General features: G+C 45.4%; 2 protein-coding genes across 2 annotated transcripts in view; both read left to right on the top strand.

Annotated features, from left to right (window-relative positions):
- The window catches only part of LOC134575249 (zinc finger protein OZF-like), a 46,887-nt gene extending 2,778 nt beyond the window's left edge, over window positions 1–44,109 (top strand). Inside the window, exons 2-6 of the mRNA XM_063434507.1 lie at window positions 21,388–21,602; window positions 23,613–23,773; window positions 32,976–33,102; window positions 33,257–33,349; window positions 42,729–44,109. Of these exons, the coding sequence (XP_063290577.1) occupies window positions 23,750–23,773; window positions 32,976–33,102; window positions 33,257–33,349; window positions 42,729–44,068 (1,584 nt within the window). The 5' untranslated portion in view covers window positions 21,388–21,602; window positions 23,613–23,749 and the 3' untranslated portion in view covers window positions 44,069–44,109. The remainder of the gene's footprint in view (window positions 1–21,387; window positions 21,603–23,612; window positions 23,774–32,975; window positions 33,103–33,256; window positions 33,350–42,728) is intronic.
- Window positions 44,110–63,735: 19,626 nt separating this feature from the next.
- On the top strand, window positions 63,736–131,370 carry LOC134574879 (zinc finger protein 605-like). The gene is made up of 9 exons (XM_063433927.1): window positions 63,736–63,758; window positions 77,947–78,102; window positions 78,350–78,476; window positions 78,900–79,013; window positions 92,148–92,991; window positions 113,122–113,245; window positions 123,181–123,369; window positions 123,425–123,536; window positions 128,829–131,370. The coding sequence occupies exons 2-9, from the start codon at window positions 78,016–78,018 to the stop codon at window positions 130,004–130,006; spliced, it is 2,775 nt and encodes a 924-aa protein (XP_063289997.1). The 5' UTR covers window positions 63,736–63,758; window positions 77,947–78,015; the 3' UTR covers window positions 130,007–131,370.
- The last annotated feature ends 12,809 nt before the right edge of the window (window positions 131,371–144,179 follow it).

The following is a 144,179-nucleotide window of genomic DNA, read 5'->3' as shown; positions in this document are numbered from 1 at the left end:
CCCTGCTCCCCCATTATAATCTAATTACCCATAACCTCCTGCTCCCCCATTATAATCTAATTACCCATAACCTGCTGCTCCCCCATTATAATCTAATTACCCATAACCCCCTGCTCCTCCATCATTATAATCTAATTACCCATAACCCCCTGCTCCCCCATCATTATAATCTAATTACCCATAACCTCCTGCTCCCCCATCATTATAATCTAATTACCCATAACCTCCTGCTCCTCCATCATTATAATCTAATTACCCATAACCCCCTGCTCCCCCATTATCATCTAATTACCCATAACCCCCTGCTCCTCCATCATTATAATCTAATTACCCATAACCTCCTGCTCCCCCATTATAATCTAATTACCCATAACCCCCTGCTCCTCCATCATTATAATCTAATTACCCATAACCTCCTGCTCCCCCATTATAATCTAATTACCCATAACCCCTGCTCCCCCATCATTATAATCTAATTACCCATAACCCCCTGCTCCGCCATCATTATAATCTAATTACCCATAACCCCCTGCTCCCATCATTATAATCTAATTACCCATAACCCCCTGCTCCCCATCATTATAATCTAATTACCCATAACCCCCTGCTCCCCCATTATAATCTAATTACCCATAACCCCCTGCTCCCCCATCATTATAATCTAATTACCCATAACCCCCTGCTCCCATCATTATAATCTAATTACCCATAACCCCCTGCTCCTCCATCATTATAATCTAATTACCCATAACCCCCTGCTCCCCCATTATAATCTAATTACCCATAACCCCCTGCTCCCCCATCATTATAATCTAATTACCCATAACCCCCTGCTCCCCCATTATAATCTAATTACCCATAACCCCCTGCTCCTCCATCATTATAATCTAATTACCCATAACCTCCTGCTCCCCCATTATAATCTAATTACCCATAACCCCCTGCTCCCCATCATTATAATCTAATTACCCATAACCCCCTGCTCCTCCATCATTATAATCTAATTACCCATAACCCCCTGCTCCCCCATCATTATAATCTAATTACCCATAACCCCTGCTCCTCCATCATTATAATCTAATTACCCATAACCCCCTGCTCCCCCATTATTATAATCTAATTACCCATAACCCCCTGCTCCTCCATCATTATAATCTAATTACCCATAACCCCTGCTCCTCCATCATTATAATCTAATTACCCATAACCCCCTGCTCCCCCATCATTATAATCTAATTACCCATAACCCCCTGCTCCTCCATCATTATAATCTAATTACCCATAACCCCCTGCTCCTCCATCATTATAATCTAATTACCCATAACCCCCTGCTCCTCCATCATTATAATCTAATTACCCATAACCACCTGCTCCCCCATTATAATCTAATTACCCATAACCTCCTGCTCCCATCATTATAATCTAATTACCCATAACCTCCTGCTCCTCCATCATTATAATCTAATTACCCATTACCCCCTGCTCCCCCATTATAATCTAATTACCCATAACCCCCTGCTCCTCCATCATTATAATCTAATTACCCATAACCCCCTGCTCCTCCATCATTATAATCTAATTACCCATAACCCCCTGCTCCTCCATCATTATAATCTAATTACCCATAACCCCCTGCTCCTCCATCATTATAATCTAATTACCCATAACCCCCTGCTCCCCCATTATAATCTAATTACCCATAACCCCCTGCTCCTCCATCATTATAATCTAATTACCCATAACCCCTTGCTCCTCCATCATTATAATCTAATTACCCATAACCACCTGCTCCTCCATCATTATAATCTAATTACCCATAACCCCCTGCTCCCCCATTATAATCTAATTACCCATAACCCCCTGCTCCTCCATCATTATAATCTAATTACCCATAACCTCCTGCTCCCATCATTATAATCTAATTACCCATAACCTCCTGCTCCTCCATCATTATAATCTAATTACCCATAACCCCCTGCTCCCCCATTATAATCTAATTACCCATAACCCCCTGCTCCTCCATCATTATAATCTAATTACCCATAACCACCTGCTCCTCCATCATTATAATCTAATTACCCATAACCCCCTGCTCCCCCATTATAATCTAATTACCCATAACCCCCTGCTCCCCCATTATAATCTAATTACCCATAACCTCCTGCTCCTCCATCATTATAATCTAATTACCCATAACCCCCTGCTCCTCCATCATTATAATCCAATTACCCATGACCCCCTGCTCCCCCATTATAATCTAATTACCCATAACCCCCTGCTCCTCCATCATTATAATCTAATTACCCATAACCCCTGCTCCCCCATTATAATCTAATTACCCATAACCCCCTGCTCCCCCATTATAATCTAATTACCCATAACCCCCTGCTCCTCCATCATTATAATCTAATTACTCATAACCCCCTGCTCCCATCATTATAATCTAATTACCCATAACCCCCTGCTCCTCCATCATTATAATCCAATTACCCATAACCTCCTGCTCCCCCATTATAATCTAATTACCCATACCCCCCTGCTCCTCCATCATTATAATCTAATTACCCATAACCCCCTGCTCCTCCATCATTATAATCTAATTACCCATAACCTCCTGCTCCTCCATCATTATAATCTAATTACCCATAACCCCCTGCTCCTCCATCATTATAATCTAATTACCCATAACCCCCTGCTCCTCCATCATTATAATCTAATTACCCATAACCTCCTGCTCCCATCATTATAATCTAATTACCCATAACCTCCTGCTCCCATCATTATAATCTAATTACCCATAACCTCCTGCTCCTCCATCATTATAATCTAATTACCCATAACCCCCTGCTCCCATCATTATAATCTAATTACCCATAACCCCCTGCTCCTCCATCATTATAATCTAATTACCCATAACCTCCTGCTCCCCCATCATTATAATCTAATTACCCATAACCCACTGCTCCCCCATCATTATAATATAATAACCCATAACCCCCTGCTCCTCCATCATTACAATCTAATTACCCATAACCTCCTGCTCCTCCATCATTATAATCCAATTACCCATAACCTCCTGCTCCTCCATCATTATAATCTAATTACCCATAACCTCCTGCTCCTCCATCATTATAATCTAATTACCCATAACCTCCTGCTCCTCCATCATTATAATCTAATTACCCATAACCCCCTGCTCCTCCATCATTATAATCTAATTACCCATAACCCCTGCTCCCCATCATTATAATCTAATTACCCATAACCCCCTGCTCCTCCATCATTATAATCTAATTACCCATAACCCCCTGCTCCTCCATCATTATAATCTAATTACCCATAACCCCCTGCTCCCCCATCATTATAATCTAATTACCCATAACCCCCTGCTCCCATCATTATAATCTAATTACCCATAACCTCCTGCTCCCCATCATTATAATCTAATTACCCATAACCCCTGCTCCCCATCATTATAATCTAATTACCCATAACCTCCTGCTCCCCCATCATTATAATCTAATTACCCATAACCCCCTGCTCCCCCATCATTATAATCTAATTACCCATAACCCCCTGCTCCTCCATCATTATAATCTAATTACTCATAACCCCCTGCTCCTCCATCATTATAATCTAATTACCCATAACCCCCTGCTCCCATCATTATAATCTAATTACCCATAACCACCTGCTCCTCCATCATTATAATCTAATTACCCATAACCCCCTGCTCCCCCATCATTATAATCTAATTACCCATAACCACCTGCTCCCCCATTATAATCTAATTACCCATAACCCCCTGCTCCTCCATCATTATAATCTAATTACCCATAAGCCCCTGCTCCTCCATCATTATAATCTAATTACCCATAACCTCCTGCTCCCCCATTATAATCTAATTACCCATAACCCCCTGCTCCTCCATCATTATAATCTAATTACCCATAACCCCCTGCTCCCATCATTATAATCTAATTACCCATAACCACCTGCTCCTCCATCATTATAATCTAATTACCCATAACCTCCTGCTCCCATCATTATAATCTAATTACCCATAACCCCCTGCTCCCCCATCATAATCTAATTACCCATAACCCCCTGCTCCCATCATTATAATCTAATTACCCATAACCTCCGGCTCCTCCTCCATTATAATCTAATTACCCATAAGCTCCTGCTCCTCCATCATTATAATCTAATTACCCATAACCCCCTGCTCCTCCATCATTATCTAATTACCCATAACCTCCTGCTCCTCCTCCATTATAATCTAATTCCCCATAACCCCTGGCTCCCACCATCATTATAATCTAATTGCCCACAATCCACTGATTCTAATCTCGGAAGCATTGTGACATATCTTCTGTCTCTGGGATATATATATATCTCTATATATCCATCCATCCATCCTCTGGTTCGTTTGTTTGTTCACCTAAAACCACTTCCATTCCCTTTCTGCAAAATGCCACTTCGTATACAGTCGAAGTAGTCGAACACGTGGCGGCGGCCATCTTATTTAGCCAACTGTGTTCAGCAGTGTTTTGTTGTCGAGATCATGGAACTCAAATCGGATACGCGATGGCTCGAACTCCGCTGAACAGTTTCCTTCCAGAGAAATTTGACCATTCGTATAGTCGAACGCCGTTCGGTGAATCGAAGCCCACAAACAAGAGACAACTATGGCCATTCACCATTCCGTTCGGTAATTCGACTGTTTTAAATATGCCGCTGCACAGCCTAATTCTCTGGAACTATTTTGAGCATGTAACCATGCGTGTGGTCGGTCAAAAGAGACTTCCATGAATTTTCTGAACCCCTGCTCTGATCTGGGTGATTGTTGGATATGTTGTTCACCCAGATCAGGGCTATCAGGGGATATAAGGGATATGTTATGTTTTGGGGTGTTTTCTATACTTTGTGTAAAAAAATTTTTTTTCTGCCTGGGGATAATTAAGTTAGTACATTAGCTACCTTAATTATGCTCCTCCATCATTATAATCTAATTACCCATAACCTCCTGCTCCTCCATCATTATAATCTAATTACCCATAACCTCCTGCTCCTCCATCATTATAATCTAATTACCCATAACCCCCTGCTCCTCCATCATTATAATCTAATTACCCATAACCCCTGCTCCCCATCATTATAATCTAATTACCCATAACCCCCTGCTCCTCCATCATTATAATCTAATTACCCATAACCCCCTGCTCCTCCATCATTATAATCTAATTACCCATAACCCCCTGCTCCCCCATCATTATAATCTAATTACCCATAACCCCCTGCTCCCATCATTATAATCTAATTACCCATAACCTCCTGCTCCCCATCATTATAATCTAATTACCCATAACCCCTGCTCCCCATCATTATAATCTAATTACCCATAACCTCCTGCTCCCATCATTATAATCTAATTACCCATAACCACCTGCTCCTCCATCATTATAATCTAATTACCCATAACCCCCTGCTCCCCCATCATTATAATCTAATTACCCATAACCACCTGCTCCCCCATTATAATCTAATTACCCATAACCCCCTGCTCCTCCATCATTATAATCTAATTACCCATAAGCCCCTGCTCCTCCATCATTATAATCTAATTACCCATAACCTCCTGCTCCCCCATTATAATCTAATTACCCATAACCCCCTGCTCCTCCATCATTATAATCTAATTACCCATAACCCCCTGCTCCCATCATTATAATCTAATTACCCATAACCACCTGCTCCTCCATCATTATAATCTAATTACCCATAACCTCCTGCTCCCATCATTATAATCTAATTACCCATAACCCCCTGCTCCCCCATCATAATCTAATTACCCATAACCCCCTGCTCCCATCATTATAATCTAATTACCCATAACCTCCGGCTCCTCCTCCATTATAATCTAATTACCCATAAGCTCCTGCTCCTCCATCATTATAATCTAATTACCCATAACCCCCTGCTCCTCCATCATTATCTAATTACCCATAACCTCCTGCTCCTCCTCCATTATAATCTAATTCCCCATAACCCCTGGCTCCCACCATCATTATAATCTAATTGCCCACAATCCACTGATTCTAATCTCGGAAGCATTGTGACATATCTTCTGTCTCTGGGATATATATATATCTCTATATATCCATCCATCCATCCTCTGGTTCGTTTGTTTGTTCACCTAAAACCACTTCCATTCCCTTTCTGCAAAATGCCACTTCGTATACAGTCGAAGTAGTCGAACACGTGGCGGCGGCCATCTTATTTAGCCAACTGTGTTCAGCAGTGTTTTGTTGTCGAGATCATGGAACTCAAATCGGATACGCGATGGCTCGAACTCCGCTGAACAGTTTCCTTCCAGAGAAATTTGACCATTCGTATAGTCGAACGCCGTTCGGTGAATCGAAGCCCACAAACAAGAGACAACTATGGCCATTCACCATTCCGTTCGGTAATTCGACTGTTTTAAATATGCCGCCGCACAGCCTAATTCTCTGGAACTATTTTGAGCATGTAACCATGCGTGTGGTCGGTCAAAAGAGACTTCCATGAATTTTCTGAACCCCTGCTCTGATCTGGGTGATTGTTGGATATGTTGTTCACCCAGATCAGGGCTATCAGGGGATATAAGGGATATGTTATGTTTTGGGGTGTTTTCTATACTTTGTGTAAAATTTTTTTTTTTCTGCCTGGGGATAATTAAGTTAGTACATTAGCTACCTTAATTATATCACTGGCAGTGGGGAGGGCTTGTGTGCTGTATGAGGGAGTTTTGGACATTGTTATATTGCTCTTATTGGTCTGTACAATTTGTAATGCGGTGCTCCATCAGGTCCAGGCGGTGTGCCTCTGGCCTGAGGAATTGTGTGTATATAAAGCCAACCTGTACCATTAAACCTTCAGACTTCTTGTGTTCGTCTGGGTGGCCGCATTTCCTATGGATGACTACAAGGTGGTGGCCATCTTGTTCGCATGGACGAAAAACACGAATAGACTTCAAGGGGACTTAGCCACGAAAGCCCTGGAAATATTTTCAGCATGAAAACTTCCGGGTTCTCGGTTGGTCCTTAGCCGCTATTCTATGGAACTATTTTCGGCTATGGGACCATGCCTACGGTCGGTAAAAACTATGACTTCCATAAAATTTCTGAACCACTAAACTGATCTGGGTGATTTTTTAAACATGTTGGTCACCCAGATCAGGGGTTGTACATTTGTGAAGTTTTATGTATTTTTAGGGTACTTTTGGAGTTTTTTACAAAAGTGTGTTCTTTCTGTGCTTGGAGACAATTGGATTAGAATTAGTACAGTTACTGATCCAATTATCTCCCAAGCAGGGAGGAGGGATTGTATGTTGGTTATGGGAGTGTCGGGCATTTCAACACTGTTCTTATTGTTCTGTGTCGTTGTGGGCGTACCCCTTGTATGGGGATTGTCCTATAAAAAGACAAATGTGGCTCCTATTAAATTGAGATTCGTTAACCCTTTCATGAAGTCTTGGCTCATGTTTGGGGGATTGGAGAACTACATTCACTCTGGGGATTGCTATAATCACTAGCTCTTATAAGAGCTGTTCCTGCTACGCTCTCTGGACTAGGAGAAGTCTACACACTGGAAGCTGGATCCTGGTCTTCGGTCCAGGGTTGGTGGAGGACAGCGAGACCCCAACCAAGCTGCGGAGGTTCGTGGGGTGGTGGTTATGGTTTTCCAGTACAGGTGCTTATGGTGCTCGCAAGTACTAGGAAGAAGCGATTGACGGAGATACTCGGTCGGGGTGCCAGGCGGTCCCTCAACCCCCCTCACCATTATAATCTGTACCTAATTACCCATATCCCCTGCTCCCCCATAATTTTAATCTAATTACCCACAACCCTCTCCTTCCCATCATTATAATCTGTATCTAATTACCCATTGTGGCGAAAGTAACCTCGCCACTGGTTCTTGGATGGGCCTGCTTGCCAGCCTCTTGCCAAAAGACTATGGGCCAGGTCAGCGACTTTAAAGACCCATATTTTATTCCCCCTGGTTCAGCACTTTCCATAGAACCGAACGATAGCTCCCTGGCGGCCGTTCACATGGACCAAAACCACGAATAGACTTTAGAGGGACTTGGCCGCGAATGCCCTGGAACTATTTTCGTCATGAAAACTTTGCGGTTCCCGGTCGGTCCCCCAGCAGCACTTAGCTGTGAATCTATGGAACTGTTTTGGACATGGAAGCATGCCTGCGGCAGGGCAAAACTATAACTTCGAGGACATTTCTGAACCCCTGAACAGATCTGGGTGATTCTTGGATATGTTTGTAACAGATGCCCTGTTCGCTGGAGTTATGTTTTGTTGCCATTCTGAACCTTATTTGTAATGCCATTCACCTAAACAGTATACAAACTAAAACGAACCTGTGGCGGTGTCACGGTAATATACCCCAACACGCAGGAATAGTCCAGATAGTCAAGAGACAAGAAACCAGGATTCGTCTTACCGGACCTTAGAATGGCCGGACTTAGACGAGTACAAGAAAAGACAGAGTCCAGAACAAGCCGAGGTCAAGGGGACGGAGAGACAGCGTAAAGTAGAACAAGCCGGGGACTGGTACACAGGAAGACAAACCGGCGGATAAACAAGCAAGGATAAAGAGAGAACGGAGTCAGGAACAAAGCCAAGGTCAAGCACCAAAAAACCAACTGAACGATACAAGCACTAAAGGGAACTGAACAGAAACCACGATAGGGCAAGGTGCAAAGGAAACAGGTGAGTATAAATACCCTAAAGTTCACTTTGATTGGCCCCTGTCATATCCACGCCCCAAAAACGTGAGTGTATGGGGAACGTGGCATGACAGGGGCCAATGGGAGACTGATTCTAATTTTGTCTCCCACTGTCCCTTTAAGAGCGCGCCCGAGACGCGCGGCGCGCTCTTAGTGTCAGGCGGGACACGTGACCGCTTCTCGCGGTCACTGCCCGCCTGACTGATCTCGTCGTTGGATGAGCCGCGCGCGGCTCGTGCAGGAGCAGGACCGCGCGCGGCGAGAAGAGAGGACCCCGGCCGGCCCCTGGAGAGGGTAAGTACTGCTACAGTACCCCCCCCGAAGACACGCCCACCGGGCGGGGAGGAAATCCAACTGCGTTCCTCAGGCCCATAGCCCTTCCAATGTACCAGATATTGGAGGCGACCCCGAAGAAAACGAGAGTCGAGTATAGCAGCCACTTCAAATTCCTCATTGCCCTCCACAGAAACCGGAGGGGGTGGAGGAACATGCCGAGTATAACGGTTGCACAGGAGGGGTTTTAACAAGGAGGTATGAAACACGTTAGGAATGCGTAGATTCCTAGGAAGATCCAAGGCATACGAAACAGGATTAACCACATGCAAGATACAAAAAGGACCAATAAAACGAGGAGCTAACTTCATAGAAGGCACACGAAGACGAATATTGCGAGTAGAAAGCCAAACCCGGTCCCCCACAGCATAGGATGGAGCCGCCCTGCAATGCTTGTCTGCCTGAACCTTCTGGCGAGCAGCGGAATCCACCAAAGAACACTGAACCTGCTCCCAAGTATTACGTAAACCAGCCAAATGTTCGTCCAGAGCTGGCATTCCCTGTAAGGAGAATGCAGCTGGAAGAACCACGGGATGCCGGCCATAAACAACGTAAAAAGGGCTGTTACCGGAGGATTCATGAGCAGCATTATTACGAGCAAACTCAGCCCAAGGAAGAAGGTCAGCCCAATTGTTCTGATGGTGGGACACGAAACAACGAAGATACTGCTCTAGAGATTGGTTGGCACGTTCAGCAGCTCCATTAGACTGGGGGTGGTAAGCGGAAGAAAATGAGAGAGTAATACCCATTTCCGAACAAAAGGCTTTCCAGAACCTGGAGATGAACTGGCTACCCCTATCGGACACGATCGAAGTGGGAATACCATGCAACCGAAACACCTCCCTGGCAAAGATAGAGGCAAGTTCCTTGGATGATGGCAATTTGACAAGAGACACAAAATGAGCCATCTTAGAAAAACTATCCACAATCATCAGGATGACAGTTTTACCATTCGAAGGGCACAAGTAGTACAGGCATTAGTAGAAGGGCACAAGTAGAAGGGCACAAGTAGTACAGGCATTAACGTAATCGGTGACGTCCTTGTGTAAGGAAGCCCACCAGAAATATCTAGAAACTGCTGATAACGTTTTAGAAATACCAGGGTGTCCAGCAGTTCTAGTGTCATGATACAATGACATAATGTCTAGTCTCTCGGGTGTATCAACGAACAGTTTATCAGCAGGCCTTTCTCCAGGAGCCATGTTTTGTTTAGCCTGTATAGCTTGTAGGAGGGAAGAAGAAATAGAAAGATCAGTAGTAGCTATTATTCTGTCGGGAGTAATGACAGGGGTAACATCAATTTCTAGTTTGTCAGTAGTCTCGAATTGCCTGGACAGAGCGTCAGCTTTAGTATTACGATCACCTGGTCTGTATGTGATTATGTAATTAAAACGAGACAAAAACAGAGACCACCTGGCCTGCCTAGAAGACAATCTTTTTGCTTCACTAAGGTAGGAGAGGTTTTTGTGATCCGTTAAAATGAGGATGGGATCCCTAGTACCTTCTAGTAGATGTCTCCATTCCTTGAGCGCCAAAATGATAGCAAGGAGTTCGCGATTGCCTACATCATAATTATTTTCTGCTTTGGACATCTGTCTGGAAAAGAAGCCACAAGGGTGTAACGGCTTTTCAGGTGAATCTCTTTGAGACAAGATAGCACCTACCCCAATCTCAGAAGCATCAACTTCAAGAATAAAGGGTAGTGAAGGGACAGGATGCTGTAATATAGGGGCAGAGGCAAATGAAGCCTTCAGGAATTCAAAGGCCTCAAGTGCTTCTGGTTTCCAGACATGAGTATTACCATCCTTCTTGGTCATTCTGGTTATAGGTGCTACAATGGCAGAAAACACTTTAATAAAACGCCTATAATAATTTGAGAAACCCAGAAAATGCTGAATGGCTTTCAAACCCTGAGGTAGAGGCCATTCCATGATGGCAGAAAGTTTCTTGGGATCCATACGAAAACCCTTGGCAGAGATTATATAACCCAAGAATTGGACTTCTGATTGATCAAATGAACATTTTTCGAGTTTGCAATAGAGACCGTTAACAAGAAGAGTTCTCAACACTAATTTAACATGCATGTGATGAGTCTGTAAATCAGTAGAATAAATTAATATGTCGTCCAAGTATACTACTACGAATGTATGTATATACTGACGTAGGACATCATTAATAAATTCTTGAAAAACTGCTGGGGCGTTACAGAGGCCAAAGGGCATCACAGTATATTCGTAGTGACCACTCCTGGTATTGAATGCGGTCTTCCATTCGTGATCCTTTTTGATACGTATGAGATTGTAAGCACCCCTAAGGTCCAATTTAGTAAAAACCGTGGCATGTTTAAGCCTATCAAATAGTTCCGTGATCAAAGGTATGGGGTACGCATTTTTGACGGTGATTTTATTTAGGCCCCTATAGTCAATACAAGGCCTTAATTCGCCATCTTTCTTGGATACAAAGAAGAAACCAGCCCCTCCTGGGGAAGAGGATCTTCTTATAAATCCCTTTTCTAAAGATTCCTTAATATATTCCTCCATAACAAGATTCTCCTGAGGAGACAAAGGATATATTCTCCCTTTGGGAGGCATAGTACCAGGTAGTAAATTAATAGCACAGTCGTAAGGCCTGTGAGGTGGCAACTTTTCAGCCTCCCTTTTATCAAAAACAGATCTAAGAGACAAGTACTGAGGGGGTATGACCGTAGGCACGGGAGGAATATTCGTAGAATTCAAAGGGGTGATTTTAACAATACAAGACTCTTGGCAAGCATCACTCCAAGATACTATTTGTCCTGACTCCCAATCAATAGTGGGATTATGAGTACGCAACCAAGGATACCCTAACACGAGGTGAGAGGAAGGAGAAGTAATGATCTGAAACCGAATGGTTTCAGAGTGTAACACCCCTGTAGACATATGTAGTGGTACAGTTTCATGTGTGATAACTGGAGAGCATAATGGTCTACCATCTATGGCCTCAACGGCCAAGGGTGTCTCCTTCTCTCTAATGGGTATGTTATTCTCCTTGACAAAACTGGAATCTATAAAGTTTTCGGCCGCTCCGGAATCAACCAGGGCTAGTATATTCCCTGCTATGCAGTTACTACCAAGGTGCAGGGAAACAGAGAGAAGCAATTTGTTAAGAGGCAAATGTGTGGACTCTGATGTCACACCCAAGGCCTGTCCTCTATACGGTCTTAGGTGCGATAGTTTTCCGGACGCACGGGACAGAAATGGGACTTTAATGTAACTCTTGAACCCCTGAACCAATCTGGGTGACTTTTGAATATGTTGCTCACCCAGATCAGGGGATATACTTTTTTATGAGGTTCTTATGTGATTTTTGGGGTGTTTCCAGAAACTGTATAGAAAAAAAGTTCTTTATCGTTTTGGAGATAATTGATTTGATACAGTAATTAACTCAATTATCTCCCAAGCAGAGGGGAGGGATGGTATGCCATCTGTGGGAGTGTCTCAGATCACAATGCTATTTTGGTGTATTGATTGGTGTATACATTTGTGTCCCTGTCCCCAACCAGGTCCATGTGGGTGTCCTTCTTGCTTGGGGACTTGCATAATAGGCCAGTGTGGCTGCCATTAAAATTCAGTTCTGCTTGACCTCAACATATAGCCTTGTCTCATGCTTGTAGGGAACCTGCTTCACAGGTAATCACTAGATCTTGTAAGAGCTCTACTGCCTATTTTGATACTTAGTCGGCTGAGATGACATCCGGAGAATACTGCAGAACTGATTTTTCCAAGGGAAAAGGGATGTCCCTAAAGGTTTAAACCACTTCATACTCGGGTGGACGTTACAATGTTGGTCACCCAGATCTGGGCTATCAGGGGATCTAACATATGTAGGGATATTGGGTGTTTTGGGGTACTACAGGCAAAGGGGAGGGATTATATGCTATTTGTGGGAGTGTCATGCATTGTAACAATGTTATTGGTCTGTGACTTTGTACCGTAGTTCCCCACAAGGTCCATGTGGGAGTGCCCCTTGCATAGGGATTGTCATAAAAGGCCAAGAGTGGCCCCATTAAAATCGGTTCCAGCTTTACCCTCAACGTAGAGCCTCGCCTCATGTTTATAGGGACCTGCTATACAAGCTATAACCACTAGCTCTTGTAAGACCTACACAGCTATACTCTCTTGGAGAGGCCTTCCCACTGGGAGCTGCTGCAGCAAGGGGGCTACGGTGCTTATGGTCCTCAGCATCAGCTAGGAAGCCTCGATTGACGGAGACAACCAGTTGGGGTGCCTATCGGTCCATCACACCTATTACCCCCTGTGACAAGACCAATCTCGCCACTGTGCATTGGAGGAGCCTGGTTGCCTGCCTGCTGCCTTTTGACTATGGACCGGCATTTAAATACTTTATTTTTTGTAACGGAATGCAGTATATTAGTCCACGATATCCGTTGGTATCTTCAGGAAATCCACAGGCAGAGTAGAAAGCAAGGCAATATCCCCAATCCTCCCAATAACCGGACGAAACACAGTTTGGGAGTCAACTAACTCGGTTTATTCACAAGCAGCGTATTTATGCAGTTCCCCATGCAAGGGGTTTCCATACAGATATTCCAGGGGATTTCTCCCAACATGCATTGTGACTTTCCCAACAGGCATCGCTGCACGAGAAGGATACTCCCACTAAAATGGACGATTAAGTGGATTATCCCCTCGTGCAGCAAAACCGACAATTGACATTAAAATACATAATTCCCGTAATATTCGGTACTTTAGAATAACCGAACGTTCGGTAGATAGCTGGGGTCGGGGCGCACACTTTGTGAGAATACCGCTCCGATCCCAGCTGAATTGACCGAACGCCGCACATAATACATTTAAACATCAAGGTGAGTTTAAAAGTACCGAATAAGTACGGGACACATAATGTACCGAACGCGGTACTCCCGAACGCTCTGGAAGTCCAGCGGTGTTCGGATCACTGAGTAGCCGTTTTCAGTTCCAGGCTCTCGACGACCGAACACCGCTGCAGAGACAAAGGATCCAAGATGGCCGACCGCCGCATGGTCGGTAGTGGATCGACGGCCACCTAGGAGAGCCCTTAATTACCGATTGCAACAATGTTGCAATCGGTTAATTGGTGCCACACGACCTGTGAATGTGTGGTCTACCTGGGGAGTCCACATTCGTACGGCGAATGGCCAGGATAGCCTTGTTTCGTCGTACGAATGCTTTGTATGCTGGCGGCATACGGCTGCCAGCATGCGAACGGTCACAGTACAATACACATACAGTCAACGGGACACGTTATACATTCAGCCTACGGACAACCTGCAATGAATATAGTTCAGAAGTGGCTAGGTTTGCCACAATGCTCCCCCAGAACCAAGCCGGCATACACAGTCTGATCCCAACGGATCGGCTTGGGGATGTCCGGGAGAGTACTCACAGATCACTTCTCGAGTTCAGTCTGTCTGGATAACCCGTCAGCGTTACCGTTTTGTTTTCCTGGCCGGTAATGGATAGTAAAGTCAAAGGGCTGCAGCGCCAAGCTCCAGCGCAGCAGCCTGGCATTGTCTCCAGACACACGGTTTAGCCACACTAACGGGTTGTGATCTGTGAGTAAGGAAAAAGGTTGTCCGTACAGATATGGCTGCAACTTTTTAAGGGCCCACACCACGGCCAGGCATTCTTTCTCGATGGCGGCGTAGCTCACTTCCCAGGGTAGTAGCTTGCGGCTTAGATAGGCTACGGGGTGTTCTCCGCCATCGGCTCCCACTTGGCTCAGTACTGCCCCCAATCCAAACATGGAAGCGTCTGTGTGAACAAGAAATCTTTTAGTTGGATCAGGAGCAGTTAACACAGGAGCATTAGTGAGAGCTGTCTTGAGTTGTTGGAATGCCTGCTCACACTCTGGGGCCCAGACAACCAGTCGGGGAAGGTTCTTTTTGGTCAGGTCCGTTAGGGGTTTGGCCAGGGTGCTATAGTCGGGGACAAACTTCCTGTAATAGCCTGCCGTCCCTAAGAACGCCAGCACCTGGGTCTTAGTCCTGGGGGTAGGCCACTTTGCTACGGCCTCAATCTTAGCTGGCTCAGGCCTCTGCTGCCCACATCCTACACGGTGGCCCAGATACTGTACCTCGGCCATACCTATGTGGCACTTGCTAGGTTTTAGGGTTAACCCAGCCTCCCCAATGCGATCTAGGATCGCCCCGATGTGGTGTAGGTGGTCTTCCCAGGTCTGGCTAAAGATGGCTATGTCATCTAGATAGGCACAGGCATACTCCTGAAAACCGTCCAGTAGCCTATCTACCATCCGCTGAAAGGTAGCCGGAGCGTTTTTCATCCCGAAAGGCATGACCTTGAATTGGTACAGGCCAAACGGGGTGACAAACGCCGACTTGGGGATGGCGTCATCGGCTAGCGGAATCTGCCAGTACCCCTTACACAAATCAATGGTAGTGAGGTACTGGCCCCGTGCCATCTTATCTAACAGCTCGTCTATCCGGGGCATCGGGTAGGCATCAGACACCGTTTTGTCATTTAGCCTCCGGTAGTCGACACAGAATCGGGTGGTGCCATCCTTTTTAGGTACCAGGACTACCGGCGATGCCCAGGGGCTATCGGAGGGTTCGATAACCCCTAGCTGCAGCATTTCGTCTAGTTCGGCTTTCATATGGGTACGGACTGATTCCGGAACCCTATATGGAGCCTGGCGCATAGGTAGCTGTCCCGGGGTCTCTACTCGGTGGGTGGCTAACGGAGTGTACCCAGGTAAATTGGAGAAGGTAGTCCCTTTGGCTACAATCAGCGCCTGTACCTGGGCACGCTCCTGGGGGCTTAGCCGCTCCCCCAGCTGGACTCCCCGGGAAGGCTCTATCTGTTCCTCGGGTTCTAGTAGGTCAGGTAAGGGTAGGTTCTCCTGATCCTCTAAGGAGGAGGCACAGATTGCCGTCACATCCTCGATCCTCTCATGGTAGGGTTTGAGCATGTTCACGTGGAGCATGCGTCTCTTCCCTACCCCTGAGCAGGGGCCGATCACATAGGTAGTGTCGCATCGCTGCTCCACTACCTGGTATGGGCCTTGCCAGATGGCCTGCAGCTTATCGGTGCGGACGGGCTTTAAGATCAAGACCTTCTGTCCCACCTGAAAGCTGCGGTCCCTGGCTCCTCTATCGTACCAGCGTCGCTGGCGTTGCTGGGCCGCTTGGAGGTTGGTGTGTACAGCCTGAGTTAGCGCCTCCAGACGGTCCCTGAACTCCAGGACGTATGATATGATAGGGGTTTCGTTAGTGGGACTCTCCCCCTCCCAGTGTTCCCTAATCAAATTCAAGGGTCCCCGCACCCTCCTCCCAAATAGTAGCTCAAACGGGGAGAATCCTGTTGACTCCTGGGGAACCTCTCTATAAGCAAAGAGTAAGTGAGGCAGAAACCTCTCCCAGTCTTTGTGGGTCTCCCCGAACGTCCGAAGCATCTGCTTCAGCGTCCCGTTGAACCGCTCACATAGCCCATTGGACTGGGGGTGGTAGGCGGAATTAACTATTGGCTTAATGCCACACACCTTCCACAGATGTTGGGTAACTTCGGCCGTAAATTGGGTACCTCGGTCTGAGATGATCTCTTGGGGAAACCCTACTCGGGAAAATACCTTCATTAAGGCTTCCGCTACGGTCTCAGCGTGGATATTAGAGAGAGCTACAGCTTCGGGGTACCTGGTGGCGTAGTCCACTATAGTTAAGATATATCTTTTGCCAGAGGGACTGGGTTTTGGCAAGGGCCCTACGATATCCACCGCTACTCGGCTGAAGGGTTCTGCAATGATGGGTAGGGGACATAGCCTGGCCTTGTGGCGATCCCCTCGTTTACCTACACGCTGGCAGACGTCGCAGGAGGTGCAATACTGGCGCACATCCTGAGAGATCCCGGGCCAGAAGAAGGCATGGGTCAAACGGTATCGGGTACGGGTCATCCCTAGGTGTCCTGACAAGGGAATGTCATGCGCAATTCTCAGCAGCTCCTGTCTATATTTCTGGGGTACCACTAGCTGTTTATTAGTTAAGGTGACAGACCCCCCCACATCTTTTGCCGTGACACGGTATAGCAACTCTTTCTCCCAGATGAACCGCTCCCCCTCTAGCCCTGCTTGGTCTGTTTGGGCCCGGTCCCTATATACTTGGAGGGTGGGATCGGTCTGGACTTCGGTCGCAAAAGTCGTCGGGGTATCCCAGGACATGGGGGTCAGTTGGGGAACAGGGTCTCTTACCTGAGCCTCAGAGTGTATCGGTGTAGCCGTGGTGCGAGCCTGTTGTCGGGTGGTTACGGGGTGTGCCTCCTGGTACGGAGCCTGGGGAATAAAAGCGGAAGTCATTTGGCCCAAGTCATTCCCCAGCACAACATCTGCAGGTAAATTCTGCATCAGCCCCACTTCCACAGTTCCCTCTCCCACACCCCAATCCAAATGAACCTTGGCAGTGGGTAGCCGGTATACTGCTCCCCCTGCCACCCGTACTGCCACTGAGCCGCCAGTGTGGGTTGCGCCTGGTACCAAATGTGGTGCAACCAAAGTTAGAGTGGCTCCTGAATCCCGGAGCCCTTGTACCTCCTTCCCCTCCAGGGTTACTAGCTGACGGTGATGTTGTCGGTGGCCCGGACCGACATTACCTCATGCAGCACCCCTAGAGGCTCCTCAATTTGAGCACTCAGCAATTCTTGGGTGGCGGGGGCTACCTGGTAATGGTGCGCAGCAGCCCTGGGTGCCAAATTTTGTCGCACTTGATTCCAAGCTTGCCGGCTCCTGTTTTGGGTGCACTCTCGAGAAATGTGCCCCCACTGTTTGCAGGTGTGACACTGAATGTTAGCCCGGCCGTTGTATCGGGAGGGGGGTGGTGGAGTATTCAGTGCTGGCCGGTGCAGGGGTACGGTGGGGCTGGTAGGGGTAAAATTATTGGGTGTCCCTGTAATCCGAGGGAGAGTCTTATTTTGGGCACCGTGATGCCTCCTGGCATCAAAATGCTGATCCGCCAATTTAGCGGCTTCGGGTAGGGTGAGTGGTTTACGGTCCCTCACCCATTCTTGTGCTTCCGGGGACAAACCATTAAAAAATTGTTCCAGCAGCATTAACTGCCTTAACTCCTCCATGTTTGTAGCGTTGCTGGCCTGTATCCAGCCTAGTGAGGCTTGGTCCAGCTTGTGCGCCCATTCTGCATGTGAATCTTTCTCAGGCTTGCGCAAGCCCCGGAATTTCCGCCGGTACGCCTCTGGGGTAATAGCATACCTCTCTAAGATCGCCCTCTTTACCTTAGGGTAATCTTTGCTGTCCTCTCGGGGTACAGCACGGTAGGCTTCAGCTGCCCTACCCGATAATTTGCCTGCCAGCAGCGGCACCCATGTGGCGGGTTCCAGATCGTGCAAATCGCACAGCCGCTCAAAGTCCTGCAAATACCCATCGATTTCGTCCTTTTCTTCACAAAACGCTTTAAATGCGTGATGTGGGACTTTGGGCTTTACCTGTCCGTAGGTGGAGGCAGTAACAGACTCTGCCCTAGGCGGTGTTGCTGGTGTGCTGGTTGCCATCAGATAATCCTGTACATCCGATATCATCACGGTCATTATTTCCAGCGGTAGTGGTTGTGGTAGGAACGCCAACCTGGTCCGTAGCTCTTTTTGGAATGGGGTCTCTTCCATGGCTGGTGGGGGTGTAGCGCTGCGGGCTTGGTCTCCCTCCATCAGTTCTGCGATCAGCACAGCCTTAGATTTGTTGCTGGCTATCTTACCCCTGGCTTCCAATAGTTCTTTTAAAGTCTGTCGTTTCAGTATGGTATAATCAATCTCCATACGAATTGCCCTTGCTTTCCTTGTTCGGTAGTTCCAGTTTACACGAACGCTGCTTTTCGGCTGTAAGGTTCGGATCCCGTCGCTTGCCACCAATTGTAACGGAATGCAGTATATTAGTCCACGATATCCGTTGGTATCTTCAGGAAATCCACAGGCAGAGTAGAAAGCAAGGCAATATCCCCAATCCTCCCAATAACCGGACGAAACACAGTTTGGGAGTCAACTAACTCGGTTTATTCACAAGCAGCGTATTTATGCAGTTCCCCATGCAAGGGGTTTCCATACAGATATTCCAGGGGATTTCTCCCAACATGCATTGTGACTTTCCCAACAGGCATCGCTGCACGAGAAGGATACTCCCACTAAAATGGACGATTAAGTGGATTATCCCCTCGTGCAGCAAAACCGACAATTGACATTAAAATACATAATTCCCGTAATATTCGGTACTTTAGAATAACCGAACGTTCGGTAGATAGCTGGGGTCGGGGCGCACACTTTGTGAGAATACCGCTCCGATCCCAGCTGAATTGACCGAACGCCGCACATAATACATTTAAACATCAAGGTGAGTTTAAAAGTACCGAATAAGTACGGGACACATAATGTACCGAACGCGGTACTCCCGAACGCTCTGGAAGTCCAGCGGTGTTCGGATCACTGAGTAGCCGTTTTCAGTTCCAGGCTCTCGACGACCGAACACCGCTGCAGAGACAAAGGATCCAAGATGGCCGACCGCCGCATGGTCGGTAGTGGATCGACGGCCACCTAGGAGAGCCCTTAATTACCGATTGCAACAATGTTGCAATCGGTTAATTGGTGCCACACGACCTGTGAATGTGTGGTCTACCTGGGGAGTCCACATTCGTACGGCGAATGGCCAGGATAGCCGTGTTTCGTCGTACGAATGCTTTGTATGCTGGCGGCATACGGCTGCCAGCATGCGAACGGTCACAGTACAATACACATACAGTCAACGGGACACGTTATACATTCAGCCTACGGACAACCTGCAATGAATATAGTTCAGAAGTGGCTAGGTTTGCCACATTTTTCTATGCAGAAAGGTCTATTCATGTATTTCTGCTCTGACGTTCGGTAGATTCTGGGATTTACTGAATGAACTCATTTAACCCAGATAGCTATGCCATGGAGCCTATTCGTGTAATAAAAGACTTTGGCTCCATGGCAATTGAACTGTATGTGTGTGGTCTGAGCGCCATTCAGTAATAATGTGCACTCAGACCTAAGCTATCTGAGGATATGTTGCATGTCTGTATTTTATGTAATAAATGTAACCTTGTGTGTTTTATTGTATTTTGCTACCATGTGGCTAATGGAGTTTTGCCTCTGTCCTTGGAGATAATTGTATTACTTCTCAATTATCTCCAGGATAGAACTCTGTGGAACTGGTTTTGGGCAGAAAAGCAATGCTTTGTTTGATCACAAAGGACTTCGATCTATCTTTTGAACCACTGGACCAATTTGGATGATTTTAAAATATGTTTGTATTTGGAGTATGCTGATTCTGAAAATGTAAGTTTTTTATGTGAATGTGATGCATACTTTTAAAGTTATGAATAATGTGGAAAAACTGTATTTCTCTGCCTGTGATAATTACATTAACCTATTGTGTAAGGTAATTGTATCACAGGCAGAGGGGAGGATTTTGTGTGTATTGTACGTGTTTATTGGTTGTTTTCCAAAACCCTGTGGGTGGTACTAGTGTGTGTGTGTGTGTATATAAGAACAATAAACCCACAGCTCTGGCTGTTTTTTATTTATTTATTTATTATTGCTATTTATAAAGCGCACACAGATTCCGCAGCGCTGTACAATTAGTTGAGAAACGTACAATATACACATACAAATACAAGGGGTAAGAGAGCCCTGCCCGTAAGCTGATATCTAGCCATTGGAGCTCTTTTATACAAAGTGCTTGGCTAGATGGCCCGTGAGCTTACAATCTAAAGGAAACCATGGGGATTTGAGACAAGAGGTAGCAGGGGAAGTTCGGAGGTGATGGCTGAAAGAGTTAACAGAGAGAAGCTATTGGTAAGATGTTAGGGGAATGAATAGGTAATTGGGTGAGAATCTCAAGCAGCTGGGGGAGCATGCTATATCTTTAAGGGGAGCCTGGGTGGGCGGGAGGAGGGGAGGGTGGGTGGGAAGTGGGGAGAAAAAATGCAGTCTTCACTGAGTTGATTGTGAAGTAAGGCCTGAGGAATAGGGATGGAACAGTCATATGAAGGTATTTACGACTGGGGAGGGGAAAAGGAGAGTGGGGGGGTGGGAAGAGGGGGGGGGGAAACATCCTTTGGCAGCGGTGGGATGCGGCTGTTCCTGCTTGACCCTCAAAGCGGAGCCTTGTCTCGTTCTTGAAGATTTATTGTATGCTGTTCCAGTTCGACTGCTAGGAGTGTAAACCTATTCATATGTTTTTTCCTATTCGTCTGTTTACAGCATTCGAATGGTTCCGGTTCAGCTGTTTACGGCATTCATATGCTTCTCCGGTTCGCTGTATTGGTGTCTACAGTAGCTGTGCCTGTGTCTCTGGAAGGGAAGATCTACTAAACAGCGGTTTAACCCTTTTATGTCTGGAGGTTCCGTTACACCCCCCCCCCCATCATTATAATCTTAATCTAATTATCCATAAACACCTGCTCCCGATTATTATAGTATGTATCTAAATACCCATAACCTCTTCATCCCCATCATTATAATCTGCATCTAATTACTAATAACTCATCCTTCCCTCATCATTATAATCTGTATCTAATTACCAATAACCCATCCCTCCCCCATCATTATAATCTGTATCTAATTACCAATAACCCGTCCCTCCCTCATCATTATAATCTGTATCTAATTACCAATAACCCGTTCCTCCCCCATCATTATAATCTGTATCTAATTACCAATAACCCGTTCCTCCCCATCATTATAATCTGTATCTAATTACCAATAACCCGTTCCTCCCCCATTATTATAATCTGTATCTAATTACCAATAACCCGTTCCTCCCCCATCATTATAATCTGTATCTAATTACCAATAACTCATCCCTCCCCCATCATTCTAATCTGTATCTAATTACCAATAACCCGTCCCTCCCCCATCATTCTAATCTGTATTACACTGGGCAGCACTCTGTATAGTGAGTGTACCTTTAATTACCAATAACCTCCTTCTCCCCATCATTCTAATCTGTATCTAATTACCAATAACTCGTCCCTCCCCCTCATTATAATCTGTATCTAATTACCAATAACCCGTTCCTCCCCCATCATTATAATCTGTATCTAATTACCAATAACCCGTTCCTCCCCATCATTATAATCTGTATCTAATTACCAATAACCCGTTCCTCCCCCATTATTATAATCTGTATCTAATTACCAATAACTCATCCCTCCCCCATCATTATAATCTGTATCTAATTACCAATAACCCGTCCCTCCCCATCATTATAATCTGTATCTAATTACCAATAACCCGTTCCTCCCCCATCATTATAATCTGTATCTAATTACCAATAACCCGTTCCTCCCATCATTATAATCTGTATCTAATTACCAATAACCCGTTCCTCCCCCATTATTATAATCTGTATCTAATTACCAATAACCCGTTCCTCCCCCATCATTCTAATCTGTATCTAATTACCAATAACTCATCCCTCCCCCATCATTCTAATCTGTATCTAATTACCAATAACCCGTCCCTCCCCCATCATTCTAATCTGTATTACACTGGGCAGCACTCTGTATAGTGAGTGTACCTTTAATTACCAATAACCTCCTTCTCCCATCATTCTAATCTGTATCTAATTACCAATAACTCGTCCCTCCCCATCATTATCTGTATCTAATTACCAATAACCCGTCCCTCCCCATCATTATAATCTGTATCTAATTACCAATAACCCGTCCCTCCCCCATCATTATAATCTGTATCTAATTACCAATAACCCGTTCCTCCCCCATCATTATAATCTGTATCTAATTACCAATAACCCGTCCCTCCCCCATCATTATAATCTGTATCTAATTACCAATAACCCGTTCCTCCCCATCATTATAATCTGTATCTAATTACCAATAACTCGTTCCTCCCCCATCATTATAATCTGTATCTAATTACCAATAACTCGTCCCTCCCCCTCATTATAATCTGTATCTAATTACCAATAACCCGTCCCTCCCCCATCATTATAATCTGTATCTAATTACCAATAACCCGTTCCTCCCCATCATTATAATCTGTATCTAATTACCAATAACCCGTTCCTCCCCATCATTATAATCTGTATCTAATTACCAATAACCCGTTCCTCCCCCATCATTATAATCTGTATCTAATTACCAATAACCCGTTCCTCCCCCATCATTATCTGTATCTAATTACCAATAACCCGTTCCTCCCCCATCATTATAATCTGTATCTAATTACCAATAACCCGTTCCTCCCCATCATTATAATCTGTATTACACTGGGCAGCACTCTGTATAGTGAGCGTTCTCTAATTACCCATAACCCCTTGCTCCCCAATTATTATAATCTGTATTACACAGCATTCTGCATTGCCCTTTAATTACTCCTAATAAGCGGAGCATAATAGTGATCCACTTGTTCGTCTTTTTTTTTTTTTTCTCTGGGTGAATTTTTCTGATTATCCCTCATCTCAGAACTGGGTCAGCATCTCCAAGAGGTCCAGAGTCCAGTGTTTGGAGAATAAGGTATCAAGTGACTCTCAGACAATAAACTAGAAGAAAGTGGAGGTGATCGAGAACTGGTTGAGAGCTTCTTGGATCCCATCTCAGACATGAACTACCAGCTGAATGGACAGGTATGGGATGGAGTGAAGCTTAGAATAACACCCCCTTATTAACGGCTTGTATAATGTATATAGCATAGGGTAAGAAAAACATACCACAAGATCTGCAGCTTTCTGTAGTGAGTCCAGATCAACTCAGGAAGTGACTGATCGCTATGAGCTCAGGTAGGTAAATCAAGCCACAACTGATATATGGCCATTTTATTTGACATATTAGAACTTCTACCTTCACCACAGACTAGGGCAGAGGCTCCCACTCCACCGGTAAATCCTAAAACACAAAGTGTATTTTATTTCAGTAATAATATGCGGCACAGCAGAAATAGAGCAGACAATGACCACTCATTTTGTGACTAATGTGTAGGGATCGACCGATTATCGGTTTTACTGATATAATCGGCCGATATTCGGTATTTTCAGCAATATCGGTATCGGCCAATAGGGATACCGATATTGCCGATAATACCTCTGACGGCCGCGGGTCTCGCGAGATTTACACTGGGGAGCTGGAGGAGCTGCTGGGAGGTGAGAACGCTTGCTGCCCACCCCACTTCCCTCCCCTCCCCTCCCCCAGCTAAGCCAATGCCACTGGACCACCAGGGATTAACATATCCCCCCTCCCTGGCAAGGCAACAAGCAGGGAGGGGGGACAACTAAAAATAAATTATAATAATTAAATATATATAAAAAAAAATAATTTAATATAATAAAAAAAAAAAATGTTTTAATAAAAAATGCCCCCTCACACACACACTATTATTATACACATACACTACACAAACACACTGTGTATATAATTCAGTGTGTTTGTATAGTGTGTGTATATATAATGCACACTACACAAACACACTGTATTATATACACACTGTAGCGGAGAGCTGATTTCTCACAGCTATTCTCCACTTTAGATCCAAGGAAGGCTCAGGAACAAGTCATTAGTAAATCCACAGCAGAGTTTCCAGCAGGTAAAAAGGTACAGCAATATCCCCACAGCACTCCCAATAACTGGACGACACACAGTTTCAGGAGTAGAACTGACAATCGTTTATTCCAAGGTTTCTTATAAAGCCTGCTCCCATGCAAGGGAGGGAACTACAGTAATTATGACAGTAGCCAATACAGTGCTTGTTACCTCCCACACATCTCCTCCCCTCAGAGTGAGTCATAATCCCCTTAACTTGTACAGTACTTTACCCCAAACTTGGATGTACCCCTAAACCATCACATATCTTTAATATTAGGGTACCGCTAGGTAGCCCTGATCTGGGTGAATATAATATCCAAAATTCACCCAGATCGGACCAGTGGTTCGGTAGTTACAGGAAGGTGAAGTTTGACCGACCGCACACGAGTTGGTATCCGAAAAGGGTTCCATGAGAATGGGCCCTGCGGTCGGTCTCCGTTCGGCAGTTAAAACAGACATTTATAATTGCCATCCATACTTTAATTCACCTAGATAGTGATTCCCTCATTCGGTACTTTGTTACTACCGAACGGGGATTCGTTAGGTCTCTCCGTTCGGTAGTTACGGAGCTCTGGAGGTCTCAGCGGTGTTTGGTTGTTTGAGTGTCCGATTTGAGTTCCAGACACTCGACGACCAAACACCGCTGAGATTTTCATGCGGAAGATGGCCGCCGCCACGTGTACGCATGCCGAATGGCGGCCACCCAGATACAATGTTAATGAGCCGGTTAACTTGCGGTTTGGAAAGAATGTGAACCTTAATTGCTGGCACACTTCTCTCCGGGGTGGTCCCTCCATTCGGTAGTTTCCATAAGCATATAGTACGGATGGAAACTACCGAATAACATACAATTCACATTTTAAATAGACGAATAGCAATTCAACACAGGCAAAATTATAACGAATATAGTCACACAGGCATTTTGCAGGACAGGCTTACTGCGTTCCGCTACACTGCTCCCCCTTGCCCACAAGCCGGCATACACAGTCTGATCCCACACGGATCGGCTTGGGGATGACCGGGGTGCTCACGGATCATTTCTCCAGATCAGTTTGTCGTGACAACCCGTCGGCGTTTCCATTTTGCTTACCCGGGCGGTATTGAATGTTAAAGTCAAAGGGCTGCAGCGCCAAACTCCAGCGCAGCAGCCTGGCATTGTCCCCAGCCACCCGGTTCAACCAGACTAATGGGTTGTGATCCGTGAGCAGAGAAAAAGCCTGTCCATACAAATAGGGTTGCAATTTCTTCAAGGCCCACACCACAGCCAGGCACTCCTTCTCGATGGCGGCGTAGCTTACTTCCCAGGGTAAAAGTTTGCGACTGATGTAAGCCACTGGATGTTCTCCGCCATCGGCCCCGACTTGGCTCAGTACTGCCCCCAATGCAAACATAGAAGCGTCTGTGTGAACAAGAAAACGTTTAGTTGGATTGGGAGCGGCCAAGACAGGGGCATTAACAAGTGCATCTTTCAAGTGTTGGAATGCCTGCTCACACTCCGGGGTCCAGGATACTTGGCGGGGAAGGTTTTTACGTGTCAAGTCAGTGAGGGGTTTTGCCAGGGCACTATAATTGGGAACAAATTTCCGGTAATACCCTGCTGTCCCTAGGAAGGCTAACACCTGGGTTTTAGTTTTCGGGGTAGGCCACTGTGATACCGCCTCTACTTTGGCTGGTTCCGGCTTTTGCTTACCACAGCCCACTCTGTGGCCCAGGTACTGTACCTCGGCCATTCCGATGCTACATTTCGCTGGTTTTAGGGTCAAACCAGCCTCCCTGATCCTGTCTAGAACCGCTCCTACATGGGCCAAGTGTTCCTGCCAGGTATCGCTAAATATGGCAATATCATCGAGATATGCGCAGGTATAGTCTTGGAACCCATCCAGGAGGCGGTCCACCATCCGCTGGAAGGTAGCCGGCGCGTTTTTCATCCCAAACGGCATGACCTTAAATTGGTACAGGCCGAATGGGGTGACAAAGGCGGACTTAGGGATGGCGTCCGGGGCCAAGGGAATCTGCCAATACCCTTTACACAAATCAATAGTGGTAAGGTATTGACCCCTGGCCATCCGGTCCAGTAACTCTATCTATCTATAGAGGCATCGGGTATGCGTCGGATACGGTCTTCTCATTCAATCTCCTGTAGTCTACGCAAAAGCGGGTCGTGCCGTCCCGCTTTGGTACGAGGACCACTGGAGAGGCCCAGGGGCTCTCTGAGGGCTCAATTACTCCTAACTGTATCATCTCCTCAATCTCTTTGCGCATATTCTCCCGTACCGCTTCAGGGATGCGGTACGGGGTCTGGCGCATGGGAAGTTGCCCTGGGGTTTCTACTCGGTGGGTAGCCAGAGGGGTGTATCCAGGTACATTAGAAAAGGTCTCCTGCTTTTCTTGCAGTAGTTGTTGTACCTCGATACGCTCCTGTGGGCTCAACCGATCCCCCAATACAACTGCTCCTAAATCCCCAGCCAGCTGTCCGTCCTCTAACAGATCGGGGAGGGGTAGGCTGTCGCCTTCTTCAGAGGTGGGGGCGCAGATAGCTGTCACCTCCTCTGAACGTTCCTGGTAAGGCTTCAGCATGTTCACATGGATCATGCGTCGCCCCCCATTCCCTGCGCAGTGGCCAATTATATAGGTGGTGTCACAGCGTTGTTCTACCACTTTATAAGGGCCTTGCCAGGCGGCCTGTAGCTTATCGTGTCGGACAGGTTTTAAAATTAAAACTTTCTGTCCGACCTGAAAGCTGCGGTCCCTGGCGCCCCTATCGTACCAGGTGCGCTGACGCGTCTGAGCTGCCTGTAGGTTTTCCTTTACCGTCTTTGTGAGTGCTTCCAGGCGATCTCGGAGGGCCAACACATATGGTACAATAGGGGTGCCGTCCGCGCTACGGTCTCCCTCCCAGTGTTCTCTAATCAAGTCTAGGGGTCCCCTTACTCTCCTCCCGAATAACAGTTCAAAGGGGGAAAATCCCGTAGATTCCTGCGGCACCTCCCTGTAAGCAAACAGTAAGTGCGGCAGGAATTTTTCCCAGTCTCAGTGAGTCTCTGCGAAGGTTCGGAGCATCTGTTTTAAGGTGCCATTGAACCGTTCGCAGAGCCCATTAGTCTGGGGGTGGTACGGAGCACTAATTATGGGCTTAATTTTACAGAACTTCCAGAGCTGTTGGGTGACCTCGGCCATGAACTGAGTGCCCTGATCCGAGATGATCTCCCTGGGTAACCCCATCCGGGAGAAAACCTGCATCAGTGCCTCAGCCACCGTCTCTGCATGTATATTAGTTAAGGCTACCGCCTCGGGGTAGCGAGTGGCGTAGTCCACTACGGTCAAAATGTACCGTTTGCCCGATGGGCTAGGCTTCCGGAAGGGGCCTACAATATCTACGGCAACCCTATGAAAGGGTTCCTCAATTATGGGTAGGGGGTGCAGCTTCGCCTTACGCTTATCCCCCCTCTTTCCCACTCTCTGGCACGTATCGCAGGTATTACAATACCTGCGCACCTCCTGGCTAATCCCTGGCCAGAAGAAACTTTGGGTCAGCCGATATCTGGTACGGCTGACCCCCAAATGTCCGGATAGCGGAATATCGTGCGCTATCCGGAGTAATTCGGTTCGGTACCTCTGAGGTACCACCAGCTGTCTTGTAGCAATGGGGTCTGACCCAGCTATCTGTTTACTCGTTTCCCGGTATAATAACTGTCTGTCCCATACAAATCTTTCCCCCTCCGCCCCCGGTTGGATAGAGGTGACCTTGTCTCGGTATACTTGTAAGGTAGGGTCAGTGATCACTTCGGCTACAAACTCGTCAGGAGGGGCCCAAGGGATACAGTCTAGGGAAGGGGAGGAATCTCTTACCTGGACCTCCGGCAGTGCGTTGTTGTGTTGGGTGCGGGCCTGTTGCCTGGTGACTACTGGATGTGCTTCCTCAGTAGTTTGTGGTTCAAATGCGGAGGTGAGTTTGCCCAGATCATTCCCCAGGACCACCTCAGCAGGTAATTGCGGCATTAGTCCCACTTCCACATGCCCGAACCCCGCACCCCAATGCAAGTGTACCCTGGCTGTGTCTAGCCGATACACGGCTCCCCCTGCAACCCTGACAGCCACAGTCTTATTCAGTTTGGCCTTGTCAGAAACCAAATGACTTTGTACCAGGGTGATGGTGGCTCCCGAGTCTCTGAGCCCCTGCATAGGCTTCCCTTCCAGATACACGGTCTGCCTATGGTGCTGTCGATTATCCGCCTGTGCTTGTAAGGGGTTGGCCTCATGTAGCACTTCCCACTGTTCCACAGTCGTGACTGGAACGGCAGAGCTGTAGGGAAGTGGTACCTCGTCCTGGTAGTGATGCGCTGCTGCTCTCGGTGGTGGTGGTGGAGGCCCTGGTCGGATCCAGGTGTTGCGGTCTCTAGACTGCGGACAATCTCGCTGGAAATGTCCCCACTTCTGGCACCGGTGGCATTGCACAGAAGCAGGTGTGCGGTATCTCGGCTGCGCTGTTGCTGGTGCTGGTGGGGGAAGTTGTCTTGGTGGGGGTTGAGGGTTAGGAGAGAAGGAATTTCCCCCTAGTGGCCGCATGGCAGGTTTGGTACTCACTGCCTTGGTTTGTCTGCGAGCGTCCATAAAATCATCTGCCTTTTTGGCAGCCTCGGTGAGGGTGGTGGGGTTACGACCCCTCACCCATTCCTGTAGTTCTGAGGATATCCCCTCATAAAACTGCTCCAACAGCAGCATTTGTAACAAGTCCTCCATGGACCGCGCTTTACTCGACTGCATCCACCCAAGAGCTGCCCTTTCTAGTCGGCAAGCCCACTCTGCGTGCAAATCTTTGTCCGCCTTTTTCAATTCCCTGAAGCGCCTCCGGTATGCCTCTGGTGTTATTGCATACCGGGCCAGGATAATCTCTTTTACCCGGCTATAGTTCCTAATTTCAACATCTGGTACAGTGCGGTAGGCTTCAGCTGCCCTTCCTGACAGCCGTCCTGCTAATATGGGTACCCACTCTTCCCTTGGTATGTTATGCAGCGTACACAGTCTCTCAAAGTCTTGGAGGAAGGCATCTATATCCTCCTCTGCTTCCACATACGTTTTAAAAGCTTGATAGGGAATTTTGGGCTTACCCTCTTGTGTCACAGCTCCTGTTGCACTTCTTTCCGGTGTTTGTGGCCTCCTGTTTCTCATCACAAACTCCTGCACCTCTGTCATTGTTTTAGAGATGATCTCTGTTGGTGGGTTTTCCCCATAAAAGGCCAGTCTGAATTGTAAATGCCTTTGGAACTCCTCCTGTTCTGTTTCAGGTCTTTGTTCCGTGGCCTGGACCTCTTCTGCTCTGTACTCTGCCATTACTTCGGTGATAAGCGTTGCTTTGGATTTGCTGCTGGCAGAAACACCTTTCGCTTCCAGAAGGTCTTTCAGTGTGGTTCTCTTTAGCGTAGAAAGGTCAATCTCCATTAATCCTTGTTCCTCTGTGAGTCTGGATCCCACCGCTGCCAACCAATGTAGCGGAGAGCTGATTTCTCACAGCTATTCTCCACTTTAGATCCAAGGAAGGCTCAGGAACAAGTCATTAGTAAATCCACAGCAGAGTTTCCAGCAGGTAAAAAGGTACAGCAATATCCCCACAGCACTCCCAATAACTGGACGACACACAGTTTCAGGAGTAGAACTGACAATCGTTTATTCCAAGGTTTCTTATAAAGCCTGCTCCCATGCAAGGGAGGGAACTACAGTAATTATGACAGTAGCCAATACAGTGCTTGTTACCTCCCACACATCTCCTCCCCTCAGAGTGAGTCATAATCCCCTTAACTTGTACAGTACTTTACCCCAAACTTGGATGTACCCCTAAACCATCACATATCTTTAATATTAGGGTACCGCTAGGTAGCCCTGATCTGGGTGAATATAATATCCAAAATTCACCCAGATCGGACCAGTGGTTCGGTAGTTACAGGAAGGTGAAGTTTGACCGACCGCACACGAGTTGGTATCCGAAAAGGGTTCCATGAGAATGGGCCCTGCGGTCGGTCTCCGTTCGGCAGTTAAAACAGACATTTATAATTGCCATCCATACTTTAATTCACCTAGATAGTGATTCCCTCACTTTGTTACTACCGAACGGGGATTCGTTAGGTCTCTCCGTTCGGTAGTTACGGAGCTCTGGAGGTCTCAGCGGTGTTTGTTTGTTTGAGTGTCCGATTTGAGTTCCAGACACTCGACGACCAAACACCGCTGAGATTTTCATGCGTAAGATGGCCGCCGCCACGTGTACGCATGCCGAATGGCGGCCACCCAGATACAATGTTAATGAGCCGGTTAACTTGCGGTTTGGAAAGAATGTGAACCTTAATTGCTGGCACACTTCTCTCCGGGGTGGTCCCTCCATTCGGTAGTTTCCATAAGCATATAGTACGGATGGAAACTACCGAATAACATACAATTCACATTTTAAATAGACGAATAGCAATTCAACACAGGCAAAATTATAACGAATATAGTCACACAGGCATTTTGCAGGACAGGCTTACTGCGTTCCGCTACACACACACACACTATACACACACACACTGCATTATATACACACACACACACTGCATTATATACACACACACTATACAAACACACACTGCATTATATACACACACACACTATACAAACACACACTGCATCCACTACACACACATACACAGCTCCCCTGTCTAAACACACTGCATCCACTACACGTGGCATGTATATTTTGTGCATTTACCTTTAGAAATAGTTTTTTATTTTCCAAAATGGTAAATGTACAGAATATCGGCAAATTATATCGGCTATCGGCCTGAAAGTTCACAGAATATCGGTATCGGTATCGGCTCTAAAAAAATCAATATCGGTCGATCCCTACTAATGTGGAATTTACTCATAGCCCGTAGTCGATGAAAAACATTTAGTGGGTTCCATTACAGAGCTCTGTTTCCATTATAGAATCTGAATACTTGTGTAGCATGGCCTCACTAGAACACATTCTCCGTACATGGGGGACACCTTCCTATCATTTCCATCAAGCATGGCTTGTTATGAGCAGTTTTAATTAAAGATACTCTGTACACCAAAACAACTTTATCTTAATCAATCCGTTTTGGTGGATAGACCATGCCCCTGCAGTCTCACTACTCTACCATTTAGTAGTTAAATAATATGGTTTCTGTTTATACAGCCCTAGCCACACCTCTCCTGGCTGTGACTGATTGTGATATACTACACCATAAGTATTTTCCTGCTTTATCTCTCCTACATATATTGGACGTCAACTATAACAAAGCTCCAGATATCCTCAGACGGAGATTGCACTGTCTAGGCGACATACAGGGTATCTGGAGCTTTGTTATAGTTGACGTCCAATATATGTAGGGGAGATAAAGCAGGAAAAGACTTATGGTGTAGTATATCAATACAAAAGGTAGGTGCTAAAGTGGTATCCTACTTACAGTTTCCAATGACTTGCTCTGTTTGGAAAAGCGTTGGTGCTATTATCCCCACCTAGGATATGCAGGATGCTTGTAAACCAGGAAATATGATGACGGGTATAAAATTATTAAAACAATGAAAAGGGACTTGTATGTATATTTAAGCAGACTTTATTTAATGTTAAAATCGTATATTTTAACTATATAGCAAACAATGGATACAAATTCTTCCCGTACCTCACTTGGCGCGTTTCACCCGGCAATGTTTCTTAATCTTTCCTACATATATTGGACATCAACTATAATAATGCTCCATATATCCTAAGACGTGGATTGTACCGACCAGGTGACATACAGCAGAGCTCTTAGTAGCTCAGTAAAATGTTAATCCTCTATACACTTTTCACAAAGCATGGCAAATATAAGTTGCATATTGCACTATTTTTTCTTTCCTTTTTTATTTTAAGGTTATATAATAGATCAAGACCTGTATTAATTGACTTCAAAGAAGTATATGTAATTATATACATTTTATTCTAACACAAGCATATTGTATATTCACACTACACCTTTTGGGTGCAGTTTGTTACAGTCTGTTTTACTTTTGTATCTTTTCTCCTGCTCTGTAAATTCAACTTTAATCACACATAAGCTGCTGCAGGCTCTAGAAGGCTATTAACAAATCAGGAGATAGGGTTTGCTGGATGCCACTGGGAGAACATAGGATATATTAGATACTGTTTATATCAGTACAAAACATCATCAATCCTTGTAGATTGATGACTTGTAACCATGGAAACCATTTCTTATTCAGGAACAATGTGAGTTTGAAGGAGTGGTTGTTTATTTCTCTGACGAAGAGGTGAATTGTTTAAAAGAAGAAAAGGAGGAAGAGAAGGAGCTTTACAGGGATGTCATGATGGAGACCCTCTGCTCTCTTGGTAAGAATATCTCAGCCTCCTTGTAGGAAACATTTCACATTGGAGACCAGACATATCTTTAGGTAATTTCTTCAGACCTGTGTGTATGCGTTGTATTATATCTGTTCAGGAATCTGAAATCTAATGACTAATTTCTCACTTTAAACACATAAAGGACAGATCAATGGGACAACTCCATCCGTACCTGTGTTTAAAGGAGGTGAAGGCAAGCAGAAGATTAAGGAGACAGAGAGTCCTGTAAACACAGGTAGGGGGCGCAAGGCTATAGCTCAGGGAGCACAGTGTCTGTTGGTTTTGGTGTCTTTGTTTATGTCACCTTTGCCCGTATCATACCTGCAGACTTACTAAAGAGATGTCCATCACATGCAAACCTATACATACAATGACTTATTCACATACATTAATTGCCACAATTTTGAAAATCTAAATTTTAAAGGCAACACTTATTTAAAAAAAACAAAGATTTGGTTCAATTCCGTATGTGACAAGACCATCCTGTCCCTGAATTATTAAAGCTCTTTCCTCCATTCTCCTGTTTATTTGGTCCACCGTGCTCGTCTGTGATTTTTATTATTATTCTGTTCGAATACTGAACTGCCCACGAACTACCAGACCACACTCGTTAACATCAGTCACCCCTGTCAAAACCTCATTAACCCTGGTAACCGCAATGTTCTTAGCTGTCCACTTGGTAGGTCGCCGTTCGTATGTATGAATACGTGGTGGCGGCCATCTTGAGCCGCAAACACAGGTAGCTGTGTTTTGGTCGTAGAGTGCGTGGAACTAAAGTCGGACACTCGACCACCCGAACCACTGAACTTCCATCTCTGCCTGTGTTTGGCTATATACATATGAAAGAACACTGTTCGGTGGGAGCTTACTCCCGAACGAGGGACATAAAACCATCAAAGGGACAGATATCTATGTTCGGTATTTTGTACCCCTGAAAGAGACCGACCGCTCATCCCAATTCCATTGAACTATTCTGGGCAGGAGCCTCGCATGCGGTTCGTCAGAACTTAACCCCAGTGGCATTTCGGCTGTGTTCATGCAATCGGAGTGCCCAACATATCCAAAAAGCGCTCAGATCTATCAGGGGATATAGGACTTGAGGGGGTACCTGATCGTATTGTATGTATTTTGGGGTGTCACAATTGTACATGCTCTGTACCTGAGAGATAATCTAATTTAAATGTGTTTTCAAGCAGTTCTCTCTCAGGTACAGAGAAAACCATGAAGGGGATTACCCTGTAATGTTGATTTGGAAACTCCTTGCAGGGGCTTTTGCATAAAAGGCCTTGTGTGGCCTCCAATAAACAAGTTCGCCCGCAGCATTCAGTCTCGACTAACGTCTGTGGGGGGAAAGCTATACCTGCTAGTGAGGTCCAGCACGCAGAACTATGTAACATCTACATGGACAGAAAATGATAGAACGTAAACCGGTCCTTAGAATGGCCAGACTAATACGTTGAAGACCGAGAACGGTCAAGGGATAGCCGAGGTCAAGGAAGCCAGAAATATACAATACCGTTTAACAAGCAAAGTCAGGGTGTTACGATTGCCTACGGTCTAGCAGGAGGTTGGATCGCTTGGATGTCCTGGTTCCCGAAGTCAGAGAGTCGAACGGTGCTTCAATCGGTATAAATCTGTAAATGTAGAATATCCCACTAGCTATAGTAAAGCTAGGATTCCCGGATCCCTACAACACCAGTCGAGGCTGCGAGTTGAGGGTAAAACGAACTGGCTTTAATGGCACACAAGCATGGCAATTTATGGAAGTCCCCAGGTCCAGGGACAGCCCCCTATGGACCTGATGGGATACAGGTATAGTACAAAGATTAAACCAATCATAATACAATGTATCATTCAAACTAGTACCCCCCAGCTTGGAGATAATGAGTCCAACGGTTATACAATCTAATTATCTCCAAGCGCCCAAAAGACCATGCTTTATTGTGTCCTAGCAAACAGCATACAAATATATAACTTTGACATTTTAGGGAGAATATAGTTCATTCCACTATTCATTTGGTAGCTCAGATCTGGACGCATCAGGTATATGAATTGCGCCCAAATCCCACAAACAGAACGGGGGGGTTTCTGCCATAGAAAGTCTTATTCAGTACTTTGGTCGTGAACTCCTGATGGCGGCCATGTTTTGAGGCTGGTCAATGGACAGCGGGACCTCGACCTAATACTTATGGAGCTTGGGTCGGATACATATTTGCACGAATCCCCGCTCTCAGTCTGGTTGTCCCGGCCGTTCGGGAGACGAACGGAGACCGCCCGGAATGGGGTACTTAACCTGCGGTTAACCGCAAGAGCAACATTCTAATTGATGCCACACATCAGAATGTAGGTGGTCCCGGTTCGTGAGTCTTTCGGCAGTTTCCCTTCGGGGAATTGTATACGAACGTGGGTTCCCTGGGACCGTCAATTAGTTGGTGGTTAACCGCAGACCGCAGCGCCTTGTGCGATTAATGAGAGGCACACTCCGCTCGTAGGGTGGTCGGTTATTCGGTACTTTTAGAGGTGACTGGGTTAAGTGGCGGCACACGCCAAGTGCTGGGTGGTCCATCGTTCGTACAGACGAATGTGTCTTTATAATGGTTTGTGCAATGAGTTCGTACAGTCTGAATACCGACATAATGGGGGTTTTAACAAAAAGAGGCTATTTTGTAACAGTACATAGAGTCCTTGTAACACAGGGAAACCTGAAATCAGAATAGTCAAGGTCAAAATACTGGGAATATCAAAACAGGACAAGAAAACACACTCTCACGAACCAGGAACGGAAACCACGACAGGGCAATGAACTTGGAAACATCAGGGATTTAAATATCCCTCCTTTGACTGTGATTGGTCAGAGGATAACCTCTGACCCCAACACATGCGTGTGCGTCGACGTCACACGCACGTTCGTGTAACCCTGGGGGGCGGAGCCACCTGTGGCCTCGACCCCATGGTCAGGCCATCTTTATTTTGGGCAGACAGCCAGGAGAACCAATCAACGCGGGTCTCAAGTCGCCGCTGAGCAGGTAAGCTCAGTTCGTCGGCGCGACCGCCCCTCACGGCGAGCCAGTGACCGTGACCACTATAATCACTTGCCCCCCCGCCCGTCATCCATGTATGATGTAATGTTTGTGTTATCTGTGTATGTGATAGGTGTGATGACTGTGTGTGATATTTGTAATGGGTGTATTAACAGTGTGTGATATTGGTTGTGTGTGATATTTGTGCTGGGTTTATTGGTTGTGTGTGATGGTTATTTAATTCAGATAAAAACATGCATTTAGGCCTATGTGTGAATGCAGGTGTATATTTTTGCAGATTTATGTGCACACAGTCCCACAGTCAGATGCACACCGTTCTACATATACACCGTCAAATCCACCACATGCACATAGTCGCAGCCAGATAGTCACATACACAGGATCAGGCAGTAACACACATACACAGTTACAGGTAGATAAACACTCACATACAATTACACACACAGGCAGACAGCCACACATACAGTTTTACACACACACACAGCCACACACACATACTTACCTGCAAACAGTCACACACACACACACACAGGCAGACGGCCATACACACGAAGACATCCACACACAGAGGCAGGCAGTCACAAACACACACAGACCGTCACACTCACACTGACAATCACATATAGTTACCTCTAGGGATCGACCAATATTGATTTTTTTTTTAGAGCCGATACCGATAATCTGAACTTTCAGGCCGATAGCCGATAACTTGCCGATATTCTGTACCTTTACCATTTTGAAAAAATAAACTCATTCTAAAGGTAAAGGCACAAAATATACATGCCACATGTAGTGGATGAAGTGTGTTTAGACAGGGGAGCTGTGTGTGTTTGTGTAGTGTGTGTGTGTGTGTAGTGGATGCAGTGTGTGTGTGTGTGTATATATATATATATATATAATGAATGCAGAGTGTTTGTGTAGCGTGTATAGTGAATGCAGTGTGTTTGTAAAGTGTGAATGCAGTGTGTGTAGTGTGGGTAAAGTGAATGCATTGTGTGTGTATATAATGCAGTGTGTTTGTGTAGTGTGTGTATATAATGCAGTGTGTGTGTGTGTGTGTGTTTGTGTAGTGATGTAACTTGTGTAAAATGGGGAGGGGGGCATTTTTTAATTTTAATTATTTTTTAATATTTAAATGTTTTTTGTTTGTTTAGTCCCCCCTCCCTGCTTCTTACCATGGAGGGGGGATATAGTATTCCCTGGTGGTCCGGTGGCTTGTTAAGTACTAGGGGAGCCAGCAGGAAGCTGTTTCTTACCTTTCTTGCAGCTCCTCCAGCTCTCCTGTGTAAATCTCGCGGCCCTTAGTGCCGCGTGGAGCGTTGCCATGGTAACACGTGGCAACGCTCTGCAGCCGCGGGACTCGCGACATTTGCACAGGGGAGCTGGAGGAGCTGCAAGAAAGGTAAGAAACAGCTTCCTGCCAGCCCCCCCAGGACAGCCGGGCTTGTAATGAGCCTGGCGGCGGTCCTAGGAGGTATTATCAGCAATATCGGTATCTATATTGGCCGATACCGATATTGCCGAAAATACCGAATATCGTCTGATATCGGTAAAACCGATAATCGGTCGATCCCTAGTTACCTCTGTTAATTGTGGATGCAGTGCAGCTCCTGGACTGTTTGTTGGAGAAGCAGGGACTCCTTCCTGCTTCCCCTGCAGCAGTTATCCATCACTTTTAGACCTGCCCCGCCATCAGTTTGGCTCCGCCCCTGTCGCACGGGAAGCATCGCCCTGCCTCAATTTTTGTTTTCAATCCCGGCCATGTGTGAGCTGTGTCGGCCACATGGCGCCCCCTGCTCCATGGCACCCTGTGCTGCCGCACAGCTCGCACACCCCTAAGGCTGGCCCTGCAGAAGGTAAACAAAGTTTGAGGAACCGTGCTGTACTGCCACAGCGCAGAATGTGAGCAACGTTTGAGAAACCTTGCTGTACTGTCACAGCGCAGAATGTGAGCGACGTTTGAGAAACCGTGCTGTACTGTCACAGCGCAGAATGTGAGCGACGTTTGAGAAACCTTGTTGTACTGTCACAGCGCAGAATGTGAGCGACGTTTGAGGAACCGTGCTGTACTGTCACAGCGCAGAATGTGAGCGAAGTTTGAGAAGCCTTGTTGTACTCTCACAGCGCAGAATGTGAGCGAAGTTTGAGAAGCCTTGTTGTACTGTCACAGCGCAGAATGTGAGCGACGTTTGAGAAACCTTGCTATACTTTCACAGCGCAGAATGTGAGCGAAGTTTGAGAAGCCTTGTTGTACTGTCACAGCGCAGAATGTGAGCGACGTTTGAGAAACCTTGTTGTACTGTCACAGCGCAGAATGTGCGCGACGTTTGAGAAACCTTGCTGTACTGTCACAGCGCAGAATGTGAGCGAATTATGAGAAACCTTGCTGTACTGTCACAGCGCAGAATGTGAGCGAAGTTTGAGAAGCCTTGTTGTACTGTCTGTAACAGATCTCCTGGCATCCTGACTGGGTACCTCTGTTGAAGGATGCTCCTAGCGCTTCCTGAGGGCTCCAAACACTCCAGCAGACACCTCCAGGCACTGGACGACACTCAGTCCTGGGAACTCTGGAACCGAATGGGGAATTAGCTCTAGTCCTTACAAGGACTTTCTCCATTGAATCTCCTGCAAGCTGGAACAGCAGACATAGGAACAAATAATCTTCCCTCCAATAACTGGACGACACACAGTTTGGAGTATAAACAGGAACAGCCAGAGCTGTGCTTTTATTGTTTCTTTTATACAGGTTTTTACACAATGTTGCCACCCATGTGGTTTTGTAGAACAGCCAATCAAACCCGTACAATACAGTTAAACACTCCCATTCATTCCAGCAAAAATCCTCCCCTCTGCCTGTGATATAATTACTGAACACAATGGGTTAATGTAATTATCAGAGGCAGGAAAAATACAGTTTTTATACAATTCTCATAACTTACAAAATATACATACAATCTCCATAAAAGTTACATATTATTAATCAGCACACTTCAAATACAAACATACCCGAAAATCAGAAAGCACGCTTTCCTGCCCAAAACAGTTCTATAGATTTGGGCTGTGCGGTTGGTCAATTTCACTCAGAAAAATAACGAAGTGCCCTTCGAATTCACGAACGGGGCACCGTTCATGCAAATAGCTTAGTCTAACTGTGCGTTCGAATCGTCGAACGGGACTTTGTTTTCAGCCGAAGCGTCGAAGTGGAGGAGAAGGTAAAGGTCAGCGGTGTTTGTGCAAATGGATAGCCGATTTTAGTCCTTGTAGCACATCCACACATAGAAAAAGGGCAATTCATAGTTGGGCAGCGGTCCCGCCACAATGAAATCCTCAATGTCACGATTCTCTGTGTCCCCACATCCCCCCCTGGAATGTTTCATTGGTAAATTTATCAGAGCTTTACCGTGTGTGGCGGAACCAGCCCCACCACTTGTGCCTGGAGAGGACTGCTTGCCAGCCTCTTGCCCTGCGACTTTGGCCCTGGGATGTATTGCCCTTCTAGGAACTGATTTGGGCATGTTGTATTTTATTATGCTGCTACTGGCCCTTTAAGAACCATCTGGGGACATACTGTGGAGTTACTGGGTGGCCACCATTTCATGTATCAGAGGCACATGGTGAGAACAATGGATGAAGCACATGGTGAGAACAATGGATGGCGGCCATTTTAACTCACAGGCACTATTTGGCCTTTTCTACACGGTGCCATCTCGCCGGTATTTGGTGCACAAAGACATTGTGCAGTAGTTGTGTCTGCTGCAGTGCTTGGAGTCCTCAGGAAGCGCTAGGAGCATCCTTCAACGGAGGTACCCAGTCGGGGTGCCCGTCGATCCGTTACACCTACCTTAGCCTCTTGTCTCTATGCACCAACCTCAGCCCCCCTGAACCCACCTTAGTTCCCCTGCACTCACCTCAGCCACCATTTCTCCCAACTCCCACCCCAGGATCTACCTATCCCTGTTCCCACCCAAGCCCCTATGCTCCCACCACAGCCCTTATTCCTTTCAATACCCACCACAGCCCTTATGTCCCCTCCTTCCCTTACCACAGCCCCTATGTCCCCTCCTGCGCTCACCACAACCTCTATGTCCCACCTCATACTCTATCCAGCCCTGTACCCACCTCAGCCCTCGTGCCAACCTCAGTCCCCGTGCCTCCCCGTGCTCACCACAGCCCCGTGCCTCTTAGCACCTACTTCAGCATCTATCCTCAGGGCCGTCATCAGGGGGTGACAACCATGAAGGTTGTCACGGGTCCGGCTGCCCAGGCCCCACGTGTAGCAGCAAAACTGCCGCCGGTGCAGTTGCACCGGGGCCCACACACTTAGGGCCACCCAATGGGCCCTATTTCTTCAGGGGCCCGGTCAGCGCTGTGGCCGTGTTATAGCGCGACTGGGCCTCTAAAAAAAAAAAAGGCAGCCACAGCGCAAGTGCTACTAGGAGGAAGTGGTCACTTCCTCCCAGCTCACTCCGTGCGGGAGGAGAGCCAGCGTGGACTTGAAGAGGGAGAGCCACGCCGACTCCCATCAGTGTCAGTATGTATGCCTATATGCGTGCATGTCTTTTTTAGTATGTATCTGTGTCCTTTTTGTATCAGTGTGTGTATTCCTGTGGGCGGGATTTGGAGGCGGGCCCCCGGGGGCCCAGTCTCTGAGCTGAGATAAGGGCCCTAAAATTTCTGGTGGCGGCCCTGTCTACCCCCCCACCCCCCACCCCCCACGCACACACAACAGCCACTATTCTACTTAAACATAGTAAAGCCTCTATTATTCAAACACGCACACATTACAGCCCCAGTAACCACCAGATGCCTAGTACAGATTCTATCCCACACACATTGCAACACAACCAGCCCTGTCCACTCACATACTGCACTGCAAATAGCCCCATTAACACACAAAAAACCCCACAAGGAGCCTCACTGTATAGACACAATCCCACAAGGAGCATCCCCACACATACAAAACCGCATGCAGCCACCTTACACATACACATCACAAACAGCATACCCACCATTGCAATACTGCACACCGCTTCCACACACACAATTATTACAATCACTTATAAAGCGCCAACATATTCTGCAGTGCTGTACAATAGATAAAACAAGAGAAATGATTAATCCATCACCACACTTTGACTATCTCTACCAGCATCCCCACACATGCAACCCCACAAGTAGACTCCAAACACATGTGGCTACTTGTATGGTTGCACATGTGAGGGACACTGCTTGTGATGTCATCAGCAAAATCAGTGGAAGTGTGTCATTAAATTATTTTAATTGCTGGGGAGGCACGCCAGCAAGAGTTACTCCATCTAAAAACCGTGTTTATTAAAATACTGTTTCTGGTTGGATTAACCACTTAAAAGTAAATCTGGCCATTTTTGGGGGCTCCACGGGTGTGGGAGTCAGGGCTGTGTGCTGGGCAGCCTACACATAATATGTGTGTGAAAGCAGCAGAAACAAGGAGAAGAAGAGTAGTAAGGGGCCAATAAACCTTGTATGAGGACCAGGAAGGAGGAGGGGGCCTTGATCACCTACTGCCCTCGGCTGTGAGTGGTCAGTCCGCCCCTGAATGCAGTAAGAGGAACACAATCACAAAAGAGAGAATCTGATTGTGTAGTGTCCAAGGCTGACATGAAAAGATGAAAAATAAGTAAAATAACCACTAACTTATATAGACAAACATCTTGTAAGCGCAAGTAATTCAGCATGCAGAGGTATAATCTCCACTTCAGGATGTGTAATATATGGGTATATTCTGTGACAGCAGTACCATTCAAGACATAATTGTTTCATGAGCAGGTTTTTTTTTTTTAAGTGAGGTAATTTGATTTTATTATTTTTCATTGTTTACACTATTTGTATTTGTTTACTATACTGGCAAAAAAATCTGGATTCTGCCTTTCCTGGCTGCTTCCTGGATGCTACGGATCATCATCTCTGGATCCATGTGGGCTCAACTTTGGTGGGGCGATATTAACCACGTACACATCTTATTGCTCCAAATACTGTAAATAATACTGTTGTTTAATTTATTTTGGAATATATAGTATGCATTTTCTATTGTGTCTTGTATGGCCTGCACACCTCCCATAATGTAATTAATCCAAATAATATACTGGTGTTTCAGGCTCGGGGTATGGCAAACCCCCTTAATACTTCCAAATGCAGACATAGTCCAGGTATGCAGACTCTGTATTGAAATAAGCACAACATGACAATATTTCGACCCATATTGACAGACTTTCTCTAGTGACTTGAGACAGGCCATCCATATTGTCCGAAATGTTGTCCTGTTCTGCTAGTTTCAATAAACAGTCTGCAATATGATGGAATCTGCGTGTCTGGACTCTCTCTGCATTTGGTTGTATGGTACTGCTGTCACAGAGGATAACCATGAATTAACTATCACAGTTTGTATACTGATGACATGGCTTTGCTTGTTTTTTTTTATTATGCTTTCTGATTGTCAACTACTGTGATAGCATAATACATCAATAATGGAAAGATGATGTCCCAGTTCAAGTTTGGATTTTATGTTTCCTTTAACGCCCAGTAACTTTATTTCAGATGGCTCCATTGGCAGCGGTAATCCTGAAAACCATATAAAGTACAGACGTACACTAACCAAGAGATTGAAGAAACCTGTTACAATAAAATACAAAGACTCCATCTCACAAGATCTAGGAACTTCTACAGAGAAGATAAACACCGGAGAAAAATCATTCTCCTGTTCAGAATGTGGGGAATGTTTTCGGAAGTATTCAGATCTTGTCAGACATCAAAAAACTCATACTGGAGAAAAGGTTTTCTCATGTTCTGAATGTGGGAAATGTTTTGCTCACCTTTCACTGCTTGTTGCACATGAGAGAACTCACACAGAAGATAAACCATTTTCGTGTTCTGAGTGTGGGAAATGTTTTTCCCTCAAATCATATCTTATTGTACATCAGAGAACTCACACAGGAGAGAAACTTTTTTCATGTTATGAATGCGGGAAATTGTTTTCATACCACTCCCACCTTGTTAAACATCAGAGAACTCATACAGGAGAGAAGCCTTTCTCATGTACTGAATGTGGGAAATGTTTTAGCCAGCACTCAGATCTTGTTCGGCATCAGATAACTCACACTAGATCAAAGCCTTACTCATGTACTGAATGTGGGAAATGTTTTATACACCACTCACTGCTTGTAACACATCTGCGATCTCACACAGGAGAGAAACCTTTTTCATGCTCTGAATGTGGGAAATGTTTCACCAAGAACTTATATCTTATTGCTCATCAGAGAACTCATACAGGAGAGAAACCTTTTTCATGTTCTGAATGTGGGAAATGTTTTACCCACAACTCGTATCTTATTGCACATCAGAGAAATCACATGGAAGAAAAGCCTTTTTCATGCTCTGAATGTGAGAAATGTTTTACACATCATTCTCACCTTGTTAAACACCAGAGAACTCACACAGGTGAGAAACATTTTTCATGTTCTGAATGTGGAAAATGTTTTGGCCAGCACTCAGACCTTGTTCGTCATCAGATAACTCACACAGGCGAGAAACCCTTCTCATGTTCTGAATGTGGGAAATTTTTTAGCTGCAAATCAAATCTTATTAGACATCAGAGAACTCACACAGGAGAGAAACCTTATTCATGTTCTGAATGTGGGAAATGTTTTAGCCAGCCCTCAAGTCTTGTTAAACATCAGAAAATTCACACAGGAGAGAAACCTTTCTTATGTTCTGAATGTGGGAAATGTTTTAGATTTAAATCTGATCTGGTTGCTCATCTTAGAACTCACACAGGAGAGAAGCCTTATTCATGTTCTGAATGTGGGAAAGGTTTTAGCCGGCATATAGATCTTATCTCACATCAGAGAACTCACATAAAGTCTAACACCCTATTATGATGACTTGAACTGTGCTGAATTGTAACAACCATATTATTATTATTATTATTATTATTATAATTCTAAAGATAGTTTGTGTGTGTATGTATGTGTGTGTGTGTATGTGTGTATATATATATATATATATATATATATATATATATATATATATTGCTATGGAATCTGTTGACACTATATAAATGGCAATAATATATATGTACTAAATACATTATGTGCTGTGTGTTTTATTTTTATTATTATTTATATAGCGCCATCAGATTCCGTATGTGTGTGTGTGTGTGTGTGTGTGTGTGTGTGTATATGCATATATATATATATATATATATATATATATATATATATATATATATATATATATATATATATATATATATATACAGATAGTAGATAGAGCACTCCAGAGGTCTTGTTATAAGATTATTTATTCGGTGTAGAAAAATCAACGTTTCGACCCTTAGGTCTTTATCAAGACCTAAGGGTCGAAACGTTGATTTTTCTACACCGAATAAATAATCTTATAACAAGACCTCTGGAGTGCTCTATCTACTATCTGCATATACATCCACGCTCTGCAGCACCGAGGCGTTTTTTCATTGAAATTCATTTTAAGGTAGAGTGCCAGATTTTGAATATTTTATTGATATATATATATCTATATTTATATACAGAAATGAAGACGAGTGCCCTCTGAGGTCTATTGAAAGTATAAAGTTGATGCTTTTATTCAGCACATTTTGAACATCGACGTTTTCAGTACGAACTGACTTTTATCAGGACCGTTGGGACTGAAAACGTCTGTTCAAATTGTGCTGAATAAAAGCATCAACTTTATACTTTCAATAGAGCTCAGAGTGCACTCGTCTTCCTTTCTGTATAATAGCTGGAGTTGGCACCTGGGCACTCTAAAGACCAGGGTACTGGAGATATTTATAAACACACACACAGCAAATCATGCATGTAGTATTACATGCTAACAATGTGTTTTCCTAGTTCTCTCATTTATTTTATATACTTCCTGCAAAGTGTAAAAATAAAATGATATTAATATTAACTGTGTTTATAGCACAGGGTAATGGTTATTGCAATGATGCAAGTTTTACAAGTGGTGTTTAAGCTAAATGTAGACTATAAGATGTACATCTCTATTCGGGCGTGCGTCTCACAACAGTAACAGTCTCTAGGTTACTACAATCACTTGATATAAAAGGTATGGGCAATCTATATACTATTAATAATTAAGTTATAATAATTTTATGCGTATCTATGCTGCAGTCAAACTTGTGGATAATAAATACAGAAATATCTATAAGATGGAAGAAATAATTCAATACTTCAGAAACAAAAAAACTTTACGGCATTATCGTAAATACATTTTAAAGGGACACTATAGTCGCCAAAACCACTTTGTCCTAATGAAGCAGTTTTGGTGTATAGATCATGCCCCTGCAATCTCACTGCTTAATTATCTGCCATTTAGTAGTTTGTTCACTTCCTTTATACAGCCCTAGTCATACCTCCCTGTATGTGAGCTACAGAAATACTTCCTGTAAAGAGACATCTAATATCCTGTATAGCACAGTCTGTTTAATTTAAAATTTCTTATCTTCTGCTCTGTTAATTGCTTGCTAAACCTTGCAGGAGTCTCCTGTGTGTGATTTAAAGTTCAATTTACAGAGCAGGAGATAGAACATCTAAACGATATATTACTTGGTTCCTCTACTTATAGAAAATAGTCTAGATAATGTATCACTGTTGCCAGTTACTTACATATGTGGCAAAAGTAACCTCGTCACTGGTTTTTGGAGGGGCCTGTTTGCCAGCCTCCCGCCCTGCGACTATGGCCCTGGGATGTATTGCCCTTCTAAGAACTGATTTGGGCATAATGGATGTTTTTTTTGCTGTTCCTGGCCCTTAAACTACTTTGGAGCAGTGTTACCCCTGATAGCTATGCCATGGAGCCCATTCGTATAACGAAAGACTATGTGAAAGACTTTGGCTCCATGGCAATTGAACTGTATGTATGTGATCTGAGCGCCATTCAGTAATATTGTGCGCTCAGATCTAAGCTATCTGGGGATCTGTTGAATGTACCTATTTTATGCAATAGCTGCACAGTTATATATTTTTATGTATTTTATTGTATTTTGCTACCATGTGGCTAATGGAGTTTTGCCTCTGTCCCTGGAGATAATTGGATTACTTCCCAATTATCTCCAGGATAGACTCTGTGGAACTGGTTTTGGGCAGAAAAGCCATGCTTCATTTGGTCACAAAGGACGTTGATCTAACTTTTGACCCACTGGACCAATTTGTATGATTTTGACGTATGTTGGTATTTGGAGTAAGCTGATTCTGAAAATGTAAGTGAATGTGATGTATACTTTTAAAGTTATGAATATTGTGTAAAACTGTGTATTTTCCTGCCTGTGATAATTAAGTTAGACCATTGTGTTCAGTAATTATATCACAGGCAGAGGGGAGGATTTTGTGTGGGAGTGTCTGAGTGTATTGTACGTATTGATTGGTTGTTCTGCAAAATCCTGTGGGCAGTACTATGTGTGTAAAATGTGAATAAAAGAGGCTGTATGTGCCAGTACAGACAGTTCTACTTCACCCTCAATCTAGAGTCCTGTCTCTTATTGGGGGAATTGCTAAATCACTACAAGGGATTGCTCTGCTCTGCATACTCCCGTAACTAATCACTACTAAGCTCTTTTAAGAGCTTGTTCCTGTCTTGCTCTCGGAAGGAGTCTACAGTGGTTATGGTGTCTGCGGAGCGCTTGGAGCCCTCTGTAAGCGCTAGGACCATCCTTCAACGGAGGTACCCAGTCGGGGTGCCAGGTGATCCGTTACAACATACAAGACAATTACCAGTATTAACAATGGTACGGACTGCACCTTATCTAAGAACACAATAGGTATGTCCAATTTGTCTTTAAGCCCTTGTATTTGACTCTGTTGGAACCCCGAGGTAACAAGACTCTTAGTATGTTAACTGCGTTTGATAGAACATAAATCGGTGGGGTGGGAGTTGGAGGTGCCAAAAGCACAAGACAGTGGTTTAATGCTTGTGAAATGGCCAAATAATAGTTCTGTCTAATAGGCTCTGATCGATTTGGCCTAAAATGATACATGTGCCTCATTTATGTAAAATAGTGATCTAGATCCTCTCTATAGGGTGGGGACATGGAACAGATGACGTATCTATATAGCTCAAAAGCCAGAATTAATTCAGGTATAGTACATTTTTTGTCTAGGGTCCCCAGCTTTCAAAAGTACTGACAAGTCTGTAGCAGTACGCCTAGTTTTCTACAAGGTCTTGGGAGGCGATCAATAAGGAGACCAAACTGATGTCTTAGCCTTCCAGTATGTACTTCCTTATTAAAATGGGAACTAAATGTGCTGGTGTAATAACATGAGAAGAGGGAACGTGCTGGGTTGTAACTGGTGATGTTACCCATAGTTAATGGAAGTAAGGGGTATGACGAAGGGTAATCTGTGGTAGGGTTAGGAACTTCTGAGTTAGGAGATTCTAACTTCTTAAGTTTGTCGTCATCGTAATTCCCGAGCTGTGAGACTACGATGAAGAGTAAATGTGAAGGCCATGCTGGTGATAGTGTAACCCTGCATAAACTGGCAGCTTGCATAGTGCGAAGATATTAGCTAAATGAGGGGAAGTGAGACCCGCCACTGGATAAAGTGGTGGGAATGTTTGCCTTTTGGTGGCATGTAATAGATTCATATGAGGGGCCGTGACAGAGGTTGGAGAGGTTGAAGCGAGGCTCTAGCTATGAGTTAGGCCGATGGGGGAATACCTCTGCTTGAGGATGGGAATTGACCTCAAATGACTGAATTACATTTATGCTAGAATATGGTCCATACCAATACCCTTTACAGCCAGTAAGGAATGTAGGAGAATATAAATGTAATGAATTGATAGAAAGTATGTATCTTGCCAAACTAGTGTGTGGTTAAGCTTGAGAAAGGAATAGCACAGAGCAGAACCTAAAGACACAATGGGGATGCTAATGGGATATGTCCATAATGGTGTAAGTGCTAATTGAGATAAGTGTATAATGTACCTGTGTTGTGGTTAAGGATTAAAATGTCATCAACAACAGAGTGATTAGTAGGGATAATATAAACCTAGATAATAATGGAACTTATGATATGGGCATAAACCACTGTTGCCCCTGTGTGTCCTTACACAAAAAGGACCTGAAGTGTGTATGAGAAAGATGAGAACATCTCTAGTTTACTAGCATGAAGCAAAATATGTGAGATCTAGTAAGTGCCTGTGACAGGAGTAGTGGATTATATGAGGCTTAGGTAAAACAAATAGTGACTGTGACAGGCTGACTGTGACAGGCCGAGGAGGCCTGAATATGATTAAATGTACAATGAGAGGTTCAAGTTTCTCGAGAGTGCTGAGAGAGGGTCATATAGGAAGGAATTGTGTGGGCCTAACATGGCCTAGAGCAATAGTCAAACCACAGTATTATAAGGTTGTAGTAGACCCTTGTAAAGCTGAAAATGTATGTATTGACCCAAATGAGGGCCGGAATTGTGTTATAATGGATTGCCCATGGAGGGCCGTATATAACATATAAAGTGAAGGCTGCATGTAGAGGTATTGCAGCAGAAGGCCAATAATGGCAAATGTAAGTCTTGAGCTGCCGGGTGGATGATCGGCTAAATGAGATGTACTGATTATGGCATGAACAAATGTAGGTTAATCATACCAAGGTTGCAGTAGTTGTGAAATGGATTGTGAATTGCGTATGGACAGTAGTGATACTCCGGTTTTCGATCTGGTGTTTGATCTGGTTTTATTTATTTATTATTTATTTTTTTACACAGAATGGTGTACTTAAATTCTCGAAAACAGGTTTACTTGCAAAACGTGTCACTTAAGACTGGAGAGAGGGACGCTCGCCAGCAGGGAGTCCCTGGGGCTGTGAGTCTGTCTCACAGCCGCAGAGTTCCCGCTGGCCGCATGGAAGTCCATGCCAACCAATTGGAGAAGGAGTGCTCATTCAAACGGGGATTGCGCCATTCTCCTGGTTGGTCAGCACGAGTAAAGCGCTGATTGGTCGCCGCGGGGAGCGAGCGACCAATCCGAGAACAAGCGCATGTTCAAACTGGGTTTCACGCCTTCTCTTTTGATTGGGCTGCAAAACCCCTCTCCCCTCTGAGCACCGATTGGTGCAGCTAAGTTTCGCACCCTTTCTTCGGATTGGGCGGTAAAACTCCTTCCTCCCCCTAATGCTGATTGGCGCAACTTGGTTCGCACCATTTCAGCTGATTGGTTGTTGCTTGGTTTTGGGCGCGAAGTTTGAATTCGCTGGACCAAACCAAGCAACACCATGGAACTAATTTCAGGAATGTACAGAGTCTTGAGCCCCAGACTTTCTACGCTGATATCTTTGGCTCTGTACACCGATCACCCCGCTTTTTGCAGGGGACCTAGGGGGAGACCCGAGGCTATTCATACATATAAAGTGTAACCCTGTACCCCCTTCCCGTCCTGGAAGCTGAGCCCTAAAGTTGGAGCCCCACATATGATGTTTACTCATGCGTGTCCCTGTGTCCTGTTAGCCATCTCCCGCTCTGGGAGATACTATCTGTTCCCCAGCCACCTCCTGCATGAGATTGTGTTGTGTTGGATGGAGATCCCCTGTGGGGGTCTGTGCATAAAAATCTGTGTGCCCAAATAAACATTGTCAAAGATTGTATCCTGGAACTGTGTCCCGTCCAGTTACTGGGGAAATAAGTCTGACATATTCTAACCAAAGGGGATAACTAGCCAGGTTACCCAGGTCCCGCTACAACTTGTGGCAAGCGGCGGTATCCCATGTCCCTGCCAGCAGACCCATGGACTACAGTACTCTAAAACGACCTACACTGCAAGACTTGTGTGAAGCCAGAGGGATAACGTCTGGCGGTCGTAACAAGGCCGAATTGACTGCTGTGCTCATGGAGGACGACCAGGCACGCAGCGAGGCAACTACCCCCCAGCCAGGGGCCAGAGATAAGGAGGAATTGCGCAAGGAGGTGGATCGTTGCCTGGCATATTACAGAGAGCCACCCTCAGGGGAGATCGTCAGCAGGACCTTACCAGAGGTGCAAGCCCATGTCCATAGCCAAAAGACATAGGGTGACCCCTATTGAACCCCGATGGAGGATGGATGGAAGAGAGGGCGCCAGGAAGCACAACCACCCCGGCCTGCAAACTACTGAAATAGATATTAATTTATCCGGAGATATGTTCAGGTGGAAACCAAATTGACACTTTTATTACGAGCTTCTCGGAGAAAGTAATCAGACCAGACAGTTTTTGATTCAAAGATTACTTCCCTATTTTATTGTGTAAGCTTACCGATTATATACTATTTTGTAAAGACAGCTTTCTGACTTGCGTGCCAAAAACTGGATGGGTGAAGTCACACTGTACCATAAAAGGAAATTACAGAACCAAGCATATTTCAATGGTGTTATATATATATATATATATATATATATATATATATATATATATATATATATATATATATAAAACATTAGGACATCAGAGGGGGGGTTGAGGGTAAAGCTGCAATCGTCTCCTCAGAAATCACAGAATGTCACAAGTCATGATTTTATGCTACTTGTGCTTATTTGTCAGACAGTCGAAACTAGACTTAAAGTTCAAAAGCATAACATGAAAATATAAACAGACTGGACATCCGGTCATCTTAGTAGCTTGAGCCTGGGGTCAAGGTACCTATCATTATAATTCCATTACACTACTGTACAATGCCTTCAAAGAGTTCAAGGAAGCAGAAGAAGGCATCGATGACTTCTTACAAGATTTTGAGCGCCAGTGCCTAGTCCAAGACATGGACTCCACCGACTGGGTCACCATCCTGGCCAGTAAATTAGTGGGGAAGGTAGAGGATGCCTACCGGGCTGTACCAGAAGACCAGATCAGGGACTATCCCTTTATCAAACAGATTTTCCTGGCCAGGTATGCTGTCACCCCCGAGCAATACCGCCAAAAGTTTAGGGAGACCCAGAAAGGGGAGAAGGACTCCCATGCAGAGTGGGCATGCCACATCACAAGGACCACCCAGAAATGGCTCAACTTCCATCAAGCCAAGTCCCCGGAGGAGATTACCCAGCTCATCATGCTGGAGCAATTCTTCAAAGGGCTTCCCAATGACATACGAGAATGGGTGAGAGACCGACAGCCCCAGACCCTCACCGAGGCGGCTCGGCGGGCCGATGAATATATCGACACCCGGCGGCCCCAGTGCCCAGTGGCCCCTGTGTCCTACAGACCAACCATCTGACCGCTGGTCCAGCCCCACCCCGTGGCCACAGTTACCTTTCGTGGACCCCCGGTCCGAGCACCCCCACAGCGCATCTATCCTCTGGGCACCATTCCAAACCCTACACCCGGGCCGCACATACCCACTACCTAAACCCCGAGCCCCAGGAACATACCCCTGACTCTGGGATGCCCCCCTGAATTTGAAAGGAAGGTAGCCTCCGACATAAAAGGTTACAAGGATAAAGCCAGCACAAGAGAGGTAGGGAAAGAGGGGGAATGGTACACCTGGGAAGGAGGGCGGTTATACCACATAGCAGTGAGGAAGGAACCAGCTACAGCCCCTACTACCACCAAGCAGCTGGTGGCACCAGAGAAGTATCGGTATGAGCTGCTGAAGCTAGCTCACGATATCTCCTTGGCAGGACATTTGGACATGAGCCGGACAGCGTCTTGGCTCCCCCGAAGCTTCTTCTGGCCAGGCATTTACCAGGATCTGAGGCAGTACTGCCAGACCTGTGATGTCTGCCAGAGTGGGGAAGCGGGGGGGACCGGCACAGGGCCCACCTCCATCCCCTACCTATTATTGAAGATAAGGTAAAGCTTTTTTCCCAAGCTGTGTAATTTGACTCATAACTCTCTGGTTACTTTCAATCCACCAATCAGAGTGTTATGAGTCAAATTACACATCCTGGGAAAATTTCAAAGATCCGTTCGGCAGAGTAGCTGTCGACATCATAGGTCCTCTAGCCAAGCCTAGTCCATGTGACGAGACCAATCTCGCCACATTGTCTTGGAGGAGCCTGGTTGTCTGCCTGCTGCCTTTGGATTATGGACCGGCAGTTAAACAGTTAATTTTACAGTGCAGAAAGAGTTATTCATTCCTTTCTGCACAGCCGTTCGGTAGATTCTATCTACCGAACAAACAGCCTTTTATCCGCCTCCCCAGAGCCATGGGAAGCCGTCCGGCACCATTAATTGGCCACCCAGAAGCTGGCGTGTGCCCTCCATTTACCTCCCTGAAGTTGCGGTTAACCGCAGCTTAATTGATTGTTACTGTGTGGCCGCGGTTACACTTAGCGGCCGCTTGGTGGCAGTGTTATGGAGTTCCCCGGACGGCCAGCGGTGCTCAGCCCAGAATCAGTGCACTAAAAGCGGACACTTTTACGTGCAGGCACCACTGAGCCTCCAGCCCCCTGGTTCCTATTCGTGCATATTTAACCGAATACATGTTAATTCGGTAGTTTGTATATGTGAATGTTAACACAGATAGCACAGCCATGGAGCCAATTCGTGTAATTAAAGACTTTGGCTTCATGGCAATTGATTTGTGTGAATAGGATCTGAGCGCTATTCGGTGGTTTTGTGCGCTCAGATCCCAGCTATCTGGGGATATGTGACATGTCTGTGTTTTATGTATAAAATGTGTCTTTATGTATTTTAAAGTAATATTGTATCTTGTGTTCACCATGTGCATAATGGCGATTTGCCTTTGTCCTGGGAGATAATTGAATTACTTATCAATTATCTCCAGGGCAGAGGGGAGGAAGCCAGGATGCATTGTGGGGATGTTTTCCTGCTGTATGTCTGTAATTGGTACTTGTCTGTCTTTTGTCACAGTCTTTCATCTGGTCCCCTAGGGGAGTGTCCACCAGGTGGGAGACCTGCATAAATACAGGGGCAGGTAGCCCTCAAACAGACCACTGCTTGACTCTCAACACGGAGCCTTGTCTCGTTCTTGGGGGGATTCACTGTATGCTGATAGAGACTGATTGCCAGGAGTGTAAGCCGCTTGGGAGCTTTTCCTGTTCGTCTGCTAGCAGCTATTCGTGAGGTTCCAGTTCGGGAGTTTGGAGTGCTACCTTATTCCCTTGTATGCAGTTCGGGAGTTTGGTGCATTCACTTATATCCAATTCGTGAGTTTCTACAGTAGCTGTGCCTGTCTTTGAAAAGGGGATTATCGCCTAAACGATTTTAACCCCTTGTCTGCTGAAACGGTCCGTTACAGTCCCTCTGGGAAGAAGTACATTCTGACCATCGTGGCAGTCGCCCTGAGCAATATTCAGGCAGAGACTGTGGCCGAAGGCCTGATGTGAGTGTTCTCCCGGATGGGTTTTCACCAGGAGATTCTCTTGTACCAGGGCACCCAGTTTACCTTCGAAATGACCCACCAACTGTGGAGGTTGTGCGGCATTACACCAATTTTGAGCTCCACTTACCACCCCCAGACCAATGGTCTGTGTGAGCACTTCAATGGTACATTGGAGCAAATGCTCTGTACCTTTGCAGCGACTCACAAAGATTGGGAGAGATTTCTCCTGTTTGCTTATCTGGAGGTGCTGCAGGAATCGACTGGGTTCTCCCCGTTCAAACTAATGTTCTGGCGGAGAGTGAGGTGACCCTTAGATCTAGTGCGGGAGTACTGGGAGGGATCCGGGGAACAGGAAGGGACCCCCATCGTTCCCTATGTGCTGGAGTTTAGAGACCGGCTGGAGGAACTCACCAATCTGGTGCGAGGGAACCTCCAGGTGGCCCACAGGCGCCAGTGCACATGGTACAATTGGGGGGGCGCCAGGTGCCATAGCTTTCAAGTCGGACAGAAGGTATTGGTGCTGAAACCCATCCAACGTGACAGGCTATAAACTGCCTGTCAGGGCCCATACCGGGTAGTGGAACAGAAAGAGGACACTATCTATGTGATCGGCCCATGCTCAGGTACCGGAGTCCGACGCCTGTTGCATGTGCACATGCTCAAGCCCTACCACGAGTGGACAGAGGATGTCGCCGCCGTTTGCACGCCAGCCTCTGAAGATTATGGCAATCTTCCGATGTCTGACCTCCTAGAGGATGGGACGCAGGCAGGGTCCATAGAATAGGCCTAGTTAGGGGACCGACTAACCCCACCCTGCAATTGGGCTCAGAGCACTCTGGTTTAAGCCATCCAATCAGAGTTCTCTGACAGGTAAATGAAGAGACTGACAGGTAAGTCTCTACATTTACCTATCACAGCACTCTGATTGATTGGTGGATTTCAAGCTAACCAGAGTGCTCTGTGTAATTAAACACGCTGTGTAATTTGGCTCGTAACTCTCTGGTTACTTTCAATCCACCAATCAGAGTGTTATGAGTCAAATTACACAGCCTGGGAAAATTTAAAATAACTTTCCCATGCTGTGTAAAATGACACAGAGCACCCTGATTGGTTGGATTTCAAGCTAACCAATCAGAGTGCTGCGACAGGTAAATGTAGAGACTTACCTGTCAGAGCACTCTGATTGGATGGCTTAAACCAACCAACCAGAGTGCTCTGAGCCTAATTGCAGGGCGGGGCAAGGCTTTACAAGCCTTCCCCGCTCCGCAGAGCTCAGTCTGTGCGGAGTCCTCCATGGGTGCAGATGGGATTATTTTTCTGGCGCTTGGATTTTTTTTTTCTTCAAAGTGCGACGGTTATTATGGATTTTTATTTGGCCTTTTTTGGGGCTGAAAAAAAAAGATTTTAGAAGAAAGAAGACATCAAAGGGTAAGTTTTATTTTTATTTTTTTTATCAGGTGCCTAGTAAAGCCTTGCCCCGCAATTAGGCTCAGAGCACTCTGGTTGGTTGGTTTAAGCCATCCAATCAGAGTGCTCTGACAGGTAAGTCTCTACATTTACCTGTCGCAGCACTCTGATTGGTTAGCTTGAAATCCAACCAATCAGGGTGCTCTGTGTCATTTTACACAGCATGGGAAAGTTATTTTAAATTTTCCCAGGCTGTGTAATTTGACTCATAACACTCTGATTGGTGGATTGAAAGTAACCAGAGAGTTACGAGCCAAATTACACAGAGCACTCTGGTTAGCTTGAAATCCACCAATCAATCAGAGTGCTGTGATAGGTAAATGTAGAGACTTACCTGTCAGTCTCTTCATTTACCTGTCAGAGAACTCTGATTGGATGGCTTAAACCAGAGTGCTCTGAGCCCAATTGCAGGGTGGGGTTAGTCGGTCCCCTAACTAGGCCTATTCTATGGACCCTGCCTGCGTCCCATCCTCTAGGATGTCAGACATCGGAAGATTGCCATAATCTTCAGAGGCTGGCGTGCAAACGGCGGCGACATCCTCTGTCCACTCGTGGTAGGGCTTGAGCATGTGCACATGCAACAGGCGTCGGACTCCGGTACCTGAGCATGGGCCGATCACATAGATAGTGTCCTCTTTCTGTTCCACTACCCGGTATGGGCCCTGACAGGCAGTTTATAGCCTGTCACGTTGGATGGGTTTCAGCACCAATACCTTCTGTCCGACTTGAAAGCTATGGCACCTGGCGCCCCCCCAATTGTACCATGTGCACTGGCGCCTGTGGGCCACCTGGAGGTTCCCTCGCACCAGATTGGTGAGTTCCTCCAGCCGGTCTCTAAACTCCAGCACATAGGGAACGATGGGGGTCCCTTCCTGTTCCCCGGATCCCTCCCAGTACTCCCGCACTAGATCTAAGGGTCACCTCACTCTCCGCCAGAACATTAGTTTGAACGGGGAGAACCCAGTCGATTCCTGCAGCACCTCCAGATAAGCAAACAGGAGAAATCTCTCCCAATCTTTGTGAGTCGCTGCAAAGGTACAGAGCATTTGCTCCAATGTACCATTGAAGTGCTCACACAGACCATTGGTCTGGGGGTGGTAAGTGGAGCTCAAAATTGGTGTAATGCCGCACAACCTCCACAGTTGGTGGGTCATTTCGAAGGTAAACTGGGTGCCTTGGTACAAGAGAATCTCCTGGTGAAAACCCATCCGGGAGAACACTCACATGTTTTTCCACATTATTCATAACTTTAAAAGTATGCATCACATTCACATAAAACTTACATTTTCAGAATCAGCATACTCCAAATACAAACAAATTATCCAAATTGGTCCAGTGGTTCATAAGATAGACTATTTTGGCCACATCTGCGGAGTACCACAGTGGTTTCTTGAATTTTTTGCTTTTACTGACAAGCCTAATGCAATTTTCTGTTGCCTTCAGTAGTGCAACTTTTAAATAATCCCATTTCTCTTGGACTCCATTTAAATTGCTCCAGTCTGATAATGACTCCATTACACATATTCTAATTTTAGAAGAGTCTGTTTTTCTAAAGTCTAAAACTTTTGTTTTTGTGTGGTGTGACTCAGTCACTGTTCTTATATTAAACCACACTGACTGATGATCACTGGATCCTAAACTTTCACGTACAGTAATATTGGATACCAAATCTCCATTTGTTAACACTAAATCTAGTATGGCCTCTTTACGAGTTGGCTCCTCAACGACTTGTTTTAGAGACAATCCCAGTAGGGAGTTTAGAATATGTGTGCTCCTGGCACAAGCAGCTATTTTTGTTTTCCAATTCACATCAGGAAGATTAAAGTCACCCATGATGATAACTTCCCCCTTCATTGTCATTTTAGCTATTTCCTCAACTAGTAGATTATCTAACTCTTCAATTTGTCCTGGAGGCCTATAAATCACACCTACACGAATTACTGTGTGATTACCAAATTCTAACGTAACCCAAACGGACTCTATGTTCACCTCACTAACTTTTATTAGGCTAGATTTTATGCTATCCTTCACATACAGGGCCACCCCTCCCCCTTTCCTGCCTTCCCTGTCTTTTCTATATAAAGAGTACCCTGGTATTGCTATGTCCCAGTCATTTTTCTCATTATACCATGTCTCAGTAACAGCGACTAAATCTACACTTCTCTCTCTCTCTCCATGTTCCCCCCTCTCCTTCTCTCTGTCTCCATGTCCCCCGCTCCTTCTCTCCATGTTCCCACTCTCCTTCTCTCTCTCTCTCCATGTTCCCCCTCTCCTTCTATCTCTCTCTCTGTTCCGCCTCTCCTTCTATCTCTCTCTCTGTTCCGCCTCTCCTTCTCTCTATGTTCCCCCCTCTCCTTCTCTCTATGTTCCCCCCTCTCCTTCTCTCTCTCTCTCTCTCTGTTCCGCCTCTCCTTCTCTCTCTCTCTCTGTTCCGCCTCTCCTTCTCTCTCTCTCCATGTCCCCCCTCTCCTTCTCTCTCTCTCCATGTCCCCCCTCTCCTTCTCTCTCTCTTTCCATGTTCCCCCTTCTCTCTCTCCATGTTACTCTCTCTCTCCATGTCCCCCCTCTCCTTCTCTCTCTCTCCATGTTCCCCCTCTCCTCTCTCTCTCCATGTTCCCTGTCTCCTTCTCTCTCTCTCTCTCCATGATCCCTGTCTCCTTCTCTCTCTCTCTCCATGTTCCCTGTCTCCTTTTCTCTCTCTCTCCATGTTCCCTGTCTCCTTCTTTCTCTCTCTCCATGTCCCCCCTCTCCTTCTCTCTCTCTCTCCATGTTCTGCCTCTCCTTCTCTCTCTCTCCATGTTCCCCCTCTCCTTCTCTCTCTCTATGTTCCGCCTCTCCTTCTCTCTCTCTCTCCATGTCCCCCCTCTCCTTCTCTCTCCATGTTCCCCTCTCTCTCTGTCCCCCCTCTCCTTCTCTCTCTCCATGTTCCCCCTCTCCTTCTCTCTCTCTCCATGTTCCCTCTCTCTCTCTCTCCATGTTCCCCCTCTCCTTCTCTCTCTCTCCATGTTCCTCCCTCTCCATCTCTCTCTCTCCATGTTCCCCCTCTCCTTCTCTCTCTCTCTCTCTCTAAGTGTTCCCCCTCTCTCTATGTTCCCCTCTCTCTCTCTCCATGTTCCCCCCTCTCCTTCTCTCTCTCCATGTTCCCCCTCTCCTTCTCTCTCTCTCCATGTCCCCTCTCTCTCTCTCCATGTTCCCCCCTCTCTCTCTCCTTGTTCCCCCCTCTCTCTCTCCATGTTCCCCCCTCTCTCTCTCTCTCCATGTTCCCCCCTCTCTCTCTCCTTGTTCCCCCCTCTCTCTCTCCTTGTTCCCCCCTCTCTCTCTCCATGTTCCCCCCTCTCTCTCTCTCCATGTCCCCCCCTCTCTCTCTCTCCATGATCCCACTCTCTCTCTCCATGTCCCCCCCTCTCTCTGTCCTTCTCTCTCTCTCTCCCCATGTTCCCCCCCTCTCTCTCTCTCCCCATGTTCCCCCCTCTCTCTCTCCATGTTCCCCCCTCTCTCTCCGTGTCCCCCCCCTCTCTCTCCGTGTTCCCCCTCTCCTTCTCTCTCTCTCTCTACATGTTCCCCCCTCTCTCTATGTTCCCCCTCTCTCTCTCTCCATGTTCCCCCCTCTCTCTCTCCATGTCCCCCTCTCTCTCTCCATGTTCCCCTCTCTCTCTGTCCCCCCTCTCCTTCTCTCTCTCCATGTTCCCCCTCTCCTTCTCTCTCTCTCCATGTTCCCTCTCTCTCTCTCTCTCTCTCCATGTTCCCCCTCTCCTTCTCTCTCTCTCTCTCTCCATGTTCCTCCCTCTCCTTCTCTCTCTCCATGTTCCTCCCTCTCCATCTCTCTCTCCATGTTCCCCCTCTCCTTCTCTCTCTCTCTCTCTCTCCATGTTCCCTCTCTCTCTCTCTCTCCATGTCCCCTCTCTCTCTCTCCATGTTCCCCCCTCTCTCTCTCCTTGTTCCCCCCTCTCTCTCTCTCTCCATGTCCCCCCCTCTCTCTCCATGTTCCCCCTCTCTCTCTCCATGTCCCCCCTCTCTCTCTCCTTCTCTCTCTCTCTCCCCATGTTCCCCCCTCTCTCTCTCTCCCCATGTTCCCCCCCTCTCTCTCCATGTTCCCCCCTCTCTCTCCGTGTCCCCCCTCTCTCCGTGTCCCCCCTCTCTCCGTGTTCCCCCCTCTCTCTCCCCCCATGTTCCCCCCTCTCTCTCTCCATGTTCCCCCCTCTCTCTCTCCGTGTTCCCCCTCTCCTTCTCTCTCTCTCTCTACATGTTCCCCCTCTCTCTCTATGTTCCCCCTCTCTCTCTCTCTCTCCATGTTCCCTCATCTCTCCATGTCCCCTCTCTCTCTCTCTCTCTCCATGTTCCCCCCTCTCTCTCCATGTTCCCCCTCTCTCTCTCCATGTCCCCCTATCTCTCTCTCCATGTTCCCCTCTCTCTCTGTCCCCCCTCTCCTTCTCTCTCTCCATGTTCCCCCTCTCCTTCTCTCTCCATATCCCTCCCTCTCCTTCTCTCTCTCCATGTCCCCCCTCTCCTTCTCTCTCTCCATGTTCCCCCTCTCTCTCTCCATGTCCCCCCTTTCTCTCTCTCCATGTCCCCCTCTCTCTCTCCATGTTCCCCCTCTCCCTCTCCATGTTCCCCCACTCCTCTCTCCATGTTCCCCCACTCCTTCTCTCTCCATGTTCCCCCCTCTCCTTCTCTCTCCATGTTCCCCCTCTCCTTCTCTCTCTGCATGTTCCCCCACTCTCTCTCTCCATGTTCCCCCTCTCCTTCTCTCTCCATGTTCCCCATCTCCTTCTCTCTCTCTCTCTCTCTCTCCATGGCCCCCTCTCCTTCTCTCTCTCCATGTTCCCCCCTCTCTCTCTATGTTCCCCCCTCTCTCTCTATGTTCCCCCTCTCCTTCTCTCTCTCCATGTTCCCCCTCTCCTTCTCTCTCTCCATGTTACCCCCTCTCCTTCTCTCTCTCCATGTTACCCCCTCTCCTTCTCTCTCTCTCCATGTTACCCCCTCTCCTTCTCTCTCTCTCTCCATGTTACCCCCTCTCCTTCTCTCTCTCCATGTTCCCCCCTTTCTCTCTCCATGTTCCCCCTCTCCTTCTCTCTCTCCATGTTCCCCCTCTCCTTCTCTCTCTCTCCATGTTCCCTCTCTCCTTCTCTCTCTCTCCATGTTCCCCCTCTCCTTCTCTCTCTCTCCATGTCCCCCCTCTCCTTCTCTCTCTACATGTTCCCCCTCTCTCTCCATGTTCCCCCTCTCTCTCTCTCCATGTTCCCCCTCTCTCTCTCCATGTTCCCTCATCTCTCCATGTTCCCCCCTCTCTCTCTCCATGTTCCCCTCTCTCTCTGTCCCCCCTCTCCTTCTCTCTCTCCATGTTCCCCCTCTCCTTCTCTCTCTCTCCATGTTCCCTCTCTCTCTCTCTCTCTCTCCATGTTCCCCCTCTCCTTCTCTCTCTCTCTCTCTCTCTCCATGTTCCCCCTCTCCTTCTCTCTCTCCATGTTCCTCCCTCTCCATCTCTCTCTCCATGTTCCCCCTCTCCTTCTCTCTCTCTCTCTCTCTCTCCATGCTCCCCCTCTCTCTCTCTCCATGTCCCCTCTCTCTCCATGTTCCCCCCTCTCTCTCTCCTTGTCCCCCCCTCTCTCTCTCCATGTTCCCCCTCTCTCTCTCTCCATGTCCCCCCCTCTCTCTCCATGTTCCCCCTCTCTCTCTCCATGTCCCCCCTCTCTCTCTCCTTCTCTCTCTCTCTCCCCATGTTCCCCCCTCTCTCTCTCTCCCCATGTTCCCCCTCTCTCTCTCCATGTTCCCCCCTCTCTCTCCGTGTCCCCCCTCTCTCCGTGTTCCCCCTCTCTCTCCCCCCATGTTCCCCCTCTCTCTCTCCATGTTCCCCCTCTCTCTCTCCGTGTTCCCCCTCTCCTTCTCTCTCTCTCTCTCCATGTTCCCTCATCTCTCCATGTCCCCTCTCTCTCTCTCTCTCCATGTTCCCCCCTCTCTCTCCATGTTCCCCCTCTCTCTCTCCATGTCCCCCTATCTCTCTCTCCATGTTCCCCCTCTCCTTCTCTCTCCATGTTCCCCATCTCCTTCTCTCTCTCTCTCTCTCTCTCCATGGCCCCCTCTCCTTCTCTCTCTCCATGTTCCCCCCCCTCTCTCTATGTTCCCCCCTCTCTCTCTATGTTCCCCCCTCTCTCTCTATGTTCCCCCTCTCCTTCTCTCTCTCCATGTTCCCCCTCTCCTTCTCTCTCTCCATGTTACCCCCTCTCCTTCTCTCTCTCCATGTTACCCCCTCTCCTTCTCTCTCTCTCTCCATGTTACCCCCTCTCCTTCTCTCTCTCCATGTTCCCCCTCTCTCTCTCCATGTTCCCCCTCTCCTTCTCTCTCTCCATGTTCCCCCTCTCCTTCTCTCTCTCTCCATGTTCCCTCTCTCCTTCTCTCTCTCTCCATGTTCCCCCTCTCCTTCTCTCTCTCTCCATGTCCCCCCTCTCCTTCTCTCTCTCCATGTCCCCCCTCTCCTTCCCCCTCTCCATGTTCCCCCTCTCCTTCTCTCTCTCTCTCCATGTTACCCCCTCTCCTTCTCTCTCTCTCTCTCTCCATGTTACCCCCCTCTCCTCTCTCCATGTTCCCCCCTCTCCTTCTCTCTCTCTCCATGTCCCCCTCTCCTTCTCTCTCTCTCCATGTTCCCCCTCTCCTTCTCTCTCTCTCCATGTCCCCCTCTCCTTCTCTCTCTCTCTCTCTCCATGTCCCCCGCTCCTTCTCTCTCTCTCCATGTTCCCCCTCTCCTTCTCTCTTTCTCCATGTTCCCCCCTCTCCTTCTCTCTCCATGTCCCCCCCTCTCTCTCTCTCTATGTTCCCCTCTCTCCTTCTCTCTCTCTATGTTCCCCCTTCTCCTTCTCTCTCTCTCTCTCTCCATGTTCCCCCTCTCCTTCTCTCTCCATGTTCCCCCCTCTCCTTCTCTCTCTCCATGTTCCCCCTCTCCTTCTCTCTCTCTCTCCATGTTCCCCCTCTCCTTCTCTCTCTCTCCATGTTCCCCCCTCTCCTTCTCTCTCTCCATGTTCCCCCCTCTCCTTCTCTCTCTCCATGTTCCCCCCTCTCTCTCTCTCTGTTCCCCCCTCTCCTTCTCTCTCTCTCTATGTTCCCCCTCTCCTTCTCTCTCTCTCCATGCCCCCCCTCTCCTTCTCTCTCTCTCCATGTTCCCCCTCTCCTTCTCTCTCTCTCCATGTTCCCCCTCTCCTTCTCTCTCCATGTTCCCCCCTCTCTCTCTCTATGTTCCCCTCTCTCCTCTCTCTCTCTATGTTCCCCCCTCTCCTTCTCTCTCTCTCTCTCCATGTTCCCCCTCTCCTTCTCTCTATCTCCATGTCCCCCCTCTCCTTCTCTCTCTCTCCATGTCCCCTCTCTCCTTCTCTCTAACTCCATGTTCTCTCCTCTCCATGTTCCCCCTCTCCTTCTCTCTCTCTCCATGTTCCCCCCTCTCCTTCTCTCTATCTCCATGTTCCCTCCTCTCTCTCTATGTTCTCCCCTCTCTCTATGTTCTCCCCCTCTCCTTCTCTCTCTCCATGTTCCCCCCTCTCCTTCTCCTTCTCTCTCTCTCCCCATGTTCCCCCTCTCCTTCTCTCTCTATCCATGTCCCTCCCTCTCCTCCTCTCTCTCTCTCCCCCTCTCTCTCTCTCTGTTCCCCCTCTCTCTCTATGTTCCCCCCTCTCCTTCTCTCTCTCCATGTCCCCCCTCTCCTTCTCTCTCTCTCCATGTTCCCTCTCTCTATGTCCCCCCCCTCTCTCTCCATGTTCCCCCCTCTCTCTCTCTATGTTCCCCCTCTCTCTCTCCATGTTCCCCCTCTCTCTCTCTCCATGTTCCCCCTCTCTCTCCTTCTCTCTCTCTCCCCATGTTCCCCCTCTCTCTCTCTCCATGTTCCCCCCTCTCTCTCTCTCCATGTTCCCCCTCTCTCTCTCCGTGTTCCCCCTCTCTCTCTCCGTGTTCCCCCTCTCCTTCTCTCTCTCTCTCCATGTTCCCCCTCTCTCTCTCCATGTCCCCCCTCTCTCTCTCTATGTCCCCCCTCTCCTTCTCTCTCTCCATGTCCCCCCTCTCCTTCTCTCTCTCCATGTTCCCTCTCTCCATGTTCCCCCTCTCTCTCTCCCCATGTCCCCCCTCTCTCTCTCTCCCCATGTCCCCCCTCTCCTTCTCTCTCTCCATGTCCCCCCTCTCTCTCCATGTTACCCCTCTCTCTCTCTCCATGTTACCCCTCTCTCTCTCCATGTTCCCCTCCCTCTCCCCATTCTCTCTCTCCATGTCCCCCCTCTCATGCCCCCCCCTCTCTCTCCATGTCCCCCCTCTCTCTCTTCATGTCCCCCCTCTCCTTCTCTCTCTCCATGTTCCCCCCTCTCTCTCTCTCCATGTCCCCCTTTCTCTCTCTCCATGTCCCCCTTTCTCTCTCTCCATGTCCCCCCTTTATCTCTCTCCATGTTCCCCCTCTCTCTCTCCATGTCCCCCTCTCTCCTTCTCCCTCTCTCTCCATGTTCCGTCTCTGTCTCTGTCTCTCTGTCTCTCTGTCTCTCTGTCTCTCTGTCTCTCTGTCTCTCTGTCTCTCTGTCTCTCTGTCTCTCTGTCTCTCTCTCTCTCTCTCTCTCTCTCTCTCTCTGTTTAAGACAGCTCGGCGCACAGATATGACGTGCTGGCTTTGCCCAAACTCCTTTAATTGATTTTTAGCAGTCTGCCCTTTTCAACCATGGCGCCATGCTGATCGCTTTTCGTGGCGTCAGTGTCTCTAATTGCCCCTAATTTGCATACTCCGCCCCTTCTTACTCTGGGATCTGCTCGGCTTTCAGTGACATCATAACCCTGCGCCGCAGAACTGTCTGAGCTGCTAGGTGAGAGAGGGGGGAACATAGAGAGAGAGAGAAGGGGAGAGAGAGGGGAACATAGAGAGAGAGAGAGAAGGGGAGAGAGAGGGGAACAGAGAGAGAGAGAGAGGGGGGGGAACATGGAGAGAGAGAAGGAGAGAGAGAGGGGGGGAACATAGAGAGAGAGAGAGAGAGAAGGGGAGAGAGAGGGGAACATGGAGAGAGAGAGAGAGAGAAGGGGAGAGAGAGGGGAACATGGAGAGAGAGAGAGGGGAACATGGAGAGAGAGAGAGAGAGAAGGGGAGAGAGAGGGGAACATGGAGAGAGAGAGAGGGGAACATGGAGAGAGAGAGAGAGAGAGAGAAGGGGAGAGAGAGGGGGGAACATGGAGAGAGAGGGGGGGGGAACATGGAGAGAGAGAGAGAGAGGGGGGAACATGGAGAGAGAGAGAGAGAGGGGGGAACTTGGAGAGAGAGAGAGAGAGGGGGGAACATGGAGAGAGAGAGAGAGAGAGAGAGAGGGGGGGGAACATGGAGAGAGAGAAGGGGAGAGAGAGGGGAACATGGAGAGAGAGAGAGAGAAGGGGAGAGAGAGGGGGGAACATGGAGAGAGAGAGAGAGGGGGGAACATGGGGAGAGAGAGAGAGGGGGGGACATGGAGAGAGAGAGAGGGGGGAACATGGAGAGAGAGAGAGAGGGGGGAACATGGAGAGAGAGAGAGAGAGGGTGAACATGGAGAGAGAGAGAGAGGGTGAACATGGAGAGAGAGAGAGAGGGGGGGGAACATGGAGAGAGAGGGGAACATGGAGAGAGGGAGAGAGAGGGGGAACATGGAGGGAGAGAGAAGGAGAGGGGGGAACATGGGGAGAGAGAGAGAGAAGGAGAGGGGAACATAGGGAGAGAGAGAGGGGGGGAACATGGAGAGAGAGAAGGAGAGAGAGGGGGGAACATGGAGAGAGAGAAGGAGAGAGAGAGGGGGGACATGGAGAGAGAGAAGGAGAGAGGGGGGCATGGAGAGAGAGAAGGAGAGAGAGAGGGGGGACATGGAGAGAGGGAGAGAGGAGGGAAAATGGGGAGAGAGAGAGAGAGAGAGGGGGGAACATGGAGAGAGGGGGGGACATGGAGAGAGAGGGGGGGACATGGAGAGAGAGGGGGGAACATGGAGAGAGAGAGGTACATGGAGAGAGAGAGAGAGGTACATGGAGAGAGAGAGGGGGACATGGAGAGAGAGAGAGAGGGGGGAACATGGAGAGAGAGAGGGGGACATGGAGAGAGAGGGGGGAACATGGAGAGAGAGGGGGAACATGGAGAGAGAGAGGGGAACATAGAGAGAGAGAGAAGGAGATGGGGGAACATGGAGAGAGAGAGAGGGGGGGACATGGAGAGAAAGAGAGAGAGAGGGGGGGAAACATGGAGAGAGAGAGAGGGGGGGAAACATGGAGAGAGAGAGAGAGGGGGGACATGGAGAGAGAGAGAGAGAGAGGGGGGAACATGGATAGAGAGAGGGGGGCCTGGAGAGAGAGAGAAGGAGAGGGGGAACATGGAGAGAAAGAGGGGAACATGGAGAGAAAGAGGGGAACATAGAGAGAGAGAGAGAGAGGGGAACATAGAGAGAGAGAGAGAGGAACATGGAGAGAGAGAGGGGAACATAGAGAGAGAGAGAAGGAGAGGGGGAACATGGAGAGAGAGAGAGGGGGAACATGGGGAGAGAGAGAGAAGGAGACGGGGAACATGGAGAGAGAGGGGGGAACATGGAGAGAGAGAGAGAGGGGGAACATGGAGAGAGGGGGGAACATGGAGAGAGAGAGGGGGAACATGGAGAGAGAGAGGGGGGAACATGGAGAGAGAGAGGGGAACATGGAGAGAGAGAGGGGGACATGGAGAGAGAGAGAAGGAGAGGGGGGAACATGGAGAGAGAGAGAAGGAGAGGGGGGAACATGGAGAGAAAGAGGGGAACATAGAGAGAGAGGAACATATAGAGAGAGAAGGAGAGGGGGGAACATGGAGAGAGAGAGAGGGGAACATGGAGAGAGAGAGGGGAACATGGAGAGAGAGAGAGGGGGAACATGGAGAGAGAGAGAGGGGGAACATGGAGAGAGAGAGAGAGAGGGGGGGGACATGGAGAGAGAGAGGGGGGGAATATGGAGAGAGAGAGGGGGAATATGGAGAGAGAGGGGGGGCATGGAGAGAGAGGGGGAATATGGAGAGAGAGGGGGGAACATGGAGAGAGAGAGGGGAACATGGAGAGAGAGAGGGGGACATGGAGAGAGAGAGAAGGAGAGGGGGGAACATGGAGAGAGAGAGAAGGAGAGGGGGAACATGGAGAGAAAGAGGGGAACATAGAGAGAGAGGAACATATAGAGAGAGAAGGAGAGGGGGGAACATGGAGAGAGAGAGAGAGAGAGGAACATGGAGAGAGAGAGGGGAACATGGAGAGAGAGAGAGAGGGGGAACATGGAGAGAGAGAGAGAGAGAGGGGGACATGGAGAGAGAGAGGGGGGGAATATGGAGAGAGAGAGGGGGAATATGGAGAGAGAGGGGGGGCATGGAGAGAGAGGGGGAATATGGAGAGAGAGGGGGGACATGGGGAGAGAGAGAGGGGGGACATGGGGAGAGAGAGAGGGGGGACATGGGGAGAGAGAGAGAAGGAGAGGGGGGAACATGGAGAGAGAGAGGGGAACATGGAGAGAGAGAGGGGAACATGGAGAGAGAGGGGGAACATGGAGAGAGAGAGGGGGGGAACATGGAGAGAGAGAGGGGGGAACATGGAGAGAGAGAGGGGGGGAACATGGAGAGAGAGAGGGGGGGAACATGGAGAGAGAGAGGGGAACATGGAGAGAGAGAGAGGGGAACATGGAGAGAGGGAGAGAGAGGGGGAACATGGAGAGAGAGAAAGGGGAACATGGAGAGAGAGAGGGGAACATGGAGAGAGAGAGGGGAACATGGAGAGAGGGAGAGAGGGAGAGAGAGGGGGAACATGGAGAGAGAGAGGGGGAACATGGAGAGAGAGAGGGGGGAACATGGAGAGAGAGAGGGGGAACATGGAGAGAGAGGGGGAACATGGAGAGAGAGGAGAGAGGGGGAACATGGAGAGAGGGGGGGACATGGAGAGAGAGAGAGGGGGGAACATGGAGAGAGAGAGAGAGAGAGGGGGAACATGGAGAGAGAGAGGGGGGGACATGGAGAGAGAGAGGGGGGGAACATGGAGAGAGAGAGGGGGGGAACATGGAGGGAGAGAGAGAGAGAGAGAGAGAGGGGGTGAACATGGAGAGAGAACATGGAGAGAGAGAGAGAAGGAGAGGGGGGAACACGGAGAGAGAGGGGGGAACACGGAGAGAGAGAGAGGGGAACGTGGAGAGAGGGAGAGAGAGGGGGAACATGGAGAGAGAGAGGGGGGGGACATGGAGAGAGGGGGAACATGGAGAGAGAGAAGTAGAGAGGGGGAACATGGAGAGAGAGAGAGAGAGAGGGGAACATGGAGAGAGAGAGAGAGGGGGGGACATGGAGAGAGAGGGGGGGGAACATGGAGAGAGAGGGGGGGAACATGGAGAGAGAGGGGGTGAACATGGAGAGAGAGAGAGAGAGAGGGGGAACATGGAGAGAGAGGGGGAACATGGAGAGAGAGGGGGAACATGGAGAGAGAGAGAGGGGGGGGGAACATGGAGAGAGAGAGAGAGGGGGGAACATGGAGAGAGAGAGAGAGGGGGGGAACATGGAGAGAGAGAGAGAGGGGGGGAACATGGAGAGAGAGAGAGGGGGGGGAACATGGAGAGAGAGAGAAGGAGGGGGAACATGGAGAGAGGGGGAACATGGAGAGAGAGGAGAGAGGGGGAACATGGAGAGAGAGGAGAGAGGGGGAACATGGAGAGAGAGGAGAGAGGGGGAACTTGGAGAGAGAGAAGTAGAGAGGGGGAACATGGAGAGAGAGAGAGAGAGGGGGGACATGGAGAGAGAGAGAGGGGGGGACATGGAGAGAGAGAGAGAGAGAGAGAGAGAGGGGGGGACATGGAGAGAGAGAGAGAGGGGGGACATGGAGAGAGAGAGGGAGGGACATGGAGAGAGAGAGAGAGGGGGGGACATGGAGAGAGAGAGGGGGTGAACATGGAGAGAGAGAGAGGGGGGGGGACATGGAGAGAGAGAGGGGGTGAACATGGAGAGAGAGAGAGAGAGAGGGGGGAACATGGAGAGAGAGGGGGGGACATGGAGAGAGAGAGAGGGGGGGACATGGAGAGAGAGAGAGAGGAGAGGGGGAACATGGAGAGAGAGAGGAGAGGGGGAACATGGAGAGAGAGAGGAGAGGGGGAACATGGAGAGAGAAGGAGAGGGGGAACATGGAGGGGCCGCTCTTGTTTGCAGTGATGTTTGTCAAAACCCTTTTGTTTTCATTGTTTTTCATTTCCTTTATATTTATTTGATAAAATACTCAGACTGTTAATTTATTTTCTGTGTAGCTCAATTTCTCTCATATCTGTCCATTTTGCTGTAAGTTATGATTTGTTTCAAGAATAGTTTTTTCCCCCACAAGGTCTTCATCTCCAGAGAGACTAGAGTCTAGTGTTTGGAGAAAGCAAGTCATTTTCATTGGGTATCTGAAATAATAGATCAGGGTGGTGCAGTAGACATTGCTTACCTATGGAAACGGAACTCCAGTCCTTTTGTCCCCTGTTCCCGCCTCTTAGTGTCCCCTCCCCTTCCCAGAAGTCTCTGTTTCTGAGGAGTCGTAGCGCGGGAAACTTCCCGCCTCTTTACCCCCAGTGAAAAAGAGCCCGCCAATCTCCGCCATTGTCCCCAAAGGATGTCCCCACCCATCTCAGGGACCCCCAGAACAGTAACCTCCAGAACAGTAACCTCCATGAACAGCCACCGTTAGCAGGGTCCCTGTGTGAAACCAGATAAGGGAAGCGTCTCCTTTCGAGACATGAATTCTCACCCTTGACGGCGTTCGCCTATACAAACGGTGGCCACCCAGAGAAGCACTCATTAATTACTTCCCTTTCAGTTTCACACTATGTTGTGAGTTGCCAACGTTCGAATTAATGGTTGTGAACATTCCAACGGGTGCCTGGTGTAACAGATCACCTGGCACCCCGACTGGGTACCTCCGTTTGACGGATGCTCCTAGCGCTTCCTGAGGGCTCCAAGCACTCCAGCCGACACCATAACCACCGTAGACCCCACGAACTACCGCAGCTTGGTTGGGGTCTCGCCGTCTCCTTCCCACCCTGGACCTCCAACCAGGTTCCAGTGGGTGAACCTCTCTTCTAAGAGAGGGAAGCAGACACAAGCTCTTAAAAGAGCTTAGAAGGGATTATCCAAGGGAGCATGCAGAGCATAGCAATCCCTTGTAGTGATATAGCAATACCCCCAATAAGAGACAGGACTATAGATTGAGAGTGAAGAATAACTAGCTTTTAATGAAACACTCTGCTTTTATGCCCATTTTACACACATAGTACCGCCCACAGGGTCTTGAAGAACAACCAATCAGACACGTATAATATAATAAAACACTCCCTGTAACAGAACATTATCATACCCTGAGCTCTGTGGAATAATACAGTGAATTACATTATAAAGCATCTGTTCGGTAGTTTGAAAACTGATACGCAAATAGGCGAACACCGCTGAGACCTCCATACAACCGTAACTTTGTGCTGTAACTGTCAGGGTACCTGTGGTCTCTACCTCTGAAAGAGGTAGAGACTTAGCTGTTCCTCCATCCAGACGGCCTGATGGCTCCCTTCTCCACGGTCTATCCGGTCATGCAAGGCCGGCCGCGAGGGAGTGACTGCCTTTTACAGCATCTAGGCAGGAAGTTGTCATCAGGACACTCCTCCGGAACGACCTGTCACTCAATTGCTGCAGGACCAATCAGGACGCCTCGGAGGCGTGGTTACTGCTCTGAACAGGGTATTTAACAGAGCTTCTTTCATTAGCTCATTGCCCTGTCGTGGTTCTAGCTTGTTCTAGTCACTCAGTGCTTGTGTATTCTATTATCCCTTTTGGTTTTGACCCGGCTTGTTTACCTTACTCTGCTTATCTCTGTTACCCTTGATTCGGCTTGTCTCTCGCTTACCTGTCTTCTGTTACCCTCGACCTCGGCTTGTCTTTGACCATTCTATACTGTACTACTTACGTTAGTCCGGCCATTCTAAGGTCCGGTATACGTATCTGGCTACTGTTTGTACTCTGCGTGTTGGATCCCTGTCCCGATCCTGACATTACGACAGGGCCAATGGATCCTGCAAGTACAAACAGTCAGCTGGCTTCTCCTGATCCTAGGTTTGAAGCCATGGATCACAGAATGGATCAGATGGCGCTTGCGCTACAGGCTCTATTATCTCGTGCCAATAACCCACCAGAGGAGATACGTAATACCCCTGTTTCTCCTGTCGGTTCAGGTCTAGAGGTAGCCACAGTGGGTGCTTCTTCTCGCATTACCCCCCCAGTACGCTATGGTGGGGCTCCTGAGAAGTGTCGTGGTTTCTTAAACCAAATTAGTATCCACTTTGAATTGCAACCTCGCTCTTATCCTACAGATAGGGCAAAGGTAGGATTTATTATCACCCTACTTATTGAGAAAGCTCTGAGATGGGCCAACCCATTATGGGAGAACGATAACCCATTAGTTTATAACTATAACGCCTTTGTAGCTGCTTTTAGAAGAACATTTGACCCTCCAGGTAGAAAGGTTAATGCAGCCAGATTACTGTTGCGTCTGAAACAGGAGAACCGAACACTGGTGGATTATGCACTAGAGTTCAGGTCTCTGGCATCAGAGGTCAAGTGGAATGAGCAGGCGTATATGGATGTATTTTTGAATGGATTATCTGAAGTAATCCTTGATGAGGTTGCTACCAGAGAACTCCCCGAGAATTTAGAGGATTTAATTTCGTTCATCTCTCGTATAGATGAATGTTTAAGAGAGAGACAGAACACTCGAGAGAGGAACCGGAGACCTTCTTTTAGGTTAGCCCCCGCTTTTCCAAGTCCTGACTCCACGGTATCTTTGCTTCCTGAACCTATGCAGATAGGGTATACCCGCCTCTCTGAGGAGGAAAGACAGTACAGGAGAAGAGAGGGTTTGTGTATGTAAGGGTCATTTACTCTCGAACTGTTCTAACCGCCCGGGAAACGCTCGCACCTAAGTCTCTCTAGAGGACAGGCCTTGGGTGTTTCTATATTGTCCTCTACTCCTAATTATAAAGATCACAGGCTTCTGCTACCAGTTTCCTTAACTTGCGGGAGGGAAGTAGTAAGGGCTATGGCTTTGATAGATTCCGGTGCTGCTGAGAATTTTATCGACCAAGCCTTTTCTAGTAAAAACAATTTCCCATCCCAGTTAAGGGAGACACCCTTGGCCGTTGAGGCCATAGATGGTAGACCACTACTAGACCCTGTTATCTTTCGTGAGACCATACCCATTGATTTAAATGTTGGTATCCTACACGTGGAGAAGTTATCTCTTCTGCTCATTTCGTCTCCTTCCGTTCCCATAGTTCTGGGGAATCCATGGTTGAAAGAACATAACCCTATTATCGATTGGGAGTTAGGGGAGATACTCTCGTGGGGCCAGGGCTGCCAGGATCGGTGTTTGTGCAAGGTTTCTCCATTAGCTAATATTAACATACAGGAGAATCCTACTCAGTCCACAGAAAGACAAATACCAGACCTTTACCTAGACTTAAGGGCAGTGTTTGACAAGAAGAATGCCGATTCTTTGCCGCCACACAGGTCATTTGACTGTAAAATTAAGCTTCTACCCGGGACTATGCCTCCGAGGGGCCATGTATATCCTTTGTCTGTTCAGGAAAACTCGGTTCTAGAAGAGTATATTCAGGAGAATTTAGAAAAGGGATTCATCAGGAGGTCTTCTTCTCCGGCCGGGGCGGGGTTCTTTTTCATTAAGAAGAAGGATGGCACGCTGAGACCTTGTATCGATTACCGAGGCTTGAATAAAATAACTGTCAGAAATGCCTATCCTATCCCACTGATTACCGAGTTATTTGATCGTCTTAAGGGCTCCAAAATCTTCACCAAGTTAGATCTCAGAGGGGCTTACAATTTGGTGAGAATCCAGCAAGGTCACGAGTGGATGACGGCATTCAATACCCGGTATGGCCATTACGAATACACTGTTATGCCATTTGGACTATGCAATGCTCCTGCAGTATTTCAGGATTTGATTAATGAGGTACTTAGGGAGTTTCAGCATGATTGTGTTATTGTTTACCTGGACGACATACTAATACACTCTAAGGAGATTGAGACTCACCATAGACAGGTCAGAAAGGTGTTACACAAACTTCTGCAACATGGTCTATACTGCAAATTGGAGAAGTGCAGTTTTGATCAGTCTCAGGTAGACTTTCTTGGGTACGTGATTTCTGGGGAAGGTTTTAAAATGGATCCTGGTAAACTCCAATCTATTTTAGACTGGCCTTTGCCCAAAGGACTCAAGGCTATCCAAAGGTTTATTGGTTTTTCCAACTACTATAGGCGCTTCATTAAGGGTTACTCCTCTATCATTGCGCCTATTACCAATATGACCAAACAAGGGGCGGATACTAAGTTCTGGTCTGAGGAAGCTCTTGGTGCTTTTAAGACTCTCAAGGAACTTTTTGCCTCAGCTCCCATTCTAGTTCATCCTGATACGACTCTGCCTTTCTTGCTCGAGGTCGATGCTTCTGAGACAGGAGTTGGGGCTGTTCTGTCTCAAAGGTTAGGGGTGGATAAACCGTTACACCCTTGTGGTTTCTTCTCTAAAAAAATTTCTGGGCCTGAGAGCAGATATGACATCGGGGAGAGGGAACTGTTAGCGGTCATTAAGGCTTTAAAGGAGTGGAGACATTTACTGGAAGGGACACTACACCCTGTTACTATTCTAACGGATCATAAGAACTTGTCTTATATTGGGGAGGCTAAGCGCTTGTCCGCCAGGCAGGCTCGCTGGGCCTTGTTCCTCACTCACTTTAATTATGTACTTACGTATAGACCTGGTTCTAAGAACTCTAAAGCCGATGCTTTGTCTCGTCAATATGAACCATCCACTATAACTGAACCACTTCTGTCCTCCATAGTTCCTAAGGGGAATATCATTGCGAACACGAATCTCAGGATTCACTCTCCATTGCTTTCTGAGATCATGAAGTTTCAGCATTTGGCACTCAAACAGACCCCTGGGGATCGACACTTCGTTCCTGCCGCTCTCCAACTGGAGGTGCTACGCTGTCTCCATAACAGCAAGGTGGCTGGGCATCCTGGCATCCGCAAGACTTATGTGCTGGTCTCTAAAGATTTTTGGTGGCCTGACTTACGCAAGGATATTAAAGAATTCATCGGGGCATGTGAAGTTTGTACCAAGACCAAGCTACCCCATTCGCTTCCATGCGGATTTCTGCACCCTTTAGAGGTTCCTGAAAAGCCTTGGTCCTGTCTGGCAATGGACTTCATTGTTGATTTGCCTATCTCTAAAAAGCAGACTGTCATCCTCACTGTGGTAGACAGATTTACTAAAATGGCTCATTTCATTCCCTTACCTAAACTCCCATCTTCGCCCGAGTTAGCGGAGATATTCGCCAGGGAGATTTTCCGTTTGCATGGGATACCTTCCCAAATTGTCTCTGACAGAGGCTCCCAATTTGTTTCCCGTTTTTGGAGATCATTCTGCTTCCAACTAGGCATCAAATTGAATTTCTCCTCTGCCTATCATCCTCAGTCCAATGGAGCGGCTGAACGCACTAACCAAAAAGTTGAACAATATTTACGTTGTTTCGTTTCAGAACACCAGGACGATTGGGTCGGTTTGATTCCTTGGGCGGAGTTTGCACATAACAATCTCATTTGTGATTCTACGCATGCTAGCCCTTTTTTCTTGAATTATGGCTTTCATCCTTCCATCCTTCCTTCGGAGTCTTCTTCTCAAGGGATACCGTCGGTGGATGTTCATGTTGCCAATTTAAGAAAGTTGTGGGATCGAACTCGACAAATCCTTCTGCACAATTCTACGCTGGTTAAAAAACACGCTGACAAACGTAGAAGGGCAGCACCGGTGTTTGTTCCAGGCGATAGAGTATGGTTAAGTACTAGAAACATTCGGTTAAAAGTGCCGTCCATGAAATTTGCTCCTCGATATATTGGACCGTACAGGGTACTGTCTCAAATTAACCCAGTTGCGTATCGTTTAGCATTGCCTAATGCCTTACGCATTCCTAATTCATTTCATGTTTCCTTGCTAAAACCATTAATATGTAACAGGTTCTCCTCCACGATCGCCCCTCCCCGCTCAGTTCAGGTGGAGGGTCAGGAGGAGTATGAGGTCAATTCCATCGTTGATTCTCGAATCTCCCGGGGGAAACTGCAATATCTGGTCGATTGGAAGGGTTATGGTCCTGAGGAGAGAAGTTGGGTACCTCAGGAGGAGGTGCATGCTCCCCGTCTCCGCAGGGCGTTTCACTCTCGATTCCCTTCTCGCCCTGGTGTATTCCGCCCGGTGGGCGTATCTGAGAGGGGGGGTACTGTCAGGGTACCTGTGGTCTCTACCTCTGAAAGAGGTAGAGACTTAGCTGTTCCTCCATCCAGACGGCCTGATGGCTCCCTTCTCCACGGTCTATCCGGTCATGCAAGGCCGGCCGCGTGGAGTGACTGCCTTTTACAGCATCTAGGCAGGAAGTTGTCATCAGGACACTCCTCCGGAACGACCTGTCACTCAATTGCTGCAGGACCAATCAGGACGCCTCAGAGGCGTGGTTACTGCTCTGAACAGGGTATTTAACAGAGCTTCTTTCATTAGCTCATTGCCCTGTCGTGGTTCTAGCTTGTTCTAGTCACTCAGTGCTTGTGTATTCTATTATCCCTTTTGGTTTTGACCCGGCTTGTTTACCTTACTCTGCTTATCTCTGTTACCCTTGATTCGGCTTGTCTCTCGCTTACCTGTCTTCTGTTACCCTCGACCTCGGCTTGTCTTTGACCATTCTATACTGTACTACTTACGTTAGTCCGGCCATTCTAAGGTCCGGTATACGTATCTGGCTACTGTTTGTACTCTGCGTGTTGGATCCCTGTCCCGATCCTGACAGTAACTACCGAACAACCAGCCGTTCGGTAGTTATACTTAATCTTCTATGGGGATTTCAGCGAACACCGAGATTGTTGTGGATGGCAAGAATTTCGTGGAGTTTTAATAGGCAAACGGAGACCGACCGCAGGGCCAAAACTTGTGGAACTCTTTTCGTCTAGAAAACCTGTGCAGTCGGTCAAAACTTCAAAGACCCATAACTCCCGAACCCCTCAACCGAATGAGCTGAAATTTGGACATTTTGTTCCCCTAAACAAGAGCTACCAAGCGGTGCTGGACTTAAAGGTGTACCCCCTGTTTTTGGGGTACATCCAGAACTTGGGTAAAATACTGTATGCTATAATTATGTTATATGTTTATCTGAGGGGAGGAGACGTGGGGGTGGTAACATGTATATGATTGGTTATTTTCAACCTCCCCCTGGGTGTGTCCTGTTTGTACCTTTTTGTAATAAAAAGCAGGCTGGGTATTCCAGTCCTCAGTTCTTCTTGACCCTTCAAAACGTAGCCTCGTCTCGTTCTTGGAAGGGGATTATTTGGGAATATTACTCTGCTCTTTTTCAGCTGAACCTGACTCTCTCTCTGGATATCGTGGATGGGATTATACCAGCTTTACTTCTCTACAGCAGCTTGCAGGGAAAAGGACGTCTCCAACGGCAGATACCCTCTCTCTACCTGGGTAGCCGTTACACTCCCATTTAGGACAAACAAATCCTCCCCTCTGCCTGTGATATAATTACTGAACACAATGGGCTAACGTAATTATCACAGGCAGGAAAATACAGTTTTACACAATTTTCATAACTTTAAAAGTATACATCACATTCACATAAAATTTTCAGAATCAGCATACTCCAAATACAAACATATGTCAAAATCATATTGGAGATAATTGGTGTAACGGCTACCCAGGTAGTGAGAGGGTATCAGCCGTTGGTGACGTCCTTTTCCCTGCAAGCTGCTGTGTAAAAGTAAAGCTGGTATAATCCCATCCACGAGATCCAGAGGGAGAGTCAGGTTCAGCTGTAAAAAGAGCAGAGTAATATTCCCAAATAATCCCCTTCCAAGAACGAGACGAGGCTACGTTTTGAAGGGTCAAGAAGAACTGAGGACTGGGACACCCAGCCTGCTTTTTATTACAGTTGCATACAAAAAGAACACACCCAGGGGGAGGCATAAAATCACCAATCCTATACATGGTACAACCCACACATCCCCTCCCCTCAGATAAACAGTTAACATAATTATAATGTACACATTTTTATCCAAGTTCTGGATGTACCCCACGAAATCCTTGTCATCCACAGTTATCTTGGCGTTCGCCGGAATCCCCATATCAAGTTAAGTATAACTACCGAACGGCCGGTTGTTCGGTAGTTCCAGCACGAAGTTCTGGGCGCATGAAGGTCTCAGCGGTGTTCGCCTGTTTGCGTGTCCGTTTTTAGTTCCACGCGTTCACAGGCAAACACTGCTGTTCGTGCGCAAAATGGCCGCGAACACGTGCAAAGTCCCGAAATGGCGGCCACCTATTCAGAGCACAAAGAATTCGTGTGGAATCATACGAACGGCTGCCTTCTCCGGTAATGGCATTTCTCATGCAAAATATATTCGAATAACTCCAGCTGTGTTCGGTTATTTAAACAGTCCAGGCATGTAGCATAGTCCTGTTACAATTGGCTTAGCTGGATGTGGTAAGCCAACTATATCCAGGTACAGAAAATGTCTCTATTCACAACAACAGCAAAAATAAACAAAAATACATAATTCCTATCATACTGAACAGAACCCCACATTCAACCTATACCCAGATAGCTTGGATCTGAGCGCTCAATATATCCAAACAGCGCTCGGATCCCACAAACACAGTCAAATCGCCATGGGGTTTAGGTTTAGCATGGGCTGATGAGAGGGGGCCATAGTCAGGAGGCTGGCAATCAGTCTTCTCCATAAGCCAAGGACACAGGGCAATTTGTCACATAAAACCCCAGTTACAAACGGCAGTTTGTAACACCGGGGAGGTCCTCATTTGGGAACCGAACGAGGTGGGAAGCAATCCACGAATGCTCATCCTGGATGGCATTCATCTAACGAATGGGCTGCCACCCAGGGGAGGCACGTGCCGAGGCTTCTCTTGCGGTTTGCGGTTTTGACAACTTATGATGAGGTGCGAACGTTCTAAAACTACATTCTAAATGGGATTTTGTGATGGACACCGTTCAGGAGGCGAATGGATTCCCGTTCGTGGTGGTACTTTCGAACGGGGAGCAAGTAGTTCTACAAACACAACTAATGAAACACAGGGTCAAGATAGGGAAAACACACGGAAGGGAGGTCAGGACAGTAACACACATTGCATGGTAACCAGGGCAGTTCACAGTTTAGCGGGGTTTCCGCTACAGGAATCCACACAGTAAAGGAGGAGACTATATTTAAAAGAAGAAAAACTACCACAACAAGAGGACATAGTCTTAAATTAGAGGTACAAAGGTTTAAAAATATTATCAGGAAGTATTACTTTACTGAGAGGGTAGTCAATCCATGGCTAGTTAACACAGTGAAGGAGTTTAAGCATGTGTGGGATATGCTTAAGGCTATCCTAGATTTAAGATAAGGCCAGGGACTAATGAAAGTATTTAGAAAATTGGGCAGACTAGATGGGCCGAGTGGTCCTTATCTGTCGTCACATTCTATGTTTCTATTGAATGAATCCACTATAATAAAGAAGAAGACGTGGTAGGTGATTGAGAAGTTATTGGATCCCATCTCAGTGATGGACTACCAGCTGAATTGACAGGTATGGGAGAAATTCACAGAGACACTTCTCTTATCTCCTCCCTTCTTCCTGCGCTGAATTAGTTAATATTAACTCAAAGATATGTAAAGTTGGAAGAAAGATATTCCATTGGGTGTGATGGAGGACACTGGGAGAACATAGGATTTATTAAGGAGAACTTGTGATTATATCAAGAGAATGAATCATATTACTCTCTTTGTAGATTGATGATTTGTAACCATGGAAACTTTGTCATTGTTCTTCATTTTCTCTATATAATTTGATGGATAAAAATTCCCGGCGAGCCAATAAATTTTTTTTTTCTCAAGTAGGCATTTTTTTCTATTATCTGTCTCTCTTGCTACAGGTTGGGGTTTAGTTTTAGAACTACATCACACCCAAGACAATCTCTGTAAGGACCAAAGACCCGTGTTTGATGAAAGCAATCACCGATAATAAACTAGCAGAAGGTGTGGCAGTGATTGTGAAGTTCTTAGAGATGGACTACCAGCTGAATGGACAGGTACAGCAGGTACAGGAGAAATTCACAGAGATACTTCTCTTATCTTCTCCATTCTTCCTGTGTTGATTGGAGGAAGATTAACTCAAAGATATGGGAAGTGGAAGAAAAATATTCCATTGGGTGTAATGGAGGACATTGGGAGAACATAGGATGTATTAGATACAGTATATATCAGGACAAGGAATCCTATTGCAGAGGCTGTTTGTAGATGGATTATTTGTAACCGAGGAAACCATTTCTTATTTAGGAACAATGTGAGTTTGAGGAAGTGGCCGTTTACTTCTCCGAGGAGGAGTGGGACTGTTTAAATGAAGTCGAGAAGGAGCTTTACCGGGATGTGATGATGGAGAATTACCAGACCCTCAGGTCTCTGGGTAAGAAAATGTCTCCCTCCCTTGAATTTATTCACCCATGAAACAACGTGCATATAAAGAATTAAAGGAGCACTATAGTACCAGGAAAACAAACCCGTTCTCCTGGCACTATAGGGTTATAAGTCCCCTCTACCCCCCCCCCCCCCCCCCTCATGGCCTCCCTCCCACTGGGCTGAAGGGGTTAAACCCCCACTAGAGGCTGTATTAACCCTGCAATGTAAACATAGTAGTTTCTCTGAAACCGCTATGTTTTCAGCTACAGGGTTAAAACTAGGAAGACCTGGCACCCAGACCACTTCTCACCTTTAATGTGAAATGTGAAATGTTTGTAGCTTTGTTCATTTAAACCATAGAATATACTTCAAATGTTTAGGAGAAGCTGAAGTCTAATTGTTTGCATTGTCTTACATTAAACACACACAGGAAGAATCAATGCAATGCCTCGGATTATGTCAGTGATTGAGCGAGGAGAGGAGCCATGTGTGAACAGTCAACTGCAGAGTAAGGAGACAGAGAGTCCCACAAGTTGTGACCCAGGTTAGTAATAAACCTCTTGGGGAACTACTTACCATAGTGGGTCACAGATCTGTAGATATTCCTATTTCTTCAAGAAGCTGTACTCGTTCCTTAATTGAGTCTAATATATCTCCATTCAGTTCCATGTGTTCTCTGCGGAAGAGTTACCGTGAGAGAAAGAAATGATCAGTCTATAATTTAAATGGTAGGTGTATTTTAACAGTGAGAGACAAAACAACAACAAAAAATCCAGAAAAAACGCATGTTAAAAAAGTTATAAATTGATTTGCATGTGAGTGAGTGAAATAAGTATTTGATCCCCTATCAATCCGCAAGATTTCTGGCTCCCAGGTGTCTTATACAGGTAACGAGCTGAGATTAGGAGCACTCTCTTAAAGGGAGTGTGTAGCGGTTACCCCGATGAGTAGAGGGGTTTCCACCGCTAGATGGTGTCCTTCACCCGAGTGTGAGGGGTATTCACAGCATTCCAGCAGTAATCCAGTAGAGAAGCTCTTACAAGAGCTAGTGTGATAGCTTTATAGCAGTTTCCCCCAATAAGAGACAAGACTCTAAATTGAGGGTAAAGTAAGAACTGAACGTTTAATGGCACATACTAGTCTTTTATACAGTTTTCTCCACAAAGTTACCGCCAAGGTGGACCTTGTGGGGCACAGGACATGAAATTCACAATCCAATAAAAACACTTAAACACTCCCAGATACTGTACACAAGCCCTCCCTTCTGTTTGGGAGATAATTGAGTTAATTACTGTATCAACTCAATTATCACCCATTTTTGCAAACACCCCGGAAACATATGGGAACCTCATAAAACATATAACCCTGATAGCCCTAATCTGGGGGAACAACATATTGAAAAATCACCCAGATCGGTTCAGGGGTTCAAGAGTTAGGTGGAAGTCCCTTTTGACCGACCGCACGCATGTTTTCATGCCCAAAATAGTTCCAGAGGATTAGGCTGTGCGATCGGTCTCTATCGTACAGTCAAAATACAAGTAAAAGAGTCGAATGTGGCTGTTCGTACACATGAGCATTAAGTGTAGCTGGTTCGGTACATTGAATCTAATGAACGGCGCTCACGTCAAGTGTCCGATTTGAGTTCCATGCACTTGACGACAAAACACTGCTGGCCGCATTCGTATCCCAAGATGGCCGCCGCCATGTGTTCGTGCATACGAACGCTGACCACCCAGATGATCAGTTAGAATGTTAGAAAGTTTGTGGTTTTTAGAGGTGTTAATAAGGTCATTGGGGTTAACAAGAGCCACGCTCCAGGTCTAGGTGGTCGGTCGTTCGGTAGATATTTCGTTATTCCAACGGCCAATAGTAAAATAAAGATGAACTTTATTCCAGATGAACGGTTAGACAAACAAAGGATTTAAAAGTTTAAAATTCAGGGAGTGCTTCTAATCTCAGCTCGTTAGCTGTATAAAAGACACCTGTCCACAGAAGCAATCAATCAGATTCCAAACTCTCCACCATGGCCAAGACCAAAGAGCTGTCCAAGGACCTGTCCTACACGAGGCTGGAATGGGCTTCAAGACCATCACCATCTACCGTCAAACATGGAGGAGGAAACATTATGCTTTGGGGGTTTGTAATGGAACTCCCTGTACCCCAGCTGGGTACCTCCGCCAAAGGGCTGCTTCTTAGCTGGAACAGGATAGGGGATTAGCTCTAGTCCTGGGAGCCCTTGTCCTTACAATGACTTTCGCCGCTGAATCCTCCACAGGCTAGAACAGTGATTAACCCTTTCACCTACCAGTAACTAGACAACACATAGCTTTGGGAGTAAAACAACTGAGGTTTATTGGAACACACACAGCTTTTATGCCCAGTCCCGTACATGGGGTTTCCATCAGAAACATACAAGATCTTTTCTCCCAAAATCCTCTGTGCCTGAGAGATAATTGTGTGAGGAAACCTTTTTGGTTTAATTTTCCCTCAGGTACAGGAAAACTACAATTGTTCCAAACACCCCACAAACACATTTTAATATTTAAAAGGGGTTAATTGCTTGCATGGAAGGTCAGAGCTTACAATCCAAGTTCCACTTTGAAGCTGGAACCCAAACAGAGCCACTCTGCCAGGTGTGAGAAGTCACACACAAGTGCCCTGGACGTCTGGCTTCAACACAAACTAACTCTCGCATTTGCCATATGTCTTGATTGCCTCCTAGATAGGAAGTCCTTTGATATTTTAATGATCATCAGCTTTTGAGAATAAACAAACCCTTGTGTTTCAATATCATATCCAAAAGAGACATTAATACCCACCCACAGATGAATACTCAAGCCTCACTTTCATCATATCCAGAATGGGACAAGTACAATCTTCCAATCAAGACCAAACATGAACAAGGAGAGATCTCCAGCATGATGACCAGAAAACAATAAGCAGGCATGCGGGTGGGTATGGTACTCAGTGACAGGCTTTCCGTCACAGGGCCACAGGACAACTGCACTGCATCAAAGGGACAATGGACGGGGCGTGAAATCTTGGGTGAGGATGTCCTTCCGTCAGCCAGGGCATAGAAAATGGATCGTGGATGGGTATTCCAACATGACAATGACCCAAAACACACAGCCAAGGCAAAAAGGAGTGGCTCAAGAAGAAGCACATTAAGGTCCTGGAGTGACCTAGCCAGTCTCCAGACCTTACACCCATAGAAAATCTGGGGAGGGAGCTGAAGGTTCGAGTTGTCAAACGTTAGCCTCAAAACCTTAATGACTTGAGGATCTGCAAAGAGGAGTGGGACAAATTCCCTCCTAAGATGTGTGCAAACCTGGTGGCCAAATGCAAGAATCGTCTGAGCTCCGTGATTGCCAACAAGGGTTTTGCCACCAAGTACTAAGTCGAAGGGGTCAAATACCTTTTTCACTCATTGACATGCAAATCAATTTATAACTTTTTGACATGCGTTTTTCTGGATTTGTTTTTTGCTATTCTGTCTCTCACAGTTAAAATACACCTAGTAGGGATCGACCGATATAGATTTTTTTTAGAACCGATACCGATAATCTGTGAACATTCAGGCCGATACCCGATAACTTACCGATATTCTGTACATTTACCATTTAAAATAAAAAAACAGGGGGCGGGGCCTGACAGCCAAGATGGCCAGTCGCACATCCTGAGAGCTCCTGCTTTCACGGGCACAAGTGAGCTGAAACCGAGCGTTATAACCATGTCAGCGACACAGGGTGACCGGGAACAACCACGGAACACCAAGCTAAACAAAACGGTACCAGCCCGGCACCGGTGCAAAGCTGAAAAGCCTCTACCGGCCATGCGGCCTAAATCGGAGCGAAGCCTGAGGCCCGGGGAAGGCGGCCGATTCCCCGGCACGGGACAAGCTCGCAAAAGAGAACCCGCTACAGCCCTGCTGCCCCCCCCTCTGGACCGGTGGGGGACATCCCGGTCCTCGCTGGGGACGATTACCCCCATACCACCGCCTAAACTAGCGACGAATCCTGCAACTAAACGAGACGGTCCGGGCCTAGCCAAGATGGCGGATCGGACGCAGCCTAGAACCAAGCGAATGCCTATTAAGCCTCCCAAGCACACACTAGAGTTCGTTGGCTGGCTAAGCACCTACCTCTGGGCAAAGTGTAAAGCCCGAAGACAATCACACAGACTAGCCATGAAAGCAGTGATGGCGTGGATCCGCCCGGCTGCCCGGCGCCACCTGCAGGGGGACCCTCCCCGTAAATCCAAAGCGGCCCCCAGACGGAAACTAAGCCGAAGCTCCTCAGGGCGAGAGACGACGCCGGGTCCACGGCGTGCTGAACCTCACGAACCCACGCTATGGTACAAGACCCGACCTACCCCTTACCCTGCGGTCCCAACAACCGACATCCAGCAGAGCATAAACAAACAGGCAGATACCCACACAGCCCACTGCGACGAAGCTCAAGATGCAACACAGCCGGATTCCAGGGACCGAAACAAGACAAACCCACTTACCGGAGCCTCATCCCCTGGATCACCAAGAATGAAATATAGACCACCGCATCAGGGGGCCGAGACCCCGCAAGGCATCGGCTGACAACATCAATATCTGGCAGTCGCGAGGACACAGAGACTGCACCCTCCGCTGTGGGCGCCCGTACACCACAACTTCAGGGAAACCCGGCGAACACGGCTTCTGCCTTAAACCCACGCAGGGTTATGGGTGATTACCTCTCTATAGGGACTGGCATACCCTCCTATAACACGAACTAGTTTCAGATTATTTTGCTATCTTTTTGCTATCTTTTCCTACATATTCTCCTGCAACTGTTCTATGTCCCTGCAATGTGCTCCAGACTAAGGTTTAGCCTACTTTGTATTATAGTTTATTGCATACATCAGTGTAACCGACAAGGCACAGGTCTTGGAGGAACAGCATTTAGAAACGTGTACTAGCTTAACCGCACACATACCAGCTTAAACTGCCTTAGCATATCACACACTCACATAATGACCCTGCATGTGTTATACTACACTATTGACACAGAAGAGTAGAAAAGCTAGAGTTTTACACTACAATCTGATTACAATATATGTTTGCAATGTTAATCTTGTCAACTCTTATACTACAAAATGTGCACAGTATTTTTCATGCTCTGTTAATGAATGGTTGGCTACAGCTGTTGTGGCGTAGCAAACCAGATTGTTGTTTCATGCACAACCAAAATAAAGAATAAAAAAAAAAAAAAAAAAAAACAATTTCTATACAAATCTGCTGTTAACTGAACATGTTTATTATTTATTTTTTTGCAAATCTTTTTTTTTTTTATTATGGTAAATGCACAAAATATACATGCCAGTCAGAATTTATGTTTTCAAGAATATATGTGTGTGTAATGGATGCAGTGAGAGTATTTGATTAGTGGATGCAGTGTGTTTTTGTGTAATGTGTGTGTATATAATGGATACAGAGTGTGTTTGTGTGGTGAGTGTATACTAAATGTAGTGTGTGTAAAGTGAATGCAGTGTGTGTAGTGTGTGTAAAGTGAATGCAGTGTGTGTAGTGTGTGTATAGTGAATGCAGTGTGTGTTTAGTGTGCGCAAAGTGAATGCAGTTTGTGTATTTGTGTAGTGTGTATATAATGAATGCAGTGTGTGTTTAGTGTGCGCAAAGTGAATGCAGTGTGTGTGTTTGTGTAGTGTGTGTGTATAGTGAATGCAGTGTTTGTGTAGTGTGATTAAGTGAATGCAGTGTGTTTGTGTGTAGTGTGTATATAATGAATGCAGAGTGTGTGTCAGGTTGTGTAGTGTGTGTATTGTATATTGTAGTGTGTTTGTGGTGTGTGTATATAATGCAGTGTGTGTGTGTTTGTGTAGTGTGTATATATAATGCAGAGTGTGTGTGTATAATGTAGAGTGTGTGGGTTTATATAATGCAGAGTGTGAGTGTGTGTGTGTGTGTGTAGTGTGTGTAAAATTGGGGGGGGGGGCATTTTTATTAACTTTTTTTATAAAAAAAAAATGTTTTTGTGAAAGTCATGTCGTGAATAAAATACATGAGATAAGTTTCGACATTATCCATTGCACATCTCTATTTCTCCTGTTTTTAGTTACGTTTATCTTTTACTACATACAACCAAGACATTTCACTTTTTTGTTTTTGTAACTTAAATGTAAAACCAGCGGTAAGCTTCAAACAAAACCTTCTGAGATAATACGTTTTCGGATTCTTAAGTAGTGTAAGATATTCGGGTGGGGATTGTGTCGCCTGTCCCTTGCAGTATAGTCCTGGACCAGCCAGGCATCGCTGTATTTGTCGTTGTGTAGGAATTTGGAACTCCGATCCCCTCCCGAGGCAAGGAGGAAAAAAAGTAAAGAGACAGAGAGTGAAAGCAGATAGAGAAAGAGGGGGGGGGGGTGGGGAGGGGGAATACGTCAGTTCAGGGTGGCGCGGGGTTGTCCGGTGTTTCGTCCCTTGTACCCGGTCTCCAAGGAATCCATCTCTGCTCCAGTCTTAATCCTAAGGGGTATGGTTCAATTCACATCATTGGAAAGATCACTACTTGTCCAGGGTTCCCACATGTTACAAATCGCTATTTGTAACTGGCCCTTTAAATGGAAAATTGCCCTGCTTCCTTGGATTGTGGAGAAGCCTATTTGCCAGCCTCCTTCCTCATGACTATGGCCCCTGGAAGATTGTGCCCCTGATAATGTATTAACTTTTATTGGGTGTGTATGGCCCTTTAAGAACCGTCTGGGGACATATTGTGACTTTGCTGAACAATACCCCTTTAAGACTATGTCCCCAGACCTGTAAAATAACTTGCCCCTGGCTCTCTCCCACTTGGTTCAGTAAATAGGGCTTACTGAACCAAGTACCACACAGGCGGACCACCCAGAAGTTAAAGTGTGCAGGCAATTTACCTCCCAGGCTGTGAGGTTACTGCAGGTTAATTGCCGAGCGCTGGGTGGCCGCCATTCGGCAGCCGAACACGTGGCGGCGGCCATTTTAGTCATTCGAATGCGGTCAGCGGTCTATGCTAAAGATTCTGTGGAACTAAAATCGGCTACACATTTTGCCGAACACCGCTGACCCTTACCTTCTCCATACTGAACTTGCAGCTCCAGAGACTAAGTCCCGTTCGAAATGGGACTTAGTCGTTTTTCCGCATGAAATTGACCGGCCGCACAGCCCAAATCTATGGAACTGTTTTGGGCAGGAAATTGTGCTTGCGGTCGGTCATAAAGGACTTCCAGCTAACTTTTGATCCACTGGAGGGATCTGGCTGATTTTTGGAAGTGTTTATGTTTGATGTATGCTGAGTCTGAATATGCAACTTTTATTGAAATTGAATGTATGGTTTTAAAGTTACAGTGTGTGTGTAAAAACTGTATTTTTATTGTATGTAATAATTGGTTTAACTGTTTATCTGAGGGGAGGGAATGTGTGGGTTGCACCAGATGTGTGATTGGTGATTTTATGCCTCCCCCTGGGAGTGTCCTATTTGCATGTAACCTCAATAAAAGCCAGGCTGGGTGTTCCAGCATCTCAGACCTCTTCTGACCCTCAATACGTAGCCTTGTCTCGTTATTGGAGGGAACTGCTATATCACACTGGGGATTGCTATGCGCTGCATATTCCCCTGAGCTCTTAATCACTTAGCTCTTTTAAGAGCTTGTTCCTGTTACGCTCTCCTGGAGGAGAGGTCTTCCCCACACGGTCCTGGAGGACAGAAGCCGATCCAGGGTGGAAGGAAGACGGCGCGGCTCCAGTTAACCTACGGCGGTTGTGGAGCCTGCGGTGGTTGTGGTGTCGTCTGCAGTGCTTGGAGTCCTCTGAGAGCGCTAGGAGCATCCATCAACGGAGGGTACTCGGTCGGAGTACACGGAGCTCCGTTACACCACATTTTTTCAAATCTAGCCATGGAGCCTCTTACCCGGGCTGTCAAGCTATCCATTAGGTATACTTCTTTTAAATTGGATATTACTTTCCATATGGGTGGCATATCTACCTTTAGCCATGTCTGTGCGAGGGCTCTCCTTGCTGCCAATGTTATTTTGTGTATCAATTTCTGTTCTCTGTTTGTCCAGTCATCTAGAAATCTATTCAACAGATATGTCCAGGGGTTTAACTCGGGTGCCCTGTGGAAAATCTCTTTTATTAAATCAAAAACCTTCGTCCAGAAGTTTTGCACTCGTGGGCAGTCCCACCACATATGGACGTTGTGGCAAAACCGACCTCGCCACTTGTCCTTGGAGGGGGCTGCTTGCCCGCCTCTTGCCTTCTGACTATGGCCCGGGAAGATGTGGCCCGTTAATTACAAGAGCTGGGCATTATGGATTGTGGATTATCTACTGGCCCTTTAAGAACCAGCCAGGGACATTTAATATGGCAGGAACTTCTGACTATATAAAACTATACCACCCAGGACATTGAGCTGGCTAACCAAATTCGGGTATTTTAAGATGCTTTCGTGTATTGCTATTTTTGTGTATTCACCTGTATGCAGCATTCGTCTGATTGTTCGGTAAAATCACTCAGTTTATTATACGGGTGAAACTACCGAACGATCAGACCACCCCATTGATGCAAACAGGTAATTGGCAATCAGTGCAGTGTGGGCTTTGTCCTCTGGGTGGCTGCCATTTGGGAAACGAATACGTGGCGGCAGCCATCTTAAATTCCCGAACAGCGGGGTTTTGCCGTTGAGTGTCTGGAACTAGAATCAGACACTCGACTGGGCAAACACCGCTGAGACCTCCAGACTTCCGTGGATTTGTGCCGAAACTACTGAACGAACCGCTGTTCGGTAGAAAGACTAATGCTAACATGGGGATTCTAACGAACACCAGGAAACCCACGGATGGCAAGCCGTTCGGGACTTTTTATAGCACTAACAGAGACCAACCGCAAGGCCAAACCTCATGGAACTATTTTCGGCTACTTTGCCTGTGCGGTCGGTCAAAACTTTAGACCTCCATTGCTCCCGAACCCATGGTCTGATCTGGGTGATTTTTGAGTATGTTGCTCACCCAGATCAGGGCTATCAGGGATACCATTTTTAGAGGTGTATCCTAGGCATTTGGGGTACATCTAAAACTTGGGGGAAATTGTGCACAGTTTAATTATGTTAACAGATAATGTGGTGGGAGGAGATGTGTAGACATTGGTTAATGTACTAATTCTTGTGGGTGCCTCCCTTGCATGGGAAAATCACATAAAAGCAGGGGTTGTGTGATTAAAAGACAGATTCTGCTTGACCCTCAAAACGAAGTGTCGTCTCGTTTTTGTAAGCTGATTGTATGCTTTTCCTGTTCGGCTGTTTCCAGAGTTCGTGTGTTTCCTGTTCGGGAGTTGGGGGATTTGTGTAGTTTGCAGTTCGGGAGATTGGTGCTTACAGTAGCTGCCTGAACATCTGGAAAGGGGAATATTGCCTAAACGTTTTTTAACCTCTTGTGTGCAAAACGGTCCGTTACAGACGTATGTGCCCCTGTGGCCACACCCCCTCCAGCAGTCATCAGTTGGTGTTTATTGCATGTGAAATAGTTTGACCGGGGTGGTGTACCACCTGAACATTGTTTTATAGGACGGCTTCTGGAGGGAGACGCATATGGACACAGCATTATTGGCCTCCCATATTTCTCTCCACTCCACTCCCTCCAGGACCTCTACCAGCTCCCTCTCCCAGGTGTCTGTTTACGTTAACGTACCCCAGTCCTCTGTTTCCGAGCAAATGTGCGCTTACATCTTAGTTATGAGTCCTGATTGTGTGGTTTCGTTTAGGCACATTTTCTCAAAAAAGGTCTGTGGGCCCTTCACCGCCTTTTGTATGTGTGGGCGTTGTACATAGTCCTTGAGTTGTAAGAAGTTTGGGTTTTGCCAAGGCATTTGATACAGTTCCACACAAAAGATTAGTGTTCAAACTCAAGGAAATCGGTCTAGATGAAAATGCTTGTTCTTGGGTAAAACATTGGCTTAAAAACAGAGTACAAAGAGTTGTTGTTAATGGTAAATTTTCAAGCTGGACAGAGGTGGCAAGTGGTGTCCCTCAGGGGTCTGTTCTGGGACCCCTTCTATTTAACATGTTTATAAATGATCTTGAAAACAGCATTGAAAGTCATGTTTCAGTGTTTGCAGATGACACAAAACTTTGTAAATTAATACAATGTGAGCAAGATATTACTTTGCTGCAGAGGGATTTAGATAGACTGGGGACTCAAATGGCATATGAAATTTAATGTTGAAAAATGCAAAGTTATGCACTTCGGCGTAAAGAATACACAAGCAACGTATACCCTTAATGGAAGCGAATTAGGGATAACAACACACGAAAAGGACTTGGGAATTGTTATAGACAACAAACTATGCAACAATGTGCAATGTCAACCAGCAGTGGCCAAGGCCAGTAGGGTATTGTCATGCATGAGAAAGGGCATTCATTCTCGGGCCGAGAATATCATTTTGCCTCTTTATAAATCACTGGTAAGACCACATATTGAATATGCTGTGCAATTTTGGGCACCTGTTCTAAAGAAGGATATTATGGCACTAGAAAAAGTGCAGAGGCGGGCTACAAAATTAATAAAAGGAATGGAACATATCAGCTATGAAGAAAGGTTAACAAATTTAAACCTATTTAGTTTAGAAAAACGTCGCCTGAGAGGGGATATGATAACCTTATACAAATATATTCGGGGCCAATACAAACCATTGTGTTGAAATCTATTCACAAACCGGACTTTACATAGGACACAAGGCCATGCGTTTAGACTGGAAGAAAGAAGATTTCGTCTAAGGCAAAGGAAAGGTTTTTTTACTGTAAGAACAATCAGGATGTGGAATTCTCTGCCTGAAGAAGTGGTTTTATCAGAGTCCATACAGATGTTCAAACAGCTACTAGATGCATACTTGCAAAAACAGAATATTCAACGATATAATCTTTCAATGTAGGGTAATAACTGCTTGATCCAAGGATAAATCTGACTGCCATTCTGGGGTCAAGAAGGAATTTTTTTTCCTAGCTTGTTGCAAAATTGTGCTTCAAACTGTTTTTTTTTTTTTTTTTTGCCTTCTTTTGGATCAACAGCAAAAAACAAATGTGAGGAAGGCTGAACTTGATGGACGCAAGTCTCTTTTCAGCTATGTAACTATGTAACTAAGTCTTTGGAGGTGAGGTGAGCTAACTGTTTTAGGTGTTCGAATGGGGCTATACTGTCGTTGCTGAACATAAGGCATATTCTCTGTAGCCCTATTTTTTCCATGTTTGCGAATTCTCTAGCCTCCATACCCAGGTGAAAGGCCCTGTTTCTCAGTAGGGGGGTTAGTGGGGTTGGGGAGGACGCTAATTTGTATTTGAGAGCTGATGCGTCCCATAATCTCAGGGAGTTTAAAATCGCTAGACTAGTGGTTCTTGGTATTGGCCTATCTTCTTTGGGCACCCACATGTGGTATTGAGGCAAGTCTGGGCCTGTTAAGAGGGATTCTAGATCCACCCATCTCCTCAACTCTAGTGGTGTGTGCCACATAGCCACCTGGGATAGTTGCGCGGCTAGATAATAAATGTATAGATGTGGAAGTCCCAGACCCCCATTTGCTTATGTCTATATAAAATGTTTAGGGAGATTCTGTGGCGACGGTTTTGCCATATTAAGTCCCCAATTGCTTTTTGTAATGGGGTTAAGTCAGATTTCCAAAGTTTGATGGGCAATGCATGGAAGAGGAACAGGATGCGGGGGAGTACATTCATTTTTACTGTATGAATACGCCCGATCCAAGAGATGGGCTTATCTAGCCATTTATCCAGGTCGTACATTAGGGTTCGTATAAGTTGGGTGTAGTTTAGGTGATATAATTTGGCCGGGTCATTTGGTAGCTGTATCCCCAAGTATTTTAGGTGGTCTTTTGCTATGGGGATGTTATGGGTCGCCCGCAACGCCTCCGTGTCCCCCGCAGACAGGCCCATCAGGAGGGCACTAGATTTTTCGAAGCTGGCCTTATAGCCAGAGAATGCTCCAAATTGCGCGAGGACCTCCTGTAGGGCATCCATGGAGTCTTTCGGTTCAGTGAGTGTCAGCAGGACGAGGAACTCTTGTCCCCCCACGGATATCCCATGTATACGAGGGTGTTTACGCAAGGCTTGTAGGAGCGGCTCCAGGTTTAGCACAAATAGGAGCGGGGAAAGGGGGCATCCCTGTCTTGTTCCATTACCCAATTTAAAGTGTTTAGGCCCAGCTCCGGCAATTTTTACTTGTGCGTATACTTGGTTGTATATGGCTTTGATCGTAGTCACGTATTTTTCTGGGAATCCCAAGAATTCCAGGAGGTTAAAAAGATAGGGCCATTCGACCCTATTGAAAGCTTTTTCAGCGTCTATTGCATCCATTGCTGTTGGTATGCCTGTAGTCTTCTGTTGCCAAATGAGGCCTATGTTCCATCGTGTTCTCAAAAAGCTATCGATCTGGTATAAAGCCCACCTGGTCCGGGTGTATCAGTGTTTTCAGATGTGGGTTAAGGTGGTCTGCCAGGACCTTCGCTAGTATCTTTATGTCGTGATTGATCAGGGAGATGTGTCTATAGTTGTCTGGGAGTAGGGGGTCCCTACCCGGTTTCTGGCGTAAGATGATGTTGGCCAGTGACATTCCGCTAACCGGGTTCTCGCCTTCCATGAAGTCGTTGAATAGCCGTTCTAAGCGGGGTGAAAGTTCTTCCCTGAAAGTTTTGTAATATGCCCCGTCGAATACATCTGGTCCTGGAGCTTTGTTGCCTTTAAGCTCTGCTATTGCCCTCTCTTATTTCGTCTCCAGTGATAGTGTCGTTCATATGTGTCGCTTTCGCTGTTGGGAGTTTTGGAAGGTCCAGATTTTGTAGGAAGGTGTGCATGCTTGTTAGTGATGCCACCGGTGCGGTAGGATCACTTGTTGTATGGTTAAAGCGTCTTGTAGTAATCTGTGAAAACTTGTGCAATATCTGACAGGGTGTTTTTGATAGATCCCTCCTTGTGTTTGATTGCTGTGATATGTGTCCTATCTTGTCGTGGTTGCAAGGTCCTGGCCAGCAGCGTATCCATCTTGTTCAATTTCTCGTAAAAAGTTCTCTTGGACCAAGTGATGGCTTTAGCAGTGCCGCGCATGCGCATTAGGTCTCCTCGGCCGGCGGGCGGGATCAGTCTCGCCCACCGGCCGACGCAATGGAGAGGAGGAGCGTCGCAAAGGAGGAGACAGCGGCGAGGGACATCGTCGCTGCCTCAGGTAAGTGACTGAAGGGGTTTTCACCCCTTCAGTAACTGGGGATTGGGGGGTGGGAGGGAGAGGGAACCTCCAGTGCCAGGAAAACGGATTGTTTTCCTGGCACTGGAGATTCCCTTTAATAATAAATAAATAGAAGGATGCACTACCTAATAATAATTACATAATAAATATTAATAATAAATAAATAGAAGGATGCGCTACCTAACAATAAATACATAATAAATATAATAAATAAATAGAAGGATGCACTACCTAACAATAAATACATAATAATTATTTATAATAAATAAATCGAACGATGCACTACCTAATAATAAATATATAATAAATAAATCGAACGATGCACTACCTAACAATTTCTCTTTTTTTCTGTCTTCACAGTAGTGTAACCATTCATAACTTTTGGTAATCTTAATTCCAATTAAATGTATTTCAGGTTTCTCTGTGGAAAGAAATACTAACAGAGGGCGCCTCAAGAATAGAAACTTACAAATCAAAGATGAAACGATTTATTTTACAGTAAAGAGCAAGAACTCCAACACACAGGAACCAGGAAATCCTTCAGAATCATCTATGCCTACACAGCAAATAGTAACGGACAGTAAGAAACCATTCTCATGTTCTGAATGTGGGAAATGCTTGGCCACAAAGTCAGAATTTGTAAATCATCATAAAATTCACATTGGACTGAAATCATTTGCATGTTCTGAATGTGAGAGATCTTTTCGCTCAAAGTCAGAGCTTATAATTCATCAGAGAACTCACACTGGAGTAAAACCATTTCCATGCTCTGAATGTGTGCGAAGTTTTAGTAAACACTCAAATCTGGTCAGACATCAGAGAACTCATACTGGTGAGAAACCTTTCTTATGTTCTGAATGTGGCAATTCTTTTAACTGTCAATCAAATCTAGTTAGACATCAGAGAACTCACACAGGAGTAAAGCCCTACTCCTGCACTGAATGTGAAAAGTGTTTTATTCAACAATCGGATCTTGTTATTCATCAGAGAAGTCACACGGGAGCAAAGCCTTTCTTGTGTTCAGAGTGTGGAAAATGTTTTAGTGCAAATACAGATCTAGGAAAACATCTGAGAATTCATGCTGGAAAACGGCCGTACTCTTGTCCTGAATGTGGGGAATGTTTTAGCACAAACACAGATTTTTTAAAACACCGGGAAACTCACACTGGGCTACCACCTTACTCATGTTCTGAATGTGGTAAATGTTTCAGTCAGAACTCTAGTCTTGTTCTACATCAGAGAACTCACACAGGTCCAAAGCCATAATCCATTGGACTAGGTGTTCAAAGGGAACTAAGCACCATAACCACTGAAGCTTGGTGTATTATTACAGTTATGTTCATTGATTACGTTGGAGTCTCTGAGCACAATCCCTGCGTTGTATACCAAAGCATTTGGGTTTAAATATAATCGTGGTTCTATGATGCTAATTCTGCATTATACATGTGGCCCAGGTGGGTCCTGTGAGTTAGCTGTGCATTAAATGTGTGGCTGAATCAGGCTCTGTGATGTTAGTTCTACATTATGCGTGCGGCAGAGGCATGCACTGTGATGTTAAAGGGACACTATAGTCATCAGAACAACTACAACTTAGTTGTTTTGGTGTCTACAGCCTGTCCCTGCTGGCTTTGTTAATGCAAACACTGCATTTTCATCACTATAGGTGACGACCACTTTAGGTGCCTTCTTGGTCTGTGCTGCACAGTGAGCAGCACTGACATTAAACATCTCTACGCTGTGCATGGAGGCACTGAACATTCATCACAGAGATGCATTGATATAATACATGTCTATGAGAAGATGCTGATTGGCGCAGCATGGCGTTTTGCCGTGCATGTGCAATCGCCTTCTAATGCTTTGGAGAGCATTGGATTGGCTGAGATTGTCAAATGGAAGTAGAGAGAGCCCCATACGATGCTGGATAAAAGGTAAGAACCAATCAACAATTAATCCACTGACAGAGGGGCAGGTCACTTAACATTACTTTTACAACTATAGTGTCAGGAATACATGTTATTGTTCTTTTTACTCTGCATTATACGTACAGCTGAGGTGGGCTATATGGTGTTAACCCTGCATTATACATGTGGCTGATTCGGGCCCTTTGATCTTAGTTCTGTATTATAATTGCGGCTGAGGCGGTCTCTGTGATGTTAGTTTTGTATTATATGTGTGAGTCAAGCCAACTAGGTGGATTTGGCTGTGGAGCCTGTAGAGCAGGGGTAGGCAACCTACGGCACTAGTGCCATGCACGGCACTCGAGGTGTCTTTGCACGGCACTCAAGGCTGCTAGAGCCAAACAGGCTCTTTCCTATCAGGAGTCCCAGTGAAACTTCAGATATCTGCTAATACGAAAAGGTGGTGAAGGACAATCCTCAATTTATGCATTGCAGCACGTAAAGGAAGTGATCTCAGATCACTTCCTCCCAGCACTTGTGAATGGGAATCCACACTGTAGCAGAGCAGCCTGCAGCTGCTGTTGCAGCTCCTATACTTGAGCTATACCTGGCCGGCCCGGTCCCCACTGGAACCTAGTGAAGCCACCCACACTGCTAGATATACACAGAAATGCAGAATAACCCTCCCCTCATACAAATAATACGAACAGCCCACACACAAACATACACACAATCTGCACAAACTCAACACCACTGACAATCCACATACATGCACACAACCCCACATGCAGCCTATCAACATGCAATACCCCAAACAGCCCCTCACAGACAAACACAATGTGACATATGCATCCAAACACAATCCCACGTACATAGCCTACATTCATATGTATCATACACGATACCATAAACTACTCCTGAACATTTACAATATAATAGCTCATATACGCACAAATACAATGATTCAAAGCAACTACAGTAAAAATAACAAGCAGAATACGGTAGCATACACACCTCAATTTTAAAAAATAGGATCGGCATGCTTCGGGACATCACAATCCTATATCGGCACAGTGCTGCTAAAAGGTTGCCTACCCCTGCTGTAGAGCGCCATCTGTTGGTTGTAGGGATCCTAAAATCACAATATGCACTACCTGACTAGCAAGATTTGTTCATTTGCATATTCCGGTATATTTGCACATTATGGTTTCTGTAGGTAGATGAGATTTTTTTTTTACCAATTATTGTTTTCTTCGCTACTTTATTAATATGTTATGGTGGTATTGTGAGTTCCTGTGTGTTTTCCCATATGATTTGGTTATTTGTATTTTATTAAATCATCACCATAAGGTAAATGTCGTGTGCTACATGGGCTAGTACCCATGGGCTTGTTAAAAAACAAAGCTGTATAGTTACACAATACTTGTAAATGTACAAAGATGTGTGAACACACATGTAACTGTCTGGTGGGAGGATATACAGTGACTGGAAAAAGTATTTGGTTTCCTTCTGATTTTGAATGTTTGCCCACTGACAAAGAAATGATCAGTCTATAATTCTAATGCTAGGTGTATTTTAACAGTGAGAGACAGAATAACAAAAAAGAAATCCAGAAAAACGCATGTCAATGAGTGAAATAAGTATTTCACCCCTTCGACTTAGTACTTGGTGGCAAACCCTTGTTGGCAATCACAAAGGTCAGACATTTCTTGTAGTTGGCAACCAGGTTTGCACACATCTCAGAAGGGATTTTGTCCCACTCCTCTTTGCAGATCCTCTCTAAGTCATTAAGGTTTTGACACTGACGTTTGGCCAATCGAACCTTCAACTCCCTCCACAGATTTTCTATGGGATTAAGGTCTGGAGATTGGCTATGCCACTCCAGGACCTTAATGTGCTTCTTCTTGAGCCACTCCTTTGTTGCCTTGGTTCTGTGTTTTGGGTCATTGCCCTGCTGTAATACCCATCCACGACCCATTTTCAATACCCTGGCTGAGGGAAGGAGTTTCTCACCCAAGATTTCACCGTACATGGCCCCATCGATCGTCACTTTGATGCGGTGCAGTTGTCCACACCCAAAGCATAATGTTCCCACCTCCATGTTTGACGGTGGAGATGGTGTTCTTGGGGTCATAGGCAGCATTCCTTCTCCTCCAAACACGGCGAGTTGACTTGATGCCTTGAGATCATTAACAAGATCCTCCCGTGTAGTTCTGGGCTGATTTCTCACCGTTCTCATGATCATTGAAACTCCACGAGGTGAGATCTTGCATGGAGCACCAAACCAAGGGAGACTGACAGTTATTTTGTGTACCTTCTCACCAAGCTGCTTCGCGATGGTCTTGTAGCCCATTCCAGCCTTGTGTAGGTATACAATCTTGTCCCTGACATCTTTGGACAGCTCTTTGGTCTTGGCCATGGTGGAGAGTTTGGAATCTGATTGCTTCTGTGGCCAGGTGTCTTTTATACAAGTAATGAGCTGAGATTAGGACCCCTTAAGGACCAAACTTCTGGAATAAAAGGGCATCATGACATGTCACACGTCATGTGTTCTTAAGGGGTTAAGAGAGTGCTCCTACTCTCAGGTCGTTACCTGTATAAAAGATACCTGGGAGCCAGAAATCTTGCTGATTGATACGCATTTGATCAAATACTTATTTCACTCTTTGATATGCAAATTAATTTATAACTTTTTTGACATGCGTTTGTTTTTTGGATTTTATTTTTGTTATTTTGTCTCTCACTGTTAAAATACACCCACCATTAAAATTATAGACTGATCATTTCTTTGTCAGTGGGCTAACATTCAAAATCAGCAGGGAATCAAATACTTTTTTCCCACACTGTAGGCCCACACCTTACAGTGCAACACTGGAAAAAAGCATATATAGCCCACAAAGGGAGATCGATGTATGCCTCACACTTTGAGTTGATCTGCAAACTACAATATAGATGGTATATGGTGCCTGACAAGTTGGCTAAAATTTATCTACAATCCTCAGACAAGTGCTGGAGGTGTCAAACAACTAAGGGTACCATGATTCATGTCTTGTGGACATGCCCCAGAGTGAGACCATTTTGGAGCATGGTGGAAGAAGTGATCTCTACTACTCTGAAAAAAAAACATCTTGTCCTTAAACTGGAACTCGGTTTGTTATTTATGAATCTAGACAACTTTGACATGGTGAATTCCACACTAATTTTCCATGTCCTGGTGGCTTCCGACACAATGCTAGCCAGACCATGGAAATCTACAAATATCCCATATACCAACAGATTATGAAAGTATGGCAGGGAAACACTTGAACATACATGACAAGACAAAAAGTAACAACTAGGGGATTAACAAGATGGATTTCTCCACCTGGACTGGTGGCCTCTGATGGATACCCGCACAACCACATGTACAAAGTTTAAATTGAAATGTAGGATTAAGTAGAAGCTGTGTATGGAGAACACATGCGGAAGCACCATTGTAGACTTGTCAACACTTGCAGTCTATCCAACACTTCAAGAGTACATGCACTCTTAGAAAAACCTAAATTCGACACAAGATCCACCTAGTCAAGAGATACCTAGAATGAAGGAGAGCATTGTGCCACTAAGCACCACTTTCCAGTTCTGATAAACAAAAAGTGGTCCATGCCGACTACCTGGGTTGTACTTACACATGCAAGAGAATGTAACTCCACTATGTAGCATAGGCAACCTTTGTCACTCCAAAAGTTTTGGATTACACCTCCCATGATGCTTTGTCAGCACTATGGGTGTAAGACCATTATAGGGGATGTAGTCCAAACCGTCTGGGGTGCCGAAGGTTGCCTACCCCGATGTAGCCTATAGGATTTTGTCCATAACGAGGCTCCAATGCCCTGTCTGCAATGTGCGACTTACTGAGTTTTAATGTACACTGCTAAGATATAACATGATGTACCTTGATTATTATTGTTTTGTTTTGACTTGATTTGTTATGCATCACTTTGCATTTTTCCTTTCTGTAACTAATTTTTATGAAAATAAAAATTGTCATATTTAAAAAAAAATAAAGCTATGTATGTTTTTGTAACTATGTGTCTTGAGTCTAATTCGTTTGAGGATCCCGGTAACAGAGTCTTCAGACCTGTTGGCATACTGTATGGTACCTGTAGAATGGGACAAAATTAAAAGAGCTAGGCCTGAGAGCCGCATGTTCTGATCACACTGTAGGCAGACGTGTGGATACTTGCCTGGATGGAGAGTTGCAGCGGAATAAGCAGAAGGGATAATACCTGCCTGGAAAGAGAGAGCTGCAGGTTGGTTTGGTGGAAGGGTTTTTGAGAAGCCCTAGTCAAGCTTCGGCAACTTTGGCTAAAGCATTAGAAGGTCTCTGAAAGTGGTTAGGAAGAGGACTGTTATTCGGTCGGAGTACAAGAGCTCTGTCACATCTGGTGATAGCAGTGGGATGGCTTCCTCTATATTGTGAACACTTCAAAACCACCACCGGGACCTTATACATATTCCAGAATGTATCTATATGGATAGTGCTAGCACCCGCGCAACATCTCCAACCACAGAGAAGACTACAGGAAGCTCTGTTCCAGTATGATGGCATTATCTCGGGAGAGGGTGATCTGGATTGGAGGGACCATATCTGAAAACCTCTCTGAAACGTGGTCCTCAAGGAAGTTCAGGTTCTTCAGAAAGAATCCCTCTCAAGCCAGGACAGTGACTTCAGGCTCAACTGGATCTGCGGATACCTTTCCTGCATTTCTAATTAAGAACTAGTACTGACAATCTTCTTGCAAATACATTAGTGATGTTGTAACGGATCATCTGGCACCCCGACTGGGTACCTCCTTTGAAGGATGCTCCTAGCGCTTCCTGAGGGCTCCAAGCACTCCAGCCGACACCATAACCACCGTAGACTCCTTCAGAGAGCAAGACAGGAACAAGCTCTTAAAAGAGCTTATAGTGATTATCCAAGGGAGCATGCAGAGCATAGCAATCCCTTGTAGTGATATAGCAATTCCCCCAATATGAGACAGGACTCTAGATTGAGGGTAAAGAAGAACTGAAAATTTTAATCAGACACTCTGCTTTTATGCACATTTTGCACACATAGTACTGCCCACAGGGTTTTGCAAAACAACCAATCAACACGTACAATACACTGACACTCTTAACAATTACACACAAAATCCTCCCCTCTGCCTGTGATACAATTATCTCAACACAATAGACTAACTTAATTATCACAGGCAGAAAATATCCAGTTTTTACAAACTATTAATAACTCCCACAATATACATGCCATTCACATAAAACTCAAAAATCATACAAATCCATCCAGTATTTAAAGAGTTAGCTGGGAGTCCTTTATGACCGACCGCAACCACAGTTTCATGCCCAAAACAGTTCCATGGATTTGGGCTGTGCGGTCGGTCTTTTTTACACTGAGAAAATGACTAAGTCCCATTCGAATGAGTGTTCGAAACTTCAAACGGGACTTAGTCTCCAGCCGCAGTCGCAGTATCGAAGTGGAGGAGAAGGTCATCGGTGTTCGTGCAATTGGGTAGCCGAAAACTGTTCCATAGATTTGGCTGCACACACCGCTGACCGCTTTCAAATGAGTAAAAATGGCCGCAGCCACGTGTTCATTTGTCGAATGGCGGCCACTTCGACTATTTCGGCACTTCGGCTGTATCCGAAGTGCCAATTTAAAGTTGCAACACTGCTCCAAAGTAATTAAAGGGCCAGAAACAGCAATATAAAAATCCATTTTGCCCAAATCAGTTCCTAGAAGGGCAATACATCCCAGGGCCATAGTCGCAGGGCAGGAGGCTGGCAAACAGGCCCCTCCAAAAAACAGTGGCGAGGTCACTTTCGCCACAGATGTTACATATTTAACCTTATCTACTTATTAACATACAATATAAGTGCCTTTGTATATAAGTGTTAATATCCTGCTTATTAACTTTGTACGTAATGCCAGTCTCTACCATCATCTGCCCCAGAGTCAGTCTAAAATAGAGAGCGACACCTTTTTTATGCCTTTGGCCCTGTAGCTACTGATTTAAATTTGGCTCCTCACCTTAATCTTGGATTGCGTAGATGTGACTATGGTTGAGGGAGTAATAAACTTGCACACCTTACAATGCCCACATCGAAAGGTCCCTTGAGCCAGTTGGATTCAGGGCAGTAGGATTTAGGGTGAATGCTTGCCATGTGGCTATGTACAAGTAAATTTTGAAGATTTGGTGATCTACTCGCAATGATTGATGGGTGATCCGTTAGCTGAGGTTTGAGTATAGGATTATGCTGCACTATAGGCCAATTCTTTGTCAGAATGTTGGATATATTAGGCCATGCGCTGTCAAAAGTACCTATGCATCTCAGTGTAGATGAGTTGTTTTTTCTTCTGGTAGACCTCAATCTGGAGGGTCTATCTATCTGTATGGCGCGTTGGTATGCTCTTTTTAAAACTCTATTTGGGTAACCTAGTGTTTTAAAGCAGTGTCTCAAGAGCTGGCATTCCTGGTATAAGGTTAGATTATACAAACAGTTTCTTCTCACTCGGAGATATTGGCTGTAAGGAATGGAGACTTTCAATTCAAAGAGATGGTGACTAGTAGGGATGTGCATGGGAAAAATATTCGGTTCGGCATTCCAAAATTCAGGACATAAGCACTTCAGGACTTCGGGTAAGTGTAGGGTTAGGGTAGGATTAGGGGTAGGTTTAGGGGTGGGGTAGGGTTAGGGGTAGGAGTAGGTTTAGGAGTAGGGTTAGGGGTAAGGTAGGGCTAGGGTTGGTTTAGGGGTAGGCTTAAGAGTAGGGGTAGGGCTGGTTTAGGAACAGGGTTAGGGCAGGGGTGGGGAACCTTCGGCTTTCCAGATGTTTTGGACTACACCTCCCATGATGCTTTGCCAGCATTATGTGTGTAAGAGCATTATGGGGGATGTAGTCCACAACATCTGGAGAGCTGAAGGTTGCCTATCCCTGGGTTAGGGTTATCCTACCCTAACCCTACTCCAACCACTAACCCTGCCCCAACCCCTAACCCTACCCCAACCCTTAACCCTACCCCTAAACCTAACCCTACTCCAACCACTAACCCTACCCCAACCACTAACCCTACCGCTATCCCAGCCCTCTCTAGTTTTGCCACTTTTCAGAAATCCAAAGCACTTCGGCACTTCTGAAATTCGGCACTTCCGAAATTCGGCACTCCGGTTCGGCATTCCGAAATTCGGCACTTAAGACATTCGCAAGCATCCAAATGTACGAATTTCCGAAATTCGGCCGAATTTGCTTTCAGAACCAAAGAAACTGCAAATGTCTAGTGAATATCCCAGTAGAGGAGGCTATTTGTGGATGTTGGCTTTCTGTACAATTGTGTTACGATTGTTCCATCCTCCATCAAAAGAATCTTAAGGTCCAGAAAGATAAATTCTTTGTCACCAATGACATGTGTCAATTTTAGATTACTGTCATTGATGTTAAGTTCAGTGACAAACCTTTCAAAGCATGGAATTGAGCCTGTCCATAGAAGCAGCATGTCATCAGTGTATCTATACCATTTCAGGATGTAACTTTGGTAAAGGCTATATTCAGAGGTATTGTTGACATGCTGCTCCCACCTTCCTAAATACAAATTGGCGTAAGTTGGGGCACACGCTGTCCCCATAGCGTTGCCCGTAACGTGAAGATAATATTTGTTCTCAAAGATGAAGTAATTATGTGTGAGGACAAATGTCAATAATTCAAGAATTAAGTATTTTTGTGGATTGTCATAGGATGAGGAATCTAAGAACAATTCACATGCTTGTATGCCTTTTTCGTGCGGTCATACAGGTCATGTCAAACTAACTTGATTGCGTTCTACAAAGAAGTAAGTAGAAGTATAGATCAGGTTGTTGCAGTGGATGTGATCTATTTGGATTATGCCGAGGCATTTGATACAGTTCCACACAATAGATTAGTGTTCAAACTCAAAGAAATCGGTATAGATGAATATTCTTGTTCTTGGGTAGAACATTGGCTTAAAAATAGAGTACAAAGAGTTGTCATTAATGGTAAATTTTCAAGCTGGACAGAGGTGGCAAGTGGTGGCCCTCAGGGGTCTGTTCAGGGACCCCTTCTATTTAACATGTTTATAAATGATTTTAAAGACCGCATTGAAAGTCATGTTTCAGTGTTTGCAGATGACACAAAACTCTGTAAAATAATACAATGTGAGCAAGATATTACTTTGCTGCAGAGGGATTTAGATAGACTGGGGACTCAAATGGCAGATTAAATTTAACCCCTTAAGACTGCAGGGCGTTCTATGCCGTCCTTATTTTGGTGGCTCTAAACGCCGCAGGGCGGCATAGAACGCCCTGCGATCTTTTGTACTTACTGTCAGGATCGGGACAGGGATCCAACACGCAGAGTACAAACAGTAGCCAGATACGTATACCGGACCTTAGAATGGCCGGACTAACGTAAGTAGTACAGTATAGAATGGTCAAAGACAAGCCGAGGTCGAGGGTAACAGAAGACAGGTAAGCGAGAGACAAGCCGAATCAAGGGTAACAGAGATAAGCAGAGTAAGGTAAACAAGCCGGGTCAAAACCAAAAGGGATAATAGAATACACAAGCACTGAGTGACTAGAACAAGCTAGAACCACGACAGGGCAATGAGCTAATGAAAGAAGCTCTGTTAAATACCCTGTTCAGAGCAGTAACCACGCCTCCAAGGCGTCCTGATTGGTCCTGCAGCCATTGACTGACAGGTTGTTCCGGGGGAGTGTCCTGATGACTACTTCCTGCCTAGATGCTGTAAAAGGCAGTCACTCCCTCGCGGCCGGCCTAGCATGACCGGATAGACCGCGGGGAAGGGAGCCATCAGACCGTCTGGATGGAGGAACAGCTAAGTCTCTACCTCTTTCGGAGGTAGAGACCACAGGTACCCTGACACTTACCCGGTCGCTGGCGATCCCACGCCGGCGATCGTGGTATGGGGACTTACCTGGGAGCCCAGGGAGTCCCCCTGCGTCCTCTTCCGCCCCCCAGGGCCATGTGATCGCCAGGTCCTTGCGAGGACCTCGCGATCACATGGACAGCATAGCCGTCCATGTCAATGCCAGCAGGGGGAGTGGTACTCCCCCTGCTGCCTGGAAATAAAATAAAACATGTTAAATCAGTGTAAAAATAAATTATATATACTTAGATCATATATATACACATATACACACATAAACATAAATATAAATATGCATACACTGTCTACGTGTATTTTAATATTAATATATACATAATTATATGTATATTAATATAAAAATACATGTACAATGATATTGATTAAATATATATATATAATTTTCATTATATATATTTATATATAATAAAAAATAAATATATAAATACGTTAAAAAATAAAATGTAAAAAATAATAAAAAATAAATAGATAAAAAATATATATACATGCGTAATTTCGTTCTAATTTTATTTTAAAATTAATATATATATATTGATATCAAAATACATGTAGAACGAAATATATATATCTATATACATAAGTATATACGTATATATCAATATATATATACCTATATATAAATAAACATAATAAAAAAATTATATACATATATATACACACATATATATATATATATATATAATAATTCTACGTATATATTTTAGGTCCTTTTATTACAATTTGCAGGACCTGCCTGACAACCCAGGCCGAAAGTCCAGGGAATTTAATTTTCTAGCACTATATTTAACCCTATAACTTTCCAAGACACCATAAAACCTGTACATGGGGGGTACTGTTTTACTCGGGAGACATCGCTGAACACAAATATTAGTGTTTCAAAACAGTAAAATGTATTACAACGACGATATCGTCATTGACAGTGAAATTGTTTGCATTTTTTCACACACAAATGGCACTTACACTGACGATATAATTGTTGTGATACGTTCGACTGTTTTGAAACACTAATATTTGTGTTCAGCGAAGTCTCCCGAGTAAAACAGTACCCCTCATGTACAGGTTTTATGGTGTTTTCAAAAGTTACAGAGTCAAATATAAGGCTTGCGTTTCAGTTTTTTCACATTAAAATTCGCCAGGTTGCCTTTGAGACCGTATGGAAGCCCTGGAATGAAAATTATCTCCATGATGGCATACCATTTGCAATAGTAGACAACCCAGGGTATTGCAAATAGGGTATGTTCAGTTTTTTTTAGTAGCCACTTAGTCACAAACACTGGCCAAAATTTGTGTTCAAATTAGTTTTTTGCATTTTCAAATATTAACACTAACTTTGGCCAGTGTTTGTGACCAAGTGGCTACTAAAAAAGACTGGACATACTCCATTTGCAATACCTTGGGTTGTCTACTTTTGCAAATGGTATGCCATCATGTAATTCTTATTCCTGGGCTACCATATGGTCTCAAAGGCAACGTAACCAATCTGGTGAATTTCAATGTGAAAAAACTGTTTTACACGTGAGACATCGCTGAATACAAATATGTGTATGTTACTGCAGTAAAAGCAAACAGTATTATGACATTCACAGTTAAAATGTCACATAGAACTAAACATTTTTTAAAAAATCTTATTTTCTCCCATTTTTTTATATATTTTTTTTATATTAAATTGTTTTATACCTAAATATTTGATGTTAAACGAAAGCCCTGTTTCCCCTGAATAAAATGATATATAATAAGAGGGGGTGCATTTAATATGAAAGAGGTGAATTACGGTAGGACAGACATATAGCGCAAATGCCAGGTTTTGTTTACGTTTTGTTTTGATCACAACGTGTACATTTGGCTGCGGTCTTAAGGGGTTAATGTTGAAAAATGCAAAATTATGCACTTCGGCGTAAAGAATACACAAGCAACGTATACCCTTAATGGAAGCGAATTAGGGATAACAACACACGAAAAGGACTTGGGAATTGTTATAGACAACAAACTATGCAACAATGTGCAATGTCAATCAGCAGTGGCCAAGGCCAGTAAGGTATTGTCATGCATGAAAAAGGGCATTCATTCTCGGGACGAGAATATCATTTTGCCTCTTTATAAAACACTGGTAAGACCACATATTGAATATGCTGTGCAATTTTGGGCACCTGTTCTAAAGAAGGATATTATGGCACTAGAAAAAGTGCAGAGGCGGGCTACAAAATTAATAAAAGGAATGCAACATATCCGCTATGAAGAAAGGTTAACAAATCTAAACCTATTTAGTTTAGAAAAACGTCGCCTGAGAGGGGTTATGATAACTTTATACAAATATATTCGGGGCCAATACAAACCATTGTTTGGAAATCTATTCACAAATCGGACTTTCAATAGGTCACGAGGTCATGCGTTTAGACTGGAAGAAAGAAGATTTCGTCTAAGGCAAAGGAAAGGTTTTTTTACTGTAAGAACAATCAGGATGTGGAATTCTCTGCCTGAAGAAGTGGTTTTATTAGAGTCCATACAGATGTTCAAACAGCTATTAGATGCATACTTGCAAAAACAGAATATTCAAGGATATAATCTTTCAATGTAGGGTAATAACTGCTTGACCAAGGATAAATCTGACGGCCATTCTGGGGACAAGAAGGATTTTTTTTCCTAGCTTGTTGCAAAATTGTGCTTCAAACTGGGTTTTTTGCCTTCTTTTGGACCAACAGCAAAAAACAAATGTGAGGAAGGCTGAACTTGAGGGATGCAAGTCTCTTTTCAGCTATGTAACTATATTAGAATACAGGGAGACCACGTGTAGACCAGCTAGAAGGGTATATGAAGGCACCTGTATATCTTCCAAGTCTAAAAGAGTAGTGTGGCGAAAAGAACCTCGCCACTGGCTTTTGGAGGAGCCTGCTTGCCAGTCTCCTGCCCCAGGACTATGGCCCCTGCAATAGACCTGTCTAAAATACTTTAAAAAAGACTCTGTTCGTGCAATTGGGATTATATGGTTCGGTACCCGGACAGCTGCATGAACCAGAGACCATCCTTGAGCTTGTTAAACCTTAGTAATGTTTCTAACCACAGTGTTCTAATTGATTGTATGGGTGGCCGCTGTTCGCATGAACGACCACTGGGTGGCTGCCATCTTGTTCGCATGAACGCAGGCAGCGGTGTTTGGGCATGAATCTCATGGAACTGAAATCGGATACAGAAACTCCTGAACACCGCTGGACTTCCATAATTGCCTGCGTTCATTTCTATTAAGCTTAGAAGGGCACTGTTCGTGAGATCATTCTGGATGAAGGGAACAAGCTCCAGGGTAAGAGTATTGACTCTGTTCGGTAGTTTGTTCATTTTCAAACAACCAAACTAGACCGACCGCAAGCCTTGATTCTCTGGAACTGTTTTGGGCATGGGACCATGCCTGCGGTCGGTCAAATAAATTACTTCCAGGAAATTCCTGAACCCCTGAACCGAGCTGGGTGATTTTTGGATATACGAATAGACAAAAATGGGATACAGCTGAATAACTAAAAAACAAGAAAATGCATAGCACATAGTGAAGTACAGTAATTGCAATTGGATTTAACCCCCAATGATTGCACTCACAAAATAGTGTAGAGTAATGCGCCTTTAAGCCCACACTGGGGCTAGAGAAGCGTTCACCTTCCACGGATGGGTGACTTCTGTCTTCCAATGAAGTGGGAATACGCCAATTTGAATATATAAAAATATTTTTATTGAGGCAATACAAAGCCTTAGTTAGAAATAAGCTAAAAATAAATAAATAAAATTAACTGCAATCTAACGCGTTTCGTCCACGTATAGTGGACTTCCTCAGAGATAATAATGCAGTATAAGCAGTAATGCAATAAAAAAACAAAGCATGCATAATTCCCACCCCCAACAAAGTCCCTTTAAATAGAACCAGTCCGTGTGTTGATTGGAAAAATCTCTCATAGAAACACCCAAAAACCTCTTCAATCCCTCCTCTCTTTTCAATAAAGAAGCATTCCTTCCAGCTGATCATAGTAGAATTTAAAAAATCGCGGCAAGATTCAATGGTTGTCAATCCGTTTGCGTTCCATTGCTATGCGTTCCAAACGCATATTTACGGTAAATCTGTATTTGAGGTTCATCTGGGGGGAACCTCTTGGGAAGCTGGACCTATCCCATATTCAGTTAAGTACTCTTGCTTATTCCTACCATTGAGGTGGTCAGGTGCATTTGTATTTTTTGTGTTTTTTTTTCTTTTTCGATTCTACTGATTTTTGGATATGTTAGTCACCCAGATCGGGGCTATCAGGGGATGTTTGTTTGTGGGAGTTTTGTATGTTTTAAAGGTACTTTTGGGGTTTTATAAAAATGTGTGTTTTTGTGTCTGGAGATAATTGAGTTAATACAGTACTTGACTCCATTATCTCCCAGACACAGAGGAGGGATTGCGGAAAAGAGCCCAAAGAGCTATAATCCTTAAGAGTGGAACGTGTATGAAACGGTGCAAAATAATTTAGCACCTACCCTAAATGGGAGTCTGTCTAATTATTACCAGACTTGGATGATGTTTCAATCCAGCAGATATTAATACGTATATGCAAGAAAAAGATCTGGAAAATATATAGCGTAATTCTATAAAGAAGGATGTGGAACGTAAATATGTTGCAGATTGATAACTCACATGGATAGAGCCATGAATAGGACAGGCTCGAGTCTCTTCCACAGTAGTGCCGTCTGGTGGCACTTTCCCCTTTAATACAGATAGTCCTCAGGGAATGAGACAAAAGCAATAGAACAGAAAAAATCTTTCTAGTGTAGTAAGTTGTGATACACGTCTGGAGGTATTAAAGGGCAAATTATTGCTCACCTTGCTCAGAGCCTCTGAACCAGCTCTCTGATAGAGAGGGGGGTCCTGATCTAAAAAAGGAGACGAGGATGTGGATGGAATGCAGGTATGGTCTGAGATGGGTTTGTCAAGAAAGGCTACGGTTTTATCCGTATGTTTGAGGATACTTCTACTTGCCGGAGATTGTGAGGTCTGTTGCCTCTATTCCCAGTAGCTCTCTGATAACCAGAGGAGCTAATATCAGTGTCTGACCAATCAGTCTCAACAGAGGAACTCCTAAACTTATTTTGTCATCTATGATATTTGCTTTTAAAATCCCTCTGGAATTGTGTGTTTTTTAACTTTTCTATTTTTCGTTACATACAAACTGTGAGACCTAAAGCTTTTAACCCCTTAAGGACCAAACTTCTGGAATAAAAGGGAATCGTGACATGTCACACGTCATGTGTCCTTAAGGGGTTGATCCCAGTGATTCGTTTTGTAGCTTAAGATTTGAATCGGCAAGACGAGTAGATTCTAGTTTGATCAACAAGTCCTTTAAATGTGAGGAGCAGTCCAGTAAAATTGTGTTCCCTCCACTAACCGTCCCACTACCAGGACTACAATCCCCAGCATCCACCCTTCCCTCCACTAACCGTCCTACTAGCAGGACTACAATCCCCAGCATCCACCCTTCCCTCCACTAACCGTCCCACTACCAGGACTACAATCCCCAGCATCCACCCTTCCCTCCACTAACCGTCCTACTAGCAGGACTACAATCCCCAGCCTCCACCCTTCCCTCCACTAACCGTCCTACTAGCAGGACTACAATCCCCAGCCTCCACCCTTCCCTCCACTAACCGTCCTACTAGCAGGACTACAATCCCCAGCATCCACCCTTCCCTCCACTAACCGTCCTACTACCAGGACTACAATCCCCAGCATCCACCCTTCCCTCTACTAGCAGGACTACAATCCCCAGCATCCACCCTTCCCTCCACTAACCGTCCTACTACCAGGACTACAATCCCCAGCATCCACCCTTCCCTCCACTAACCGTCCTACTACCAGGACTACAATCCCCAGCATCCACCCTTCCCTCCACTAACCGTCCTACTACCAGGACTACCATCCCCAGCATCCACCCTTCCCTCTACTAGCAGGACTACAATCCCCAGCCTCCACCCTTCCCTCCACTAACCGTCCTACTACCAGGACTACAATCCCCAGCATCCACCCTTCCCTCCACTAACCGTCCTACTACCAGGACTACAATCCCCAGCATCCACCCTTCCCTCTACTAGCAGGACTACAATCCCCAGCATCCACCCTTCCCTCCACTAACCGTCCTACTAGCAGGACTACAATCCCCAGCATCCACCCTTCCCTCCACTAACCGTCCCACTACCAGGACTACAATCCCCAGCATCCACCCTTCCCTCCACTAACCGTCCTACTACCAGGACTACAATCCCCAGCATCCACCCTTCCCTCTACTAGCAGGACTACAATCCCCAGCATCCACCCTTCCCTCCACTAACCGTCCTACTAGCAGGACTACAATCCCCAGCATCCACCCTTCCCTCCACTAACCGTCCCACTACCAGGACTACAATCCCCAGCATCCACCCTTCCCTCCACTAACCGTCCTACTAGCAGGACTACAATCCCCAGCCTCCACCCTTCCCTCCACTAACCGTCCTACTAGCAGGACTACAATCCCCAGCATCCACCCTTCCCTCCACTAACCGTCCTACTACCAGGACTACAATCCCCAGCATCCACCCTTCCCTCTACTAGCAGGACTACAATCCCCAGCATCCACCCTTCCCTCCACTAACCGTCCTACTACCAGGACTACCATCCCCAGCATCCACTAACCGTCCTACTAGCAGGACTACAATACCCAGCATCCACCCTTCCCTCCCTATATAGTTCTCATGGCGACAGACTTCCCAGCGCCTCACAAACTGTAATGGAACGCACGCTGGATACAGGAAGTAAATGGAACGCACGCTGATCATAGGACGTAACTAAAACGCACGCATGATACAGGAAGTGAATGGAACGCACGATGGATACGGGAAGTAAATGGAACGCACGCTGAAACGCAGCGCCAGGAAGCGAGTGGAACGCAGAGTTTATGTGGTGGAAAGCAGATAGAGGGAGTGAAGGGAGGTCTGTGAGAGAATTACCGAATCCGACCCATCGCATGCTGATATTACCGATATTATACCGAGCTGGGAGCTGCCGGGATCCCCCTAATCCGGATTAAACCAGGTAATATGTAATAACTAATCCGGATTAAAGCAGGTAATATGTAATAACTCTAATCCAGATTAAACCAGGTAATATGTAATAACTCTAATCCGGATTAAACCAGGTAATATGTAATAACTCTAATCCGGATTAAACCAGGTAATATGTAATAACTCTAATCCGGATTAAACCAAGTAATATGTAATAACTCTAATCCGGATTAAACCAGGTCATAACTCTAATCCGGATTAAACCAGGTAATATGTAATAACTCTAATCCGGATTAAACCAGGTAATATGTAATAACTCTAATCCAGATTAAACCAGGTAATATGTAATAACTCTAATCCGGATTAAACCAAGTAATATGTAATAACTCTAATCCGGATTAAACCAGGTAATATGTAATAACTCTAATCCGGATTAAACCAGGTAATAACTCCAATCCAGATTACACCCATATAATATGTAATAACTCTAATCCGGATTAAACCAGGTAATAACTCTAATCCGGATTAAACCAGGTAATAACTCTAATCCGGATTAAACCAGGTAATAACTCTAATCCGGATTAAACCAGGTAATATGTAATAACTCTAATCCAGATTAAACCAGGTAATATGTAATAACTCTAATCCGGATTACACCCACATAATATCTAATAACTTTGATCCAGATTATACCCACATAATATGTAATAACTGTTATCCGATTTAACACCTTAAGGACGGAACTTCTGGAATAAAAGGGAATCATGACATGTCACACATGTCATGTGTCCTTAAGGGGTTAAACCAGGTAATAACTCTAATCCAGATTATACCCACATAATGTGTAATAACTCTAATCCAGATTAAACCCAGGTAGTATCTACTAACTCTAATCGGATTAAACACAGGTAATATCTCTAATCCGGATTAAACCCACAAAATATGTAATAACTCTAATGCAGATTAAACCAGGTAATATGTATTAACTCCAATGCAGATTAAACCAGGTAATATGTAATAACTCTAATCCAGATTAAACCAGGTAATATGTTATAACTCATCCAGATTAAACCAGGTAATATGTAATAACTCATCCAGATTAAACCAGGTAATATGTAAGAACTCTAATCCCAATTAAACAAGGTAATATGTACTAACTCTAATCCGGATTACACCCACATAATATGTAATAATTCTAATCCGGATTACACCCACATAATGTGTACTAACTCTAATCCGGATTAAACCAGGTAATATCTAATAACTCTAATCCGGATTACACCCACATAATATCTAATAACTCTAATCCGGATTACACCCACATAATATGTAATAACTCTATTCCAGATTAAACCAGGTAGCAGGTAATAACTCTAATCCGGATTAAAGCAGGTAATAACTCTAATCCGGATTAAAGCAGGTAATAACTCTAATCCGGATTAAAGCAGGTAATAACTCTAATCCGGATTAAAGCAGGTAATAACTCTAATCCGGATTAAAGCAGGTAATAACTCTAATCCGGATTAAAGCAGGTAATAACTCTAATCCGGATTAAAGCAGGTAATAACTCTAATCCGGATTAAAGCAGGTAATAACTCTAATCCGGATTAAAGCAGGTAATAACTCTAATCCGGATTAAAGCAGGTAATAACTCTAATCCGGATTAAAGCAGGTAATAACTCTAATCCGGATTAAAGCAGGTAATAACTCTAATCCGGATTAAAGCAGGTAATAACTCCAATCCAGATTACACCCACATTATATGTAATAACTGTAATCCGGATTAAACCATGTAATAACTCTAATCCAGATTAAACCAGGTAATATGTAATAACTCTAATCCGGATTACACCCACATAATATCTAATAACTCTAATCCAGATTACACCCACATAATATGTAATAACTGTTTTCCGATTTAACCCCTTAAGGACCAAACTTCGGGAATAAAAGGGAATCATGACATGTCACACATGTCATGTGTCCTTAAGGGATTAAACCAGGTAATAACTCTAATCCAGATTATACCCACATAATGTGTAATAACTCTAATCCAGATTAAACCCAGGTAGTATCTACTAACTCTAATCCGGATTAAACCAGGTAATAACTCTAATCCGGATTAAACACAGGTAATATCTCTAATCCGGATTAAACCCACAAAATATGTAATAACTCTAATCCAGATTAAACTAGGTAATAACTCTAATCCAGATAATCTGTAATAACTCTCTAATCCGGATTAAACCAGGTAATAACTCTAATCTGGATTAAAACAAGGTTATATGTAATAACTCTAATCTGGATTAAACCAGGTAATAACTCTAATCCAGATTATACAAACATAATATGTAATAACTCTAATCTGAATTAAATCCATTACTGATTTCTCCAGGTACTGTACGATTCATATTATTTGGATGAAATCCACTTACTTTATAGCTGGAAGCTGCTCTTTCATTTAATCCTCATTAAATACAGGCAGTGGTGTATCCTAGTTTTGTGCTGCTCTAGGCAGGACAAAACTCAGGCGCCCCCACCCCACCCTTCCCCCCCACCCCGCCTTCTAAATACACACACACATTCACTGACAGATACGCATACACTAGTTTACAGACATACACACTAACACACACACACACACATTCACTGACAGATACGCATACACACACTCACATTACCGCACTCACTTTTTTTTACATTTAACCCCCCCCCCCCAGCCTCCTTACCTTTGGGAATGCTGGGGGTGGGTTCTCCCTCTCCCTGGGGTCTAGTGGGGCTGCTGGGCGGGTGGCGCTGGCGAGGGAGCACTTTCCCCTGAGCTCACTACTCAGCTCCCTTGCGCGCCGCAGAGTGATGCTGGGAGCCGGAATATGACGTCCTATTACCGGGTCCCCGATCACTCTGCGGCGCACGAGGGAGCTGAGCAGAGAGCTCAGGGGAAAGTGCTCCCTCGCCAGTGCTGCCCAGAAGCCCGCCAGGATTGTCAATTAGCTGCAAGGCTAACAAGACATTTGTGCTGAGTATTTGGGGGCGGCTTTTTTTGCCGCCCCCTGGAAAGTGCCGCCCAAGGCAAATGCCTTGTTTGCCTCGCAGCTAATACGCCCCTGAATACAGGCATATGGACAGGAGCTGTTGTAATGTATTTCAACATCTATGGAATTTGGATTTAATCTGAATAATATAGGTTATAAAGTTAGTTGGTAGACTTTCAACCATTACCTTAGTATTTCATATCAAATTAATTTCAGTATCAAATAGTACTTGTAGATAGCTGCTCAGCTACCAGCAGATCCTTCTCCCGGTCCGGCTGGATGGTTAGTTCCAGTGCCGGTTATTGAATAAAGTGTCTTAATGTTTAAATATCAAACATTTTTAGCTGTGGAGGCAACTGTTATTGAAAATTAATTTTCTTTGTATTTCCTCATCAATGTATTATAACTTGACTAATTTCGGAGTTTCCTTCACAGCTTGTCTAAAGTCCTGGCACCGAAAAGATAGACCCTCATATAGACCATCTGACCAAACACGAGATGGACAAGGACAATATGGCAAAGAGGATTTTAAAACTCACCTTGGAGATCATCTACCTGCTGACTGGAGAGGTGAGGGATTCTGGGTAATGTCATTATGGAGATCATCTACCTGCTGACTGGAGAGGTGAGGGATTCTGGGTAATGTCACCATGGATATCATCTACCTGCTGGCTGGAGAGGTGAGGGATTCTGGGTAATGTCATTATGGAGATCATCTACCTGCTGACTGGAGAGGTGAGGGATTCTGGGTAATGTCAGTATGGAGATCATCTACCTGCTGACTGGAGAGGTGAGGGATTCTGGGTAATGTCAGTATGGAGATCATCTACCTGCTGACTGGAGAGGTGAGGGATTCTGGGTAATGTCATTATGGAGATCATCTACCTGCTGACTGGAGAGGTGAGGGATTCTGGGTAATGTCAGTATGGAGATCATCTACCTGCTGACTGGAGAGGTGAGGGATTCTGGATAATGTCACCATGGAGATCATCTACCTGCTGACTGGAGAGGTGAGGGATTCTGGGTAATGTCAGTATGGAGATCATCTACCTGCTGGCTGGAGAGGTGAGGGATTCTGGGTAATGTCAGTATGGCAATCATCTACCTGCTGACTGGAGAGTGAGGGATTCTGGGTAATGTCATTATGGAGATCATCTACCTGCTGACTGGAGAGTGAGGGATTCTGGGTAATGTCATTATGGAGATCATCTACCTGCTGGCTGGAGAGGTGAGGGATTCTGGGTAATGTCAGTATGGAGATCATCTACCTGCTGACTGGAGAGGTCAGGGATTCTGGGTAATGTCATTATGGAGATCATCTACCTGCTGACTGGAGAGGTGAGGGATTCTGGGTAATGTCACCATGGAGATCATCTACCTGCTGACTGGAGAGGTGAGGGATTCTGGGTAATGTCAGTATGGAGATCATCTACCTGCTGGCTGGAGAGGTGAGGGATTCTGGGTAATGTCACCATGGAGATCATCTACCTGCTGGCTGGAGAGGTGAGGGATTCTGGGTAATGTCATTATGGAGATCATCTACCTGCTGACTGGAGAGGTGAGGGATTCTGGGTAATGTCAGTATGGAGATCATCTACCTGCTGACTGGAGAGGTGAGGGATTCTGGGTAATGTCAGTATGGAGATCATCTACCTGCTGACTGGAGAGGTGAGGGATTCTGGGTAATGTCAGTATGGAGATCATCTACCTGCTGACTGGAGAGGTGAGGGATTCTGGGTAATGTCAGTATGGAGATCATCTACCTGCTGACTGGAGAGGTGAGGGATTCTGGGTAATGTCAGTATGGAGATCATCTACCTGCTGACTGGAGAGGTGAGGGATTCTGGGTAATGTCAGTATGGAGATCATCTACCTGCTGACTGGAGAGGTGAGGGATTCTGGGTAATGTCAGTATGGAGATCATCTACCTGCTGACTGGAGAGGTGAGGGATTCCGGGTAATGTCAGTATGGAGATCATCTACCTGCTGACTGGAGAGGTGAGGGATTCTGGGTAATGTCAGTATGGAGATCATCTACCTGCTGACTGGAGAGGTGAGGGATTCTGGGTAATGTCATTATGGAGATCATCTACCTGCTGACTGGAGAGGTGAGGGATTCTGGGTAATGTCATTATGGAGATCATCTACCTGCTGACTGGAGAGGTGAGGGATTCTGGGTAATGTCACCATGGAGATCATCTACCTGCTGACTGGAGAGGTGAGGGATTCTGGGTAATGTCACCATGGAGATCATCTACCTGCTGGCTGGAGAGGTGAGGGATTCTGGGTAATGTCAGTATGGAGATCATCTACCTGCTGACTGGAGAGGTGAGGGATTCTGGGTAATGTCACCATGGAGATCATCTACCTGCTGGCTGGAGAGGTGAGGGATTCTGGGTAATGTCACCATGGAGATCATCTACCTGCTGGCTGGAGAGGTGAGGGATTCTGGGTAATGTCAGTATGGAGATCATCTACCTGCTGACTGGAGAGGTGAGGGATTCTGGGTAATGTCAGTACGGAGATCATCTACCTGCTGACTGGAGAGGTGAGGGATTCTGGGTAATGTCATTATGGAGATCATCTACCTGCTGACTGGAGAGGTGAGGGATTCTGGGTAATGTCACCATGGAGATCATCTACCTGCTGGCTGGAGAGGTGAGGGATTCTGGGTAATGTCAGTATGGAGATCATCTACCTGCTGACTGGAGAGGTGAGGGATTCTGGGTAATGTCAGTATGGAGATCATCTACCTGCTGACTGGAGAGGTGAGGGATTCTGGGTAATGTCACCATGGAGATCATCTACCTGCTGACTGGAGAGGTGAGGGATTCTGGGTAATGTCAGTATGGAGATCATCTACCTGCTGACTGGAGAGGTGAGGGATTCTGGGTAATGTCACCATGGAGATCATCTACCTGCTGACTGGAGAGGTGAGGGATTCTGGGTAATGTCAGTATGGAGATCATCTACCTGCTGACTGGAGAGGTGAGGGATTCTGGGTAATGTCACCATGGAGATCATCTACCTGCTGGCTGGAGAGGTGAGGGATTCTGGGTAATGTCAGTATGGAGATCATCTACCTGCTGACTGGAGAGGTGAGGGATTCTGGGTAATGTCATTATGGAGATCATCTACCTGCTGACTGGAGAGGTGAGGGATTCTGGGTAATGTCACCATGGAGATCATCTACCTGCTGACTGGAGAGGTGAGGGATTCTGGGTAATGTCAGTATGGAGATCATCTACCTGCTGACTGGAGAGGTGAGGGATTCTGAGTAATGTCACCATGGAGATCATCTACCTGCTGACTGGAGAGGTGAGGGATTCTGGGTAATGTCAGTATGGAGATCATCTACCTGCTGACTGGAGAGGTGAGGGATTCTGGGTAATGTCACCATGGAGATCATCTACCTGCTGACTGGAGAGGTGAGGGATTCTGGGTAATGTCACCATGGAGATCATCTACCTGCTGACTGGAGAGGTGAGGGATTCTGGGTAATGTCACCATGGAGATCGTCTACCTGCTGACTGGAGAGGTGAGGGATTCTGGGTAATGTCATTATGGAGATCATCTACCTGCTGACTGGAGAGGTGAGGGATTCTGGGTAATGTCAGCATGGAGATCATCTACCTGCTGACTGGAGAGGTGAGGGATTCTGGGTAATGTCAGTATGGAGATCATCTACCTGCTGACTGGAGAGGTGAGGGATTCTGGGTAATGTCATTATGGAGATCATCTACCTGCTGACTGGAGAGGTGAGGGATTCTGGGTAATGTCAGTATGGAGATCATCTACCTGCTGACTGGAGAGGTGAGGGATTCTGGGTAATGTCATTATGGAGATCATCTACCTGCTGACTGGAGAGGTGAGGGATTCTGGGTAATGTCAGTATGGAGATCATCTACCTGCTGACTGGAGAGGTGAGGGATTCTGGGTAATGTCAGTATGGAGATCATCTACCTGCTGACTGGAGAGGTGAGGGATTCTGGGTAATGTCAGTATGGAGATCATCTACCTGCTGACTGGAGAGGTGAGGGATTCTGGGTAATGTCACCATGGAGATCATCTACCTGCTGGCTGGAGAGGTGAGGGATTCTGGGTAATGTCAGTATGGAGATCATCTACCTGCTGACTGGAGAGGTGAGGGATTCTGGGTAATGTCATTATGGAGATCATCTACCTGCTGACTGGAGAGGTGAGGGATTCTGGGTAATGTCACCATGGAGATCATCTACCTGCTGACTGGAGAGGTGAGGGATTCTGGGTAATGTCAGTATGGAGATCATCTACCTGCTGACTGGAGAGGTGAGGGATTCTGGGTAATGTCACCATGGAGATCATCTACCTGCTGACTGGAGAGGTGAGGGATTCTGGGTAATGTCATTATGGAGATCATCTACCTGCTGACTGGAGAGGTGAGGGATTCTGGGTAATGTCATTATGGAGATCATCTACCTGCTGACTGGAGAGGTGAGGGATTCTGGGTAATGTCATTATGGAGATCATCTACCTGCTGACTGGAGAGGTGAGGGATTCTGGGTAATGTCAGTATGGAGATCATCTACCTGCTGGCTGGAGAGGTGAGGGATTCTGGGTAATGTCATTATGGAGATCATCTACCTGCTGACTGGAGAGGTGAGGGATTCTGGGTAATGTCACCATGGAGATCATCTACCTGCTGACTGGAGAGGTGAGGGATTCTGGGTAATGTCACCATGGAGATCGTCTACCTGCTGACTGGAGAGGTGAGGGATTCTGGGTAATGTCATTATGGAGATCATCTACCTGCTGGCTGGAGAGGTGAGGGATTCTGGGTAATGTCATTATGGAGATCATCTACCTGCTGACTGGAGAGGTGAGGGATTCTGGGTAATGTCAGTATGGAGATCATCTACCTGCTGACTGGAGAGGTGAGGGATTCTGGGTAATGTCATTATGGAGATCATCTACCTGCTGGCTGGAGAGGTGAGGGATTCTGGGTAATGTCAGTATGGAGATCATCTACCTGCTGACTGGAGAGGTGAGGGATTCTGGGTAATGTCAGTATGGAGATCATCTACCTGCTGACTGGAGAGGTGAGGGATTCTGGGTAATGTCATTATGGAGATCATCTACCTGCTGACTGGAGAGGTGAGGGATTCTGGGTAATGTCAGTATGGAGATCATCTACCTGCTGACTGGAGAGGTGAGGGATTCTGGGTAATGTCAGTATGGAGATCATCTACCTGCTGACTGGAGAGGTGAGGGATTCTGGGTAATGTCATTATGGGGATCATCTACCTGCTGGCTGGAGAGGTGAGGGATTCTGGGTAATGTCAGTATGGAGATCATCTACCTGCTGGCTGGAGAGGTGAGGGATTCTGGGTAATGTCAGTATGGAGATCATCTACCTGCTGGCTGGAGAGGTGAGGGATTCTGGGTAATGTCACCATGGAGATCATCTACCTGCTGGCTGGAGAGGTGAGGGATTCTGGGTAATGTCATTATGGAGATCATCTACCTGCTGACTGGAGAGGTGAGGGATTCTGGGTAATGTCAGTATGGAGATCATCTACCTGCTGACTGGAGAGGTGAGGGATTCTGGGTAATGTCAGTATGGAGATCATCTACCTGCTGACTGGAGAGGTGAGGGATTCTGGGTAATGTCAGTATGGAGATCATCTACCTGCTGACTGGAGAGGTGAGGGATTCTGGGTAATGTCAGTATGGAGATCATCTACCTGCTGACTGGAGAGGTGAGGGATTCTGGGTAATGTCAGTATGGAGATCATCTACCTGCTGACTGGAGAGGTGAGGGATTCTGGGTAATGTCAGTATGGAGATCATCTACCTGCTGACTGGAGAGGTGAGGGATTCTGGGTAATGTCAGTATGGAGATCATCTACCTGCTGACTGGAGAGGTGAGGGATTCTGGGTAATGTCAGTATGGAGATCATCTACCTGCTGACTGGAGAGGTGAGGGATTCTGGGTAATGTCAGTATGGAGATCATCTACCTGCTGACTGGAGAGGTGAGGGATTCTGGGTAATGTCAGTATGGAGATCATCTACCTGCTGACTGGAGAGGTGAGGGATTCTGGGTAATGTCATTATGGAGATCATCTACCTGCTGACTGGAGAGGTGAGGGATTCTGGGTAATGTCACCATGGAGATCATCTACCTGCTGACTGGAGAGGTGAGGGATTCTGGGTAATGTCACCATGGAGATCATCTACCTGCTGGCTGGAGAGGTGAGGGATTCTGGGTAATGTCAGTATGGAGATCATCTACCTGCTGACTGGAGAGGTGAGGGATTCTGGGTAATGTCACCATGGAGATCATCTACCTGCTGGCTGGAGAGGTGAGGGATTCTGGGTAATGTCACCATGGAGATCATCTACCTGCTGGCTGGAGAGGTGAGGGATTCTGGGTAATGTCAGTATGGAGATCATCTACCTGCTGACTGGAGAGGTGAGGGATTCTGGGTAATGTCAGTACGGAGATCATCTACCTGCTGACTGGAGAGGTGAGGGATTCTGGGTAATGTCATTATGGAGATCATCTACCTGCTGACTGGAGAGGTGAGGGATTCTGGGTAATGTCACCATGGAGATCATCTACCTGCTGGCTGGAGAGGTGAGGGATTCTGGGTAATGTCAGTATGGAGATCATCTACCTGCTGACTGGAGAGGTGAGGGATTCTGGGTAATGTCAGTATGGAGATCATCTACCTGCTGACTGGAGAGGTGAGGGATTCTGGGTAATGTCACCATGGAGATCATCTACCTGCTGACTGGAGAGGTGAGGGATTCTGGGTAATGTCAGTATGGAGATCATCTACCTGCTGACTGGAGAGGTGAGGGATTCTGGGTAATGTCACCATGGAGATCATCTACCTGCTGACTGGAGAGGTGAGGGATTCTGGGTAATGTCAGTATGGAGATCATCTACCTGCTGACTGGAGAGGTGAGGGATTCTGGGTAATGTCACCATGGAGATCATCTACCTGCTGGCTGGAGAGGTGAGGGATTCTGGGTAATGTCAGTATGGAGATCATCTACCTGCTGACTGGAGAGGTGAGGGATTCTGGGTAATGTCATTATGGAGATCATCTACCTGCTGACTGGAGAGGTGAGGGATTCTGGGTAATGTCACCATGGAGATCATCTACCTGCTGACTGGAGAGGTGAGGGATTCTGGGTAATGTCAGTATGGAGATCATCTACCTGCTGACTGGAGAGGTGAGGGATTCTGGGTAATGTCACCATGGAGATCATCTACCTGCTGACTGGAGAGGTGAGGGATTCTGGGTAATGTCAGTATGGAGATCATCTACCTGCTGACTGGAGAGGTGAGGGATTCTGGGTAATGTCACCATGGAGATCATCTACCTGCTGACTGGAGAGGTGAGGGATTCTGGGTAATGTCACCATGGAGATCATCTACCTGCTGACTGGAGAGGTGAGGGATTCTGGGTAATGTCACCATGGAGATCGTCTACCTGCTGACTGGAGAGGTGAGGGATTCTGGGTAATGTCATTATGGAGATCATCTACCTGCTGACTGGAGAGGTGAGGGATTCTGGGTAATGTCAGCATGGAGATCATCTACCTGCTGACTGGAGAGGTGAGGGATTCTGGGTAATGTCAGTATGGAGATCATCTACCTGCTGACTGGAGAGGTGAGGGATTCTGGGTAATGTCATTATGGAGATCATCTACCTGCTGACTGGAGAGGTGAGGGATTCTGGGTAATGTCAGTATGGAGATCATCTACCTGCTGACTGGAGAGGTGAGGGATTCTGGGTAATGTCATTATGGAGATCATCTACCTGCTGACTGGAGAGGTGAGGGATTCTGGGTAATGTCAGTATGGAGATCATCTACCTGCTGACTGGAGAGGTGAGGGATTCTGGGTAATGTCAGTATGGAGATCATCTACCTGCTGACTGGAGAGGTGAGGGATTCTGGGTAATGTCAGTATGGAGATCATCTACCTGCTGACTGGAGAGGTGAGGGATTCTGGGTAATGTCACCATGGAGATCATCTACCTGCTGGCTGGAGAGGTGAGGGATTCTGGGTAATGTCAGTATGGAGATCATCTACCTGCTGACTGGAGAGGTGAGGGATTCTGGGTAATGTCATTATGGAGATCATCTACCTGCTGACTGGAGAGGTGAGGGATTCTGGGTAATGTCACCATGGAGATCATCTACCTGCTGACTGGAGAGGTGAGGGATTCTGGGTAATGTCAGTATGGAGATCATCTACCTGCTGACTGGAGAGGTGAGGGATTCTGGGTAATGTCACCATGGAGATCATCTACCTGCTGACTGGAGAGGTGAGGGATTCTGGGTAATGTCATTATGGAGATCATCTACCTGCTGACTGGAGAGGTGAGGGATTCTGGGTAATGTCATTATGGAGATCATCTACCTGCTGACTGGAGAGGTGAGGGATTCTGGGTAATGTCATTATGGAGATCATCTACCTGCTGACTGGAGAGGTGAGGGATTCTGGGTAATGTCAGTATGGAGATCATCTACCTGCTGGCTGGAGAGGTGAGGGATTCTGGGTAATGTCATTATGGAGATCATCTACCTGCTGACTGGAGAGGTGAGGGATTCTGGGTAATGTCACCATGGAGATCATCTACCTGCTGACTGGAGAGGTGAGGGATTCTGGGTAATGTCACCATGGAGATCGTCTACCTGCTGACTGGAGAGGTGAGGGATTCTGGGTAATGTCATTATGGAGATCATCTACCTGCTGGCTGGAGAGGTGAGGGATTCTGGGTAATGTCATTATGGAGATCATCTACCTGCTGACTGGAGAGGTGAGGGATTCTGGGTAATGTCAGTATGGAGATCATCTACCTGCTGACTGGAGAGGTGAGGGATTCTGGGTAATGTCATTATGGAGATCATCTACCTGCTGGCTGGAGAGGTGAGGGATTCTGGGTAATGTCAGTATGGAGATCATCTACCTGCTGACTGGAGAGGTGAGGGATTCTGGGTAATGTCAGTATGGAGATCATCTACCTGCTGACTGGAGAGGTGAGGGATTCTGGGTAATGTCATTATGGAGATCATCTACCTGCTGACTGGAGAGGTGAGGGATTCTGGGTAATGTCAGTATGGAGATCATCTACCTGCTGACTGGAGAGGTGAGGGATTCTGGGTAATGTCAGTATGGAGATCATCTACCTGCTGACTGGAGAGGTGAGGGATTCTGGGTAATGTCATTATGGAGATCATCTACCTGCTGACTGGAGAGGTGAGGGATTCTGGGTAATGTCATTATGGAGATCATCTACCTGCTGGCTGGAGAGGTGAGGGATTCTGGGTAATGTCATTATGGAGATCATCTACCTGCTGACTGGAGAGGTGAGGGATTCTGGGTAATGTCAGTATGGAGATCATCTACCTGCTGACTGGAGAGGTGAGGGATTCTGGGTAATGTCATTATGGAGATCATCTACCTGCTGGCTGGAGAGGTGAGGGATTCTGGGTAATGTCAGTATGGAGATCATCTACCTGCTGACTGGAGAGGTGAGGGATTCTGGGTAATGTCAGTATGGAGATCATCTACCTGCTGACTGGAGAGGTGAGGGATTCTGGGTAATGTCATTATGGAGATCATCTACCTGCTGACTGGAGAGGTGAGGGATTCTGGGTAATGTCAGTATGGAGATCATCTACCTGCTGACTGGAGAGGTGAGGGATTCTGGGTAATGTCATTATGGAGATCATCTACCTGCTGACTGGAGAGGTGAGGGATTCTGGGTAATGTCATTATGGAGATCATCTACCTGCTGGCTGGAGAGGTGAGGGATTCTGGGTAATGTCATTATGGAGATCATCTACCTGCTGACTGGAGAGGTGAGGGATTCTGGGTAATGTCAGTATGGAGATCATCTACCTGCTGACTGGAGAGGTGAGGGATTCTGGGTAATGTCATTATGGAGATCATCTACCTGCTGGCTGGAGAGGTGAGGGATTCTGGGTAATGTCAGTATGGAGATCATCTACCTGCTGACTGGAGAGGTGAGGGATTCTGGGTAATGTCAGTATGGAGATCATCTACCTGCTGACTGGAGAGGTGAGGGATTCTGGGTAATGTCAATATGGAGATCATCTACCTGCTGACTGGAGAGGTGAGGGATTCTGGGTAATGTCAGTATGGAGATCATCTACCTGCTGACTGGAGAGGTGAGGGATTCTGGGTAATGTCATTATGGAGATCATCTACCTGCTGACTGGAGAGGTGAGGGATGTTTAGAAGTTTATATAATTCCCTAGCACTATCTAGTAATTTTTTAACATTAAAATGTTTTCATATTCTGAAATAATTTTAAAAGTTTATCCAAAATTATGAAATCATTTGGAAAGCTTAAATCGAGGCCCAAGGTATTTATATAATTTGGTTGACGAAAGCTGCTAACTAATTGATGGACTTTACCCAAAGAAAATAGAAAATATTTTTTTCTCCCAAGTGATTTGTGTTATTGTCTCCCAATGTAGGATTATGTCCTTGTCAAGAAATTCAGTGACCGTATCACACAGAACAGCATTCCATGTGTATCCAAAGGATCCTGCAGGACCCAGCTCCCCAGCACGGTGCCCCCATCTCGTTCCCTGATCCATGAGAGAAACCATGATCAGAAGATCCTGGAACTGACCAATCGGATCATTGAGCTGCTGACTGGAGAGGTGAGGTTGCTGGTAATGGGACACTGGACGGTGACTGTGTCATTGTGTGTATCAGGTTCCTATAAGGTGTGAGGATGTCACTGTCTATTTCTCCATGCAGGAGTGGGACTATATAGACGGACAGACGGATGTGATGATTGAGAATCGGCAGAAATGTATCTCTCTTGGTAAGTGCATGTTTTAAATAGGAAACACAATCACCTCAACAAATATCTGCTACAAATGTGTAGTGGGGATGCATGTCTCGCAGACACACACATTTGTCACATTATTGTGACCATATTTTGTTATCCAAATTCTACAAAACTATTTTTCTGTATGTCATCAATAAGTGCTAAAGCAATTTGCTGTACAGATGTAATATGCCTAATTGACACTTTCAGTCTACATGTGGTTGGCTTGCCAATTATTCAAGGATAGATAAATTCCCTCTCCTTCCGAATTATTGTTATTATTATTGGTAACAGCATTTTCTGCAGTGCAGTTATACAGTGTGGGTTTTTCACAACCAGCAATTGGCAAAAAAAGTTATGTTGCTAGTTATAGGGGGTGAGGAAGGTCCTGCTCAAATGAGCTTTTAACATGTTTTTCGTTTTTTGGAATGTGTGATCAAATCATACATACAAAGTTAGATAAAAATAACAAATGTAATAATAGATACAACTGGTTATTTTTATAGTCTAATTGTGAACAGCTCATTAATGGGACACTATAGGCACCCAGGCCACTTCCAGTAAAATGCTTGCCTAGGGGGAGGGCCTAATGCGCTTGCAGCACTAATGCTTGCATACACATTAGGCGCCCCTATCAGGTGACATCGGAGGAGGTGGAGCGCCGACCCAGCACCAAGGGACATCTGTGCTGGAATCGGGTAAGTTACTAAATGTTGTTGTTTTTTAACCCTTTACATGCCGGATAAAGAAGGCATGAGGATGGGAGGAACTAGATGACTCTTAAGTTTTAGGAATACATGTTTGTATTCCGAACACTATAGATTCCCTGTGACAAAACCCCTGTTTTGTGGATATCAGTCCCCTTTTTTTTCCGTATGATGTTCGCACATTTAGCCCTATTTATTCCCTTTTATTTTACCGAATAAACAAACAGCCAGACCACACGCAATGGGAGTGTGCAGCCTGTTAACCTCCCAGAAGCTGTGGTTAACCGCAACTAATTGACGAATGGCTGGGTGGTCGTGTTTGTATGAACGAACACATGATGGTGGCCATCTTAAACTGTCGAACGCCCAGCGGTGTGTGGTCGTCGACCGCATGGAACTGTTTTCGGTCACTGTTTCATACGAACACCGCTTGGGCCTCCAAACTTCCATCTCTTCGTTTCAGTTTATACGAACACCGCGCCGTTCGGTAACTTAATAACTCACAAACTAGACCGACCCTGATAGCTAAAAGCCATGGAACTAATTATGGACAGATTTATGCCAAACGGTCGGTGAAAACCCTTTAACTCCATGGCGATTCGACTGTGTTCAGGGGATCTGAGTGCTGTTCGATATATTGAGCACTCAGATCCAAGCTATCTGGGGATATGTCGAATGTGAGGTTCCAGTTTGGTGAAATATGAGTTATGTATTTCAATGTGTTTTTTTTACATTTATAACTTGGAAATATTTTCTGTATCTGGAGATAATTGTTTACTACGGCCACTTAACTCAATTGTCTCCAGGATAGAGAGGAGGGATTTTACTGTTTCTGTGGGAGTGTTTTCACATTGTATTGTAGTTTGATTGGCTACTGTAAATTGTATTCCAGTCCTCCACAAGGTCCATGTGGGAGTATCCCTTGCTGGAGGACCTGCATAAAAGGCCGAGCTGTGGCAACCATTAAACAGATCGTTTTACCCCTTCATGAAGTCTTGGCTCATGTTTGGGGGATTGGGAGCTATAATTCACTACACCTTCTGCTACACTTGGATTTTGGGATATTTTGCACGGATATACTCAGCTTGAGTATAGGGGATCCGTTACATTCCCATTAAACAATAGGCACATAAACATAGTTTGATTCGTTGACATGACACATTAGTAATAATACATTATATGCCCTGTAACTGAATCCCCCATACTCCGACCGAGTACCTTCCGTTGATGGACGCTTCCTAGCTTGCGCCGAGGACCACAAGCACCGCACCAGACAGCACAACCACCGCAAACTCCACAACCGCTGTAGCTTAACTGGCGTCTCGCCGTCTTCCTTCCACCCTGGATCAGCTTCTGTCCTCCAGGACCGTGTGGGAAAGACCTCTTCCTTCCACCCTGAATGAACCTCCAGAATCCAGGACTGTGTGGGGAAGACCTCTTCTCCAGAAGAGTGTATCAGGAACAGCTCTTAGAAGAGCTAAGTGATTAAAAGCTCAAGGGAGTATGCAGAGCATAGCAATCCCCAGTGTGATATAGCAGTTCCCTCCAATCACGAGACAAGAGTACGTGTTGAGGGTCAAGAAGATCTGTTTTACTTGGCACCAAAGGGCCTTCTTTTATGAAGGTTTTACAGATACAGTACCGCCCACAGGGTTTTGTAAAATAACCAATAAAGCAAACCCTACAGTAAAACCACATCCATTCACTCCCACAAAATCCTCCCCTCTGCCTGTGATATAATTACTGCACACAATGGGTTAATGTAATTATCACAGGCAGGAAAAATATACTTTTTACACATACACTGTAACTTAAAATATACATCCAATCGTCAAAACATAAATTTTCAGAACCAGCATACTTTAAATATAAACATAACCAAAATTCAGCCAAATCCGTCCATTACTTAAAAAGTTAGCTGGAAGTCCTTTATGACCGACCGCAAGCACATTTTCATGCCCAAAACAGTTCCATGGATTTCGGCTGTGCGGTCGGTCTATTTTACACTGAAAAAATGACGAGTGTTCTTCGAACGGGACTTAGTCTCCAGCCACAGTGTCGAAGTGCAGGAGAAGGTAGGGGTCAGCGGTGTTCGTTGAAATGTGTAGCTGATTTCAGTTCCATGGATTTGGCTACATATTCCGCTGACCTCGTTTGAATGAACAAAGATGGCCACCGCCACGGTCGGCAATTTACCTACAGCAGCCTCCCAGCCTGGGAGGTAAATTGCCTGCACACTTCCACTTCTGGGTGGTCCGCCTGTGTGGTACTTGGTTCAGTAAGCCCCATTTACTGAACCAAGTGTAAAGAAGCCATGAATAAAGTACTTTAACCAAGTCAGGGGACACAGGCTTAAAGGGGCAGTGTCCCAAACACGTCTGAGTACACAGTCCCCGGGCCATAGTTACAGGGGAGGAGGCTGGCAAGCAAGCCTCTCCGGGACCAAGTGGCAAAGGCCACTTTGTCACATGCCCTGTAACGGAGCTCCCCGCCAAGGACCACTTCCTAGCTGGAACAGGGGACAAACTGCAGTACTTCTGCCCACAGTCGCCGTGGCTTGACTAGGGCCCTGGAACCTCTCCTTCCTGGAGTCGAATGGGGAGTTAGCTGTAGACACCCCCAGGCACTGGACGAAACTCAGTCCTGGGAGCGCTAGTCTTTACAAGGACTTTCCCCGCTGAATCTCCTGCAAGCTGGAACAGCAGACACAGAAGTAAATCTTCTTTCCCTCCAATAAAAGGACGACACACACCGTTTTGGAGTATAAGCTGGAATAGAATTTTAATGGTGCCACACTGGCCTTTTATGCAAGTTTCCCAACAAGGGTGACACCCAGGTGGACCTTGTTGGGCACAGCGAGTCATACAGTGAGACACTCCCATACACAAACAATAGAATCCCTCCTCTGTACTTGGGAGGATAATTGAATCGGGAACTGTACTAATTTAACCCAATTATCTCCAAGCACAGAAAAACATACAATTTTATGAAACCCCAAAATGTACCTTAAAACCCCATAAAAGTTACATCTAATGATAGCCTAGATCTGGGTGAATTACAAATCCAAAAATCACCCAGATCGGTTCAGGGGTTCAGGAAGTTCCTGGAAGTCATTTATTTGACCGACCGCAAGCATGGCCCTATGCCCAAAACAGTTCCAGAGAATCAGGGCTTGCGGTCGGTCTAGTTCGGTTGTTTAAAAACGAACAAACTACCAAACAGAGTCAATAGTCTTACTCTGGAGCTTGGTCCCTTCATCCAGACGAATGATCTCACCGAACAGTGCCCTTCTAACTTGTATAAAACTGAACGCAGGCGATGATGGAAATCCAGTGGTGTTCGGGAGTTTCTGTATCCAATTTCAGTTCCATAAGATTCATGCCCAAACACCGCTGCCTGTGAACAAGATGGCCACCACCTCGTGGTTGTTCATAGGAGTTGCGGCCACCCAGACGAACAATTGGAACACTTCGGTGAAAAACGTTCCAAGTAGTTAATAGGTGTTAAGCTCCAGGCTGGTCTCTGTTTGTGCGGTTGTTCGGTAAACGAACCATATAATCCCAATTGCACTAACAGAGACTTTTACATTATTTTTCCAGAGGGTCCATAGTCTGTGGGCAGGAGGCTGGCAAGCAGTCTCCTCCAGAGGCTCGTGGCAAACTCAGGTAAAAAGGGGATTTTGTCACATGCCCTCTGTGATGTTACCTTTTGTTATGGATTTCTTACACTCCACCTGAGTAAATCCGTGCAGCGTCTCCCGAAATCCGAGTAAATGCAAAGGTGTTGTGAAATATAGCTCCCAAGCATGAGCCAAGACTTCATGAAGGGGTAAAACGATCTGTTTATTGATGGACACAGCTCGGCCTTTTATGCAGGTCTTCCAACAAGGGTTACTCCCACAGGGGCCTTGTGGAAGACCGTGACAAAATACAGAGACCAATCAATTTGCAGCAAAATATAACACACTCCCACATGAAGAGGAAAATCCCTCCTCTCTAGCCTGGAGATAATTGGGTTAAGTGTCCTGAGCAAACTTAATTATCTCCAGGTAGAGAGAATATTTCTATTTTACAACAGTAACATAAATGCATTAAAATGTATTCCTTTATTTTTCCCGAATGGAACCCTCTCATTCGACATATCCCCAGATAGCTTGGGTCTGAGCGCTTAATATAGTCAAACAGCGCTCAGATAACACGAACACAGTCAAATCGCCATGGAGCTAAAGAGTTCTGTTCTCCGACAGTTCATATGAAATATGTCCAGCAATAGCTCCATGGATTGAGCTTAATTCCTTGTTAACTCTGAATCCAACTATAGATATCAAAGTAACAACACATTTTATTTTACACTTGAGTCTGAGAGATTTGTATCTTGACTGTTCTTGTCAGAGCCTCTTTTTGATTGTGTTAAATTGATCCTGATGTGAGAAGTTTACTTATTGGTTTGTTGTTTATATAATTATCACATATGACAAGCTATGATGTAAGGCTTACATAATATACACAATTTCATCTTGTGCACATGCTTTCAGATATAACTGTATGTTTTTCATACATAAAACACTTGTTTCCAACAGATTCACCTGAATTCAAAAATTTATCGGCAGCATTTCAAGCAGCCGATTCTGTAAAGGACACAAATACTGCCACCCATGACAAGGGGAAATTATGGTGTGTTGAAGAGCATCAAGAAAACCCTAACATTCCAACATTCACATCGCATAGACAGTCAGAAGATAGAGTGTCTCCTATTGAGAAGTATTCATCCTCAATTATTCTTCCACCCACAGATCATCCACAGACAGAATATCCATCTAATATTAAGGATGAATCAACCTCATGTAAAGGAGGAAATCTCACAGACATTTCTACAACAACAGAACAAAGACAGACCAAACATACATGTACTATCAAGGAAGAATCAGCCTCATGTGGAGAAGGACATCTCACAGATTCTGACATTCATTCAATCAAAGAACATGCGCAGATCGTATGTCCGGCTCCCAACATTGAAGAAGGAACTTCAACCTCATGTGAAGAAGGGAATCTGACAGAATATAACCATCGTGTCTCAGCTTATATTAGAGAACATAATAAAACCTCTAACCTCAAAACAAATGATATCTCTCCTCAGAAAGCATGCACCACTAAGACTTTCAGTTGCTCCGAATGTGAGGAATGCTTCACTAACAGTTCGGATCTGATCCAACATGAGACTATTCACAGAGGAAAGATGGTAGTGTGTTCAGATTGTGGGAAACGTTTTCACTTTAAATCTCAGCTTCTTAGACATCAAAGAACACACACTGGGGAGAAACCTTTTTCCTGCCCTGATTGTGACAAATGTTTCACCCAGTATTCTCATTTTGTTCTTCATAAGAGAACACACACAGGAGAGAAACCATTTCTCTGTTCTGAATGCGGTAAAGATTTTATTAGCAATTCACACCTTGTTAGACATAAGAGGACTCACACTGGAGAAAAGCCATTTGAGTGTTCTTATTGCAGAAAATGCTTTAATAATAAAGCAAATCTTGTTAAACATTATCAGATTCATACAGGGGAGAAACCCTTTTCATGTTATGAATGTTCAAGATGTTTCACACAAAAATCAGATCTTATTAATCACCTTCGAATTCATACTGGGGAGAAACCTTATTCCTGTTCTCTTTGCGGCAAATGTTTTGGACGTAAGACTACTCTTTATAGGCATCTGAGAATTCATGTAGGTGCAAAACCAATATCTTTTATTTGACATTTGAATATGTATTATTTTTCTCACCAGTGGCTACATTAGTAACATTGCAGAGATAAATAGATTCTCAGTTTCATGCGACTTGAAGAGCATTGGGTACCTGTGCTGAGTGACAGAACTGTTATTTTGCCAAATGTAGACAGAGAGGATGCAGACGGAATTATTAAAGATGTTATGACACTAAGCATCAGTAAAGGCTATCCTTGTGCCGTGAGAGAAAAATAAGGAATTCTAATAAAAATGATGGGCGTGCATTAACAACTGGCCAATTCATACTAATAGTTCTTCCGTTGATAGTTATGCTTTGGGGTTTGTTTACCTTACAGCAGACCAACAAACCAGCACTACAAGGAGAAATATGGAGACAAGGGCTTAGCCTGGGACACCCTATAGAACAGGAATTTATTGCTTTGGAGGGAAACCATCTCACACTGTTTAGAGGAGACAATCCTGTTTCACAGGTGGAAACTCTTCTCTTGTAACCTAGTCAAGGTTTGACTTCTTACCTGTTATCTGCCAAGCATCACTCCCTGCCAGACAGAAGACAATGAGCTAGCCATGTCCTGCTTTACTAGCCCTGATCCTGCTTAGGAGCCTCTAGCTTTCTGTAAAAAAAAAAAAAAAGGTAGCAAAGGCTGGGAGGCCACCTGGCAGACCCCAGGTAAGAAGTCAAACCATTCTAGAATGGTTTCACTACTTAGAATTCTGGGCACCACAGCACTTTTGGCACCATAAGCACTACAGTGTGCTGTAATGGTTATTGCACATGGAGTGTTCCTTTAGCCTGTGTTATAAAAAAAGAAAAATACTCAAAATTAGCAAACTGACTGTAAGGAGGCAGATGTCTGCAATGAATGTAGTTTGATAGAGAGAGTTCTTTGTACATTAAAGGATCACTATCGTGTCAGGAAAACAAAGCGGTTTTCCTGACACTATAGTGCCCTGAGTGTGCCCCCACCCTCAGGGTCCCCCTTCAGCAGCTTACCTTAATCCAGCACCGGGCTCCCTCGGCGCTAGTGACCTCTCCTCCCCCGCCGGCGTCAGCTTTCCCATGGACGCTCTGCACGATGGATGCGAAAATATGCCTCCAGCGTCGCAGATGCGCCTCTAGTGGCTGTCCAGAAGACAGCCACTAGAGGCTGCATTAACCCTGCAAATTAACATAGCGGTTTCTCTGAAACTGCTATGTTTACATGTGAAGGGTTAAAACCTGAGGGACCTGGCACCCAGACCACTTAATTAAGCCAAAGTGGTCTGGGTGCCTATAGTGTCCCTTTAATAATAACAGATCTGTGGTTTTAAAACCGATATATTAAAATGGTTAAGCCTGATGTAGGATGTGTTTTATGCCCTTTTCATTGTGTAAAGTTGTTTTATATAACAGGTTTTCATTTGTTAGCTTTATTTTTTAATTCGAGATACTCATTTCTAAGTTATAAGCTATAGGTTAGTAGGCCACATGTTATGTATAGATTAAACAAGGTTTGTAAAATGAAATGTCTGCTGTTGTATTGATATTGGAATCAGGAAGTATAATTACAAACCATGTTTGGTGGAAAACGGTGTTAATGGGTGTTTGCCTCCAGAGCGAAGCAAGTTAGTGACTTTTAGAGTACCAGACCAGCTTCTTGAAATCTCCAGCTTCTGCATGAGTTGTTTATCCTCTTCTTTCAATATCAATCCCTTCTTTTTTAGGACTTCATTCTCAACAATAGAACCTAAACAAAGGCCCTGGTATGGTTGTAGCACATTGACATATATACCATTCAAAACATAGCATAGGGCCTATGGGTGTTACCCTAACCACCATGGCTACTTCTGCTTTTAGAAGTGGTTATGGTGGTAGGAATCTGTATGTGCAGCATTTCTGCTTGAAACTCTGTACATACAGAGATTTTTGAAGTTTTTGTAACGTCCTGCTCTGTTCTGTGGAGATGTCTGGCCTTGGCTTCTGGTATCCAGTACTTTTGTTTCAATTCTTGTTTGGTTTTTCTTGGTGATACCGGAGAAACTGACGGAAGCCAAGCACAGAGAGATGGACACAGGTTTCTTCAGGAAGGGATTCTTTATTCGGTTCACCGATCGGGACTCAGAGGGACTAATGTCACCAAAATACAACAGGTTCTGAGCCCCGGACAATAGTGCAGGCTCCTTATATAGGCACATAACTCCTCCCATATTAAGCTCCACCCGCACATTCTCTTAACCAATCAAAACAAATAAGAATTAACTTCCTGCTTGACCGCATGGCCTGTCCAGCACAATGGAGGAGGGGAATACTACATCCTGTATGCTTGCACATGCTCCGTACACTACTGATCGTATCTTGCCACGTGCAACCAACCGACCGATACGTCAGCATATGCACGTACACATGCCACGTGGTAATCTCGGCCTACTAAATTTATTTTTACTGAGATTCCACCACATTGGCTTTTGGTTTTCTTTATGCTGGGATTTCTGGGTTCATTCCTATAGTCCGTCCCTGGATTTCCCCGTCTCCAGGTTTCCTTTAAATGTTTGTTTTATGTTGCCACACCCGTTTGTTTCCATCTTTCATTATGTTTGTGTTCCTGCAGGCAGCTGCTCACTGCTTCTGTCCTTTCTTGCAGGTAAGTGCTATATTTGTGTTCTGAATCTGTGGATGTTTTAGTATACATTAGGCAGTGAAGAACCTGCCAGATATGGGGTACATTGGCGTTGTTGGCAGGCTTATGCAATTTATGATCATATAGTGTGACTAAATCCATATGATTTCCATATGTAGTACTTAGTTATTTCTCCTCTTGTTTTGCCTATGTTATCCTGTCTTGTTGTAGTTTGTATACCCAGCCCATGTACAGTCCTGTCCAGTCATGCCCATGTTATGTTCATGTTTTCCTCATGTCTTGTCTATATGTTCTGGGTTTAGCTTACTATCCTTCTCTGGTTCTGGGTTCTCCTAGTTTTGTCTTGTTTTCATGTTTGGTACCTATCTCTAGTCTTGCCTTGTTTCTAGTACTGGATACAATCTTGCTGCAGAGCCTCCCAATTCAGCTCCTGCGAGGTCTGCTAATTTCCACGCTCCTAGTTCCTGGTATCCGCTTAAGCTGATTCAGGGTCTTGGTATGTGGCTGCACAAACGCTGGTGCTCAACACCAGGGGGCGTGCGTTTACCCTGCACCAGACCCTGCTAATCCACCTCCACACTGTGACTCCTACTCTGAACATCAGGCATACTGGGTCCCGGTCTGCTCCGCCGCCCAGATAGTGTCTGGGTCCCGGGCACCGGACCGCCACCCTGACAGTTTTGTTTCTAGAGCACAACTGCAAGAGGAAGTCTGAAACACCTTTCACCCTGTTGCGGTCATTTCCAGTCCTACCCGCCTTCCTCCATTTCTTAATACTGCTTCGAGGGTAGCGGTGAGATCAGACATGGCGTGGAAGGAGGCAGTCAGCGAAATAATGTGGTTAGAATAAAACGCACAGTGCTCCCAGTCTCCAGAGAAAAGTATTAAATAATATACATGCTCACATGGAAACACACACTCAGACACTATCTTACACAATATCACACCAAAAGGGGAAAAATTGTGGCTCTGGCTGCCCTAATAATGAATCCAGAAAAGAGGCACCAGAATAATTCCAGGGCAGATTCAGTCAGTGAACCAGTGAGGTCAGAATAAAAATCATAGTAAAGCAGCTATCCAAATTAAAGACTTAATCTACTCAGATTGCAAAGTATTGGAAACATAGACACTCACCTTTCACACACAGACACACACACACTCAGAAACTCACATACTCTCCCATTTGCATGGACACACACAGAAGTTAACATACATTTTTTCACACAGTGTATGAGTGAGAGATTGAGAGTGTATATTTTTTATTTTTTTTTAAATTGACTTCTAAATCTGAAGCTGCCTCACTGTTGTTGTTTTTTTTTTTTTAACTGAATGGTTCAATGACTGGCCCTACCTTTGTGGAAAGTCTGTCCAGTGGGTTTGTACCAGCTAAGACAGACACTCTCTCACACACAGACACATGCAAACACTATCGCACAGACAAATACTCTCTCACACTGTCATGATTACCAATCTGCGAACTCCCTCGGAGTCACTTCCGGGTTTCGCTGATCGGGCTTCACCCATGCGTCTGACGTCACTCTGACTATTCTTCAACCTTCTCCAACAAGCTAAGTTCTTTGATTATTGTACTACAAGGAATTGATACTATGTCTTAAAATTTCGGTCACCTCCCTCCAAAGGGAAATCTCAGCCATTAATCAAGCTAGTTTTTTGTACTTAGGTCTCCCCCGTTGGCGGGATTCAGGTAAGTCACTGAAGGGGTTTTATCCCCTTCAGCATCATGGGATGAGGGTTTGGAGGGAGAGGGGACATGTAGGGTCCTGCAGTGCCAGGAAAACTGATATGTTTTCCTGGCACTGGAGAGTCCTTTTAAGCTAGCTATTATCACAACTTGGATCTTTTAGCCTAGATATACAAATCTTCACAGATTAGGGAATAACCCTGACACTTCTCTAGTCCTCCTTGCCCTGTAGTCAAACTCTTTGTACTATCGTATATCCCACAAGGACTACAATATCATACAGTAACCAGGCACCAGAGCAGTATATCTTGCATATGCTACCAAATATTAGTCCTAGCAATTAGTGGAGCAAGTTAGTTGTGCAGGTTTTGTAAAAATAATACCTGATGACTATCGAGTGCCTGAACTGTTGCACCTTTGGTAACAGAGACACCAGGGCTATATTGTCAACGCACCCAATAGGGAATAATGAACATCAGAATTTCCAAACATTTCAGAATCTTTCAGACAAATTTCGGGTCATCTAAATTTATAATTACAGAATTTTGACTGAACTAAAGTACCACAATGAAACTTAAAATTAACCAATTTTCTCTTCCTATGCATGTCTAATAGATTTCTATTCAGATTATTGTATTACAATGATATTAAAGTTAATATTGAAACTATTGTGCATGCAGTGCTAGAATGGGTGATGATTAAATTCATATATATAAACATATAAACATTCTGCTTGTCTCTAAAGACTTTCTCTGTTATTTTTGCTCCCCCCCCCTTATTTTATTGATACCCACCCAAAAGTCTTGCTTGACCAATCCTCACCTCTTATGTGCATCTCCATTCCATAGATTTTATTGCAGTCCTGTTTTGACCCTATCATCCCTGTCTTCCACAGTCAGAGTTTTAAAAGACCACTTCTATCAAACCTGAACAGTGCTCAGGGTCCCACCCACCCCAGTGCTCAGGGTCCCACCCACCCCTCCCCAACACCACCCCACCCCATGTTTCTTACTACATTTATAGATAGAATCCCTCACACAACTTTAGATAACTCCAAATAGCAGCTGCAAACACTACCAGTAATGAGCACAATCCACCTTCTTAACCCCTAACACTCAGTCCTCCTTCTTACTACAGCTCATTCTACTTTCCTCTAATTACCTACCCATCAGAGCAATGCTCTATACTCTCCTTCTCTCTTATCTCCCTCAGAATCAAAATATCTAATTCCACCCACCTCCCCCAACACACTCACATTTACATCAATCCCTCTTTGCTACACTCCCCCCTTCTCTCATCTCAAGCCCTGCACTCATTTCTCTATTCTCTCTCTCCTGCTCTAACCCAATCTCACCCTAGTCGCCGCCCATATAAAACCCATTCACACCTCCTGTCATTATCTCTCCTCCTTCTTCTGGCAGCTGGTGACATCTCTCCCAACCCAGGGCCACACACCTCATCTGCTCACACCAAAATAAATAGAAACCATGCTAACCTCCTCCAAATACCCTGCAGTTTATCCAACTCTACCAAAATTCAGTGTGCACTCTGGAACGCTCGCTCCATTTGCACTAACATCAAATCTACAGCCATACATGACCTCATCATCTCTAACTCGCTCACAATATTGGCACTCACTGAGACCTGGCTGTCCCCATCTGATACCGCTACTCCTGCTTCTTTATGTTTCGGTGGTCTACAGTTCTCCCATACTCCTAGACTCGACTGTAAAGGAGGTGGTGTAGGCATCCTTCTCTCCCCTCAATGCACCTTTCAACCTATCCTCCCTGCCCCTGCCCTATCCTTTACTTCCTTTGAAGTTCACACTGTACGCCTTTTTAAGCCCACTCCTTTAAGAATTGCCATCATCTATCGCCCCCCCGGTCACCCTAAACTATTTATTGAACACTTTTCCTCCTGGTTACCCCATTTTCTTTCCTCTAGCACTCCCTCTCTCATACTTGGGGACTTCAATATCCCTATCAACAAGCTCAACTGCCCTGATGCCTCCCGTCTGCTCTCTGTAACCTCCTCCTTTGGACACACACAGATTTCCTCCTCCGCAACTCACACCGCAGGAAACACTCTTGACCTCATCTTCACCAATCTCTGTACCACCTCTGATCTCTCCACTGATCCATTTCCTTTGTCTGACCACCATCTGCTAACATTTAACATCTGCATACCTCATACCAAAATTTCAACACCATCAACTCTCCAACCTCGCAGAAACCTCAACTCCCTCGATCTCCAGCACTTCTCCACCACACTCCAAACACTCCTTTTACCCATCTCAAATCTCAACTGCCCTAACTCTGCAACCTCACTCTACAACTCCACTCTCTCCTCTCAACTTGACATCATGGCACCTCCTACAGTTAAACGCAGCAAGCGCCCCCAACTACAACCCTGGCACACTAAGCTGACCCGTTACCTCCAAAAATGTTCCAGAATTGCTGAACGCTGCTGGAGAAAGTCTCACTCTGCATCTGACTTTGTCCACTATAAATTTATGCTGCGCTCCTACAGCATGGCTCTTTCCTCTGCAAAAGTAAACTACTTCAAAACCCTCATAAGCACACTGTCCCATCAACCCAAACACCTGTTTCACACTTTTGATGCTCTTCTTCGCCCTGTGACTACCCCTCCTTCCACCACCTTGTCCGCCACAAACTTTGCATCTCATTTCACTGAGAAGATCTCTACAATCAGGAAAGAGATCTCTAATCTCTCTCCTTCCCCTATCATTATATCACCCAACCCCACTCCCCCTGCCATCCTATGCACATTTGCACCTGCTACAGCATAAGAGGTTTCTGCACTGCTCCTGTCCTCCCGCCCCACCACCTGCTCTCTCGATCCTATTCCCTCGCATCTCATCCGCACTTTGTCTCCCTTTCTTGCTCTTCCTCTCGCTAGCATTTTCAATCTCTCCCTTTCCTCTGGCACATTTCCCTCACCCTTCAAACATGCAACCGTAACCCCGATTCTGAAAAAGCCCAACCTTGATCCCAACTCCCCATCCAACTACTGCCCTATCTCGCTACTCCCATTTGCCTCCAAAATCCTCGAGAGAGTTGTGTACGCCAGATTGACAGACTTTCTCGAATCCAACTCTCTGCTTGACCCCCTTCAGTCTGGATTCCGCGCTGGTCACTCTGTCGAAACTGCTGTGACCAAAGTATCCAACGACTTAATTGCTGCTAAATCTCACGGCCAATACTCTATCCTAATCCTCCTTGATCTTTCTGCCGCATTTGACACTGTTGATCATCAACAGCTTCTTCACATTCTTTGTAACTTTGGTCTACGGGATACTGCTCTCTCCTGGTGCTCCTCCTACCTCTCCCAGCGCTCTTTCAGTGTTTCTTTCTCTGGTTCTGCCTCTTCTCACCAACCCCTCTCTGTCGGCGTCCCCCAAGGATCTGTCCTCGGCCCCCTATTGTTCTCCATCTATACTGCCTCCCTTGGTAAACTCATCAGCTCCTTTGGTTTCCAATATCATTTATATGCAGATGACACGCAAATCTACCTGTCCTCCCCTGATCTCTCTCCGCCCACCTTGACTCGTGTTTCTGACTGCCTCTCTGCTATTTCCAACTGGATGGCTGCTCACTTCCTTAAACTCAACCTGTCCAAAACAGAACTTCTAGTTTTTCCTCCCTCAAGTGCTGCTACTCCTGTTGTCTCCATCCAAGTCAACGGCGCTACTATCACCTCTACCTCGCAGGCTCGCTGCCTAGGGGTTCTTTTCGATTCTGACCTCTCTTTTACTCCCCACGTCCAATCGATAGTCAAATCCTGTCGCTTCCAACTCAAGAACATAGCGCGCATCCGCCCATATCTAACGCCGGACGCGGCTAAGATATTGGTTCATGCTGTTGTTCTCTCTCACCTCGACTACTGCAATCCCCTTCAGACCGGTCTTACATGTTCCCAGCTTGCACCGCTGCAATCTGTAATGAACACGGCTGCGAGGCTTATTTTCCTGTCCGGTCGCACATCCCACGCCTCCACGCTCTGTCAGTCCCTGCATTGGCTTCCAGTTAGATATAGGGCCCAATTCAAAATTCTGGCACTTGCTTACAAATCCCTACATAATGCTGCTCCAACATACCTATCCTCCCTCATACACAAGTATGTCCCGTCGAGACCCCTGCGCTCATCCCAAGACCTACGCCTATCCTCTGCCCGGATCCCCACCTCTGACGCTCGCCTTCAAGACTTCTCTAGGGCTGCACCTATTCTGTGGAACTCCCTTCCCTCCTCAATCAGACTTTCACCCAGCCTCCACTCCTTCAAAAAATCTTTGAAAACTCACTTCTTCGTTAAAGCGTATCAATTAAACTGTCAGCAGGCTTCTCATCCCCCACCCCATGACTCCTTTCCTGCAACTGTCAAAAATGACCTACCAAGCACTCAATAAACCCTTCTCTAACAAACTATTTAATTCCCCTACTTTAACCCATTTGTGTCACTATACCCCACTCCCTCTAGCATGTAAGCTCATTGAGCAGGGCCCTCAACCCCCTCTGTTCCTGTACGTCCAGTGGTCTGATCTCAATTATGTGTCTGTTAGTCCACCCATTGTACAGCGCTACGGAATTTGTTGGTGTTATATAAATAATAAAATAATAATAATAATAATATACAGTGATACAATGGTTAAAAATAAGCCCCAATTATTTCAGGCCAAGCTGTCCAGGGCATAAGCTAGGTTGTCCAGATCAACAAATCCTCACCAACTTTTTCCTTTGCCTCTGCTCTTCTGTGAAAGGAGTTCCCTTTTTTTCCCTTTATGGACATATTGTGACCTTGTTGGAGGTAGAAAAACAAAGCTCTCCCTCACTGTCTTCTGCTGAGCCTTGATGACAAGGTTGCTCAAGGTTCTGTCAGCCTCTGTGATGTCGTTGAGTAAGACAATTCCAAAGCAGACAAATAGCTTAGGTCCCCGCCAGTCCAGCCTAGACGTTGACAGGGCAAGGAAGCAGGAGGGAAGAACTCGGCACCCGTGAGAGATACAGTTTTCCCTTTGAATTCACCAACACCTGTAGCAAAGAGAAAGGAGGCAGGAGGTTGAAAGCCAAGGCCAGTGTAGACAAGGTAGTAATGAAGAAAAGGAGATTATCTTTAAAAAAAAAAAAAAAAAAACACGTTTATGTCATATCACTGACTTCACCTAAGATGCCAACATCTCGTGTTTTCTCAGGTCAAGCTGTCTGAGAGAAGGCCAACTTCTCCTAGTAGATCACACCAAGCCCTATATTCCCGGCCAAGCTGTCCATCTTGCAAAGTGAAAGTCACATTACGTCCTGACTCTTCAGGCCAAATTGTCCTTGTTGCAAACTGAAAATGTAAGGGTTAATAGCAATGTTTAAAGTACACAATGGTGTGGAATAAGTGGCGCTTATATAATCGTGTATATTTATATCAGAATAGCCGCTAAAACACTCTGTGGGCACTCCTATAAACCCACCACACATACAAGATCACCAAAAACAACAATGAAAACCTAAGTTTTCTATGAGTGTAGCGCTAGGTACAGTTGGAAATATAAAAGTGAAAAAGTGCTTTAAATGCACTTACCCTCTTTTTCTCACTTGTATATATGAAAAGAAAAAGAGACAAAATATACAAATAATTGTGCAGTATATTACAGTGGGTTGAATTAGATAGTGAATATGCCGGATATAGAGTTGAATCCACTCACATTTTTTAGAGCCTTTTACAGATCTAAGGCTCTAAACTTCCTAGTGTCTGTGTCTTTTTTGGGTAGACCACACGACCCTTCTCTCCCGATATACGTGTGTGTATTTTCCTCCGTGTTGGGTAGAAAGAAAAGGGCACAGGTAATCCAATCTGAGCGTAGTATTTCAGATACTTTAAATGTCAAGATGTGAAAAAAATATATGATATTGCTCACCTTCTTTAGAGCCTTTGATAACCGGCTCTAAGTATGTTAGCCTAGTGTCAATTTGTGGGGTGACACTTCCCCTTCCTGGAATCACTCCAACAGGATGCAGCAAAGTAGGTTTTAGTATAAAATATATATTTATTATAAACAAAGAATTTCTAAAATTTGTATACAATATACTAGAAAATAAAAAATTAAAATATCATGTTGATAATACAAATATAAATATAAATTATTGCCAAAACGCGTTTCACCGTTACACGGCTTCCTCAGTCGGCTCCTGATCTTCTCCTGGGTGATTCCGCTTTATGTACCTTTAAATTGGCCGCCAAAAGTCTCGTAATTCTCAGTCCGGTGTGTTTCCAGTGACGTGGGCCGATGCCGTCGCGTCACTTCCCGTCTTTCTGACTACATTTCCCATGATGCTGTGTGCGTCCCGACGTCACTTCCGGTTTTCGTCAATGGTGTTGTGGGAGATCGAGTTCGTAGTGACATCATTGAAAAGTTAATTTATAGTCCATAAACACATAGTTAGCATATTGTTAGTTGGGACAGGGATAAAAGGAGACAAATATAATTTAATTATTAAGAGATTTTACAATATGAAAAGATATATATAAAACTCAGTAATAAAATTTGAAATAGTGATAATAACAAAGTAAAAACACAGATTTGACTGTATCTGATGTGTAGGTTTCTTTGCTCTAAAATCATGTTATTCTCTCTAAGGGTTTTACTGTGGGGTATACCTATAAAGATAAAAACTGTTGGGTTGTCCTACATTTTGAGCAGCATATGTTGGAGAATCTCTCTTACTCATGATGATTCTTAATATTAAAAAGGATGGAAAAATGATGAAAAAAATGATAAAAATTGATAAAAAATGATAAAAATGGTGATAAAAAATTAATTAAAGGAAATGGCATAATTCGAAATCCGCATTTAAACCCAAAGGGGCTAAAGTATTTAAATTAAAAATCCACTTTGTTTCTGTTTTTCCTAGCTTTTTTATTTCATCTTCCCCTCTCCAGTTTAGAGTGACCTTCTGAATGGCTAAAAAGTTTAAAAATTGAGGATCATTGTTATGTACTTCTTTAAAATGATTTGACACACTGTGTTTTTCATACCCTTTCTTTATATTTCGTATATGTTCGTTTATTCTTACGTATAAAGGACGCTTAGTTCTGCCCACATATAGAAGATTACAAGAACATTGTAGTAGGTATATAACTCTCTTAGAAAAACATGTAGTCATTTCCCGTATCTTATATTTATTTTCTTTTTTTGAGTCTAAAAATTCTGTAACATGTCTTTTCGTGCTCTTTGTATTTTTACAGGCTGAGCATAGTCCACAGCCAAAAAAACCCTTTTTTTTTTAAAGAAAGGGGTGGATTTCTTGTCTTTTATATGGTTGTGTACCAATTTCTGTTTTAGGTTCGGTGCTCCCCTATATATAAATTTGGGGTTCTCCGGTAAAATAGAGTGCAGCATTGGATCATTTCTTAGCATTGGCCAATGTCTGCTGATTATTCTTCTTACTCTATGGCTTTCCTGATTAAAATTGCTAATAAAAGGTAAAATGTTGTGTTCTTTTGTGGTTTTTTGCTTGTATGTCAATAAAGAGGATCTATCCATAGCTCCTATTTGTTTAATAGTGCTTGAAAGGGATTCTTCTTCATAGCCTTTCTCTACGAATTGATTTTTAATTTTAATGGCTTGGGTTTCAAATGTATTTGTGTCTGTACAGTTTCTGCGGACCCTCATTAGCTGAGCTTTCGGGATATTTCTTAACCAGGGTGAAAAATGGCAGCTGTTTAAAAAAATATAATTGTTCACATCCACTGGTTTAAAAAAAGTTTTTGTCTTAATTTGGGCTCCTTCTATAAAAATTGTTAAATCAAGGAAGTTCACGCTTATTTTGCTATACTCAGTGGTTAATTTCACTCCCCAATCATTAGTGTTTAAAAAGTTTAAAAATGACTTTAAAAGATCCTCTGACCCATTCCAGATAAAAAATATGTCGTCTATGTACCGCTTATAAGAGACCAGGTTCGCTCTCCAGTCCTCGTTATGATTTATGAACTTCTCCTCCCAGAATGCCATGAAGAGATTCGCATAACTCGGGGCGAACCTGGTCCCCATAGCGGTACCGACTTTCTGTAAAAAGAATTCGTTATCAAACCAGAAATAGTTGTTGTTTAAAATAAGTTCTATCCCTTCTGTTATAAAATTAATTTGTTCTTCAGGGTAGAATTTTTCTTCTTTAAGAAAAAATTGTGTGGCCTCTATTCCTTTAGTGTGTGATATAATCGTATAGAGTGAACTCACATCCGCAGTGACTAAAATATAATCTGGTTTCCATTGTGTCTCCTGTAAAACTTGGATGATATTCAGTGTATCTTTGAGGTAGTTTTTAGTTTTTTGTACAGTTGGTTGTAGACATTTGTCCAGGTATTACGATAGTCTACTCGATACAGAATCTATACCTGAGACTATCGGTCTACCTGGAGGGTTAATAGCATCTTTGTGGATTTTTGGTAAATGATAAAAAACAGGGATTTTTGGTTTCGTGACATTGAGGTATTTCTACTCTCTGTCATTAAGTATCTCTATTTCCTTTCCCTTCTGTAGTAGATTCTCAATTTTTTTCTTAATGTTGGCTGTTGGGTCTCCTACCAGTTTCTCATATGTGTCTACATCCCCAACTAGTCTACGTCCTTCTAATAAATAATCCTCCGTCTTCATGACTACAATGCCTCCTCCCTTGTCAGCTGGTTTGATCACTTTCTCCTTGTCTTTCTGGAGTATTTTAAATGATGTCACTACGAACTCGATCTCCCACAACACCATTGACGAAAACCGGAAGTGACGTCGGGACGCACACAGCATCATGGGAAATGTAGTCAGAAAGACAGGAAGTGACGCGACGGCATCGGCCCACGTCACTGGAAACACACCGGACTGAGAATTACGAGACTTTTGGCGGCCAATTTAAAGGTACATAAAGCGGAATCACCCAGGAGAAGATCAGGAGCCGACTGAGGAAGCCGTGTAACGGTGAAACGCGTTTTGGCAATAATTTATATTTATATTTGTATTATCAACATGATATTTTAATTTTTTATTTTCTAGTATATTGTATACAAATTTTAGAAATTCTTTGTTTATAATAAATATATATTTTATACTTAAACCTACTTTGCTGCATCCTGTTGGAGTGATTCCAGGAAGGGGAAGTGTCACCCCACAAATTGACACTAGGCTAACATACTTAGAGCCGGTTATCAAAGGCTCTAAAGAAGGTGAGCAATATCATATATTTTTTTCACATCTTGACATTTAAAGTATCTGAAATACTACGCTCAGATTGGATTACCTGTGCCCTTTTCTTTCTACCCAACACGGAGGAAAATACACACACGTATATCGGGAGAGAAGGGTCGTGTGGTCTACCCAAAAAAGACACAGACACTAGGAAGTTTAGAGCCTTAGATCTGTAAAAGGCTCTAAAAAATGTGAGTGGATTCAACTCTATATCCGGCATATTCACTATCTAATTCAACCCACTGTAATATACTGCACAATTATTTGTATATTTTCTCTCTTTTTCTTTTCATATATACAAGTGAGAAAAAGAGGGTAAGTGCATTTAAAGCACTTTTTCACTTTTATATTTCCAAATGTACCTAGCGCTACACTCATAGAAAACGTAGGTTTTCATTGTTGTTTTTGGTAATGGCAATGTTTATTTAGATAAAATATAGATTTTATATATTAACGTTAATATTGCAATATTGTGTATCAGTGTTATGAGTGATCATTAATTTCATATGGGTATATAATGATAAACATGCCAAGATGTTCCTTACATCGCCTGGAGAAAAGTTCAAACTCCAACAATTTTAGGCCACATTGTCTAGTTTTTAAAATTACACCAAGTCCCAACTT

The sequence above is a fragment of the Pelobates fuscus genome, chromosome 10 (assembly GCF_036172605.1).
Source record: "Pelobates fuscus isolate aPelFus1 chromosome 10, aPelFus1.pri, whole genome shotgun sequence".
Classification (NCBI taxonomy): Eukaryota; Metazoa; Chordata; class Amphibia; order Anura; family Pelobatidae; genus Pelobates; species Pelobates fuscus.
Note: the sequence above shows the minus strand (reverse complement) of the source record. Positions and strands in the feature narration are given on the sequence as shown.

Excerpts from the sequence above, each read along its gene's own strand:
- LOC134574879 (XM_063433927.1), top strand. The coding sequence starts at position 78,016 with ATGAAAGCAATCACCGATAATAAACTAGCAGAAGGTGTGGCAGTGATT. Across the intron at positions 79,014-92,147 it reads TCCCACAAGTTGTGACCCAG|GTTTCTCTGTGGAAAGAAAT; the intron begins GTTAGTAATAAA and ends AATGTATTTCAG. Across the intron at positions 92,992-113,121 it reads AGAACTCACACAGGTCCAAA|TCCTGGCACCGAAAAGATAG; the intron begins GCCATAATCCAT and ends GCTTGTCTAAAG.